General features: G+C 42.1%; 1 protein-coding gene across 1 annotated transcript; it reads right to left on the reverse strand.

Moving 5' to 3' along the window:
- Positions 1-113,454: 113,454 nt before the first annotated feature.
- Positions 113,455-114,504, reverse strand: LOC144774052 (olfactory receptor 56A4-like). Its single transcript, XM_078659084.1, has one exon. The coding sequence runs from the start codon at positions 114,502-114,504 to the stop codon at positions 113,455-113,457; it is 1,050 nt and encodes a 349-aa protein (XP_078515210.1).
- Positions 114,505-144,179: the final 29,675 nt, after the last annotated feature.

The following is a 144,179-nucleotide window of genomic DNA, read 5'->3' on the forward strand; positions in this document are numbered from 1 at the left end:
TGTTTGACTGCACCTGATGACTGTGTGAATGGTGGTACGGATTAAGAGACAGTACTCAGTAAACTGCCATTGCCAGATGCTGCAATGACAATTCTAGGGCCACAGTGATCCCTAGAAGTGTCCCTGCCAGGTCGATGAACACTGCCAAGGGTCACAGATGTTCTATTCTACTCCACATTTACAATGGCGGCCTCCACTACTGTAATACTTGTCCTGTTCATGTTGGCCATAGTCAGGCAAGGAAAATCAATTTTCCGTTGTAAATTATCCAACTTCTCTTCTCCCTGAGTGGCAACACCATATTTTTGAAGACATCAATTAGTTTGCAGAAGATAGGGGCCACAAGTGGTCTCGTCCACGGAGGCGGAGTGGTTATCTGCTGTGGGGCATAGCACATGAGGGGAATTGTCAACTACAACTCTTCTGGACATTTCTTTTACGTTAAGCAGCTGGTGAATGTACATAGGAGGAGGAAGCCATAGAGGAAGGGGCCACCTCTAACTCTGAGAGCAGATATTGGGGAGCATATTGTTCCAAGACCTCAATATTATCATATCTTTTCACTCATTCTTGTTCCCTTGCCAAGCCAGACATCCCAATAACTTCCACTAGTTCCATGGGCTCCCCAATTTCACTTGGCCCGCCATGACCAAAGATAAGCGAATTTCTGCCAGATCTATTTCTTTAGAGATAACTACCACTGCTGGTGCCAAAAAGTGAGTAAATGGGGGTACATTTAATAGTCACTGATGGCTTTGTTGCCCCGGGCTTGGGTTTACCCATACTGGCTGATGGAACAGAAGACTTGTAATGATCCTTGTTGAAGTGTTGACCTCACTGAGAACATCTCTATCAGAAAAAACAAAGGAACAGGACTGAGGAACAGTAGTCTATGTCCACTTACTTTCGGAGAAGTCCCAACAGCATGCAAACAAGACCCATCAATCTCATCAGAGGGCCATGTTGCACTGGTAAAGAATTGGAGCAAATAGCTCAGGGCCAAGAGAGTATGCCCAGCCCAGCCTCATCCAGCCGTGGGCAAGGCTGCGCTCATCCTGTGCAGCGGGCATCTCCTGGTGCTTAAAAGCCGTTGGGAGGACTCGCCCTTCTCAAGTACAGAAGGGCAAAATGAGGGGCTGAGTCCCACCACAGCACAACCACAACAAATGCCCAGTGTGCTCTATGAAGCAGCCCTGTGAGTGTGTCCATCAGTCAGTGTTTACATCATGCATCCTGATTCTTGTGGATGGTGAGTGATTAGTCGACCTTGCAGGAGGCTCGGTCTCAACTGCTTTTCCGAAGCAGCCAGTGAGTAAGCCTGGGGACAGCAAATCTTTTAGCATTTTGATATGTTCAATTCCTTCATATTCTCTCCCTTTTTCACCACTAGTGAAACCGGACTGATTTTATAGTTATTCTAATTCAGACGCCACTCAGTAAGTGATCCCTATGACTAAGTACCAACACCCCTAAGCACTTTTTCATTGTGGTGGATTCACTTTATCAAATTCAACAATCTTAATATTCTATCTCAATATTTTTGACTTTTCCTTTACAGATTCATCCATTGTTCCAGCAAGTACCACTGTATGGAGCCCATTACCCCATGGTTTTACACATATATTATCCTATAAGCCGCTACTACTTATTTAGTTTTTTCCACATTTCTTAATTTTTTAATATTTCACTATGGCATTGCCTTACAAAGCCTCTTCTAGTCCTTAAGATGACCCTTAAAAAATCATGGGTTGAAACACTGTTAAAAATTCAGTTTATAAGGACAGCATATTGATGAATTCTTTTAATTGCATTCATGCTAGGATGGGAAACATCCTTTACCACGCGGATTTTACTCCGCGTGGCCTTTACAACGCGTCCGTTAGAACGCAAGTCGTAACCACGACTTGCGCTGGAGGGCGCTAGAGGATTAAAAATAGTATATTTACTATTCCAACACCTTCCCTAGTGTCCACGGGGACTGGTGTTAGAATAGTAAATTATACTATTCAAAATCCGCGCCCCCAACGCAAGTCGTGGTAATGACTTGCGTTGTAAGGAACGCGTTGTTAAGGAATGCGTTGTGACGGTACGCGTCGTACCGTCATACATCCTGCTAGGATCTGCGCCGTGTTCACACCACTGAATTGTTCTAATGCAATCATTTTTTTATGCACACTTTTGTACTGGTTTGGTATTGTACACTGTGTGATCACTTGAACACAGATCACCTGTTGATAAGCTTGTGTTTGAATCAATTGCATGCTTTATAATATTTAACTGATGGGTCCAGCTTCTTATTGTTTCTGATGTGAAATTGCTTATGTTCCCCTCAGAAACACTGTTATTTTTGTATGTATCGCTCAGCCATCATAGCACATCTGTAAGTAATCCTCTTGCTGCCATATGAACCCTCATTTTCTTGCCATCTCCATTTTGATCTTTGTAGATCAGTGGCGGCTCCTCCACTAAGGCGGAGGAGAATTGACCCACTGCCTGCATCACTGCAAAAAAAATATAATATAATGATAATACTGCAAAATTATTATTATTTTATTTTTTAGTGCTCAGGTACCTTTGTGGGCAGGGCGGGGTGCCCTATTCAGCAGGGCAGGGGAGGAGTGGTTTGCCCACTTCAAGGGAGCAAGAAGTTGTCCGACCCTCTTGGGCCAGCCACAAGCTATGCACACTTTACCAGTTCTCCATCCAGGCTACATAACAGCCTGGGTGGAAAACTTGCTCCAGAATCCCATTCCCTGACTGAGCGCCAAAAAACGGTGCTCAGACCAATCAGAACGCTGCATTGCCGTGTTGTGATTGGTCAAGGGAGCCTGGGTGGATGTTTCCTGATTCTTCCACCTGTTAAGCAGGAGGAAGGAAGAGAGGATACAGAGGACCGAGGAGCGGTGGCAGCCAGACAACATGCCGGCCGACTGGTAAGTGTTTCTTTTCTATTTTTTTTAACACCCCACTGCCCACTAATTCCTTTGGGAAGCAGCCTCCACTGTTGTAGATGGCTAGTGAATTAGTCAAAGTTACATGTGAACCATTTTGTAAAAGATAACTCTCTTTAAAGTCGTATTGGCATACCTTTCCTTTGCTAAATCAACTGTACTTGCACATAGATGTTTGCATAATTTGTAATCCTCAGATATGGGAAGGCAAGTTTGCAAAAAGTGTTCTGAATGACAGTCTTCTAACTGACATTTGTAAGAAAAACACCAGGGAAAACAGCATTTAGGTTTCCCTGCATGGACATTTCCTAAGATGGGTCAGATTCTAACTTCCTGCATGTCTTTTGAATCATAAAATATAGCTTGCCTGAGGCTTCGCTGATGTATTTAAAAAGGGTCCACTCATATTCTTCCAAGTGAGATGATTAGTGATCACATGGTTCAACCAGTAAGAGCGAGCAAAATGTTCAGAGGGCTTCTAGGCCGCATAATAGCCCTGCAATAATCATTGTATTGAGATGAGGACCAAACCTTAAGCAGTAGTAGTCTACAACAGACATTTGGTGCTTTGAGGTAGAGATTTTTCCATCAACCATGGTGGCCGACACTGGGATGGCCTTGAGATAGATTGTAGATTTTAGGAAGAGGAGGAATCAGAAAGGGAAATAAGAGGCCATTGTTTGGGGTCTTCTAGTGAATGGAGTTGTAATATAGGTTTTTCATGAAAGCATATCCCTGAAGTTGAAAATGTTAGTTTGATTTACTTTGTTGTTGTCTCCAGTCATAGGCTCTTTTTGCTTCTACTTTGCCTGGCATTACCCACTTCAAGAAGAGTTGATTGGAACCAACTGTTGTTGAAAAATTGCTTGCCTGATAAAGGACCTGTGAGATGAGTAATAGCTGGTTGCCCTGTAAGAGCTAATGGTGGAATCATTTTGCTTACCATGTGTCAACGTGTCAAGATATGTTTATTTAATTCAGAGACATGTTATTGAATATTAACAGCAATTGTTCACTAAAACACATCATCTCTGTCGATAAAAATCACTGGAAATTAATAAAATATGTAAACATGATAAATGCTTTGAGATATAATTGCATTACGTGGTTTCCTGAGACATCAGCGTTATGTCGCTAATGGGTGATTAAGTGTGGCTGCTGTTTTATCTGGTCACAACTGCTTGCACTGAATTGTATCATGGCAGTAAAACCACCTGCACATGAGGCTATTATATCATGTCAAGGCTTGATATAGACAGATTTTGTAAATGCTAGTTATTGAGGTGTACTGAACTGGGGGTCTCTAGTTGGCACTGTCCAAATAGGGACCCTAGCTTCTAGTCAGGGTAAGGAGGAAAAACTCTTAGATAACCTCTGCTCAACCCCTGGGTAGCTTGGCACGAGCAGGCAAGGCTTATCGAACCAATGTGTAAAGTATTTGTACCAACACTCACAGTAACACGGTGAAAACACCACAAATTGACTCCACAACAGTTTAGAACAATAAAGGTATTTTAATCTAAACTACACAAGACTAAACGGCAAAAATCCAACATACACAGTTCAAGAATATGGTATCAAAAAGAGTTCTTAAGGTTGCAATAAAATGATCCACAGTTGCATCACGTTTTAGCCAACAGTACCTTTAGATGCGACAAAAGTTCCAAGTGAAAGCTGTAGCGTTGAAAAGCAAGCGATGCGTCACTCCTGAGACCCTGAGGAGGCAATGCGACAACCCCGCTGGATGTAGCGAGCGTGTTACGGTGACTCCGGTCTGTATGGGGAGGGATGCAACACCTTGCATGGATTCCGGTGCACAGGTTTTGGTGGAAGCGGCTCGCAAAAGGTACGATGCGACTATCTTCGGGGTGGCGACGATCTCTGGTGAGGCGACAATGTGCGGCTCAGCGGCGATCTTTTCCTCTCGTGGCCCCTCGATGCGATGGCTCTGCGATGACTCTCGCAGCGACGTGCTGCAATCCGCAAGCAAGTGGTGCGACGATCTCACCCAGTGACAACAGGCTCTGCGATGATACTCGCAGCGATGGTAATCTTCCCGCACTGGACTGGTGCGTCCGGCAAACGAAGGATGTGACGACTCTGGCAGCGGCCACAGGCACTGCAACGATCTCGGCCTTTGTAGCGGCGGGAATTTCCTCGCACTGACGGGGATGCGATCCGCAAGGTAGCAATGCAATAAACTTTTCAGAAAGTTCTTTAAAGCTTGGCTTCCAGCTTCCCAACACAGGTAAAACTTCCAGAGGCACCACACATGGCCCAAGCACTCCAGGAAGGACATAACTCTCTCAGCAGAGTTCAGGGAAGCTGGGGGTGAAGTCTTTTTGTTCCTGGGACTTCTTAACAGGCTAACTTATTCAGGCCCAAGTGCTACCCCCTCCCACCACTCTAGATGCAGACGGAGCTATTTAGCCCAGGGATGGCCTACTCAGCCTCTGGGAGCCACCTAGCCCCTGTCACTCACAAACCAGACAGTCAATTCAAAAACAGGCCAAGGCACACAGAAAGGTCAGACAAGAGAACAGCAACTAAAAGTGCTGTTCTCAAACACAGGATTTAAAAACAACCTTTCCTAAAAGATGTGTTATTAAATTCTGAGTTCAGGTATACTAGACTTGTATGTCCTATCTTGCTCCTATGGGAAGATATGCTGGTAGCCACTGTAGCCAGCATTCCCATAGATAGCCAATGGGGCAAGATAGCCTTACAATAGTGAACAACTAAAATGGCTATAATTCACTACCAGAGCATGTCACCTGCACTAGTACATGCTCTACCTTTCACATACACTGCACCCTGCCCAAGGGGGTACCTTGGGCCTTCTGTAGTGGGGACACTGACCAGGAGGACATGGCCCTTCACAGACTGCACACAGGCACTGCGGTGGCAGGCCTGAGACACCATTTTAGGGATTCTCATGTGGGGGGCACAATCAGTGCTACAGGCCACTCGTAGCATTTGTTATCACCAGCCCTGGCACACTCAGTGCCCTTTACTAGGGAATTCGTGGTGACACAAATATTCAAATCATGGATAACCAATCACAATAACAATTTACACAGGGAGCACTTGCACTTTGACACTGACCAGCAGTGGCAAAGTGCCCAAAGCATCTATACCAGCAAAAACAAAATCCAGCAAAGCATAAAAAATACAGGAGGTAGAGGCAAAAAGACAGGAGAAACCACGCCAAAGATGCCAGGTCTAACATGTGTCCCCTCCAGCTGAAAGTGGGAAAAAGTGCCCTCCCTCTTGGGAGTTCTCTTCACCAAGACGGAAGAATCTGGACAGACCATCAGAGTGTTCTGTACCAGGGCGGTGTTCCACCGTAAAGTCCATTACCTGTAGGGAGATGGACCACCCCAACAGTTTTGGGTTCTCACCCCTCATCTGCATTAACCATCTGTGGGGCTTGTGGTCTGTCTGAACCCAGAAGTGAGTTCCGAACATGTATGGCCTCAGCTTCCTTCAGAGCACAGCAAAAGCTTTCCTTTCAATTGCACTCCACCTCTGTTCCCTGGGGAGTAGCATCCTACTAATGAAAGCTACAGGTTGGTCCCACTCCCAGCCCTCGTCATTGATCTGTGAGAATACTGCTCCCACACCATGCTCTGAAGCGTCTGTCTGCATTATAAACTCACTGGAGAAGTCAGGTGCCTTGAGCACAGGTGCTGTACACATGTCAGTTTTCAGGGCATCAAAAGCAGTTTTACAGGCTTCGGTCCAATTCACTCTTTTGGGCTGCTTCTTCAAAGTCAGCTCTGTCAAGGGGGTAACGATGGTGCCATACCCCTTGACAAATCGTCTGTAATAACCGGTGACACCAAAAAAGGCTCTCACTACTGTCTGGGTCTTGGGGGGCTCCCAAGCCAGAATGGTATCAATCTTCGCCTGTAGGGGCACCACCTGGCCGCTCCCCACCTGGTGTCCCAAATACACCACAGATCCCCGCCCTATCTGGCACTTGCTGGCCTTGATAGTGAGGCCTGCCTTTTGCAGAGCCTTCATCACTTCACAGAGGTGTTGCAAGTGTTCCTCCCACTTGGAGCTGAACACGGGAATGTCATCCAGGTATGCGGTGCTGAATTCCTCCTGCCCGGTCAGTACCTGGTTAACCAGTCTCTGGAAGGTGGCAGGGGCATTATTTAACCCAAAGGGCATGACTCGAAACTGGAAGTGCCCCTCTGGCGTTGAAAATGCAGACTTCTCTTTGGCCCCGTCAGTTAAGGCAATCTGCCAGTACCCAGAAGTTAAATCAAATGTACTGAGGTACTGGGCAGCCCCCAACTGATCCACAAGCTCATCAGATCTGGGGATGGGGTGTGCGTCAGTCTTTGTGACCACATTGAGACCACGGTAGTCCAAACAAAGCCGGAGTTTTGGAGTGGTACCGGGCGCAGCAGCTTTTGGCACTAATACCAACACAGTCCCCACTATTGCTTTCATCACCCAAATGCCAGCATCCCTGGAGGTAGAAACACCTGCTGCACACCCTAGCAGGAGGCATGTTGTTTTCCCACTGATGGAAATGGAGACAGCTGCTGGTGAAATGGTGGGTGAAGAGTCACACAACTTGGCTGAAGCTGCCATCTCTGTCACACTGCAGCCCAGCACTGAGCCTGTACCAAGTACCACTAGACGGCGCACATTACAAGGAAGGAATGTAGGTGCACGTGGGGAGGGGTCCAGTGCCTTCCAAGGCCTGGAGGGATCCATGGTCAGGATACAGAGGATGCAGGGCAAGGGCATCATGGCCTATCAAAGACAAATGCGAAACCTCAACATCAACATGCAGGAAATTGGCAAGGGCATCAGGGAGCTGGTGGAAGTGAACAAGAGCATGGCAACAGGCATACAGGACATGTCACAATCCATGCCGCAACTGTGCACAAAACTGGACTCTGAAATTACTTCAAGGCGCAGGGAGAAGCAGCGTACAGAGAGAACTGAGAAATCTATACACCGCCTGGCAACAGCCACATCCCTGCTATGCAGACGTAGCATGAATAGTCAGGAAGTCCTGACTCATAACAGCAATCAGCTCACAAGGGGCATAGCCGGAATGACCTGTGCGCTGGAGGCTCTACTCAATGCCCAAAGTGCACAAACTGCTGCCACTGACGTGCCGGACACTGAAGGTAGCACCAGTAGGAGCAGCACGGCAAGCCCCCATGTCGTAGAGACAAGGAGGAGCAGCAGGCGACAGGGTGAGGCTACAGGCCAAATGCCCAGTGAACAGGTTGAGCCACAAACACCTGCTAGTGCAAAGCGTGGCCGTAAATAAACAGTTGATAATATGGCCTACTGCCATTGGACATTCTAATCATAGTTCAAAAAGTTAAAGTTGCACATTTGTGCAGTTTAAACCTGCCTAGTGACAATATACAACTATGGTGGGTGGATTCAACACCTGTGTGTGTCTGTTTGCTCACTGTGAGCATTGCTGTGAAATGCTTACTGTTGCACTTTTGTTCTTTAACATACCTGGAAATATACTAAATTAAACAAAAGCTTGTGCTTTCAATATAGGTTTCAGTGTCATCACTTACTCAGAAATAGTTGCGTGTTATTTCCTCACGTCTGTATCTGCCATCACTTGGTGTTGACACTCCAGCAGGTTGTGTTTCAGGCACAGCAATGTCGTCGTCATGATCCTCATAGTCTGACAACTTCACCTCAGTACCCCTCTTCACAGCAAGATTGTGCAACATGGCACAGGCAGCAATGATCTTACAGCAGGTGATGGGGGTATACTGCCTTGCACCTCCGCTCTTGTGCAAGCATCTGAACCTGCTTTTCCAGATGCCAAATGTTCTCTCAACAACATTGCGTGTGCTCTTGTGTGCCCGGTTATATCTCCTTTGGCTGGGTGTTGAGGGGTTGAGGTAGGGGGTGAGTATGAAGGAGCGGAGGGCATATGCACTGTCTCCTAAAAGAAAATGGGTATGATTTAATCACATGCATACTTGTACTGCTTACTGCAATAGGTGTTAGAGGGGTCGCACACTGTGTCTTACCTAGGAGGTATCCTTCACCAAATTCACCTGCAGTCAGCCGTGCATAGATGCCACTGTTTTGAAATATATAGGAGTCATGGGTACTCCCAGGGAATTTTGCCACAAGGTAAGTAATGGCGAAATTTGCATTGCAGATCACCTGCACATTGATGGTGTGGGTGGACTTCCTATTCCTGTAGATATATTCTGTGGCAGCAGGGGGACAAATGGGAATGTGCGTGCCATCAATGCAGCCAATGATATTGGAGAAACGTGCCATCTGGTAGAAGTCTGATTTTGTTTGGACCAGTTCAGCATGGGTTGCAGGAAATGATATGTAATGCTCCATCCTCTGTAACATTGCGTCAAGGAATTTGTGACAGGCTGCTCTGGGTCACCCCACCTACCGCAGCAACCACACTCTGGTAGCTCCCAGAGGCAAGCAGGTGTAGGCTGCACAGCACCTGCACATGGGGAGGAATAGCGTGTGTCCTTGTGGTATTGTGCTCCAACAGTGGGTGGAGGTCCCTGACGAGGTCAGTGATGGTGTCTGGGGCCAACCTGTACCTCTGGAGTATCTCTTTCTCTGTGAGGATGAACAGGGTTATCCTCTGTCTGTAGACCTGCTCCTCTCTCTGCCATTCCCTCTCCCCTTCCTCCTGTAGCCTTAGCCGTCTTGCAATCACATAAAATGCCGCCATTGTGCAAGAAGAATTGCATTTTGGGTCAATTTTTATAGGTTGCACCTGTTTACCACCTGATTCCAATCCATGGTAAATACCGACTCTTAAATACCGAATTTCAAGCAAAATCGGTACTTCAGAGCTTCCCTACATCTCAATATCCATTTTTACCACTTCTTATTTACCGATTCGGTAATTTACCGATTCGGTAAATATTACCGATTCGGTAAATTTACCGGTTCGCAAACCTTTGCGATTCGGTAAATTTACCAATTCGGTAATATTTCCGATTCGGTATTTTACCGATTCGGTAACTTTACCGAATCGGTAAATTTACCGATTCGGATGATTTTCGGTCTCCTACATCCCGAAAGCTAAATACCGGTCGGTAACGGACGAAAATACAGATTTTCGGCCGTTACCGATCGGTAAAGGCCTTCCTACATCTGGCCCTAAGAGGCCAGCAGGAATGAAACTAACACCCTGATGACTAAAATACATCACAAGGAGCAAAATACAAACTCTCCCATCTAAAAAAGCTCATCTAGGCTAGAGATATTAGTCTTTGATTCAGCTGGTCAGGTACAGCATATCCGTGGAGCGTCGGACCGTGACAACATTCAATCCGTTCCACATTTGAATTGTTATTCTGGGGGAGGGCCACATGCTTAGGACATCAGGCACTACATTGATCACATGGTATTCCCACATTCCTTTTTTCATATGCCTGAGGAAGGCTAGTAATTTGAGGATGGTCTAGCAAGAGAAGGACTCATGTTCAGTTCCCCATTTAATTACTAAATATCCCCCAGGGAGGGTCAGGGCCTCGGGAAAAGGAGCACCATTGAACGTCTCTTCACTCACATAAAGGGCTCCTTGAGAGTAATGAAGCCCTAGAATCATTGCTGTGTGTCATTTCCATCCACTGTAAGAGAGGAGAAAAGCACACAGTGCCACACTTCCATACCAGTTGGCTCTCCTACTGCCAGCTAGGTAGACTGGGTGGGGAGCTAAGCCTCCTACGTGGCATTATTTTTGAGTTTCTAACAACCTTCCATGTGAAGAAACACTGGTGCCTCCCATGAATGGCAGGGGTATTCTCACAGAAAGACAAAAGTGCACCAACGAGCACTTGATTACAAGACAAACAAAGGAAACATTAACTGGCCCATCACAGTCAAATCAAAGGAATCTGTCTTGGGCTAAAAAAGCTTTACATATTGAAACCAGGGCTGGTAAAAAATGTGCATGTGGAGTAAAAGTAAAAATATTACCATGCAGGAGTATCACCAATGATTCCTAATGGCTCTGGAGGATGCAATAAGAGTAACTGACTCTCATAGGAACCTCCCTTCTACTTTGAGTTTGATGCCCTAATTCTCCAAGTGTGGTAACCGAGTGATGCAGAGAGTATTATTGCTTCTTCAAGAATTATTGAAGCTTTGAGTTTTGTTTAAAGGTTCTGAGCTGCACATACGTTTTGCTATTAGGTCTATTGATTGCTTTCCAACCAGGTTGAAGAAACATTTATATGGAGCATTATGTTGAAAATTAAACACTTCATTGATATAGGCAATTTTGACTCCAGGGGGCCCATTAGGATGGCGGGCGGATTTCCCCCGCCATATTAGTATGGCTGGGGGGTCCGGGGCAGACAGAAAGACCATCCGCTGCTTTTCCGCCCCGGTCGCTTTGCCTTGCGACCGGGGCGGAAAAGGGTTTCTATGGTGGCGGTGTCTATCAGACACCGCCAGCCATGTTAGGAAGGGCTTTTGTAAATGCCTTTCCGTTGCGGCAATGCCGCCACAGAAAGGAATGCGGAGTCTGCATTGGGGGCCCAATGCGGGCCCCCATGGACTCCTGGGAGGTGGGGGGTGCACATGGGGTACCACGTACCCCCAGCAGTTCCATGCACAGCATGGCAGGCTGTGCATGGAAGTGCACTGCATGCCATCCTGCGAGTGTGTCGGGCGGTTCTGAGTGCACCGCCAGCCACAATGGTAGGCATGCTGGATGCACCCGCCACTGTGGCGGGCGCATCCTATTGCCATGCACGGGACCCCCGCCCTTATGGCGGGCGGTCTCTAGTACCGTGAGGAAGCCCGCCATCCTAATGGGGGCCTAAGTTACTGAAGTTCTTTGTTTTATTGACTTCATATTTTGACTTTAACTATTGTGGTACCAACCTGACAAAGACTTAATTATTTTATTCAGGACCTGCTGGTGTAAAAACTGTCTGAGGTGCCTCCAAAGCATGTTGGTCCAGGGTATATGTAGGTTGTTATCTTAAATATGGGACATTTTATTAATGTGTGCTGCAATTTCTTGTGAATCACTTTAGAGGATGTCATTATAGGTATGTGTACCTACCATATCGTGTATATTTTGTTTTATTGTACATAATATTTAGTAGTGTATGCTACAAATTGTTTCAATTTCTATAAGAAAATGCACTGGCTGAACAGTGTTTTATTCAGTGTTTTTCTATAGCTGCTGATTTTGGAGTCTCCAGCTCACAGCAACTCCACTAAGTAATACTTGGGCTGCTGTACTTGCTACGCTGTGAGTCAAATTATAAGAATAAGTACTTGGTTCTAAATTGGGAGGTCAACATTACAGGAGCAACAGGACTCCAGTGTAAAGAAATGCTCTTGTTGCAATTGAGGCCCGGTACCTACTTTCTACTCTCACTCAGATTTCTTACATGATGAATCAGTTTGACATGGTTTACCATGCCTTGTTGTTTCCTCCCTTGAGTTTAATGGTTGCATCTAAAGGTTTAGCCTTTACATTGAATGCTTCAGTATTGGAAGATAGGATCAATTCAATTGTGTAAGGTTACTTCTTTTAACATCCTTCCCACTCAGTGTGCACTGTGAAGGAGAACAGATGTCTTCCTTATCACTCATTTTAACATTTATTTCTATGCACTAAATAGATCTACTGAGATCTCTGATTTCACAGACATATCTATGTTTCAGTGATCCTCTAAGCAGTATTGCTGAATCTTGACCTGGTGTCTTCTACTGCAAAGCACGTTATGGCACCTTGTCTGAAGGACAAACGTTGTACCTGCCGAGGGACCTGCCGAGGGACCAATATTCAGGGGATAATTTGGTTTTATCTCAGCAGGAAAAAAAATCTGTTTCTGAACACTGTTGTTTCCCTTATTTACTCCCTCTAATGAAACAGGTTATCTTCAGGATCTTTTTGCTTGAACTTGAATAGTTTCACCAGTTGGTTCCCACTACCCACCCGATAAAACTGAATTGGTACATGTGTCTAAAGTCCTGTGATCATCCAGCCGGCTACATTTATGTAACTCCCTCATCATTAAAAAATGCAAGATTAATTCCATTCCTTTATGTAGGCATGCTTAAAAACATCAGACTGTGCAGCTAATTTAGCTGTACAAACATTCACATTCACGAGTCGCAAATTACATCAAATTGCCACTCGCAATTTGTGACTCGAAAATGTGAATGTACAACAGTGTCTCAGACACTGTTTACAATTCCCAATGGGGTCGTAAATAGCATGCCTCATTAATATTCATTAATATTAGCATTGCATTAGCATCCAACACTTTGCACTTTACTTATCAGGGTCTCTGCTCTCTAGAGCCCATCTTGCTTGTGCCTTACATTAGCCAAGTCAGCATTCTAGCTTTTTACACTGCGTCATGCCTCGGCTCACTATTTAATGAACCAAAAGCGCACGCGCAGTGGACACACACAGTGGGCGAGCCAATGGCTTGCCTCCGCGCCCAACCGAGACCAGGGGGCACAAGCCCCGGTCCAACGAATATTGTGAGACGTATTTATACTACTAAAGGCCTCTATGAGCTCCGTCTGACTCCTTTCTCCAACTGTAAAACTTTTAAAATGGATGAAGTTGTTTCTGCCTGACCCATTGCAGGCTCTCCTTCACCTGCCCTAGGCAAAGTAACGAGGACAGCCAAAATGTCTGTCATAAACACAGACCAACAGAGAATTTTAACTCTGCTGAGCCACCAGGGAAAACTATATGAAAGAGTACACTCCCACCCATCAGGATTTTACTTTTTTCAACATTAATTGTCGATCACTCCCTAAACATAAAGATAAGATCTTTGACCTTTTGACTAATAACCAACCAGATGCTGTATTTCTAACCAAGATAGTTCAGGTCCTGATGTGGCAGCAGCACTTCCATCCAATTATTCTATTATCAGGAAGGATAAGAAGCTAAAGTTGGGGGGTGGTATAGCGATTATTTATAAAAGCACTTTTTATTGCAAAACTGATGATTTTGTGGCCACTGATTCTGAAGCTCTACTATTTAAAATCATGCTCACACCAAAGGTCACTCTTTCTGGCATATTACTCGACCGTCCTCCGAGCACAGCTGGGCCTTGGGCAGCATCCTTCCCCGACCTAGTTTCCCCTCACATTCTGAAGCAGCCAATTTTACCAAATTGGGTGATCTAAATCTTCATTTAGAAGATCCTAAATGTTCAAAAAGTATGTCACTTTTTGCTGATTTAGAAGCAGTGAACGTTCGACTTTGTAATTCAGGTCCGCCCATGTGGCAGGCCATTTGCTTGATCCCATTCTCTCCAATTTGTCTGGTCTCAGCTGCATCCCTGCTCTCCTCTTATGCTGGAATGATCATCCTGCTGTTGTTCAAAGTCTCTATGGGGCCTAAACAACAAGTTAGAAATTGGGCAAAACTTGATTCCTGAGCTCTGAATAAACTTTTAATGGACTGAGGTAGAAATGCCATCAACAACAGATCTTGGTTCCATCCGAACCTGGACCTCCAAGGCACTTAACACCTGCCCCCCTCTGTCTAATAAACGTTCTAACAATCACCGACCACCAGCCCATTGATAGACTTAAGGTTGAAAAATCTCAATGTAAAACCCTTGACAGACACTGGAGAAAAAACTACCAGAAAGCTGCCACAGTGGCATACAAAAAAGTCTTAAGTGAATATCACACTCAGACCTGCTCGAGCTGAGTTTTTATCAGATAAAATCTCTCGAGCACAAAACTGCTCCACAACTCTCTTCAAGCTGGTAAAAGAGTTATCTGGTTCGGAAACTCAGACTACTCCACCTGCTCTTACTGGTACTCAGTGTGAGGAGCTTGCACAATACTTTGTGGATAAAGTTAGTAAAATGCATTCTGCACTGTTTAGTACTGAACTACAAAACCCTCCAGCTGATTCTGAGACCTCCCCCATTGTTACCAGTGCTTTTAGGACTGAGACTCCCATTGACATTAAGCCAGCCAATAAGCTGGAAGCCTGGTCTTCAATTGTCTTTTGACAAATATTAAATCTGGATCCCTGTGATATACTCTCTATTTCTGTGATGAAATAGTTTAACGCTCCCATTCTCTCCATAATTATGTACCTCCTGAATTCCTCCCTGCAGGAAGTCCAAGTTCAGTTGGAATGGAGTGATGCTATAATGCTCCCTCTTTTAAAGAAAGCCAATGCCGACATGTCCAAGCCATCTAATTTCCGTCCCATCTCGCTGCTTCCGGCTTTCTCTAAAATCCTTGAATAACATGTCAATACTCAGCTGTCCTCTTTCGTTGAGTCCCAGAAATTTCTTCACGCTTCTCAATCTGGTTTAGAGCTGGTTTCTCTATGGAATCAACTCTACTTGGAGTCACCAGCTGGATGAAGGAGACACAGCGGACCTCGTCCTGCTGGACCCAAGCGCTGCGTTTGATACAGTGTCCCATGTTATTTTACTGAGAGCACTGAAGTCCTTGGGCCTTAGCGGGCTCCTCCCTGCAATGGCTTAGTTCTTTTCTAACCAACCAGACTTTCAGGTAATTTCTACAGCGCCCAGCTCCAATTCCTATGTATCACCCTTTGGTGTACCTCAGGGCTTGGTCCTGAGCCCAATGTTATTCAATGTCTATGTCCGTCCATTAGCAGATGTTGCTGAGGAAGCAGGGCTGTCCCTTTTTTCCTATGCAGATGACACTCAGATAATATTTTCCCTCTCTTCATCAAAGGGATCTGAGCCCTCAGACCTTTAGTCAGGTTTGAGTAAAATTGCGCCTTGGATGCAAACCTACTTGCATAAATGCAGCCAGTTTTCCTTCAAGGAAAACAAGATGCATTTAGAAAATAAAAATAAAACTTTTCAGTTAATTTTTTTAAAGGGCAGACAGTGGTCCCTAGCACCACTGCCTGCTTAAAAAAAATATTTGCTTCCATACCCACCAAGGGGAAGTGGTCCCCTGGGTGCCCCTTCCGGTTTGCGAGTGGTTTTACTACCTACTTGAAGTAGGTGGTAAACTGCGAGTGTTTTGCGGCCGCAAAGGCAGTCGCAAAATAATAGTACATGGCATGGTGACTCGCTATTAGGAAGGGATGCCCCTTCCTAATAGCGAGAGTCACTGACTTGCAAAATAGCATTTGTGCATGCCATTATGGTTTTTTGTGGTCGTAAATAGGAGGATCTCCCGTTTGCGGCTGCAAAAAAAGGGTCGTACATCTAACCCACTGACCGGAAGGATATGTGGGTTGGTATCTTGATACAAGGGGCATGTCAGTTGCCATTTATTGTGGAGTGTCATCTGCCACAACAGTCTCCTCGATAGTGGAGCTGGTGCCAACTTCATAATCAAGAACACCACCAATTCTAGACTAAATTTCAGAGAGGAAGTTGCAGAGGATGGTGGACAGGAAGTGGCTTTCTGAAATAATGGTAACACTATCTCATAAATCAGGCTATTTCGTGACTACAAATTATCTGACTTTTTTGCATACTACTAGATGATTTTATGTAACCTTCTAAGAAAACAAGCTACATTTTAAGTTATATAACATCTTGGTTTCTGCAGTAAGATGTTTCAATTTACTATATCACTGCATTTTCTTTAAGGTGATACACTGAGATTATCTTTCTTCATGGCTGCAAAGAACAGCACTTCTTCTCACATCAATGAATTTGTACTCATCTGCTTCCCTGACACTGATAGCTGGCAGCAGTGGCTGTCCATCCCTCTGATAGTGCTTTTCTCCACAGCTGTCTCTGCCAATACCATACTCCTAGGCACAATATGGTCTGTGCCTAGCCTGCACCAGCCGATGTACTATGTCCTGTGCCTGCTTGCTATGGAGGATTTACTCATCACATCATCAATTTCTCCCAACACCTTGAGCATTCTCTTGTTTGGTGCGAAGACAATCAGTTCATCTGCATGCTATACTCAGCTCTTCATATTTACTTTTTGCCTGGTGATTGGATCATCTATCTTTCTGTTCCTGGCCTTTGATCGTTATATTGCAATATGTGTACCACTACGCTACTCTTCGATAATCACATGCAAGACCACGACTGCAGCCATTGCACTGATGCTAACACTCAGCACTGCCTTTGCACTGCCTTACCCTCTGCTGTCTGCTAAATTGAACTATTGTGCAGGGAACACTGTGCCACACTGCTTCTGTATGAACCTGCCATTAGCAAAGCTTGCTTGTAACAGTATTACAGTGAACGCGCTCTATTCCTTAGTCATTTTCTGTGTAGCATTTGTTTTACCTATATTAGGTATAGCTTGCTCATATTTCCTGATTCTCAGAGCAGTTCTGAGACTGGGCTCTGGTGCGGCAGCCAAGAAGGCCTTTGGAACCTGCAGCTCTCACCTAATCTTGATTGTCTTTGTGTACAGCACTGCACTATTAACTGTCATCTGTAACAGGATGGAACAAGCCATACCACCCTCTGTGCTGGTTCTCATTGATGTGCTCCAGGTTACAATTTCCCCAGCTCTTCATCCCTTGGTGTATGGTATCAGAACCCAGGAGATACGCCAAGGTGGAAAAAAGCTGTTTGAAAGAATCTGGAAACCAACCCTGTGCTCATAAAATTTCAATTGTCAGATGTTTCTTGTGTTGCAATAAAAACAGAGCCTAACCCTTCTGATCAAGCTTACAGTTATATCAGGACTTTCTGGCATTATTTTGTTTGCCATGAGCTAAGCTTAAATCTTGACATGCTCAAGGGATGCACAGGATCACTACACATGATTTCTACCTGTCTTAGCAGAAATTAGTTAATTACCACATGGGTACACCTAATAAGATAAGGGCAGATGTTGAAGGAATCACTCCTTCACTGGCATCAAAGGCTCAATTAGGGGTGGAACACTCTTAAATATCTCATTTATCAGGGAAAATGGAATCCACCGGCAGTGATGGTTCACAGTGATAAATGTCAACTAGAACTGTACCACTGCCTTATCTGCATGACTTTTCTTAATCGAGTCTTAATATAGGAAGATGAGACAAAGCCTCAAAAAACAGTCAGACCAAACATTGCTGTGTAGGGTTATTAGAATAAGCATCAGGAGAGAAACTGAACTTGTAATCTGGGGCCCACGGTAATCAGATACTCAGGGCCAGGTAGAGCATTGTTCAGAAGTCAGGAAGGGTATGAGTGCCCCAAACCATCAAGGCAACAGAGGTAATATCATATCCGGAAGAAAGCTAAGGGTACTCTACTAATATTAAACACAAAAAAGGGTAATATTAGGGAAATATTTATTGACCTCGCATTGCTGCGATCCCTACATGCGATACACAAACTATACACAGACAATGGGTCAGAGTTACTAGAAGCTACCTAAGAAACTGTACATTAATTGGGATACAATCTAGGAATCCATGGTATTCGTAGTGAAAAAAGTGTATTCCCATCAGATACCCATCCTGTTCCGCCCTACATCATTTGGGATCCTTCACCCGAAGGAAGTGGAAACTTGTCCACTGTAGATTAGGTAGATTGTAGCCCAATCTTTTGTGAGGATACTAGAATATGATGGTGGGAAAATGGTATCAGGTGGTAAATGACTAGCAGTGCAAAGAAAATGTGTCAAGTTCAAAGGAACTGTGTGAAATAAGTTAATATTGGGTTGTGGCAGTGGAAAAAAACTTTTAATAGGATCCTACCCACACCCAAGGAGATAAAAACAGTGCAAAGTAGTGTAACAAATGACTACTTAGATGTTAAGAGGTCGACATGTTTCTGCAGTGTAATAGGGTCAAATGATTCCTGTCTGCTTCTTCAGGACCTTGTTTAATAAATGCTACTGCTTGTGTGCTAAACAACAATGATTTTTAAATAAAAATTCATATCACCTGAGATCGCCCATGGAGATGATCCAGTTGGTCATGTGAGCATGTGGAACAAAGGCACACAGATACACATATACAATTAGTAACGATAGCTTCAAAGAAAAATACACTATTGTGTAAATGAGAAAAAATGTCAAGGAGTATTGATCAATAATTGCTAGAAGGTCAACTTAGTTGCTACAGAGCAATATGAATAGAAAGCCAGGGTAACACTGTACCCACTCACCCACTGTTTGGGGAATGAACTCTCCACCTCACCCGGCTACAGCTCAGGAATAAATGGAGCACCGCTCTATAGAGAAGAACAGGAAAAATAGTACAGAAAGAGGAAAAACCAAAGAGACAAACAACTAGACATGATTGGTTATCATCTTTGCCAGATCGGCGCTGCTTACAAAAAGGCGAAAATTGGCACCAGACAGAGAAATAATATATGTAAAGGATGTTATAAACATATCTCTCAGAGACTCATTTGTCTTATATTTATTCATGTTATACGCGCTGGGAAACAAACGCGCTGAGCTGGCATCTAAGCGGAATGACCCCACTACAAATGTCAACGTGGTTAACCGCTGAGTAGAGAGAGTGCCGCTGGCATCTAAGCGGGATAGCCCCACTACGAATGTCCACGTGGTTAACCGCTAAGTGGGAAAGCGCCGTTGGTTCACCAACAAAAAGTTCGGCGCGCATGGCCGAAATGCAAAGGCACCGTCTCTTTCGCAAAGTCAATGCGAAAGAGACGGTGCCTTTGCATTTCGGCCATGCGCGCCGAACTTTTTGTTGGTGAACCAACGGCGCTTTCTCCACTTAGCGGTTAACCACGTTGACATTCGTAGTGGGGCTATCCCGCTTAGATGCCAGCGGCACTCTCTCTACTCAGCGGTTAACCACGTTGACATTTGTAGTGGGGTCATTCCGCTTAGATGCCAGCTCAGCGCGTTTGTTTCCCAGCGCGTATAACATGAATAAATATAAGACAAATGAGTCTCTGAGAGATATGTTTATAACATCCTTTACATATATTATTTCTCTGCCTGGTGCCAATTTTCGCCTTTTTGTAAGCAGCGCCGATCTGGCAAAGATGATAACCAATCATGTCTAGTTGTTTGTATCTTTGGTTTTTCCTCTTTCTGTACTATTTTTCCTGTTCTTCTCTATAGAGCGGTGCTCCATTTACACCTGAGCTGTAGCCGGGTGAGGTGGAGAGTTCATTCCCCAAACAGTGGGTGAGTGGGTACAGTGTTACCCTGGCTTTCTATTCATATTGCTCTGTAGCAACTAAGTTGACCTTCTAGCAATTATTGATCAATACTCCTTGACATTTTTTCTCATTTACACAATAGTGTATTTTTCTTTGTAGCTATCGTTACTAATTGTATATGTGTATCTGTGTGCCTTTGTTCCACATGCTCACATGACCAACTGGATCATCTCCATGGGCGATCTCAGGTGATATGAATTTTTATTTAAAAATCATTGTTGTTTAGCACACAAGCAGTAGCATTTATTAAACAAGGTCCTGAAGAAGCAGACAGGGATCATTTGACCCTATTACACTGCAGAAACATGTCGACCTCTTAACATCTAAGTAGTCATTTGTTACACTACTTTGCACTGTTTTTATCTCCTTGGGTGTGGGTAGGATCCTATTAAAAGTTTTTTTCCACTCCCACAACCCAATATTAACTTATTTCACACAGTTCCTTTGAACTTGACACATTTTCTTTGCACTGCTAGTCATTTACCACCTGATACCATTTTCCCACCATCATATTCTAGTATCCTCACAAAAGATTGGGCTACAATCTACCTAATCTACAGTGGACAAGTTTCCACTTCCTTCGGGTGAAGGATCCCAAATGATGTAGGGCGGAACAGGATGGGTATCTGATGGGAATACACTTTTTTCACTACGAATATCATGGATTCCTAGATTGTATCCCAATTAATGTACAGTTTCTTAGGTAGCTTCTAGTAACTCTGACCCATTGTCTGTGTATAGTTTGTGTACTCTACTAATATGCCAGCTCACGGTTTGCTCAAATAACTAATGCACTCGGGCTTTTATCAACTTACACTGGTCCCAATTCCTGCTCAGTCACTCTCTAACACATAGGAAAGGTACTAACAATTTCATACAGTATGGCATCTGGTGAGGTCTAAAAGCGATGGAACAGAGCACAACAGCTGACTAATGTATGGGTGTATGGTCAGAGAAGCTGCACCCCTAGAGAGATGCACCCCGCATACTAAACAGAAACCTATACTAATTCCAAATAGATTCCACATGAATCTCATCAACAATAGGAATGCTACACTCTTTCTTCACTAATTCATTCAAAGGGCCATGAACACCCCCACTTTATAGAGCCCGGTCACTGTGGACTAGCCAACAACCAAAGACACGTCTGTTCCAAATCACTAAAAGGACAAGAACCTGGTAGACCTGTGCTATATAAGTGGTATTGTAATGGTGGTGTAAATATTCTCTTCAGACATTGGTATGTAATGTACCTTGCAACTTTTGATTTTAGGGAATATAAGGTATTCAGGTGCATTGTGTGTTTTTTATGTCCAGGAATTCCATACAAAATGCATAGGCTTTTCATTGTTTCCTAGGGCCGTAGTAAATCTTGGTAGTCATATGTTCTTGCCCTTAAATACTCTGGGCTTAATTTGTATAATGGTAGATATAGAGCTCTATCACAGAGGCGATGATGTGTCCTCCACAGCAAAGTAGTAGACCAGCCACCAGATTAAAAGGCAGACAGACTTTAAGTTTTGCCTTGGCAGTGACAACTCCGTCACTGCTGTGGCCATACTTCTCCAGGAGCCCAACTTAGTCAGGGCAGTCAGAGAAATGGCTGTGTGTCCATTCGCCCATTGAGTGATGGGTGGACATATAGCCAATTTTTACTGTCCTACTCTGCCAGGCAAACCCTGGCTGCGGGGCGCAGAACAAATGTTTAAAAAAATGCCCCCGCCTGCCATGGGTGGGAACTCCCGTGACCAATGGGGTATTATCTTTTTAATTTTCAAAAAGAAAATCTCACTTTGGCATTTTCTCTAAGGAAAAAAAAGGAATGAAATGTTTTGGTGCAGAGCTCTGTCATGTTCAAGGAGCACTGTGCCAACTGGAAAAAGCATTGAAAAAAACCCATTATGGCTGTGGTTCCTAGAAATGCTTTGAAAAGGACCACCAGCTTGGCAGTCATATCTAAATTAGTAAGGCAGCATCTCCGTAAGTGTGAGGGAGTAATTTACTTATTCCCTGGTAAGGAAGTGGGTTGCCCACCTACATATAAGTCAGCCTTATGTCCCTCACTGAGAATGTAGCAGACAGGGTACTCCATAGCAAATGAGATGGTGTAAACTGCCTGCTGAACCCTAGGTCTGTCTGCCTCATTTAGAGACAGGTTGGACTTTTAGAATTGTGTTGATGGAGTCGCCATTGACTCCTTCAAAGGAATGCTTTCCTGATGGCCTGAATGAGTAAGAGCCGTCTGATGAAAAAATGAAAACAAATGACACCATTTGACCTATCTAGGGTGGATGGTGTAATGCCTTTTTTTCCTATCACCACCAGGAAAAAATTGGAGATGAGGGACAGGAAAAAAAACAACTCTAATGACCTGCACACCCTGTGAGAAATCGCTGAGGGTGTTGTAGTCATTAGTTTATTTCATAATTTTTTGGGAAAACATGCTCTTCCTTTGGGAGTTTCTTTTTGAAAAACAAAGTCAATTTTAAAAGTTTTGTGAACAGTAGTCAAAATCTACACAACTCTGAATTTGGTGGTTGGGTATCCTCAGGATGGCATACTCCATCCACCAAAAGTCAAATCTGGCCCTAAAACTTTATTGACTGAAAATGTAGCAGGACATCTGTAAAGGCCATTTACGTAATGCATTTGATGATAAAAACATTTTAAAAGGCATTACTGTTCTCTTTGTTAGACCACTTAGCTAAGTCCTGCTGCACTTGCAGCAGGGGAATTATCCCCGCGTGGGCGTTCCACAACGGTCATGACGAGCTCAGCTCGTCATGAGCACGGAAGGGGTTAAAATGGTATGCATTGGCAATATTATTAGATATAATGCTTACATTTTCCCATATTATCCAGCCATACATGACTGCAGCCACCTGTTCCCAAAGATAAGGAATTTTGAAATATTCCAGTCATTTCTTTCATTAACAAGACGTTGTTCATGAATCTTTATCAAATCTTTTCTAGAAAGAATTTAAATAAATAATTAGTCTCCCAACTCCACGAATATTGCTCCAGAGGAAAAATGCATAGTTAAGACATTGACCTCTTCAGATGAGGGTAAAAAACTGTTTCATTATTTAAGGTCTGGAACTCCAGATGATATCTACATGATTAGAAAATTAAAAGATATAGGGCAACCAAAAAATATTTCCATTACTTATGTACTGAATACCTTCCTACGAATTGGAAGAAATTGCTTGTCAAAGCAGTTAAAAAATGTAAACTAGATCTGTGAATTCAGAGAAGGGTAGGTTTTCACTAATCTCTACTGCAGCTCCTAGGTCCTCAGGGACATAGCTCCTCATGGAAAGTTTCTACGGTCCACGGGGGATATGTGCAAGGGAGTGGAGTAGAGCGGCGTGGCTTAACGCCTCTCTCCTCCACTTCTGAAATGCAGGGCTGCACCATATTTACAATAATGTGTGCAGCCTTGCGTTTCCACTTGCAATGGCACTAAGTTTAGCAATATAGCGCCAACGCAGGCACCCTTGCACCAGAGCACAAGGGTATCTGCGTGCAGGGGAGTATTGTTTATGTGTAGGATGGTGTCCCTTCCTGCACATAAACAATCCTAAAATGCAAGTCTGTCACTTTCACGCGTTCTGCTTCCTGCAGCACACATGAAAGCGGTAAAATTGAGTTTTTTTAAAAGTTTGTTTATGCAGAGGAAGGGACACCTTCCTGTACATAAACAATCCATGACAGTTTGCTTTTTCCATGTGTGCTGCACAAGACAGCACATATGGAAAAAGCAAAAACAAGGAGATGTAATGCATTTCTCCTCATTTCGCCAACTTGAGACCAGTTTTTTTCTGGTTTTAATTTTGGCAATGCCTGCTATGTACGCCACCCTTGTACATAGGGAGCAGCGTCAATTGGAATGGGTATAGCTGTGGAACGCCCACCACAACACCCCCTGTCCACCCCTTTCACGCTAACCATGGCGTGAAAGGGGACCTCATGTACAAGCCAGCGTTAAGCCACGTTAAGTGGTTTAACGCTGCCTTGCACATAAGGGGCAGCCCCTATTGCCACCACGATGTCAATATAGGTGACTTTGTGGTGGCAATAGCGCTTGTACGTATACCCCAAAATCTTTCTCCATTGAGTACTCCCACACGGTCCAATGCAGTTCACTCCTAACTAGGCAGCTGTTTCTACCACATAGCAGTCCTTATATATGTTGCCCAGCTTGTGGAATGCTTGTTTGCATGCCTTTCTGGGTCTGTAGCACACCTCTGAAACACCTGTTTGCACATGGATCATATGTTTAACACACCGGGTAAATTCCTGGTATTATATAGATCACAACTTCAACTCAAACCTGCTGAAATGTAATGGTGAAAAAGGCCCAGTAAAACCAAAGTGGCAAAGCTGAATATGAAATTACTTTGATATCTACACAACCAGATTTGTTCTGCTCTTAGCTTTTTTTGCCAAACTGAAGGGTTCACTTGAGAATATCATATCTGACTGGGTGACACCCTCACTAGTTTCAGTCTCCTGTTTACCCAGCTGGAGGAAATTGAGATCCCGAAAAAATGGACTCAGGGATAAATGTTGACTTTGATGGATGATCTAACATTCTGTATTTATGTTAAAAGTGTGATATACCAGACCCCAACTTGATGGATTCAAAGCTGAGAGTTCATATCGTCATAGAAAGTATGGGTTTGTGCTCTAGAAAGCAAAAATGAGGGCACATTTTCTATGAGTTTTCAAATGTGTTTCTCATCCATGTCAGTAAACCATTCGGACATGCAGATTGAAATGTACTTTCAACACCAGCAGTAATCTGGCCGTTAACTTCTCAGCGTGCTACTGAAAATTCACTCATTGCTCTAGTAAACAACAAGAGCGCTAAAGTTTGTTTTTATGACAAAGATGTGACACACCTGAACCATCTGAATGGAATCAAAGTTGTATTTCCTTAAATGAGGGAATTTGTTTTGTCATAGGAATTTATGGTTAGTGCTCTGGAAAAGTGCATAATTCAGGACAAGCGGGTGGTAGGTGCTGTGGAAGCATATCAGATGGGGGAGTGCAGGGGAGGCAGGGGTACACTCACAATTGAGTGCATGGGGCAGGGGCTGAAGGCTTAGCACAGTGGGCATATTGGCATGAGCAATGGCAGGACAGCAGACCAGAGAGGGCAGGAAGAAGGTGGCAGGATCATGCATACAGACAATGGAGGGAAAGGGTACAGGGGCAACAAGCTCATCCTGGAGGGCTTACCAGCAAGAGCAGCAAGCTGTCCAAGAAGGGCAGGTGGCACACAGATATTGAAAAGAGGGCAGGAGAGAGCGAGGAAAGGGCAGTAAGCTAGCCACGGACAGCAGACATGAGGGGATCACTGTCCGTATACAAACCGCGGACAGCAGGCCAGGCTGAGGTGGCATCACATTTATCAACGGAGGACGGGAGGGAGCAGGAAACTAAAGAGAACAGACAGGCATGGTCAGGGCAGCTCAAAAGATGGTGGAGGGTGGGGGCAGTGGTGCAAACAGAGGACAGAGGGCAAGGGGGTGGGGCAGGGGCAACAAGCTGGCTGCGGAGGGCAGGCCAGCATTTGAAGGGACAGCAATCTGACCATGGGGGGCATGCAGGAGAGGTCAGCTGCATGAGGGAGAACAAAGAGAATGCTAAATGGAAGTTAGAGCATTACATTGACCACAGAGAGCAGGTTAGAAAGGGCTTGGACAGCAAGCTGTCAAGGAGGGCAATAGGGAGATAACAGGGACAGCAAGCTGACAATTCAAAGCAGAATGGCATGGACATGGGCAGCACAACTAATGATGGAGGGAAGGCCGAAGGGCTGAGGAGCACTTTCACAGAAAAACAGAGGGCAGAGAGTGCCTGGGGCAAGCACGCGGCCAGCAAGCTGACCAGAGAGGTGGGGGTTGGCATCGGCAAAACAATGAACCAAGGAGGGAGAGGGCAAGGGCACACACACAGACAACAGAGGACATGGGAATGGAGCAAGTGCAGCAAGCGTACGACAGATGGCTGGCTAGCATAGGTAGGGACCACAGGCTGACCACAAAGGGCATGGTGGAGGGGGCATTTGCATGCAGATGGAGAACACACTGCAGGCAGGAGTGGAATGGGGAACAAGCTGCTAACCATAATGGGCAGGTTGGCATGGGTACCTGCAACAAGCTGACTACAGAGAACAAGAGGGAGACAACACAGGTAGCAAGCTGGTAATTCAGTGCAGGCCCACGTGGGCAGGGGCAGCACAGCAGACCTTGATAGGAGGAGAGGAAGGACCAAGGTTACTCGTAGGGAAAAAAGAAGGTAGTTGAAGTGGCCTGGGGTAGGGGCAACAAGCTAACCATGGACGGGAGGCCAACATGAGCAGGGGCAACAAGTTAACAACAAAGGACAGGTGGAAGGGGCCAGGGGAGCAAGGGGGGAACAGGCAGCATGCTCAATACAAATAGAGGGCATGTGTTAGAAAGCAGAGACACACACATGAAGAATATAATGTAGGGGAGATTGGGAGGGCTACAGACAGCAAGCTGATCATAATGGGCAGGCTGGCATGGGCAGAGGAAGCCCAGTAGACCATGGAGAGCAGGAAAAGTGGGGGCATGAGTAGGGATACAAACAATGGAAGGCAGAAGGAAGATGCTTGGGGCAGGGGTGTGGACAGCAAGCTGACCATTAGGGGAGGCCAGCCAGGGCAGCAAGCTGATCACTGGGTTCCGGAGGGAGATGGCAGGAGAAGCAAACTGATAAATTAGGATAAGGTCAGCTTGGGCAGAGGTAGCACAACAAGCCAGGGACGAATTGTGGGAGGACCCAAAGGCACTCTCACTAAGGAGGGAATGTGAAAGAATCTGGGCAAGGGGCACTGGCAGCAAACTGACCATGGAGGGAAGGTTAGCTTGGGCATGGGCCGAACAATGTGAATTTTCCCTCATCATTTGAGATCTAGCTATTTTGTCTGATGCCCGATGGAGCTACCTGGTTTAGCTATAGGGGAGACAGGTCAGGGATTCCCTCCTTGGACGTCACCTACCCAGTCGGTCTTTAGCCAGACTTCTTTTCGCCTCTCCTTGTCGTCTCTTCCCGCATCCTCCCTCTATTTATGTGTCTCCTTCTCTCCTCTCTCAATGTATTGAGACTGAACTATTTTGTCTGATGCCCAATGGAGCTACCTGGTTTAGCTATAGGGGAGATGGGCCGGGGACTTCCTCCTTGGTCGTCACCTACCCAGTTGGCCTTTAGACAGACTTAATTTCGTCTCTCCTCGATGTCTATTCCCCTATCCTCCCTCTCTCACCTTCCTTGTCCCCTCACCTCTACGCTCCATTTATTTTGCCCATGTTCTTTAAATGTTTCTCATTAAGACCTAGCTACTTGGCCAAAGCCCGATGGAGCTACCTGATAGCTATAGAGGAGATAGGTGTTGGGACTATCCCCTCGACCGTTACCTACCCAGCCGGACTTTGGGCAGACTTTCCTTCGTCTTTATGCCGTATCTCCCTACCACCCCTTTACCCTTACCCCCTTCCCCTCTACACTTCACTTATCTCATTTTCTATGCTCTCGTAATTGTTTGTCTAGCAACTGATGTAAATTGGAACTGATGTAATCTTGTAATTTTGTGAAACCTCATATAAAGCGCTTTTTTTGTTGTTTTTTTTTGTTTACGATACTTCCGGGTCTAGCCAGCGCTATATAAAACTCTTAAAAAAAAAGGGCAGAGGCAGGCACATGGAGAACAGAAGGCATTGGGAGTGGGGAACAAAGGCAGGGGCAACTGACCATTGGGGGCACGCCGGCATGGGCAGCACAATAGACTACCAAGAGTAGGCGGGGGTCAGGCATGCCCAATACAGCATTCAGACTATGGAGGTCAAGCTGGCATGTACTGGGGCAGAAAACTGATCAAGAAGGACAGGCATGCTATAGTAGTGGCATGCAGATGGAAAACAGTGGGTGGTAGGCCTGCAGATGCATGGCAAGCTGACTACTCAGGGTAGGCTAGTAGTGGCATGGGCAGCAAAGTGGCCACAGAGGACAGGCGGGAGGTGGCAAGGGCATGCAGGCTGAATGTAGGACAGACAGGAGGGAGACAGGGGCAGTAAGCTGACCACGGAGGTGAAGCTTCTTTTGTGTTGTGGCGGTGGGGTTGGCACATTCTCTACTGAGCCTGGCCACTGGCCATGCACATTTAGAGTGTTGGCCTAATATCACCAAAAAACCCTAGAAATTCACTAAATTAAAACATAAGTTAACGTGACAGTATAATTAGTTATGATATAATGACCCCTTTCATAAAAAAGCAGAAATACACTGAAAAAAGAAAGGTTGTACTGAAATTATACTTAGGTGTCAAAACGGGTTTAAATCTTATGTTTATAAATACATACAAACAATGAAATTTGCCAGTTATAGTTCAGTGAACTGTAAATTGCACCCCTGACATGCATTGCTCATGACCACACATATTACATCACTCATAACATGTTAAATGTCATCACTGTTGACATCATCCAATGAATTTGACAGTTTGCTATAAACCTTTGATACTGGATGGTATTCAGTGAGGTACCCCTATACCCAATTTTCTATAACCTCTGTAGTGATAAAGGGTGTAACCTTTTGCAACATCCAGAACATGAGGCATATCTCTGAAACATTCTGCACATTTTGTTTTACTGGTATTCAAGGGTTTAAGAAATGTAACATTTCTGTAGACATTGCTTAAGAAATGTAATCCTCTGTAGACAATGATTTAATAATGATTTGTTCGCCATGTGGGCACTCCCTGACAAATTCAGGTGGCCAACCTTGTTCAGTCAAAAGGATGTCATAGCCCTTTGGATAGTTTTTCCCAAAAGATCACTTTAATTTTCCTAGTTATATCCCCCTCTATCCGGAGTGTCACTTTGTATAACTTATGGGGTACACTAACCCTGGTGTCGGCAGTTTCAACCTGAATGAATGTATTCATTCAGATCCACTGTCTCCAGATGATCTTTCAGGATCCTTTGAGCTATGGTGACCTCTGCTGCGCTGTCCAGCATTGTCTGGGCCCACTCCCTGTCCTTGAGTTGTGTCCTCAAGTTCCTCGGCATGTCTGATTTTAATACTTGCTACCTTCTTTTTGGAGAATTGAGTTTTCTTATTTTTTGGAACGTGTGGATTGTCTTTTGACATCACGCGTTCTTCTTTGGATTCTGATCGTCCTCTTCTTTCGGATTTCTGCGAGGAAGTCTGAAAGGTACGAGAGAAGCGTGTATCAGTATCTTGATATCTATCAGGTTTTCTTAAATTATCCCTATTTATAAGGTTATACCTCTCTTGAGAGTGCTTTTTTTCAGGGGATCTACCTCTGGACGCTTCTCTTTAGGAAGTGACTGTCTAGTATTTTCCCACTTCTTTTTAGGTGTAGTGAGATTGTTTTTGATAAACACTTTTTCAGGATTTTCTGTCATTTCAGGTTTTACTGGTTTCCCACCCGAACTATCTCTTTCTAGTTCTTCATAGGATTTTTCAATAACTCTGGCAAGTTCATACGGTTGCTCAGTCATATCGAGTTCTTTTAATTTTTGGCGGATTGCCAGGGATGCTGCTTCACCTTTAATGTTAGCTAATAATATAGCCGAGACCTGTTTGTAATCTTTTAGTAATTTCATACCAAGATTCAAGGCAGATTGTGGTCCGTATTCATTTTGAATCTTTTTCAGGATGTCAGGTTTTACCGCCATAGACGGGACACCATGTGTTTTTTGTGTAGATTGAAGCAAAGACTGTACCCCAAGTGTCACAGTCCTCCACATGTGGTGCGATCCCCATTGGTGAACAGATTGTTAGAATCCTGTGTTTCTCATGAGATGTACTATCGGGAAATACTGCCTCTATTTGAGTAATTTTCTGGGCTAACCAGAACGGAATTTGTTCCCTTTTTGCGTGCAATTTACCGATGACTGATTGTATAGTCTCTGGTGTGATTTTGTTTGTGTTCCCCTGATGAGGGGTGTGCTGTGGAATTCTAATAGCAGGTTGGACTGTTAGAGTCCGCATGACATATTGTATCAATTGTCTATGAATTGTTTTATCTGAGCTAACAGTTCTACATCTGAAATTCTCTCAATGTCAGGATGTGGTGTATAGCTGGCTAGTACAGGCCATGTTGCTCCTGGTCTACCTAATGGACCGAGCCTGGTAATGTGATTTTGATGTTGTAGGGCGCCTTTAAACCAGAGCTGTTGCTCTTGGTAAGTTAGCGGAATTTCAATGTCCTCGAAATGAACGTATTCCGCTGGGTTTTCCTCTATCTTGTAGAAGTGGAACACATGTGTTGTTGGATTTCCTTGTGGAAAGATAATCATTGAATAGAATACCTCTGTCTGCCGATATTCATGTGCCTCTATGACAAAAATTACCCTACCACCTCTTGTTGATAGGCCAATTTCTATAAGCTTTACAGCTATGGTTTTCCTTACATTTTCCAGGATGATTATAGCATCCACGTTGTCTTTAATAAACTCTTTGGTGTCAAGACCTGGACGATGAGTTCCAGATCCACCGGCTTCGGTGCTGTTGTTAGTTGATATTGTTTAATGAAAATTTGCAGAGCAAGTTTAAAGGAAATAAAGATAAGGTGCACAATATTTTGGAACACTGTATCCTTCATCGTTGAACAAAACCAAAACTAATACATAGGATTTTTCGTCCTACTCAGTTTACGGCGGATATTTTTTATCCTTTAACCCACTCCAGACATCTATAGGAGTTTTTTTACGGGATAAAGGGGTCTCTGTGAAAAGCACGACTGAGTTACTCTAATATCTAGCGTTAAATTAGTGCCTTACCAAATGTTGGGCGCCATGTAGTGTAGTTCCTATATTCCCAATAGGCTCTGCGCATTGGAATAATATATCCTATAGATGTGACATAGGACTTATGTCTACTAGGCCTCTATCAAATATATTTGACTTAATTGTGAGTGCCAGCTAGCTCAGAGGTCACTAGAAACTTTCTCAAGTTCATAAGAAGGGATTAGTTTCTGACAACCGCATAAACATGACAACTTTGTTTCCCCAAGATAAAACTGATCATCAGAGTCATGGAAACAATAGATAGATATTTCACTCAGGCAATCGTGCATGGTTCGTTTCACCAGAGGTGTAGAGAAAATAGATAGACCGGCGTTTTCAATAAAAAGGATTTATTGAACAGTCTTCTTTCTCAAGCATGAGAAGTGAACTGCTACAATTTAAAAACTGGTTGCAAAATATAATGCATACAGTAGAAAGAGTAAAATAAAATAATACAGTAAGAGCATTGTATAGTTCCTAAACCATAACGAAATACATATGTTACAGTCAAAGTGTGAAATCCCGCATTCTATAGAATGTCTAGGTAATGTATAGAATGCCTGAAAATGCCTGAAAATCGAACGTCAAAGTATGAAATGATTGATATTTTATACATTGCCTAGGCATTGTATACTTTGCCGGACTGTCTGCCGGCAAACTATATAATACGTCTAATCCTGCCATTTTATTCCCGCCCGGCAATGTATGAAATCCAGCATTCTACAGAATGGCTAGGTCATGTATAGAATGCCTGAAAATCGAAAGTCAAAGTATGAAATGATTTATATTTTATACATTGCCTAGGCATTGTATACTTTGCCGGATTGTCTGCCAGCAAAGTATAAAATACACCTAATCCCAGATACAGCACAAGTTATCAGCAAGCGAGGGGCAGAGACAGCACCATTCAAAATGTCACTCTAGCCTTCGCTGCTGCAACAAGTAGGTCATGCCAGTTCTGCTTTGTGTTTCATCGGTAACAATATTCTGTATGCATTCTTCTTTCAGTCGTGAAATGTATGCACAAGATCAAAGTGCCAAATAGAAGGTGTTTTTGTGCTGCAAAAAGTAGGTCATGCCAGTTCTGCTTTGTGTTTTACCAGTAAGAACTTTCTGTTCGCATTCTGTAGGTCATGCCAGTTCTGCTTTGTGTTTTACCAGTAACAATATTCTTTCAGTTGTGAAATGTATGTACAAGATCAAAGTGCCAACATATAAGGTGTTTTTGTGTGAAGAAAAAAAGTGAGTACAACTCCACGTGTTAGTCCGGCCTTTCTTAGTGTAACAAGTACTTCAATGTCAGTTCTGCTTTCATTGTTTTCCGGTAAGAATATTGTGTGCTTTATTTCGCAGTTTTGTTCTTTCAGTTTCAAATGCGTATTAATTAATAAAGGCTTCTCATCTTGTGCCGTATTAACACTTTGCGTAAATGGTACATGCCATTCTGTATAATGCCAAGGAATTGTACAAAATGCCTAGGAAATGTATGGAACATTTTCACAAAAAACGTATATTTCCTAGTTTGCCTCTAAACCATCAGGCATTTTATACATTACCTAGGCATTCTATAAAATACCGGGATTTCACATTTTGCCGAATGCCTAGGAGTGTCATCTTGTGGCCTTTTAACAGTTGCGCAAATGGTACTGGTCATTCTGTATAATGCCTAGGAATTGTATAGAATGCCTAGGAAAAGTATGTAACATTTTCACAAAATACTTATATTTCATAGTTTGCCGAAAACCATCAGGCATTCTATACATTACCTAGGCATTCTATACAATACCGGGATTTCACACTTTGACAGTAACACATACATAAATAACAGATGCTAAAAGTACTCAACTGGTGCTTGTAAAATATGCCTACCCCGATGTACCTAACCTAAGCTTAGTACGAGGGAAAAAGTAAGTGAGGTGTAGCATTAATGTAGTATTCTTTTGCCAAGAATCTGTCCAAGATTTCTCTTAGGGTCTAATCAGCTCTGTACCTTAATTTGGAATGAAGAAGGTCAGGCTCAGGACTCCATTTCCCAACAACCCGCAAGGGAAGTTTGGAAACACAGGAGCTGGATTTCTCGGCAGGAGAAAAGACAGCGTCTCTCTCAGTGCGTCTGATGGAGGGTCGGCTTCCTTCGGCACTTGCAGTAGCAGGATGCGTCGGGCAAGTAGATAGTCGAACTGCTCCAAAGTGTGTTTGCTAAGGCAAGTGTGGGCATATTTATATCTTGAAGTTGCCAAGTTTGACATAAAGGTGGACATAATAACGTCAAAAAAGAGTCTCAGTTCTCTGAAAACTCCATGAGTTCTTGGACAAGTCAGTTCTCGAGCAATGGGAAGTCCCTAGCAACTGGAGCCGAGTTTTCCAAGAAATCGTTGTAGATTTTCGGAACTAGTGGAAGTAGCCCTGCCGTATTTGGACTGCATGAGCTATGTCTAAATATGGTTATGATTCTTATGCCTATATAGGGACATAGTGATTTATACCTATATAAGGGCATGAATCAGGAAAATTACAATAGGGCCCTAAAATGTTCCACAACACTTTAAAATGGGCTACCCATACATCTGGTTGCACCACTGCTTCCAGATGGTTATCTATAGAATGAGATCCTGGAGCTGTCACTTTTGAGAAATTCCTTTCATTCCTATTTGGTAATGAGCCTATTATTTCTTCCCATTGGCCTGCTTCCCATAGCCTCTTTGCATGAGTCAGGGAGTCCCTATACTCTTTTCTAGCAGCAGCTATCTGCATTCATTCAACTTTCTTTAATTATTTAATGAGTCTTGTTTTTGCATGTCTGCATTTATTTGTATACCAGCCTGGGACTTTTGTGCTAAGTTGACCCACTCACTGTAACAAAAGTTTTCCTTGGTCATGTCAGTGCACTTTAGGAGGGCTAGTTTCTCCAAAAACATTTTATATATTCGGGTTTGCATTTGGGATTATCTACTTTCACAGACCATTTTACATTATTTATATTATTGCAAGGCTCTATTGTGTTCATACAGTTATTACAAGGTTGTTTAATACTCAGAAACAGTGCTACATGAAAATGGCTGCCCCTCGCCTCCCCAACCTCCTGGATTTGGCGATTGTCCCTAAATAGCAACTTATTATGCGTCACCTTATTTTGTACTGGCACATATCTTAGTCCACAGATGAACTAGAGTCCTACAGAGTTGGAAACAGGTCTCTTCTTAGATCTCTGTTTTTCTAGAGGATTGCTTGGTTCCCCTATTTTAAAGCCATACTATATGAGATAGGCTTCCTTTGCTTTGGGATACCACCGTCATGGTAAAACAAGTTTCTCGCTCTTTGGTCAAAGAACGGCTAAAGGAGTATCTGTAGTTGAGGAATCTGATATGTGTCAAAGCGGGTAGTCTCACTGATTTTGTTTTTTTAACATCAATCTCTCCCCGCCTATTAATCATTTTTTGACATTCTCCCTGGTCCCATTCCTCTGCAACTCTTTTTATAATGGAGGTATGGGGTTCTGGTATTCAATAGTTTCTGTATAATATGGGGTGTGCAGTATTGCAGTTCTAATGTGTGTCCCTCATGTAATTCAGTAGAAGAAACTGTGCACCTTTTTGCCTTTTCTGTCTATCTTATTATCGACCCTGAAAGCTATGACTGAGGCCACTAAGTAATCTTTTGGGCTTTCGTCTTCATGGTCATGCACTACGCACTTTAGGTTCGTACACAAGCGAGGTAATTGTTGTTGGGTTGACAACATTTTTGTACGCTACCTGGACATGAAAAGTGTCAAAGTGTGAAGCAACAATGTTTTAAAAGTGCACTTTTTGAGATTTTATTTATCTTGTAGATGCTGCTCTTTCTCCACTGAAGTCTCCTCACTTTATTTCTATTTTTTTCTCACCTATTTATGTGTCGGAATGACATTTATAGGGGAGTGCTGGCTTTATTGTCTTATATTTATTTGTTTTTATCTGGTTACTTGCTGTACAGTCTTTTATGGATCTTTGTACTCAAAATAAAAATTGTATACAATACGATAATGAATGCTTAGTGGCCACTTATTATCGTCACCTGGTTCAGACTAGTCGGGTTGGGTAGGATTTGTGTATATATAAGCTCATTGAGGGTACGTCTCAAAATGGCGAAAAAAAGGGGAAGGCGAGAAAAATCCCCAAATAAGGTGTAGTGAAGGTGATGTGCACAGAGTATGCCCCATTCAAGGGAGAATACCACTTTTAGGACAAGAACATTCACTAACCCCAAGGTGACATACTTCATCATAGGGTTCCCTCCTCACACTAGGTTGCTACATCTCTTATGGATTTGAAGAGGAGCTTCGGTGTTTTATGGTAGGGATTAAAGCGAAGGGTGGTGAGGGGAAGGGTTCAAAAGAGAAAGTTAAACTGTGTGCAGGAGGCCAAATGTATTCTATTCTGCGGAAAATGTACAACTGCAGTAGGTCAACATGCGTCTACCCTTTGGTGACCCCAAACAGAGCTTCAGGGGCATTCTTCAGGACAAATTGATTACACCTGGAGAACATCAAGGACCGCAACACCACCGCCCTGCTGGACAACCTCGCCACCCTCGGACTCAAGCAACTGGTCAACACCCCCACCCACTACGCCGGCCACACGCTTGACCCCATCTTCTCAGCCAGCAAGCACATTACCTTCAGCCACTCCACCGGACTTCACTGGACCGACCACAGCTGCGTCCACTTCAGCTTCAGAAAAACCACTACCCACCACCACCCGCAACAGGTTCCTCACAGAAGCTGGAGCAAGATCACCGCCGACCAGCTCACCACCTCCCTCAGCCGGAACCCACCTGCCAGCACACCGGACCCCAACGAAGCAGCCCACAACTTCACACAGTGGCTGACCGCCTGCGCCGACGACCTCGCACCACTGAAGAATCCTCCCAGCAAACCCAGAAGCAAGAAGGCCCCCTGGTTCTCCGACGAACTCAAGGACTCCAAGAAGACCTGCCGCACCCTCGAGAAAGCCTGGCTCCTCGACCGGACCACTGAAAACATGACCGCCCTCAAACACGCGACCCGCAAGCACCACCAGCTCATCCGCACCACCAAGAAGAAATCACTGAAGGATCGACTGGACAACAACGCCCACGACAGCAAGGAACTCTTCAGCATCGTCAAGGAGTTCTCCAACCCCAGCACCGGCAACAACAACATCACCCCGTCACAAGATCTCTGCGACTCCCTTGCCTCATTTTTCCACCGCAAGATTGCCGACATCCACAACAGCTTTGGTGCACCTCCCTCGCACCCAACCGTTGAACCAACGCACCCCACCGCCACCCTCTGCACCTGGACCGCAGTGACCACCGAAGACATAGCCCGCACGATGAACACCATCCACTCCGGATCTCCGACCGACCCCTGCCCCCACCACGTCTTCAACAAGGCCGACTCCACCATCGCATCCCAACTCCGAGACGTCATCAACACCTCCTTCGACACCGCCACCTTCCCGCAGAGCTGGAAGCATGCCGAGCTCAGCGCCCTACTGAAGAAACCAACATCGGACCCCACCGACCTCAAAAACCTCCGCCCCATCTCGCTCCTCCCTTTTCATGCCAAAGTCATCGAGAAGATCGCCAACAGACAGCTTGCCGCCTTCCTCGATACGAATGGATCCCTAGACCCCTCGCAGTCCGGCTTCAGAGCCAACCACAGCAACGAGACCGCCCTCATCGCAGCCACCGACGACATCCGAGCCCTTCTCGACAACGGGAAAACAGCGCCACTCATCCTCCTGGACCTCTCCGCCGGGTTTGACACGGTCTGCCACCGCACCCTAGTCCAACGCCTCAGCAACACCGGCATCCAAGAGAAGGCATTGAAGTGGATCATCTCGTTCCTCGCTGGAAGAACACAAAGAGTCCGCCTCCCCCCATTTCGTTCCGAGGCCGCCGAAGTCATCTGCGGCGTCCCGCAAGGATCATCACTCAGCCCCACCCTTTTCAACGTCTACATGAGACCTCTCGCAGCCATCGCACGCCAACACAACCTCAACATCATCTCCTACGCCGACGACACCCAGCTGATCCTCTCCCTCACCAGAGACCCCGACACCACCAGAACCAGCCTCCACGAAGGGATAAAAAACGTCGCCGAATGGATGAAGAACAGCTGCTTGAAACTGAACTCAGACAAGACGGAAGTCCTCTTCCTTGGACCATCACCCTCTTACTGGGACGACTCCTGGTGGCCCCCAGCCCTGGGCACCGCCCCCAAGCCGACAGACTACGCACACAACCTGGGCTTCATCCTGGACTCCTCCCTCTCAATGACCAGACAAGTCAACGCCGTCTCCTCCTCATGCTTTCACACCCTCTGCATGCTTCGCAAGATCTACCGATGGATCCCGATCGAAACCAGGAAGACGGTCACCCAAGCCCTCGTCACCAGCCGGATGGACTACGGAAACACCCTCTACTCCGGAACCACAGCCAAGCTACAGAAAAGACTACAACGCATCCAGAACGCCTGCGCCCGACTCATCCTGGACATCCCTCGACGCAGCCACATCTCCGGCCACCTGAAGAACCTGCACTGGCTCCCCGTCAACAAGAGGATCACGTTCAGGCTCCTCACCAACGCACACAAGTCTCTCCACGACCTGGGCCACAGGTACCTCAACGACCGCCTTACCTTCCACACGCCCACCTGCCAGCTATGGTCCACTAGCCTCGCCCTTGCCGCCGTACCACGCATCCGAAGAGCCACCGCCGGAGGCAGATCCTTCTCCTACCTGGTGGCCAAGACATGGAACTCCCTCCCCATCCACCTTCGGCTGACACAGGACCACCTCGCCTTCAGGAGACAACTCAAGAACTGGCTGTTCGAGCAGTAGCGGCCCCCTTCCCCCAAGCGCCTTGAGACCCTTCCGGGTGAGTAGCGCGCTATACAAGTGTTATGATTGATTGATTGATTGATTGATTGGTCATTATGCATAAAAAATCATATGTATAAGTTTAAGTAAATATACTGGCCACCAAGTTTTGGTAGCCTGTGCATTTAAGAGTGGGTCCAGAAATGTGTGACATAATGGGTCCACTGTCTCATCTAATAGGTGATGTGAAAAACCACTCTCCAGCCTTGTAGGTGATCCCACTATTTTGCACGGCTGCAAAGCGGTCCGTGTCCTCCAGTGTGTGGAAGTCCTGGCGAGAGGCTGGATTTGTGTATTGCAGTCACCTGCGATGATTTTAAGATCGCTATGGTAGAGCTGGTCATTCAGAGCCTTAAGGTAATCTTCGATTCTTGACTGTACATTTGGAGGTAGAGAGATTACATGTGTATTGTGCTAATTTGCCTAGCCCCCTGCATGGAGCCTGTTTTAATAGTTATGCCCAACAGATTTCTACTCTGTGAAGGTGTTATTTTGACTGTGGGGAACAGATCCATCCTCAACCAGATCAACAGCCCTCCAGACACCCTTCCAGCTAAGGAAGGTAAAGCATTGTAAGTAAACAAAATATACCCAGATCTAAAAACAGGTTTGGTAGTGTATGTCTCCTGAAATAGGATAATGTGATGAAGGTATATGAATGTGCTCCGTTCCGGGTCCCCTCGTTTGGACCTGAACCAAGCAACGTTCCAAGACAACACTTATATACTAGTTTTTTTCACAATTATTTGTTCCCATTTCTTGAACTAGTGCATTAACACTTTGCTTTGTTAGGTGCTATAAGTTTCCAGGGACAATGATGTTAGTATCTTCCCATTGGGATACTTAGTGAAGGGGAATGCTTTAGCACTTGAATTCATTCATTCCCTCTCTGGATTACTGTCAATCAATCAATGTCTAATAGGTTAGCTGCATGACAGTGTAAAGATGAAGATGAAGATTCTGTAGTATTCAATTCATGTAGAAACTTTATTTGGTGCAAAACACCTCCAGCTTAAGCTTCAGCTTCAGAGCTCTAACTCCAACACATTAAAAAAAACATTCCACCCATGCAGGTGGATTCTACATTCCATTGTAAAGCGAATGTATCTCTACACATCTCCCCCCTTATATAAAAAGGAAGAAATTAAAATAACAATAAAAATCATTATTATTAACACAATACAACTGGAGGAATAATAGTTCCAACAAATAAAATAGAATACATATAATAATCCATTAATCACATAGAATAGTTTATGAGGCCTACATTTACAAACATGTTCTGTGCTCCAAGCAGAGCCATCAGTTAAAATAAGAATATTCTTCTTCACAGTTTTTACTTGAACAGGTCTCGAAAATTTGCTCTCACCTTTGATTACAACCCCACTTTTCCTGCTTATGACCCAATCTCTCACTTTTATGTATGACACTCTAACCGCTTTCCTGTCATTTTAATGTCTAGTTGCAGTTAACTCATTCTCACATACATCCCTCTCAACAACAGTAAGATCAACCCACACACATTTTTTATCTTTTAACCAACCAGCTACTTCCTTCACACCTGGCTCATGACCTTTAAGAGATAAAAACAGCGACACACCAATCACAGAATGTGACGTCACCCTATACGACCACACCAGTTTCTTCAATTCTTCCAACCAAGACAATCCATTGGACAAGGATAATTGTATGTTATCCATTAACAAACGATTTATCCTTTCCACTAATCTATTAACATGGGGCCTGAACAATGCAACGGTTTCATGTTTGATTCCTAACTTATTAAAAACATCCACCATCTTCCTTGATACTAATTGTACGCCATTATCAGATACCAAGGTCTTCGAATAACTTCATTCATAAATCTTCTCTCTAAGCATCCTAAAAACTTTGTCTGTATCTTTTCAATCCATAGTTTCAATTACAAACTACTTTGAGTGGTAGTCTACCAGTACCATCACAAATCTGTTGCGAGAACCAAGTTTGGAGATTGGACCCAAAAAATCAATTGCTACTCTCTCCCAAGGAGGTTTGGGGAAAACAATACAGCTCGAAGGTGGCTGTCTTACTACTTTGGTCTTATCACTGTTCGCACACGCATGACACTCCTTTACTACTCCTTGAATGTCATGTCCATTCCTGGCGACCAGAAAGATTGCTGGATCCCAGGTAACCCTCTGTAGTATTAAAGGATTGTCCAAAGACACATGGAGCTTGTGAATAGGTTTATTCAGCTCAAGAGCAGCACAGCGACAGGAACACAATCCAGCATTCAACTGACTAAACTGTCAGCATTCCACTTCCAGCCTAAGAACTCCCAACACTCAGGGTTCCAACTACCAGTGCCATAAGGGCACAAACACAGAATACTACATTATCCTCATTTCTGCAAACAAAAGAAGAAAGAAAGAAAAAGAATAAAGAAATTGCATAGAAGACAGAGAAAAGAAAGAGAAACGAAAGAAAGAAAATGAGACAAAGCAGAAAATAAAATAAACGCTAAACAAAGCATGGCAAAGAAGAAAAGTTGAACTATCTGAACCTGGCAGGAATCCTGGGTACTCTCAAACTCCTGCGAAGTATGGGCGACAGATTATCATTACAACCATTGTTACCAGAATTGGTGGTTTCAGAGGAGACATTTTTAACTTTGACAACTTTACAGACATTCCACCAATGGTTGTTGTTAACTCGCACAGCATTGCCACACACCTTGTTGACAACAACAGGTTCAGAGAATTTACTCCTGCCTTTGGTGACATGAACAGGATTCTTGATGCGAACAACATCACCAGCACAGAAACTATGAGACACCACCCTTTTTCTCTCATCAAATTGACTTTTCTGCCTAGTCTGTGCTCGGATAACATTTTCCCTTACAAAACCATCAATGCCATCTATGACATTCATCTTGACCCACTTGGACATCCAACCTGGACAAATCTTAGTCGACGGTTTCCTCCCTCTTAAAAGTTCGAATGGGGAGAACCCAGTGGAAGAATGTGGGGTGGTGCGATAGAACCATAACATGGAGCGAACAGCATTCTCAAGCACACATTTACTGGCAATGGCCCACTGCACACAATTATTCAATACACAGTTCATTCTCTCGACAAGACCATTGGCCTGGGGATGGTACAAGGAACTCTTCTTGTGAGAGACGCCACATTGCCTGAGAAAGCACTCGAAATCAGAACTGACAAATTGTACCCCATTGTCAGTCATGACAAAAGAAGGAAAACCCTCTCTGAGAAAAATGTCTTTCAGGAAAAGAATGACATTTGCTGAGGAAGGCTCATTGATGAACCGAACCTCGGGCCACTTTGAATAATAATCAATGGCCACGATTGCGAATCGTGAAGAGGGGGGCAATAGGTTAAAAGGACCGACTAGGTCAACTCCAATCTTTTCCCATGCTCTCTCTGGAAATTGAATAGGTTCTAAAGGGGGCGTCCTCACTTTAAGACTTTTGTCGGAACTGTTGCATATGACACAACCATCGATCAATGAATCCACACACGCATCCATTTGAGGCCACCAAAATACACCACGCAACCTGCGTTTAGTGAAAGTTTTCCCTAAGTGACCTTCATGCGCACCATCCATAAGCCGTTTTCTCAAACTCTCCGGAGGAATCAGTCTACCGCATCGCAAAAGGATGCCATCCTCTACAGTGAGCTCATCGGCAACCTTAACATACGTCTGAAACGGTCCAGAGACATATTTTTCCCTCGGCCAACCTGACTTCAAATGGTCAATGACACGAGCAAGAACAACATCCTTTGCCAATTCTCCTCTCCATTCAGTTTCATTCACAGCACACATGCCCTCTAAGTCTAGTGCAGCAACAAAACAATCCTCCTGATCGTCCTCCCTCTCAACTTCAGAGAGTTACCAGAGATGGGAAAACGTGAGAAGTAGTCTGCCCTGACATTCTTTGCTCCTGGCAAGTAGGCAATGTCAAAATCATACTGAAGTAGCTTCGTCGACAATCTGGCAATTCTAGGGGTGTGCTCCTTAATCTTTTCACCAGACAAAATTGAGACCAGAGGACTATGATCCGTGCGTATGGTGAAATGACTACCCCAGAGAAAAGAATTGAACTTCCTGACTGCCCACCAGCAGGCCAACAACTCTTTCTCGATGACGGAGAAATTCATTTCGGCACCACGCAAAACCCTTGACGCATATGCAATGGTGTTGTCAACCTGACCATTCTTCTGGGTGAGCACAGCCCCTAGACCAAACCCGCTAGCATCAACAGTCACGACACATTCCTTATTGGGATCAAAAGCTCTAAGAACACTGTCACTCACTAGCTGAGACTTGATCCATCTAAAAATTTCATCACAGTTCTCATTCCACACAAAAGGTACATTTTTCTTAAGCATGTTGGTTAAAGGTTGAATTTTAGACGCATAGTCTTTGATGAATCTAGAGTAAAATTCGCTCAAACCTATGAAAGATTTTAATCCAGCTTTATCCAGAGGAGGGGAAGCATCGACAATGGCCTTCACTAAACCAGGACGTGGTTCGACCCCATTGTATGAGACTACATGACCAAGGAATTCCATTTTCTCTTTAAGGAAAACACATTTCTCTCTCTTAAGGACAACACCCTTACTTTGCATAATATTTAACACTTGATTTAAAGAGACATCATGTTCCTTTTTGCTTTGCCCAAAAATTAAGACATCATCTTGGAAAACTATTACTCCGGGAGTATCCTTGAACATTTGACTCATTAACCTCTGAAAAACTGCTGCCGCCGAGGCAAGACCAAATGGCATCCTACAGTATTGAAAACTGCCAAAAGGCGAAACAAAAGCAGTTAAATGCCTAGAGGACTCGCTCAACACCACCTGGTGATATGCGGATGCTAGATCCAACTTGGTGAACCATCTAGCACCCCTGGTAAGAGACAACAAATCAGTGATCTTTGGCAAAGGGTGCGAGTCAACCCAGATATTTCTGTTAAGACTGCGTAAGTCGACACAGACACGCAAATCTCCGTTCCTTTTCCTGGCGACTACAAGGGGAGATAACCACAACGATGACTCGATAGGTTCGATAATTCCTTTTTTGCACAAATCCATAAGTTCCTTTTCAAGACTCTCTCTGACACTAAAAGGGACACCCCTGACTTTATGCTTGACAGGAATGGCTCCCTCCTTTACCCTGATTTCATGTTTGAAGTCTTTAATTGTTCCAAGCTCTTTACTGAAAACATAAGGAAACTTACTAGCCAACCCTACAACATAGTCATCGGTTTCTACAACTGCTAAATTCTCTAAAATAAGTCCATCCTCTTCCATCCCAACCTGTTCTTTGGCACCCGGTCTTAAGACTAACCGAAACAGACCGCCATGGAACCAACCCAGAATGTTAAGACCCTTGATAGCCACATAAATTTTCCCAAAAACTTTCCTCCCCCTGAACTGAATAACATCCTCAAAATACCCATCTAATGCTATTCTGCGCCCCTCAAAAGATACAGGAGCTCTGTCAGGGGGTTCTAGTTTCCTCCCTGGCCAAGTTTCATTAAATAGCTCTTGGGTGATCATAGTGACCCTTGCACCTGAATCTACTAATAAAGAAATGACTTTGTCACCTACACCAAAATTTTCATAAGGATCAACACAATCCGAAGGATCTCCAACAATGACACCATCATCACGCACAGCTATGACCATGTCTTTGTTGACTTTGGTAGATACATCAATAGGATTCTCCCCCTCACGAACCACAACAACCATGTCCCTAAGGTCATCTTGAATGGTATTAATGGGATCTTGCACCCTGCTGGTGTTTTCATAGCATTCTGCAACACTTCCTACTCCAGTAGCGTTAACTTGACTCTGAGGCCTATTGACAAAACTCAAATTTCCCTGCCTGGGATTTTGGCAAATTTTTGCAAAATGACCATATTTCCCACAGGCGCGACAAGTAGCACTTCTAGCCGGACAAAACGTATTATTCTTATTATGGGAAGGATTCCCACATCTATAGCAAATGTCACGCCTAGAAAACAAATTTCTTTCGTTGCATTGTGGATTGAGGGGATAGTTCTTCTCAAAATGTTGTTGACCAGGACTAGTTCTGGTTTCTCTGTTTTCCTTTGACCTTACAATGGAGACTGTCTCTTCGTTCTTATTTTCAAGTTCTTTAACTTCTTTCTTCGATAATTCAATACTTTTGGCTGTGCGGATCATTTCTTCCAGAGTAGGGTTTCCTAACGTAAGTAATTTCTGTTGGATCGACTTGTCAGTGCACTTACAGATGTACTGATCTCTAATTAATTGTTCTCTGAAACCTTCAAACTCGCACTCTGCACTCAATTGCCTCAGAATAGAAACATACGTTTCCACATCTTCGCCTGGGAGTTGATCCCTTTTGAAAAACTTATGTCTAATCACAACGAGACTTGGTTTTACGTCAAATCTCAATTCCAATTTCATCCTTGTCTCAACATACTCATCGAAGTCATCTTCGTTGTTTCTCACAATAGGGGGTAAGTGTTTAAAGATTTCTCTCCCTTCGAAACCCAATGAATGCAACAGAAGACACTTCTTCCTTTCTGCGCGATATCTAGAAGCGCCTATGGCACCCAAATAGGTCTCGAAGGCGTCAAACCACTTCCTCCAAATTATCGGTGGATTCCCTGGTGTCTCCAGGAAAGGAGGTGGAGGAGAAACTGACTGCATGGCGAGAAGAAGAAATTGAAACAATCAAATTTGATTGAAAATAAATAAGTCTTGTAAGTCTTGTGACGTCGCTGTGCCAATTGAAAAAAACACTGTTAATTTATGAAGGTTTTGAGAACCAGATAATGGTTTGGAATGAACACTGGTTGCTGGCTTGTAAATATGCTTCTATGCTTGGCTAGTAGCAGTATTAAATGCAGAAGAAAATACTATTTTTTTCCATTTGATTCTACTCGTAATACGAGTAACAGCAAAGCGTTATGGAGGAGGAAAGTTTCTTTTTAATTATATTTAATCTCTGCCCCACAGCGTGTAGCACACAACAGTGAAGACGTCTTAGTCAAGTGAAAATGGCCGCTGTGTGCGTGGTCCCGCGTTGCCAACCACACACGTCATTGAAGACAGAAACCTCCGTTCAAAATGGCCGACAGGACGTCAGCGACGTGGTTAACGTTGCCAACCACGCGCTCCACTTCTGCGCCAACCACGGCCATTACGAAGTAGTTCTCCGCCCCTCAGATGGACGCGCAGTTCTCTGCCCCTCAAATGGACGCGCAGTGGCAATAAATCAAAAACGGAACCCTTATCTGGCAGTGTCCGTCGTCGTATGCTCCACTCTGGTCCAGGATCCTCATGTGGGGTCCAGTTCCTCGCCCAAACTGCGATTCTTCCTCCTCGCCGGCACCGAGACACTCCGACCTTCTCTTACGAGGTGAGGCTGTAGGTCCGTTTTGTGCTCTTGAGCATCGTCGCCATCATTTCTGTAGTATTAAAGGATTGTCCAAAGACACATGGAGCTTGTGAATAGGTTTATTCAGCTCAAGAGCAGCACAGCGACAGGAACACAATCCAGCATTCAACTGACTAAACTGTCAGCATTCCACTTCCAGCCTAAGAACTCCCAACACTCAGGGTTCCAACTACCAGTGCCATAAGGGCACAAACACAGAATACTACACCCTCATGAGCAATATCAATGATCCTCCTTCTAATCCCTATTGGTGGCACAAATTGGCGCCTTCTTAACAACCTTCCATGACACACACTCAACCCATCACAGACATGATAATAATTCTTAAAATGGACATCATTTTCATGATCACCCCAACCTTCATATACAAATATATAACTTGTTGAAGAACAATGTCCTCAGATGTAGCAGTTGTCCACTCTTCTTTGTTTCGAGCCAATTCTGCCTTTTCACTCCTACTGCATCTATCTCCTCATCTACCTCAGCATCCTGTACCAATTCCACTATGTCAAGGGGCATCCTGGAAAAGCAATCAGCAACTACATGTTTAAAGCCCCTCACATACTCCACTTCAAAATTATATTCAAGTACTGATAGCATCCATCTTGAGATCCTAGGGGTCACACTACCCTCTAAACCTCTTCCTCCCTTAAACAAATGAATGAGGGGTTTGTGATCAATACAGATCTTGAAAGGTAGACCCCAAGTAAAGTACCTAAAATTATTTATACCCCAACAACACGCTAGAGCCTCTCTTACAGTAGGATGTTTCAGCATTACGAAGTCTCCAAGACGCAAATCCAATGACCCTTTCTTGACCATCATAGATTTGAGTCAGCGCAGCTCCAACCCCAACAGCACTTGCATCAGTGGTAATAAAAGTTTTAGCATTAACATGAACATGACCAAGTGTGGGTGCTTGAGCAATACAATTTTTTACTTTATCAAACGCTTCACTGCAAGCCTCATTCCATTCAAATTGAACACCCTTCTTCAATAATTGCCTTAAAGATTCCACAATTTCCGAGAAAACTTCCACAAACTTAGAACAATATTCCGCTAAACAAGAAAGGATTTTAACTCATTCTTGGTAAGAGGAATAGAAGCATTCCTTACTGCAGAGACAATACTTTTTTTTCGGTTTGATTCCATCCTTAGATATTTCATGCCCCAAATAAGTCACACCATTTTTTATTAATTGAAATGTTTATTTCTTAATTGTCAATCCATTCTCTTCCATTCTCCTCAACACTTCATCTAAGATCTCATCATGATGTGTATTATCTTTTCCCACAATTAATACATCATCTTGAAAGCAAATAACATTACTCATCCCATCAAAGATTTGTTGCATCACTCTCTGGAACACTGCTGAGGAAGATGCTAATCCAAAAGGCATCCTACATTAACGAAATGCCCTGAACAGTGTTACAAAAGACGTGAGATGTCTAGATTCTTCATGCAAGTCCTATCTGGTGATAAGTAGCTGAGATGTCAATCACACTAAAAACACTGCCTCTACCCATTGCACTTAACATCTCTGAAATATTAAGTAATGGCTGTCTAGCGACCCAGATATTTTTATTCAGGTTGCGCAAATGCACACATAAGCGGATCTTTCCTCCTTCCTTAGGCGCTACGACAATGGGTGCCTCATTGGGTTCTATTGTATTTTGAGCTAGGAGTTTTTTTAACTCTTCATGAAGAGATTCTCTAATGAGGTGAGGTACACTCCTCACCTTGTGAACCACCGGTTTAGAATTCTTTTTCAAAATGATTCTATGAGAATTTTGTTTAACTTTACCTAGTTCATTAGTAAACACTTTGAAATACTTCTCCATCACACTCACATCATGCGTATCAATATTGTGCACAATTGAAGTAGTAACAAGTTAAGTGGCGTTCGGATTTAAAAATGATGTTAAGATCTGTTTGATGATGCCACCCCAAAAGGTCAGACCCCTGTTCAGTCAAATACACTTGTCTAAAAATTTTGCTACCATTAAAGGAAATCACCATCCATCTCATCCCTAGAATCTCAAGGATTTTTCCACAATATCCAGCTGCCTTAATATCAGGTTTGTTCCACACCAACATGTCGCTTGTGTATTTTTGGGAAAATGTCTCTTTAGCGACCAAAGTATATAAATGTCCTGAATCTACAAACATTTCAACCCCACATTCATCTAAGTTTATGACACAAGGAGGTTTTTCTAACTTGTTTGTACTTTCTCCAGGAACACCATCCAATGATAAAAGGGGTTCAAAATGCTTAGACATTTTACAAACTTCTACACTCAACATTAGTTCACGCACACTTTCGCAAGTATCATGTACTTCTTTTGTACAAGTGAATTGAGTTTTTGTTCTACAAACCTTAGCAGGGTTACCAATCCTACCACATGCTTGGCAAGTGGCACTCCTTCCCATGCACATGGTGCTAGAAGCAATATGGCCGGGAGCACCACAACAATAACATTTAACTACTCTAGTATCAAATCTAGAAGTTGAAAAAGGAGTTTTCCCAGATTCATTCAATTTGATAGATGAATGGTAACTTGCAACAGGTTTCACTTTCTTAGTTTCATGTTCATGTTATGTTATGTTATGTTATGTTATGTTATGTTATGTTAAGGCCGTACTTTTAGAGCGCACGGCTGCCCAAAATGGCGTCCCGGCGCTTTGGCAAAGAGACCAGACACCTCAAAACACAAAAGGCAGCAGCACTACAGTCTTAATCATTACGGGGAAAAGAGCAAGGTCTTCAGCTCTTTCCTAAAAGCCAGGAGACTCGTAGCTTTACGCAGGGAGAGCGGAAGCTCGTTCCAACATCGAGCGACCACAAATTGAAAGGATCGTTCTCCCATCCGGACACGCTTGGCCGGGGGCACCTCCAGTTTAGCCAAATCGGCAGATCGTAACATCCTTCGCGGCACATAGAAGACAGTCCACTTCCTAATATAATTAGGGCCGATAGAATGAAGGGCTTTAAAGGCCAGCGTGAGAATTTTAAATCGGATTCTTTTAGAGATAGGCAGCCAATGCAACTTATTCAAAAGCAGTTGGGCGCTGGCTCTCCTCGGCAAGCCGAAAATAGCTCTGGCCGCCGAATTTTGAACAATTTGCAATCTGGCCAGGAGATACTTAGGCAGACCCGCAAAAAGCGCATTAGCATAATCTAGCCTAGATCCCACTAACGCCTGAACTACTGTCTTCCGATATTGAAGGGACAGCAGAGGAAGAAACTTCCTTAGCATCTTGAGGATGCCAAAACATTTCCCAGATATCCCCATAATGTGTGGGCTAAAGGAGAGAGCATCATCAAGCACCACTCCCAGATTTTTCACTTGGGAAGATGATTTCTCCGGGGGGAACATATCCTGGGGCCACCAGGACTTCCAGGCCGGGTCAGGGGCACAGCCGAAGAAAAGCAGCTCAGACTTATCCGAGTTGCACTTCAGGCTGTGCCGCTGAAACCACGCAAAAACTGCGCTCAAACAGCCCTTAATCCTGTCACCGTCAAAAGCCTCACCTTTGCTGCAAGTGAACAAAAGCTGGGTGTCATCAGCGTATGAGATGACCTGGGCTCCATAGGCCTCCGCTACAACCGCCAGAGGAGCCATATAGATATTAAATATGGTGGGGCTCAGAATGGACCCTTGAGGAACCCCGACCTCTAGCGATTGCATTTCGGCGGAGAAGGGAGGAGCCCAGATCACCTGCCGGCGGTCCGATAGGAAAGAATGGAACCACTCCAACACCGTCCCCCGCAAGCCGATCTCCCTGAGTCTTAAAAGGAGACCAGCATGAGGGACGGTGTCAAAGGCCGCCGACAAGTCCAAGAGGACTAACATAGCCTTACCCCCAAGATCAAGCATCTCCCTGATGGCGTCGGTCACCTCCACGAGGGCCGTTTCCGTGCTATAATTCGCACGGAAACCAGATTGAGAAGCATGGAGAATGTTATTCTTCTCAATAAAGGTGGTAAGTGTGAGTTCAACATGCTTCTCAACCACCTTCGCCAGAGCAGGGAGGAGGGAGGGAGCAGGGAGGAGGGAGATCGGTCTATAGTTAGCCAACTGCAGCGGATCTAACTGAGGCTTTTTGATCAGCGGCAGAATAAGTGCATGTTTCCAATCACGAGGCACCACTCCGGAACTCAAGGATAAATTGAGCAGGGGGTTCAGCAAGTTGTTGAGTGCCGGAGCCACCCTGCCCAAACACCTTGCTGGACAAGCGTCCAGAGGTGAACCGGATTGAAGCCGGGACAAGAGCTCCAGGGAAGTTGCAAAGGACAGCTGTGGGAAAACCGATAATATGGGCTCACCTTCTGTTTCTAAAGATGGTACCTGTCCGTTATGGACGGAAACATCAACAACAGCATGTACCTAAGTTGTCTTTAGAATATCATCCTTAGTCGACATTGGGGTACTGCACTTATCCATTTCTTTGATCCATAAATCAGTGTGTTTCAACCCTTTAGCAATCTGAATAGCTTCTTCAAGTGAAGGATCTTTAATTAAAAGTTTCTCTCTAAACCTTTTGTTATTGGTGCACCTTACAATTTGGTCACGGATGAGAGAATCAGCTAGTTCTCCAAAATTGCACGTTAGTGAAAGTCCCCTTAAAGCAGCAACATATGTTACAGTATCTTCGTCAACTTTCTGAATACAACAGAAAAATGTGTGTCTTTCCGAAACAATATTAATCTTTGTCTTGAAACGAACTTCTAACATTTTTAGTGTCATCTCATAACATTATTTGGATGACCATCCCCCATTCCTAGAGATATTTCTGGGAGATATTCATATAAGCGTCTGTCTTCAACACCTAAATTATGGAGCAATATGGCATGTCTACATACCAGACCATACTTGTCAGCTCCAGTCGCCAACACATAAGTAAGAAACAATTTCTTCCACTCTTTCCATGGAATAGGAGGTTCGCCAGTGTAGCAAGAAAGCTAGGCGGTGCAGACAAATATTGATCAGCCATAACTACAGAAAGCTCAATGTAAATAGTACAGAAAATAACAATAAATAAAGATAACTGCTACTTTTAAAACAATGTGATAAAGTTCGTTGAACTAAATGATATTTTGAAGATCGCTGCCGATACGTAAAATTTAACTTCCAGCTTTTGTTCCGGTGAGATTAACGTATTTCAATGTAAAACTATGAAAGTGTTCCCAACTATATAAGGTGGCTGCCAAAACTTAAACAGTGCATCGATTTTCTAAAGGAAATTCCCCTTGCTTCATTGATGTGATGTAGAAAGTTACCAGCGCGAGCAGGAGAAGTAGGAGGGGGAGGACGAGAGTCTTGGTAAGTGCACGTTCCAAATATGTTTACTTTTGTCCATTTCTCCTCATTTTTCTTTCCACGGTATCGCACAAGTGCACTGTTAGCCAAAGCAGCTTTCTCCCATCAACATGCTGTTTTTTAAATGCAGTTGCTTAGAAGTCTTAGTTCTCACGCCGGCCCAAACAATAAATCCCAAGTCGCTTTAATAGTCAATCTTTGGTATAACATTAGGTCCCACACCGCTTCAAACAGTCATCACGAACACAACATTTGGTCGCACGCCGCTTCAAACAGTCATCGCTAACACTGTCCACACTCAACAGCATTAGCCCTTTACCTTTCCTCGAAATTATGTTCAAGGTTATAGTTGAATTATGACGCAAACAGCAGAGGTCACGTAAGGGAGTAAACCTATTCTCACGCTGCCAGCACAATCCAGGTGGAATGAATGATACGAAGAGTATCACAGCGCTCCATCAGAAAGTCAGCGCTAGTTAAACAATCTGTGTTTCATCCAAATCAGTCAGATTTCAAGAAGCTTTGTAGAAACACAGTAGGTGAAGAAGTAGATATCCAGGGGTGGAGGTAATAAAAGACTGCCCCCTGTGCAGTACGGTTTCACAAGATTGTCACCAATGTAAAGATGAAGATTCTGTGGTATTCAATTCATGTAGAATCTTTATTTGGTAAGAGTACAGGTAAAACAGATCCAGCTTAAGCTTCAGCTTCACAGCTCTAACTCAAACACATTCAAAAATTAACATTCCACCCATGAAGGTGGATTCTAAATTCCATTGTAAAGTGAATGCATCTCTAGAGACAGTCTGTGGAAGCTGTGGTTTCTGGGTGGAATAATGGAATCAAAGGAGAGTGGAATTTTGGAGCTGGTATACAACTGGGAGTATTCACCTTGAGCCTTATATGTGTTCCTAAAGGAGACCAAATTCTATGTTCTAATGCTATTAGGCCTTCTACTAGTCCATACGTAGCTAATTTCAGGCAAATGAGGTAAAACGTTGCAGATTCATTGGTAAATCACAGAGCCATTTTTAAATCCTCTATGGTAACATATCTCCACCCTCTCACTTTCCTGATCCAATGAATTGTTTTTGTTTTGTAGTGAATCAGTGTTTCTCTGGCGGATCACTGAAATAATATCGATGATACAAATATAGAACTACCATAATATCGAGGAACAAATATAGAATGCAAAAATATCGAATTCCTATCTCCAAACAGGTAAGTACAAAAATATTGAATCAAAAATATAGTTGTAAAGAATATAGTTAGTCAAAATATCGAATTATTTTTAATGTCTTAAAAGTAATTAAAAATGAATGAAATAATAAATATAATTAACTTAATCATACTTAAAATACTTAAATAACTTTAAAATGAATACATAATTAATGTAAGTTAAAAAAAAACATACAATTTGTTTTTTTAATACATATATATATATATATATATATATATATATATATATATATTACCTACTGGCGGTCGCCAGTAGGTATATATAGTTAGGATTTTTTTGAATAGGGATTTCTGAAAATTCTATGTTGAATAACTTTGGCGTTGATGAACGGAATTGGCTGTAATTTTCAGGAAAATGGCACATTTCGTTTCTGAGCGTCCCCTGAAAGTGTGGGGGGGTTTCGTCAAGCGGGGGCCGAGAAAAAAGGGGGGTCCCAAAACATGTTTTTAACATTGAGTTTTCCATAGGGCGGTTGGACTCACTTTTAGCTCGAACGGCTGAATGGATTTCCACAAAACTTGGCAAAATTGTAGAGACTGGTAGCCCGATGTGCCTTTGCTATGTCTCAAGATATATGCTCCAGTGGTTTTTACGAAAATTAACTTTGAAAAATATATATTGGGCTACATTGGGCTATATATATGTTAGAGCCCAAGTGTAGCCCAATGTGGCCCAATGTAGCCCAAAGATGGCCACCAGAGACAAAAAAAAACAAATGTAGCCCAAATATCAGCCAGATGTAGCCCAACTATAGCCCAGTGACAGAATGTCCCAGAGTGTTCTAAAGAACAACTAGAGCGTAACAGTCTTACTTATGACAAAAGTATGGCACACCTGCAGTCATCTTGATTGGCATAAAGTGTTAACACTTAAAACATTTAATTTGCAAAGGAACAAAATGAGGGTGTTCATTTTGCCATAGAAATTATGATTAGTGCTGAAGAAAGAAAAATTAGGGCACATTTTGAGTGACTTCTCAAATCCTCTTATATTTCATTAAAAACATTCTGATATGCAGTCTCCCAAGATTGCCACCAGAGACAAAAGAGCCCAAATGTAGCCCAAATATCAGACAGATGTAGCCCAACTATAGCCCAATGACAGAATGTCCCAGAGTGTTCTAAAGAACAACTAGAATGCTAACAGTCTTACTTATGACAAAAGTATGGCACACCTGAAGTCATCTTGATTGGAATAAAGTGGTAACACTTAATACATTTAATTTGAAAAGGAACAAAATGAGGGGTTTCATTTTGCCATAGAAATTTTATATATATATATATATTACCTACTGGCAGTCGCCAGTAGGTACATATAGTTAGGATTTTTTTGAATAGGGATTTCTGAAAATTCTATGTTGAATACCTTTGGCGTTGATGGACCGAATTGGCTGAAATTTTCAGGAAAATGGCACATTTTGTTTCTGAGCGTCCCCTGAAAGTTTGGGGGGTTTCGTCAAGCGGGGGCCGAGAAAAAAGGGGGGTCCCAAGACGTGTTTTTAACATTGAGTTTTCCATAGGGCGGTTGGACTCACTTTTAGCTCGAACGGCTGAATGGATTTCTATGAAACTTGGCAAAATTGTAGAGACTGTTTGCCCGATGTGCCTTTGCTAGGTCTCAAGATATGTGCTCCAGTGTATTTTGAGAAATTAACGTTCAAAAAAATATATATATCTGTGACAGCGTCCCGGTTAGCGCCCCGGTTCGCGTACCAGACGCGTAACGGAACTTCGCGAGGAGAAGCGGATTGGCTCTCCGGTGACTGTCAACATTCTAAACAGTCCGGAGCGGCCGCCATCTTGTCTCTCGGTAGGATCGAGAGACAAGAGGTGGAAATAAACGAAGGGGGAAATGATTGAAAGGGGGCAAGGTAGTCCCCTCCTGACCCCCTAGGATTGATGTGGGGGCTATTAAAGGGCCCCGTGGGGCAAAAAAATGAAATAATTTTTTTTTCGATTTTTCGCGGTGGAAGCGCTACCCGGTATGCGAACCGGGTAGCTCACCGGTAGCGTAACGGGAGTCCGCCATCTTGTGTTTCGGACGAATTTAGTCACAAGATGGAGGATAGACAATGTTGGGAATGGGTATAAGGGGGCACGGGAGACATATCCTGACCCCCTAGGTTTTCTGAGGGTGGCTGAGGAGGCCCATATATGTAAAAAAAAAAAACCTTTTTTTTTTCAAATTTTCGCACGGTTAGCGCCCGGTCCGTGCACCGGGTAGCGTTCCGGAAAGTGTAACAAGGGGAAAACCAAGGGAAATATTAAAATAATATTTTAGAGTGCTTTGAGGTAGGGTAGCTCTGAATAGAGCTGTTGTGTTGTGTGGGTGATGTAAGTACCAACATGTAGGTACCAATGAAGAGTCTAAAATTCAATGTACACCGTCTCCTCTGTAGATATTTTGAATGTTCTAATATGGGTTATTTAAATGTAAATGTGTGGAAAAGCACTTCATGCTTTAAAGCAATTGTATTTTTGAACTGATTGTTCTTTCCTCTTAGTCCTCCTCTTTGTTTTTTTTTCCCCACACTCTTCTTCAGCATGATAGTTGATAAATTCGTTCCCTCAAAAAATGTATATACATAAAAAAATTATATTAAATACATATAAAATATATTTTTCCTTTAAAAGAAGAATACATTTTACAGCTTTTGATATTTTCTAATAAAAAAACATTGAAATTCACTGAAAAAACCATAGGTTATAGACCATATATAGTTAGGAATTAGCATTTACAAAACCTTGAAAATTCACTGAAAAAACCATAGGTTATAGACCATATATAGTTAGGAATTAGCATTTACAAAACCTTATTTTACTCACACAAAACCATTGAAATTCGCATATATAGTTAGTTGCACTAACTATATATCGCGCACCCGCAATCCACTGCTGATCATGTCACATATTACATCATTCATGACATGGTCAGTGACATCACTGATGACATCACTGATGACATCTCAAATGACATCACTGATGACATCACTGATGACAACATCCAGTGACTGTATGTTTCTGTAAAGTTAAAATATGTCTTACATATTGAAGAATGAGTGGATGTATAAGTGTCTAGATGAAGGATTTAGTAGGTGCATGACTGACTGTATGAGTGAGTGATTAAATGTGTCTCACTGAGTGCATGGGTTAGTGACTAAACTGTCTTAATTTGTGCATCATTATGTCCGTTGTTCTGTAAACTGCTGCATGTGTTGATCAGTAGCTATATGAGTAACTATATGGGTTATTGATTGGTTGCCCAAGTATTTGTATGGGAGACTGAGTGTGTGTGTGGGTGGCTGGGAGGTGTATGACTCTGTGCATAGATGTGTGAGCAGTTGATTCACTAGATGTATGGGTTCAAAAGTGCATGTGGAAACAGCTGTATGGGCGGTTGACTGTGTGCATGAGTGTATTGGTGAGTGAATGGATATCTCAGTGCTACATGTCAAAGTAAGTACATATGTAAAACACAGTACATGTGAGAGTTGACATATATAAATAACTGTGCATAAGAGCCAGTGAATGTGTGAGTGGCTGTATGGATCATTGTGAACTTGTATCAGGGATTGTGTAAGAGAGTAAATATGTGTTAGTATATGTTTGAATGAGTAAGGTGTGTATAACTGTATAGTTGAGGAAATGGAGGTGTGATTGATTCTTTGCATGACTGACTAGGTGTGTGAGTAACTCCATGGATGAGTGACAGTCTGTGAGTGTCTGTTTACACTGAGTGTATCTAAGGTTATATTAGAGTCTGAAGAGGTTCATCGTATTATCACATGAATGATGTCATCAGTGATGTGATCAGTAATGTCAAATGAGATGTCATCAGTGATGTCATTTGAGATGTCATCAGTGATGTCATCAGTGATGTCATCAGTGATGTCATTTGAGATGTCATCAGTGATGTCATCAGTGATGTAATTTGAGATGTCATCCGTGATGTCATCAGTGATGTCATTTGAGATGTCATCAGTGATGTCATCAGTGATGTCACTGACCATGTCATGAATGATGTAATATGTGACATGATCAGCAGTGGATTGCGGGTGCGCGATATATAGTTAGTGCAACTAACTACATATGCGAATTTCAATGGTTTTGTGTGAGTAAAATAAGGTTTTGTAAATGCTAATTCCTAACTATATATGGTCTATAACCTATGGTTTTTTCAGTGAATATATATATATATATATATATATATATATATATATATATATATATATAATATATATATATATATATATATATATATATATATATATATATATATTACCTACTGGCGGTTGCCAGTAGGTATATATAGTTAGGATTTTTTCTCTATGGGATTTTTGAAAATTCTATGTCGAATAACTTTGGCATTTGAGGACGGAATTGACTGAAATTTTCAGGAAAATGGCACATTTTGTTTCGGAGCAGCCCCTGAAAATCTGGGGGGGTTTCGTCAAGGGGGGGCCGAGAAAAAAGGGGGGGTCCCAAAACGTGTTTTTCCCATGCAATTTTCCATAGGGCGGTTGGCCTCACTTTTAGCTCGAACGGCTGAATGGATTTTCACGAAACTTGGCAAAATTGTAGGGACTGGTAGCCCGATGTGCCTTTGCTAGGTCTCAATATATGTGTTCCAGTGGATTTTGAGAAATTAACGTTCAAAAAAATATATATATCTGTAAGCGCGCTCCGGGCAGCGCCCCGGTTCGCGTACCTGACGTGTAACGGAACTTCCCGAAGCGAAGCTGATTGGCTCTTCGGTGTCTGTCAACATTCTAAACAGTCCGGAGCGGCCGCCATTTTGTCTCTCGGTAGGATCGAGAGACAAGAGGAGGCCAAAACAAAAGGGGAAATGACCATAAGGGGGCATAGTAGATCCTCCCTGACCCCCTAGGTTTGATGTGGAGGCTTTAAAAGGGCTCCGCGGGGCAAAAATAAAAAAAAAATAAAAGATTTTTTTTTGCTTGGGGAGCACTTGGTACGCGCACCGGAAAAGCGGTCTGGGGAGCGTACTATAAGGAAAAAAGAATGATAGACTATGATATTTTGAAATATTGTATGTTTATTGATTGTTCTTTTTGTTGTTTTTTTTGTTGTTTTTTTTTATTTAAGTAGCAGTATTTATGATTATTAAATATACATTTATTTTTGTGATTGTGCACAGTATACTATAAGTCTGACTTTACATTATAATCAATTTGGTACTAGTTTATGAATTACATATAAAAATGATTAAAGACTCAAACAATTTTTTATTATTAAATATAATTTTATTTTTCTGATTCTTTTTCAAAATTTAATAGAACGTCTAACATTTGACTGTCCGATATGTCTTCTTTTTGACTGAACATAACTTCCCACATTTGACCGTCCTCATATTGAAGTAAGAAATCCACAGATTCTACACATTGTAGAAGTTCATGGTCTCGTGATTCATCCATGAATTCCAAGTCAATTAGTTCAATGATTTCCTCATTGTTCATGTCTAGGACAATTTCAAAGGAAACATTCTGTTCTCCTTCCATTTTTGTGCTGAAATTTGCATAAAAAATAAATATATCAGTAGAGATAGGGCACTGTTGGGTTTAAGTTCAGACAGGTACTTTTGAGGCGTGAAGTAGTACTATTAAAAAGTGCCTGGGAAAAAGCCTAAGTAAATTCATAATTATACCACAGAAACCTAAATCAATCTATAATTATAATAAACAAGCCTTTCTCAATGTCTAACTCGTACAGAGGGATAGTATATAACTATCTGAAAATGTTTTCAAATTTATAAAATAACATCTTACCTTTTAAAAACAAGTTTAAGTTGTGAGTGAAAATGATCTTGCAATGTAGTTCAGGAAGTAGTAGTCAAAATGGCTGTGTTTCTCTCTCTTTCTTTATATATATTCAGGTACATAACCAATCAAATGTCAGGTATAAAAAGTAGAAAATGAAAGTAACATTTTAATTGGTTGTCAATTCCAACACTTCAGATGTGTTTTGTGAAGTAATTTACCTCAGGGTATTTAGAGAGGTCTACAGGCTAAATGGCTAAATGGAATTTCAATCAAATTTGTGAAAATGGTAGGGATTGGTATGTAGTATGAGCTAATCTATATTTGGTGAAAGTGTCTCCAGTGGTTTTTCTGTGAATTACTTTCCCACCTTTTTTGAGCGAGCGCTTTCCGGTGCGCGCCCCGGTACGCGAACCGGCAGCATTACGGGAGTCCTCCATTTTGTGTTTCGGTAGAATTGAGATACAAGATGGAGGGCAAATAATGTTGAGAATGGGTAGAAGGGGGCACGGTAGACGTATCCTGACCCCCTAGGTTTTCTGAGGGTGGCTGAGGAGGCCCATATGTGCGAAAAAAAACCATTTTTTTTCAAATTTTCGCACGGTTAGCGTCCGGTGCGCGTATCGGGTAGCGCTCCGGGGAGCGTATTATGGTGAAAATTAGTGAAAAAAGTTAGAGTAAAATAATAATTGTGAGTGATCAGACGTAGGGTAGCTCTGAAAAGAGCTTTTGGGTCCTGTGGCTGATGTAGGTACCTACAAGTAGGTACCAATGCACAGTCTTAAATTGAGGATGAAAATTCTGTTCCCCTCATCTGAGAAGTGAACTCCATCTGCTCTGTAGATATCTTGCATGTAGTAACGCAAGTTATTGTTGTAGATGGAGCCCATTCCATGGTCTCTCATGTAAGCTGAAACAGACTTATTTACATGCTTCCTCAATTTCTCAATTTGTGGACAAAATTCGTTTGACCACCTCCATTTCTGTCTTTGGCATATATTTGAATATACCAAGGCAGTTTGAGGAAATAGTGCCATCAATTGCTCAAAGGTGTCCTTTAAAAGCATTTCCAGACCTACCCCAGTCAAAGTGCCCAAGTCATTTTCTCCACAGTGCACAATTAACAGGTCAAGTTTTGGCAAATGCAAAAAGGTTTTCACCAATGGTATCAATTGGTGACATCTTAATCCTCTGTGGCCAATCCAGTTGATTTCCACATTTTGTAAATTGAGGTTGTGTAAATTTCTGTTATCAGCAAACCTTTGAGCCCAGTGGATATAACTATGTCCAACAATCCAGACAGAAAACATGGTGAGAGGAGGTTCTGCTGCAGTCAGATGAAGTGTGGTAAAGCAATGGCAGTTGAAACAGTAGGAGTATGTAATGAAAAAAACGGTGGAGTTTCTGTAGTAATTAATCAGTAGCAGTGATTGGTGGATTTTGATTGCTGAAAACAGAAAGTTAGGGTGCATGGATGAGTTCTTTGAAAGATGTAATTTGAATGGTCAAGAAAAAATCATTTTATGAAAGATTGCACTGGATACGCAGGTGTACTGAGAGTTCAGAGTTCAATTGAAACATTGTTGTGTGAACTTGCAAACATGAGAGGTCTTTCAGGAGGTGGTTGCTATGGAAAAAAGGCAGAAAGGGCAGAGGGGGGAAGGGTGTTGATTTGAAAAAAGTGAGGGAAGAGTTTTGATTGGGTGACATGAGAGATATGTTTGATGAATTACAGCATTTCTGTGCCATTGTTGGTTGCAGCTTCTGGAGTGCATACCTTTTGCTCTGCTAAAGAAAAATTGGTGTGGGTCTGAGACTGTTTTGAAACTCAAAAAGTATTTGCTAAGGTGAGAAAAGATTCATTTAATTTAAATAGAGAATAGTATGCTTTAAGGAGAAAATTATGAAGAAAGTTGTGTATTTAAAATGTTGCTTTGTGTCAAGTGTTTTACAAATAGATTTTGTTTCTTTGAGTTACATAGCCATGTTACATAGGCATGTTAAAAGTGACGCAAAAATGGTGCAAGGGCCTTAAAAAATGCTTTCATGTGTCTTAGGGCATTTTAAGTCACTTCCCCATGAATGTAGGTATATAATTACTTTACATGATGTGTTTAAAAACGTTTTTTAAAATCAATTAGGTTTCTTGATATGTACTGCTAGAGTTTCATAGGTTGCTTGGGGCATATTTACAAGGCCTTTGAGTCTCTCTGATGTTATTTTTCCCATTTTAATTTAAGACATTTCCCCGTGGTGCAAGGTCCTTGTAAATACGCCCCCATCTGTGCTTGGCAAATTTAGATTTTGATTCTTTGAGTTACATAGCCATGTTAAAAGTGACGCAAAAATGGTGCAAGGGCCTTAAAAAACGCTTTCATGTGTCTTAGGGCATTTTAAGTCACTTCCCCTTGAATGTAGGTATATAATTGATTTACATGATGTGTTTAAAAACGTTTTTTGAAATCAATTAGGTTTCTTGATATGTACTGCTAGAGTTTCATAGGTTGCTTGGGGTATATTTACAAGGCATTTGAGTCCCTTTGATGTTATTTTTCCCATTTTAATTTAAGACATTTCCCCGTGGTGGAAGGTCCTTGTAAATAGGCCCCCATGTGTGCTTGGAAAATTTAGATTTTGATTCTTTGAGTTACATAGCCATGTTAAAAGTGACGCAAAAATGGTGCAAGGGCCTTAAAAAAACGCTTTCATGTGTCTTAGAGCATTTTAAGTCACTTCCCCATGAATGTAGGTATATAATTGCTTTACATGATGTGTTTAAAAACATTTTTTGAAATCAATTAGGTTTCTTGATATGTACTGCTAGAGTTTCATAGGTTACTTGGGGCATATTTACAAGGCCTTTGAGTCCCTTTGATGTTATTTTTCCCATTTTAATTTAAGACATTTCCCTGTGGTGCAAGGTCCTTGTAAATACGCCCCATGTGTGCTTGGCAAATTTAGATTTTGATTCTTTGAGTTACATAGCCATGTTCCATACAGTGCTCACCTTCTGCGTAGTCTTTGATATGCTAGACTCCATCTGCACAATGAGATATCTAAGCAAAGGAAACACAGGTGATGTGATTGTGAAATGAGAAAAATAAATTCCACATTTTTCAATTACATCACCTGTGTTTTCTAACATTATGAATCACATTGTGCAGATGAGGTTTAGGCCTGTCCAGGGACACAGAAGAGGTCTGGCCTTTGTTCAAGAGTGCAGTGGACATGACTCACTTCATTTGTAGGCCTGCACATGTATTATCTCCTCTGTACTCTTCAATAAGCCTAAATTTCATCTGCAACCCTGAGTAGGCCTCACCTCAAACAAATCTCTGGATAGGCCTCACCTTATCGTCATCCTGAATCAATCATTTAAAATGTTAGGGGCAGATTTATGATGGCCGTGCGCCTCTTTTGCGCCGCTGTTGCGTCACTTTTGTGATGCAGCAGTGATGCAAAAGATGCACCATGTTGCAAGACAGGCCTCACTTCATCTCCAACAAGATACCGTCAGTTTAAACTGTAAACATTTAGGACTGTGTAGGGGGCATGGAGAAACTGAATCTTCTGTAAATGTCAAAATTGTTGTATACAGTGCTCAACTTCTGTGTACTCTTTGATATGCTAGACTCCATCTGCACAATGAGATACCTAAGCAAAGGAAACACAGGTGATGTGATTGTGAAATGAGGAAAAGAAATTCCACATTTTTCAATTACATCACCTGTGTTTCCTAACTTTACGAATCACATTGTGCAGATGAGGTTTAGGCCTGTCCACGGACACAGAAGAGGTCTGGCCTTTGTTCAAGAGTGAAGTGGACATGACTCACTTCATTGGTAGGCCTGCACATGTATTATCTCCTCTGTACTCTTCAACAAGCCTAAATTTCATCTGCAACCCTGAGTAGGCCTCACCTCAAACAAACCTCTGGATAGGCCACACCTTATCGTCATCCTGAATCAATCATTTAAAATGTTAGGGACAGATTTTTGATAGCCGTGTGCCTGTTTTGCGCCACTGTGCGTCATTTTTGTGACGCAGCGGCGGTGCAAAAGATTTGCTATGTTGCGACATATTTACAACTTGATGCATCTAGGCAGATGTGTCATGCTGTAAAGTCCTGTGCCACATGAAACCGATGCAGCAGTGATGCAAAAGATGCACCATGTTGCAAGACAGGCCTCACTTCATCTCCAACAAGATACCGTCAGTTTAAACTGTAAACATTTAGGACTGTGTAGGGGGCATGGAGAAGCTGAATTTTCTGTAAATGTCAAAATTGTTGTATACAGTGCTCAACTTCTGTGTACTCTTTGATATGCTAGACTCCATCTGCACAATGAGATACCTAAGCAAAGGAAACACAGGTGATGTGATTGTGAAATGAGGAAAAGAAATTCCACATTTTTCAATTACATCACCTGTGTTTCCTAACTTTACGAATCACATTGTGCAGATGAGGTTTAGGCCTGTCCACGGACACAGAAGAGGTCTGGCCTTTGTTCAAGAGTGAAGTGGACATGACTCACTTCATTGGTAGGCCTGCACATGTATTATCTCCTCTGTACTCTTCAACAAGCCTAAATTTCATCTGCAACCCTGAGTAGGCCTCACCTCAAACAAACCTCTGGATATGCCACACCTTATCGTCATCCTGAATCAATCATTTAAAATGTTAGGGACAGATTTATGATAGCCGTGTGCCTCTTTTGCGCCACTGTGCGTCACTTTTGTGACGCAGCGGCGGTGCAAAAGATTTGCTATGTTGCAACATATTTACAACTTGATGCATCTAGGCAGATGTGTCATGCTGTAAAGTCCTGTGCCACATGAAACCGATGCAGCAGTGATGCAAAAGATGCACCATGTTGCAAGACAGGCCTCACTTCATCTCCAACAAGATACCGTCAGTTTAAACTGTAAACATTTAGGACTGTGTAGGGGGCATGGAGAAGCTGAATCTTCTGTAAATGTCAAAATTGTTGTATACAGTGCTCAACTTCTGTGTACTCTTTGATATGCTAGACTCCATCTGCACAATGAGATACCTAAGCAAAGGAAACACAGGTGATGTGATTGTGAAATGAGGAAAAGAAATTCCACATTTTTCAATTATATCACCGGTGTTTCCTAACTTTACGAATCACATTGTGCAGGTGAGGTTTAGGCCTGTCCACGGACACAGAAGAGGTCAGGCCTTTGTTCAAGAGTGAAGTGGACATGACTCACTTCATTGGTAGGCCTGCACATGTATTATCTCCTCTGTACTCTTCAACAAGCCTAAATTTCATCTGCAACCCTGAGTAGGCCTCACCTCAAACAAACCTCTGGATAGGCCACACCTTATCGTCATCCTGAATCAATCATTTAAAATGTTAGGGACAGATTTATGATAGCCGTGTGCCTCTTTTGCGCCGCTGTGCGTCACTTTTGTGACGCAGTGGTGGTGCAAAAGATTTGCTATGTTGCGACATATTTACAACTTGATGCATCTAGGCAGATGTGTCATGCTGTAAAGTCCTGTGCCACATGAAACCAATGCAGCAGTGATGCAAAAGATGCACCATGTTGCAAGACAGGCCTCACTTCATCTCCAACAAGATACCGTCAGTTTAAAATGTAAACATTTAGGACTGTGTAGGGGGCATGGAGAAGCTGAATCTTCTGTAAATGTCAAAATTGTTGTATACAGTGCTCAACTCTGTGTACTCTTTGATATGCTAGACTCCATCTGCACTATGAGATACCTAAGCAAAGGAAACACAGGTGATGTGATTGTGAAATGAGGAAAAGAAATTCCATATTTTTCAATTACATCACCTGTGTTTCCTAACTTTACGAATGACATTGTGCAGATGAGGTTTAGGCCTGTCCACAGACACAGAAGAGGTCTGGCCTTTGTTCAAGAGTGAAGTGGTTATGACTCACTTCATTGGTAGGCCTGCACATGTATTATCTCCTCTGTACTCTTCAACAAGCCTAAATTTCATCTGCAACCCTGAGTAGGCCTCACCTCAAACAAACCTCTGGATAGGCCACACCTTATCGTCATCCTGAATCAATCATTTAAAATGTTAGGGATAGATTTATGATAGCCGTGTGCCTCTTTTGCGCTGCTGTGCGTCACTTTTGTGACGCAGCGGCGGTGCAAAAGATTTGCTATGTTGCGACATATTTACAACTTGATGCATCTAGGCAGATGTGTCATCCTGTAAAGTCCTGTGCCACATGAAACCTGCGTCAGATTTCATGTGAGCGTTTTGTTGTAGGGTGGCCAGTCATTTGCATGAAAGCCCTGTAAAACTAACACAGTAAAATTAAGTAGATTTCACTGAGTCACATTTATGGCATTGCTGAATCAAATCCTTACGCCTGTTTGAAACAGCATCGCTGGACATGGTTAAATAATATCTGCAAAATGTTACTCTTGTTAAAAAAATTTACAATTATATCTCTGAGATTTGTCTCTTACTCTGCAACATCTCATGGTTGTTCTCTTTCTTTAAAGATAACGACAACATCAAGCATGAGTGATAATGAGCAATCTGTTGATCTCGATATTATCATTGAAATTGTGATTGAAACATCAGTGGAAGTAGATCCCTTGGATGATTTAAATCCTGAGGATGATGAAGAACATGATGATGATGCCGATTTGTCAGAATTGTATGACATAGATTGGGAAGCTGACCTGCTTGAGCCTATGGAACTATAAACATTTATTTTTAAAAGTTACTGGAAATGAAAAGTAAACATGTTAACCGTTTCATTTAAAATTAAACACAACTTCAAAAACAGGTTGTATGTAGTGTCTTTAATAAAATAGTCAAATATGCTCATAAAATTAGTTCAGATTCACATATAAAACAGCACAGGTCAAATGTAGAAGCATTCCATTTCTTTGCTACTATTTGTGACTACTAAATTTGCCAATGCACTAAAAATTATTGTATGTAAAAATGACAAGTAGTGTGTTAAATTTTTGACGACTGTTATTGATTTACTGTTTGGTAATAGTGGTTAATAACATTTTAATTATATTTTACCACAGATTCAACTGCAGATCATTTCAAAAGTACATAATGCCATCTAAAGAACGAAACCGAAAGGCTACAAAACGTCAAAGACAGCAGCTTACTAAATGCTTGCAGCAGTCCTCTACAATAAAAACTCGTCAAGTCACCAAGAAAGCTCCGGGTAAGAAAACGAAATCATTCCTAAGAAACATTTGTAGAAAAAAAAGTAGTACTACAGAAAATGTTTTAGTCCAGAAAAAGAGAACCAATTTAAACGGAAAGGAAAGGCCAATCAAAAATGTTACTGCTAGAGCAGGAGATAACTCTGTGCATGGTAGTAGAAGGAAAAATCAGTTTAGGGACATTCGTAGACCAATGTTCCGCAACAGGATAATTGGCAATTTGTTAAAAAATATTAAGAAAGGTCAACAGAAAGTGGTTTTTTATAAGAGAAAAAAAAAGTTGAGAAAATTATTGATCAGGCATTTGAAATTAAGCGAAAGTTATTTATTTTGATAATCAATAGAATTAGGAAGCTAAAGAAGGCAATTTATGATTTCAAAAGAAATAGTAGATGGAAGAGAACAGTTAATCGTAGTAATTTTTGTGAAGTTTTTTCTGGAGAATGGATGCATAGTTCAAGTTGTGAGGCATTTTTTAATGAGGAGAGTTATTTCCAGGATAATGATTTGGTGCATGCAGTTGACACCAGTGGACGAGCTTATGAGGTGAAAGATGGTTGTCCAGTTGAAAAAGAAAAACTTGTGACAACAGAGGCAGAAGAGGTGTTAGGTAATGAGGTTTTAGGAAGACGTCCTAAGGGACCAGTGTATATCTGGAAGTGTAGTAGTATTTGCAGTGTGCGACAGGATTCCATCAATTTGCTTTGTAATTTTGTACGGACATTTAATAAGAAAACTTTAAAACAGAAAATGAAGTTGTTGCAAGAATTAGATCCTTGCAGAGTGAGAGAAGTGACAGGTTTGCATGGTCATTCACTGGCTTGTCTTTCCAGGAGAGTATGCCAGAGTGTTTTTCATCATTTCAGGATGCTAGCAGTGCATCATAATAAAGTGAGGAAATTAGTTAGAATGTTGTATTATGCTAAGAGTCCAGCAATTATGCGTAAACAATTATGCACTGCTCTTTTGCATGGTTCTGAAGTAGATGTGAAGAATATTTGTGAATAAATTGAGTTTTGTTACTTTGCAAGTAAAGAGGAGAATGTTGAATTTGAGAAGGTAATGTGGAAGATAGTGTACAGGTTTCCAGTACAGATAATTTTCAGAAAGAAATTGCCACGTTTCAGGTGAAATCAAGTGAGAGGCCTAATTTTACTTGTGTGTGTTGTCGACGCACTTATTATAAGAATCAGACTAAGTTAGTGGATTTATATGCGAAAAGTGAAAGTGAAAATAATAGTGAATGGATGGATTTTGCAACATACTTGATGGTAGAAAATTGTTTTGATTTGGGATTGGATCAATGTGTGTGTACTTATTGTTGTAACAAATTAAATCAAAACCGGATGCCTGCTAGAGCGGTTCATAATAATCTGGAATTGGTTGAGATTCCTTCGGAATTGAAGGATTTAAATACTTATGAATCTATTTTGATTCAAAGTATCCATCCCTTTCAGGCTATTGTACGAATGGAGCCAAAGACAGGGAAATTGCCTCCATCAGATTTACAGAGAGGATTAAAGGGAAGAGTTGTTTATTTGCCTCTAGATTTGAAGAAAAACATTAATACAACTGGAGTAGAGAAAGTGGAAGAGGAACCTCTGGTTATCTTAGTTAATGGGGTTCCGACAAAGAGTAAGAAAATCTGGCAAGATTTAGTGGATGTTAGGAAAGTCAAAAAGGCAACATTGTATTTGAAGAAAAACAATAAGTACTACAAGAATGTATATGTTGCAGAAGAGGAAGTAAGTGAAGAAGAGGATAGCGATTTGTGTGCTGGTCAAATTGAGAAAGTAGAAGCCTCTAAAAATGAAGAAATATATGAACATTATAGTGTTCATCCTTTGCATTCCAAGGAAGTCATGGGGAATGCTATTGAGTTGTTTCAAATGAAACAAGCCAAAGGAAGTCCCATTAGTGTTTGGGAGGAAAGTTTGGAAGCTCGGGGTTTCCCACAGCTATTTCCAACAGGTCAAGGAGGAAGATATGATGAGCGACCTGATCAAATTCCTGCTTCTGAATACCGGACTTTACGATTGTATGCAGAAGATCCTAGGTTTCGTCAATGCATTCCCTATTTGTTTCATCTACTGTTTGAAAGCGATCTGTCTGGACTGTCATATGCAGTGAACCACATCTTGAAAAGTGGTGTACAGATGCAAAATATCTCGGCAAGTGACTTTATGGATAAAGTCAATGTGCAAGACAGTATTTTGGATTCTCACCTGATTAATCTCATGGCGTGTCAGCGTGGTACTAATGAGTACTGGTACTGTCGTCATGGTGATTTAAAATGTATGCTGAGGAACTTAGGAACTCCCACATGGTTCCTCACTCTCAGTTGTGCCGAGTATGGCTGGGAAGATTTACTTGAATTTCTACGAGAGGCAAATGGAAACATTGAAAATATCGAATTCAAGACACCCGGAGAACTGTGCTCCTTGGATCCAGTGAATGTATGCAGGTATTTCAATCATAGATTTGAAGCTATGATGTCTTTCATCATGAACAAGAAAAATCCACCTCTTGGAGAGGTGTTGGATTTCTTCTGGAGAAAGGAGTACCAAGCAAGAGGTGCTCCTCATATACATATGCTGCTGTGGATCAAAGATGCACCCAGTTTTGGAACAGATCCGGATGACTTAGTGATGAGTTTCATAGAACAGTATTCTACATGTGCTGTTCCAAAGGCAAAGGAAGACAAAAGCCTAAGAGAACAAGTTTTACGCTTCCAAAGCCATCGTTGTGGAAAGTACTATCGTCGTAAATTCAGAAACAAGGACAAGTTCTACACAAAATGTAGTTTCGCCTTTCCACGACCGGTGATTTCTAAAGGAAGAGTGAACAGTTTGATGTCTTCACTGCGACATAATGTGATGAAGAAATCACCCAAAAATAAGTACAATTTGAAAAGGAACGAAGAGTCCAAGTACATCAACAACTACAACCCAGTGATTTTGTCCATGTGGAATGCTAACATGGATATACAGTTTGTGGCTGATAACTGTATGGCTGTGGCTCGGTATGTGACATCTTACATCACCAAAAAAGAAAAGACAGAATTGAAGGATATGTGGGAGGACATTTCCCATGAAAAGAGCCTCAGTAAGAAGTTGTACAGTTTCAGTCTGAAGATGTTGTCGCATCGAGAAATCGGAGCTTACGAATGTTCTGACCGGTTGTCTTCAGCAAGTCTCTATGCCAAATCCAGGAGTATCATTTGGGCGAGTCTTGGTCTTGCTACAACGCGTAATCGAGTTCTGAAACCTGTACGGGAAATTGAGTATTTGGCGGAAAAGGAGCCAAACAGTACAGATATTTTGAAGACCAACATGTTGGATACATATTATCCAAATAGAAGCAGTCACCTCGAGAATGTTTGTCTGTATGAGGTTCTACAAAATTACATATTCAAGAGGAACATCAAAGAAGATATTGATAAAGGAGTGTATGCTGTAATTGGAAGTGAGGGATGTCTGGTCAAGCAAAGAAAATGCCACTTGGTAAACCATCGAAAATTGAGTGGCGAATCTCCTTAAAGAAAAGAGTTTTTCTATTTAGCACTTTTGCAACTTTTCAAGCCTTGGCGTGCAGAAGAGGAACTGCTTGGAGATTTCCTCTGTTACGAAGACTCTTTCAATGCCGCCAAGGAGACCATAGAATATCCTGTTTTTCCCAAATATCTAGAAATGTTGAATGCGGAAATCGAGCAGGAAGCAATGATTGCAGCCGAGATTGCTAGAGACAGTTCTCAGGACAGTCAGAGTTCTATTTCATTGAGTCAGGATCCACTAGGAGGACCAGTTATCGAAAATGAAGCTGCCACTGCCATGATTGAAGTGGAAAGAGCCATGGCACATGCTCAGGAGGATGCGGTTAACTTAGAAGACTTGGAAAGACAACTCAACGTTGAGCAGAGGAAAATATATGACGAAGTTACCAACCAAATAGATCATGGATTAAGTCATGAGAAGAAAGAGTGCTCATGTACGTCGTTGAAGCCTGTCCGACTGTACGTGAGTGGAGAAGCGGGAACTGGAAAAAGTTTCCTCATTAAAGCAATTTCATGTTATTTGCAGAAAAGGACTGAGTCATCGCTGTCTTGTGTTGTCACCGCTCCAACTGGACTGGCAGCACATAACATTAAAGGTACTACTTTGCATCGTCTACTGATGCTGCCAGTGGAGCATGATAACAAATTACAATACCACAAGTTATCTGGAGATGCTTGTTGTGAAGTTCCAAGAGTCTTGAGGAAAATGAAACTTCTTATCATTGACGAAGTAAGCATGGTTTCCAATGTCATGCTTGCCTTTGTGCATTTGAGAATGCAAGAAGTTCTCAAAACAGAGTATGATGTGTTATTTGGTGGCAAACACATCATTGTTTTCAGTGATCTTCTGCAGCTGACACCAGTGAAAGGACAACCTGTGTTCAAAATGCTCACGCATGAAGATACCAGGAAGTGCCTAGGGAGTATTGGCAACGTCAATATATGGTTAAACTTCAATTATGCTGAACTGCGTGAAAATATGCGTCAAGCTAAGGATGAAGATTATAAGAATATTCTACAAGATGTTAGAATCGGAAAAGTGACCGAGCATGGGAAAGAAGCTTTACATGCACGATTACTGTCAAATTTGTATCCAGAAGAAGACGTTGTGCCTGAGAATATTTTTCAGAAAATTACTGAGAAGAAATCTGGAATATGTTTGATGCCAACTCTTGCAGAATGTGCCATCTTCAACAACAAAATGTTGCATTTAGAAAACCAAGAGATTGTGAAACTGGAAGCTATTGACAGAGTAGAGCATATGGGAGCAACAATTATTTTGTCTGAGAATTTGAAATCAAAATTGTATTCATTAGAGAAGACTATATCTAAAACTGCTGGTTTTGAAAAGACTCTGAATGTGTGCTTAAATTGCCGTATAATTTTAAGAAGGAATTTACATGTTGAAAGAGGTCTGGTAAAGGGATCAATGGGTAATGTTGTTGATTTTGAGAAATACAGAAATAGAGATGGAATTGAATTTTTAAAAATTAAATTTGATGGCATTGAGGAAGTACAGCTAATTGGTCGTTGCTCTGCTAGGTTTTTGCTTGTAAAAGACTTATATGTTCGCCGTAAGCAGTTTCCTGTTTGCTTGGCATATGCGGTGACAATCCATAAATCGCAAGGTTTAAGTGTAGACAGTGCATTGGTGAATATTGGCAGTTCTGTGTTCAAGGAGGGTATGGCATATGTGGCATTGTCACGAGTCAGAACTTTATCGGGATTGTACTTGATTGAGTGTGATGTCACAAACATTTGTGCGGATCTAGATTGTGTTAATGAATACAATAGGTTAAGAAGAGAGTATGCGCCACATTTGCCTCAATATCCTTTGTTTGAGAAACGTGTGGTAGGCCGGAAACGAAGAAATGTGACCAATAGTAGAGAGGTTGTAGCAAAAAGACGAAAAGTCGATGAACCAGAAATTATAAGCAGAAAGAAAAAGGATTTTGTTGAAGATGTTGTTGGTTTTCAATTTGAAAACAGTTCTGGTGTCAACTGCTATGCTAATGTAGTGGTTAATGTTTTGTTTTCTCTAGAAAATTTAAAAGAAGAGATTGTGGTCAATTTGGATCAAAGATTTTGCAGTTTGTTGAATTCTGTGTTAGAGAAATGTAGCACTGATAGAACAAAAATAGAAAGTGTGTCTGAAATTTGAAATCTGTTAGACAAATGTTCAGGTCAAACGCAATTCTCTCAAAATATTCAGCAAGATTGTCAGGAGTTTTTAATGTATATGCTTGATGTATTGCAAGATGAAGGTGTAGATGTAGATCACCTGTTTGGCCTTTCTTATCAATGGCAACATGACTGCGAGAACTGTAGGGTTTCAAGTACTACTAGTGTAGACTCAGAAAAATTTATATATTTAACTTTGCCAGACAGTAAATCAGTGTCCTTTAATAAGCTAGTAAAAGCAGCTGATCACAACATGGAGTGTAGCCAATGTAAGTCTGAAATGTTGTCCACATTATTTATACGAACATATGGCCAGTATGTCATTTTAATGTTCCAACGATGTAGGCCTGATGGAACAAAATTGACAACTTTAATGAAAAATGTTGTGGCTTCGCAGTTGTCAATATCAGGAAGGACTTTTGTAACTGCAGCAATTATATATCATGACGGTCCTTCAACAACATCAGGACATTACACAGCTTATTTGAAGTCTAGAAACGGCTGGTCATTCTGCAATGATTCTGTTTTAACTTTCAAAAAAAAATTGCCTTTTGACCTTAAAAATTCTTACCTGGTGTTTTTACAACCAAAATTTTAGGGAAAGAATCTCGGGATTTGCTCTGAGGAATTTCAAGAGGTTCTAATGGCTCCACACTATTTGGCCTTGAGGATAAGTGTAGTACAGAGTCAAAAGTTATTTTTCAGTTTTAACTATTTCCTGAAAAAAAAGAAGTTTTTTTTACAGAAAGTGGTGGGCATGGATTAGTTAAAGGACAACAGAGTATTTCCCAAAGTAAACGGTGTTCTTACCATAACACTTGACGTCATGGAAAAATAACTGCACTTTGAATGAGTTCAGAAAAACTGTTTCTTCTAATAAGCTAATTCAAGCAGCCAATTAAAACATGGAGTAGAGGTAATGTAAGTCTGCAATGCTGTCAACATATTTTGAACAAACTTTTGGTTATAATGTCATTTAAAAATTCCAACTATATAAACCTGATGAAAATAAGTTTTCAAATTTAATTTCAAATGTTGTGGCTACACACTCGTTGATTTTAGAAAAAAAATTCTAACTGCAGCTATTATATGACATGATGGTCCTTTGACAACATCCACTTATTACACATCTTATTAAAAATATTCTTACTTTCTGTTTTCAGAAGAAAGAATTTAGGGTAGGTAACTGGCCTATAATGATTCTAGGGGTTGATATAATTTTATGTACTGTTTTAAATTGCTTTGTGATTAAAAGTGATGTAGAGAATTAAATAATTGTAGTAGTCATAGAGGTAGTGTAAGTCTGCTTCATAGTAAGCAGTATCAGTGTCATAGGAAATGTGGAACATGAGTGAGCAAGAAGGGTAAGATATTACTAGTACAGGATTGTGAAAGTGATCTTGAACGTTTTCTTTCTGAAAGTTGCGGAAAAAGAAAATGATGGGATTTGCTTAGAAGAATTCCAAGAGTTATAAATGGCTCTTACACGATTTGGCCTTGTGGAAAAGTGTGGTAGAGAGCGAGAAGTCATTTATTGTATGTAACATATTTGTCAAAACGATGGAGCTTTTCTTTCAGAAAGTGTCGGGCTGAAAATAATAACAGCACAACAGAGTGTAAGCTGTTCATAGGATATCCTTCGACGTCATGGAAAGTAAGTTAATTTTAAGGAGTTCTGATTTTTGATTGGTTATGTTATATGGGTTTTCTAAACACAATCATTTTGATTGTGTTTTTTTTTCCCCGCTGTTATATGATGAATACCTTCAAGTCACTGTTTTTAGTGAAATTTGATAAATTCTGAGAACAGCAAAAATAAACCATTTAACATGTATAATTAATTCTGTACTTTTTGTATTTATGATATACATTTAGAACTGTGTAGGAGGCATGGAGAAGCTGAGGCTTCTGTAAGTGTCAAAGTTGTTGCATACAGTGCTCACATTCTGCGTAGTCTTTCATATGATAGACTACATCTGCACAATGAGATACCTAAGCAAAGGAAACACAGGTGATGTGATTGTTAAATGAGCAAAAAAAATTGCAAGTTTTTCAATTACACTACCTGTGTTTCTTAACATTACGCATCACATTGTTTAGATGAGGTTTAGGCCTGTTCCAGGAGACAGAGGAGGTCTGACATTTGTTCAAGAGTGCAGTGGACATGACTCACTTCGTTGGTAGGCCTGCACATGTATTATCTCCTCTGTACTCTTCAACAAGCCTAAATTTCATCTGCAACCCTGAGTAGGACTCACCTGAAACAAATCTGTGGATAGGCCACACCTTATCGGCATCCAGAAACAATCATTTAAAATGTTAAGGGCAGATTTATGATGGCCGTGCGCCTCTTTTGCGCCGCTGTTCCGTCACTTTTGTGACGCAGCAGCAGTGTAAAAGATGCACCATGTTGCAAGATAGGCCTCACTTCATCTCCAACAAGATACCGTCAGTTTAAAATGTATATAATTAGGACTGTGTAGGGGGCATGCAGAAGCTGAGGCTTCAGTAAGTGTCAAAGTTGTTGCATGCAGTGCTGCACTTCTGCGTACTCTTTCATATGCTGGACTACATCTGCACAATGAGATACCTAAGCAAAGGAAACACAAGTGATGTGATTGTGAAATGAGCAAAAGAAATTGCACGTTTTTCAATTACATCACCTGTGTTTCCTAACATTACGAATCACATTGTGCAGATGAGGTTTAGGCCTGTCCAGGGAGACAGAGGAGGTCTGGCCTTTGCTAAAGAGTGCAGTGGACATGACTCACTTCATTGGTAGGCATGGACATGTATTATCTCCTCTGTACTCTTCAACAATTCTAAATGTCATCTGTAACCCTGAGTAGGCCTCACCTCAAACAAACCCCTGGATAGGCCACACCTTATCGGCATCCTGAATCAATCATTTAAAATGTTAGTGGCAGATTTATGATGGCCATGCGCCTCTTTTGTGCCGCTGTTGCATCACCTATGTGATGCAGCAGTGATGCAAAAGATGCACCATGTTGCAAGATAGGCCTCACTTCATCTGCAACAAGATACTGTTAGTTTAAAATGTATATATTTAGGACTGTGTAGGGGGCATGAAGAAGCAGAGGCTTCTGTAAGTGTCAAAGTTGTTGAAAAACTGTTTGTCCTTCAATCTTTTCCCTTGTCTTTTCTAATTTTTAAATACATGTTTTAATATTTTTCAAATTTTTGTTCTTTCTTTCACAGATTGAAAGTATAAAAATAACAAGTGACTAAGTTAACGACAATTATAAGGTAAATGTTTTGTACTCTTTTCATTACATTTCTATCACATTTAACTTCTATTAGTTCCACTGCTTCATTTCTTTAACCCTCAGTTTCCTGCCTTTGCTACTTCTCTCATTCCTTTCTCTATTACTTACTTACTCTACTCCTTCCACTCCTTTTCTCACTCTCTCTGTTCTCATAGTTCCTCACTCCTATTCACTCACTCCGTCTCTATTACTCTCACTGTCTCTGACTGATCACTCTTTCACTAATAGTTCATTATGCTTTCTCCCTGTAGTTCAAGCACACTAAGGGGCATATTATCAACACAGGCAATAAAATTATCGCTGCTTTTATTGGCAGAAAACTGCCGCAAAAGCGGCTTTAGCGGCAGTTTTCTGCCGCAAAAGCGGCTTTAGCGGCAGATTTCTGCCGATAAAAGCAGTCATTATCGGCAGAAAACTGCCGCAAAAGCGGCTTTAGCGGCAGTTTTCTGCCACAAAAGCGGCTTTAGCAGCAGATTTCTGCCAATAAAAGCAGCGATAATTTTATCACCTATGTTGATAATATGCCCCTATGTTATTTACATTTTTTTGCTGTTTCAATCATTCCTTGTAATGTAATGTAATGTAAAAATAATTTGTAGAGCGCTACGATCACCGGACGGTTTCTTGGCGCTGATCACTAACCCAGGAAGAGGCAGAGAGGGGAGAAAGGAGAGCATTATGTAAAGACACCGCGGAAAAGGTGAGTTTTTAGGAGAGACCGAAAGTGAGGGTAGGAAGAGGAGAGTCTGAGGTCTAGAGGTAGAGAGTTCCAGAGTGAGGGGGCCAGGAAGGAGAATCTAAGGCCTCCGTGCTTTTTTCGCCTAAACCTAGGTGTCTGGAGAAGGGCGTGATGGGAGGAACGGAGGTGTCTGGGGGGAGCGTACGGATGAAGAAGGGAGGAAATGAAAGAGGGGCCGATGCCGGCCAAGGATTTATGGGTTAGGCAGCCAAGTTTGAACTTGCAGCGTTCCGACACAGGAAGCCAATGAAGGGCTTTGAGGAGGGGACGGACGTGGTGATGTTTTGGATGATGGTAGATGAGACGGGCGGCCTGATTCTGGATTAACTGAAGTCTCTTTATTTGGTATTGCGGAATGCCTGCGTATAGGGCGTTGGCGTAGTCAATCCGGGAGATGACTAGCGCCAGCAGCGCCAAAGTGAGATCTTCAGTGGTCAGAAAGTGAGCTATTTTCCGGATTTTTCTGAGCTGGTGGAAGCAGGAGGATACTGTGGCACTGATCTGATGGTTCATGGAAAGGTCTTGTGAGATGAAGACCCCTAGGCTTTTTACTTTTTCGGCGGGGATAGGGGGGGGGCCGAGGGGAAGGGGCCAGAAGGTGGAGTTCCATGGATTGGCTGAGCCTCCGACAAGAACGAGCTCCGTCTTGTCGGGGTTAAGCTTAAGGTGGTGAGCGCCCATCCAGTCGCTGATATGGCAGAGGGTGGACTGGAAATCCTGGGCCGCTTCCTGCGAGTCAAGGTTGAAGATGAGCTGGATGTCATCTGCATAATTAAATGCAGTGACTTTCCTTCCCCGGGGGGAGCGGATCAGGGGGGTAAGGTATAAATTAAAAAGGAGGCGAGACAAAGACGAGCCCTGCGGGACTCCGCAGGTGAGTTTCGACCTATCCGCCGAGAATTGGGAGATGCGAACAGATTGGTGGCGGTTCGTCAGAAAGGAACGAACCCAATCAAGGGCCGTCCCTCCAATACCAGCCTCCTTGACACGGTCGACCAAGATGGAGTGGTCGACCGTGTCAAAGGCTGCCAACAGGTCCAGAAGGATTAAGGCTTGGCTGGCGTTAGAGTCAGCACCTCTGTGGAGTTCCTCCATTACAGAGAGAATGACCGCCTCGGTTGAGTGGGCTGGTCTGAACCCAGCCTGTTGAGGGTCCAGGAAGTTGGAGTCCTCGACAAAGGAGCTGAGGATGCTGGTGACATATGACTCAAGTACCTTGCTAAGGTAGAGAAGGAGAGAGATGGGACGGAAGTTGGCCATGATTGTGGGATCGGCGCTGGGTTTCTTCAAGATGGGTACTACTTCCGCGTTCTTAAACTGACTGGGAACCTCGCCGAGCAGAAGGGAGTTGTTTAGAAGGGCCAGTGGAGGGGTGGGACAGGCTGAGAAGGCAGCCCGGAGAATCGCGGGGGGGCAACAGTCCGTGGGGGAACCAGAGGAGACTTTATTAAGCAGACTGATGAGGACTTCTTCTGATATCGGGGGAACTGAGTCAAAGATTGAGGGTTGACAGAGGGTGCAGCCTCAGTGGAGGGTGCAGCCGAGGGAGTGGAGGAGATGCTATTTTTGATTTTGATAATTTTTTCTATAAAGAAGCAGTTGAGAGAGTCACAGAGTGCTTGAGACGGAAGGGGTTTGAGAGTTACCCTATCCGGGTGTGAGAGCTCGTCAACGATTGCAAAAATGTCTTTAGATTTCTGCGCAGAGTTAAGGATTTTGGTGGAAAAATACGCAGTTTTTGCAGCTGATATGGCTAGTTTGTATTCTCCCAATGATTTTAGAAAGAGTTGTTTCTTTACGGGGTCATAGTTTCTGCGCCAGCGGCGCTCGGCCTGGCGGAGACCTAGTTTTAAGGTTTTAAGACTATCAGAAAACCATCGATGTGCGTCGTGGGGGCGCTTGGATCTTATTAGTTTAAGGGGAGCAACCTTGTCGCTGGCCTGTTCTAGCCAGTCGACTAGTGCAGCTTCTTGGGAATCGATGGGGCCTAGAGTAACCAAAGCCGAGGATGATAGAGAGGTGAGGAATAAGTCAAGGTCTGCTTTGTTCCAATTGCGAGCTTGGAGGCTAGGACCTCGGCTGCGCGGGGGCGGGGGAGGAACCAGGAGGAGAAAGGAAATTAAATGGTGGTCGGACCAGTGGCAGGGTGAGATCGTGAGCGACTTGATTTCAAGGTTATAGGTCCACACCTGGTCAAGGGTGTGTCCCTTGGAGTGGGTGGGTAGATGGATGTGTTGGATACCGTTGAGCCCAGTTAAAAGATCGGTGAAAGCCAGGGATTGGGGGCTTTCAAGGGTATCTGCCGGCCAGTAATTGAAGTCACCCAGGACTAGAAGTTTAGAATTGTTGATGGTGAGCTGAGAGAGCAGGTCACCAAAGTTCGAGTAGAAATTGGGCATAGATTGTGGGGGGCGGTAAACCAGAACGCAGGTAAGAGGGGAAACAGAAGATTCGAGTCTAATTCCCAGACAGTCCACCTGAGGGATGTTGAGAAGGGAGAGGGAAGTGAACCTGAGGGAGAGATTGATAATGGCGGCTACACCGCCTCCTAGTTTGCCGGCGGGCCTATTGGCATGAAGTATATAATACCCTGGGGGGGTGGCTGCTAGGATGTCGGGGGAGGAGTCCTCAGTCAGCCAAGTCTCGGTTAGGAGAAGAATATCGGGTGGGTCCGAGTCTAGGAGGTGGAAGAAGTCAAGTTGGTGCCTGACAAGTGAACGAGTATTAAGGTAAATAACCGTTAATTCCATATTGGCGGGTGCCTGAGCAAGTGAGGGTTTAGGAGGAGGAGGAGGAGCTGAGGGTTTGGGCGTGAGTAGGGACGGGAGGGACTGTAGCTCAGGGAAAGTACTCCGAGGTTGATAAATACCTAGTTGTTGCAGGCATGTGGAGCTGGTGGTGTCCAATGACCTCAGTGAGTGTAGGGCAATCAAGTCCCTGGGAGCGAGGGTAGTGGTTTGGGCAGAGTGACATGGCCCGGGCCCCGTCCGGCCGCGGACAGGCGCAGACGGGCTTGCCTTAGGCGCGCCTTCGGCGCGCAAACGGCGCTCCCGCTGCGCTCGTCCGCTGCGCTTCCGGTATGGACACATCCTATATGCTGGTAGAGGATTGGAGAGGGAAGGGGGCGTGGCCTAAATAAGTGGGCGTGGCCTGTGCACCGCGAGGAAGGCGGCGGTTCAATCAAGCCCAGCCTCGCCCTCTGCAGCGCTAAATCCGCTGTACAGGGTCTTGAGAGTCAGGTAAATAACAAAGATTTAAAAGAATGGTACACAATGCAATTTTTAAAAAGCAGTGATAGCGTGGCTCCCGGCTGTGCCTCAGGAGATTAGTGAAGACCAGCAGCGCTTGTTATCAGCGCTTTAAGTATGCTGGCGAGCGGGGGGGCGTGGCCTAAATAAGTGGGCGTGGCCTGTGCACCGCGAGGAAGGCGGCGGTTCAATCAAGCCCAGCCTCGCCCTCTGCAGCGCTAAATCCGCTGTACAGGGTCTCGAGAGTCAGGTAAATAACAAAGATTTAAAAGAATGGTACACAATGCAGTTTTTAAAAAGCAGTGATAGCGTGGCTCCCGGCTGTGCCTCAGGAGATTAGTGAAGACCAGCAGCGCTTGTTATCAGCGCTTTAAGTATGCTGGCGAGCGGGGGGCGTGGCCTAAATAAGTGGGCGTGGCCTGTGCACCACGAGGAAGGCGGCGGTTCAATCAAGCCCAGCCTCGCCCTCTGCAGCGCTAAATCCGCTGTACAGGGTCTCGAGAGTCAGGTAAATAACAAAGATTTAAAAGAATGGTACACAATGCAGTTTTTAAAAAGCAGTGGTAGCGTGGCTCCCGGCTGTGCCTTAGGAGATTAGTGAAGACCAGCAGCACTTGTTATCAGCGCTTTAAGTATGCTGGCGAGCGGGGGGGCGTGGCCTAAATAAGTGGGCGTGGCCTGTGCACCGCGAGGAAGGCGGCGGTTCAATCAAGCCCAGCCTCGCCCTCTGCAGCGCTAAATCCGCTGTACACGGTCTCGAGAGTCAGGTAAATAACAAAGATTTAAAAGAATGGTACACAATGCAGTTTTTAAAAAGCAGTGATAGCGTGGCTCCCGGCTGTGCCTCAGGAGATTAGTGAAGACCAGCAGCGCTTGTTATCAGCGCTTTAAGTATGCTGGCGAGCGGGGGGGCGTGGCCTAAATAAGTGTGCGTTTCTGTTACTTCTTCTTTTCTGGTTTCTGTTTTTTCTCTCTGTTATTCCACATGTTTTAATCTTATTTTGAACATTCACTCACATTCTCTAAGAAACTCTTGTTTATTATTCTTCTACTCTCCTTTTTTTTTTCACTTCCTTATCTATTTTGTTTTTCACTATTATACCCTCTTCCATCTTTTCTTCGGTAAATAGATCTATTAAACAGTATCTCTGTGTTACTCCCTATAGCTGTCTTTCTTTTAACATGACTCTCTGTTTCCTTCCCTTATACTTACTCTTCTTTTTTTTTTTTTTTTTTTTTTTGTTTCGCTTCCGGTTCGCGTACCGGCGAGCGAACCGGGAAGCGAACCAACAGAAATAGAGGTTGCCAGAGTGCTAAACATTGCAGCAATTTTTTTATAAAGGGGAGGTAGTTCTGAAAACTTGTTTTTTTATTATTTTTGTTGTTTTATATTTTTTTATTATTTTTCTGAACATTTTTTTACTTTTTTTGTATTTTTTGAACGGTTTTATATATATTTTTTTTCTTTTTGGGGGGGGGAAACGAAAACAATTCATTGTAAAGGGCTCAACAGGAGCAACAAAAAAAAAGAATTTATTCTCTGGGGCGTTTCGGACAATCATGATTATCAATTGCTAAGTTGATTAAATTGATGCTACTTTCTCTGTAGCAAATCAACTGACCGCAACGCACGCACACTTGTTTGATTGTCCCGAACCTCATCTGTATATTTGGGACCATGTCCCTCGCCTCTGGTCCCGTCACTTCCTCCACATTTGATCTTCGGGCCACAGGAGGGGGGTTGTCCTGCATGTCACGTAGCTGCGCAGCACTGTAGTTGATAGGGTGCCACCTCTCCATATGGCGATGCATCGTATAATTGCCATAACTGTATTTTTTATTTGTCCCTCTGGACAGATCTTTCTTGCATATAAGGCAAGTTACATACCGGGCATTCACTTTTTTTTGGCCCCGGGGATATTAAAAAAATTGCCAAATGAAACTCTCTTTGACACGAGACGTCCTAGGCTCTTCTTCCAAAAACTGCCTCCTCTCTTGCTCCTCTTCCTCTTCTTCCTCTTCTTCCTCCTCTTGATTGAGGATTACCTGAGGAGGTGGTCCTCTCTTCCTAGGAGGTGGTGGTGGTGGTGGGGGTGCACTAGCTGAAGCTACAACACTTGCCATTGCTAAGTGATGAAAAAAGGTCTTCCTCTCACAAAGATGAAAGTCAGAGTGAGGAAACAAGGAGGGGTTTTCATCATTTGGGAAAAAAAAATAGTTCTTAACCAATGAAAAGTGTTATTTTTAGGTCACATGACCTAGCCTTACATCATTAGGAAACCAAAAGTGAAATGAAGCAATGAAAAGTGTTATTAACAAGTCACATGGCCTGTTATGCTTACGTTACGCGCTCTGCGCCGCATCCCGGATCGCTTCCGGGAAGCTGCGCTTCGCGCCTCGCGTACCGGAGCACTTCCGGGTGCGCTAACGCGATGCGTCATATGACGCATTACGCGACAACGCGATACTTCGCGATTACGCGACGCGTCACGACGTTGTTTTCTAATGCGGCAGTTGCGCAAACGGAACGTTTACCGGTTCGTGGACCGGGTCGCTGCAAGAAATTGAGCTAACGGGAAGCTACCCGGTTCGCGGACCGTGAGCGAAACAAAAAAAATATTTAAAAAAAATACATAAAAAAATTGTATTAAAAACATATAAAATATATTTTTCGATTTAAAGAAGAATACATTTTAAAGCTTTTGATATTTGCTATTAAAAAACCATTGAAATTCACTGAAAAAACCATAGGTTATAGACCATATATAGTTAGGAATTAGCATTTACAAAACCTTGAAAATTCACTGAAAAAACCATAGGTTATAGACCATATATAGTTAGGAATTAGCATTTACAAAACCTCTTTTTACTCACACAAAACCATTGAAATTCCATATATAGTTAGTTGCACTAACTATATATCGCGCACCCGCAATCCACTGCTGATGATGTCACATATTACATCATTCATGACATGGTCAGTGACATCACTGATGACATCACTGATGACATCTCAAATGACATCACTGATGACATCACTGATGACATCTCAAATGACATCACTGATGACATCACTGATGACATCTCATTTGACATTTCTGATCACATCACTGATGACATCATTCATGTGATAATACGATGAACTTCTTCAGACTCTAATATAACCTTAGATACACTCAGTGTAAACAGACACTCACAGACTGTCACTCATCCATGAAGTTACACACACACCTAGTCAGTCATGCAAAGAATCAATCACACCTCCATTTTCTCAACTATACAGTTATACACACCTTACTTATTCAAACACATACTAACACATCTTTACTCTCTTATACAATCCCGGATACAAGTTCACAATGATCCATACAGCCACTCACACATTCACTGGCTCTTATGCACAGTTATTTATATATGTCAACTCTCACATGTACTGTGTTTTACATATGTACTTACTTTGACATGTAGCACTGAGATATCCATTCACTCACCAATACACTCATGCACACAGTCAACCGCCCATACAGCTGTTTCCACATGCACTTTTGAACCCATACATCTAGTGAATCAACTGCTCACACATCTATGCACAGAGTCATACACCTCCCAGACACCCACACACACACTCAGTCTCCCATACAAATACATGGGCAACCAATCAATAACCCATATAGTTACTCATATAGCTACTGATCAACACATGCAGCAGTTTACAGAACAAAAGATATAATGATGCAGAATTTAAGACAGTTTAGTCACTAACCCATGCACTCAGTGAGACACATTTAATCACTCACTCATACAGTCAGTCATGCACCTACTAAATCCTTCATCCAGACACTTATAAATCCACTCATTCTTCAATATGTAAGACATATTTTAACTTTACAGAAACATACAGTCACTGGATGTTGTCATCAGTGATGTCATCAGTGATGTCATTTGAGATGTCATCAGTGATGTCATCAGTGATGTCATTTGAGATGTCATCAGTGATGTCATCAGTGATGTCACTGACCATGTCATGAATGATGTAATATGTGACATCATCAGCAGTGGATTGCGGGTGCGCGACATATAGTTAGTGCAACTAACTATATATGGAATTTCAATGGTTTTGTGTGAGTAAAATAAGGTTTTGTAAATGCTAATTCCTAACTATATATGGTCTATAACCTATGGTTTTTTCAGTGAATTTTCAAGGTTTTGTAAATGCTAATTCCTAACTATATATGGTCTATAACCTATGGTTTTTTCAGTGAATATATATATATATATATTCACTGAAAAAACCATAGGTTATGCACCATATATAGTTAGGAATTAGCATTTAAAAAACCTTATTTTACTCACACAAAACCATTGAAATTCCATATATAGTTAGTTGTACTAACTATATATCGCGCACCCGCAATCCACTGCTGATCATGTCACATATTACATCATTCATGACATGGTCAGTGACATCACTGATGACATCACTGATGACATCTCAAATGACATCACTGATGACATCACTGATGACATCTCAAATGACATCACTGATGACATCACTGATGACAACATCCAGTGACTGTATGTTTCTGTAAAGTTAAAATATGTCTTACATATTGAAGAATGAGTGGATGTATAAGTGTCTGAACAAAGGATTTAGTAGGTGCATGACTGACTGTATGAGTGAGTGATTAAATGTGTCTCACTGAGTGCATGGGTTAGTGACTAAACTGTCTTAATTTGTGCATCATTATGTCTGTTGTTCTGTAAACTGCTGCATGTGTTGATCAGTAGCTATATGATTAACTATATGGGTCATTAATTGGTTGCCCAAGTAATTGTATGGGAGACTGAGAGTGTTTATGGGTGGCTGGGAGGTGTATGACTCTCTGCATAGATGTGTGAGCAGTTGATTCACTAGGTGTATGGGTTCAAAAGTGCATGTGGAAACATCTGTATGGGCGGTTGACTGTGTGCATGAGTGTATTGGTGAGTGAATGGATATCTCAGTGCTACATGTCAAAGTAAGTACATATGTAAAACACAGTACATGTGAGAGTTGACATATATAAATAACTGTGCATAAGAGCCAGTGAATGTGTGAGTGGCTGTATGGATCATTGTGAACTTGTATCCAGGATTGTATAAGTGAGTAAATATGTGTTAGTATATGTTTCAATAAGTAAGGTGTGTATAACTGTATAGTTGAGGAAATGGAGGTGTGATTGATTCTTTGCATGACTGACTAGGTGTGTGAGTAACTCCATGGATGAGTGACAGTCTGTGAGTGTCTGTTTTCACTGAGTGTATATAAGGTTATATTAGAGTCTGAAGAGGTTCATCGTATTATCACATGAATGATGTCATCAGTGATGTGATCAGTAATGTCAAATGATATGTCATCAGTGATGTCATCAGTGATGTCATTTGAGATGTCATCAGTGATGTTATTTGAGATGTCATCAGTGATGTCATCAGTGATGTCATTTGAGATGTCATCAGTGATGTCATCAGTGATGTCATTTGAGATGTCATCAGTGATGTCATCAGTGATGTCACTGACCATGTCATGAATGATGTAATATGTGACATGATCAGCAGTGGATTGCGGGTGCGCGATATATAGTTAGTACAACTAACTATATATGGAATTTCAATGGTTTTGTGTGAGTAAAATAAGGTTTTTTAAATGCTAATTCCTAACTATATATGGTGTATAACCTATGGTTTTTTCAGTGAATTTTCAAGGTTTTGTAAATGCTAATTCCTAACTATATATGGTCTATAACCTATGGTTTTTTCAGTGAATTTCATTGGTTTTTTAAAAGCTAATATCTATAGCTGTAAAATGTATTCTTCTTTAAATCTAAAAATATATTTTATATGTTTATTAATAATTTTTTTTAAATATTTTTTTTGTTTCGCTCCCGGTCCGCGAACCGGGAAGCTTCCCGTTAGCTCAATTTAAAGCCGCGACCCGGTCCGCGAACCGGTAAGAAATCAACATAGTGATGGTATCGCGTTGCCGCGTAATGCGTCTTATGACGTACTGCGTTAGCGCACCCGGAAGTGCCCCGGGGCGCGGACCGAGGCGCGAAACGCAGCTCCCCGGAAGCGATCCGCGGCGCGTCGCGAAAACGCGACGTATCGCGTTGCCGCGTAATGCGTCTTTTGACGTACCGCGTTAGCGCACCCGGAAGTGCACCGGGGCGCGGACCGAGGCGCGAAGCGCAGCGACCCGGAAGCTATCCGGGGCGCGGACCGGAGCGCGTAACGTAAGCATAACAGGTCATGTGACTTGTTAATAACACTTTTCATTGGTTCATTTCACTTTTGGTTTCATAATGATGTAAGGCTAGGTCAGGTGACCTAAAAATAACACTTTTCATTGGTTGAGAAGTATTGTTTTTCCCAAATAATGAAAACCCCTCCTTCTTTCCTCACTCTGACTTTCATCATTGTGAGAGGAAGACCTTTACTACTATATGAGAAATGGCTTCATTGGTAGCTTCAGCTGGTGGACCCCCACCACCACCTCCACCTCCTCATGGGAAGAGAGGACCACCTCCCCAGGTCATTACCAACACTGAGGAGGAAGATGAAGAAATGGATGAGGAGGGAGAAGAACCACAGTTCTTAGAAGAGGTGCCCCGGGTTTCCAGAAAGAAAGCCAGTTTCATCTGGCAGTTTTATTCGATCCCTCGTGGCCAAAAAAAAGTCAATGCGAGGTATGTCACCTGCCGCATATGCAAAGAACAATTATCAAGAGGGACGGACAAGAAATATAGCTGCGGAAATCACACAATGCACAGGCACATGACAAGGAAGCATCCACTAAATTACAGCCGGGCGGAAATAAGGGATATGCAGGACAATCCAAGACCAACTCCTGTGGCCAGACCAAGATTACCAATTGCATTAACACCAGAAGAGGCACGGGAAACTGTGCCAAATATACAAGAAAATGTTGGCCACATGATACACTCTTGTATGCACTGTCGTGCGTTGTTAGCGTGTGGCAACATGAGCATCAATGCTATAAACCTGGCGTATGAACACCATGATTGCCCTAACCGCCCCCAGTAATTTTTTTTTTGCTCCTGTTGAGCCCTTTTCAACGCCTGTTTTTTGTTGTTTCCCCCCCCCAAAAAAACCCAAAAAAATATAAAATCGTTCAAAAAATACAAAAAAAACAAAAAATGTTCAAAAAAAAAAAATATATATAAGACAACAAAAATATTTAAAAAAAAGTTCTTTTCAGAACTACCTTCCCTTTCAAAAAAAATTGCTAGAATGTTTAGCACTCTGGCAAGCTCTATTTCTTTTGGTTCGCTCCCGGGTTAGCTTCCCGGTACGCGGACCGGGAGCTAACCCAAAAAAAAAAAAAAAAAAAAAGAGTAAGTATAAGGAAAGTAAACAGAGAGTGATGTTAAAAGAAAGACAGCTATAGGGAGTAAAGAAGAGATACTGTTTAATAGATCTATTTACCGAAGAAAAGACGGAAGAGGGTATAATTGTGAAAAACAAAATAGATAACGAAGTGAAAGAAAAAAAAAGAGAGTATAACATTAACAAAGAAGAGTTTCTTGGAGAATGTGAGTGAATGTTCAAAATAAGATTAAAACATGAGGAATAACAGAGAGAAAAAATAGAAAACAGAAAACAAAAAATAACAGAAAAAGATTAATTGAAACAGCAAAGAAATGTAAGTAACATAGAGCCATATCATCAACATAGGCAATAAAAGTTTTGCAGCTTTTATTGGCAGAAATGTGTCGCTAAAGCTGCTTTTAGCGGCAGAAAACTGCCGCTAAAACCACTTTTGCACCAGTTTTCTGCCAATAAAAAGAGCAATAATTTTATTGGCTGTATTCATAATATGCCCCTTAGTGTGCTTCAACTACACAGAGAAAGCATTATGAACAAGTAGTGATAGAGTGATCAGTCAAAGACACTAAGAGTAATAGAGACGGAGTGAGTGAACAAGAGTGAGGAACTATGAGAAGAGAGGGACTGAGAAAAAGAGTGGAAGGAGTTGAGTAAGTAGGTAATAGAGAAAGGAATGAGGGAAGTAGCAAAGGCAGGAAACTGAGGGTTAAAGAAATGAAGCAGTGGAACTAATAGTAGGTGAATGTGATAGAAATGTAACGAAAAGAGTACAAAGCATTTACCTTATAATTGTCGTTAAATTACTCACTTTTTGTTTTTATACTTTCAATCTGTGAAAGAGAGAACAAACATTTCAAAAATATTAAAACATGTATTTAAAAATTACAAAAGACAAGGGAAAAGATTGAAGGACAAACAGTTTTTCAACAACTTTGACACTTACAGAAGCTTCTGCTTCTCCAGGCCCCCTACACAGTCCTAAAGATATACATTTTAAACTAACAGTATCTTGATGCAGATGAAGTGAGGCCTATCATAAAACATGGTGCATCTTTTGCATTGCTGTTGTCTCAGAAAAGTGTCGCAAGACACTAAAATTTTAAATAATTGCTTCAGGATGCCAATAAGATGTGTCCTATCCAGAGGTTTGTTTGAGGTGAGGCCTACTCAGGGTTGCAGATGAAATTTCGAGTTGTTGAAGAGAATAGAGGACATAATACATGTAAAGGTCTACCAATGAAGTGAGTCATGTCCACTGCACTCTTGAACAAAGTCCAAACCTCCTATGTTTCCCTGGACAGACCTAAACTTGATCTGCACAATGTGATTCGTAATGATAGGAAACACAGGTGATGTAATTGAAATACGTGCAATTTATTTTGCTCATTTCACAATCACATCACTTGTGTTTCCTTTGCTTAGGTATCTCATTGTGCAGATGTAGTCTAGCATATGAAAGAATACGCAGAAGTGCAGCACTGTATGCAACAACTTTGACACTTACAGAAGCCTCACCTTCTCCATGCCTCCTACACAGTTCTACATATACATCATAAATGCAAATAGTACAGAATTAATTATACATGTTAAATGGTTTATTTTTGCTGTTCTCAGAATGTATCAAAATTCACTAAAAACAGTGACTTGAAGGTATTCATCATATAACAGCGGGGAAAAAAAAACACAATCAAAATGATTGTGTTTAAAAAACCCATACAACATAAGAAATCAGAATTCAGAACTCCTTAAAGTTAACTTACTTTCCATGACGTCAAAGGATGTCCTATGAACAGCTTACACTCTTTTGTGCTGTTATTACTTTCAGCCCGCCACTTTCTGAAAGAAAATCTCCATCGTTTTTAAAAACATGTTACATGCAATAAATGACTTCTTGCTCTCTACCACAAGTTTCCACAAGGCCAAATCTTGTCAGACCCATTTATAACTCTTGGATTTCTTGTAAGCCAATCCCGTCATTTGGCATTTTCGCAACTTTCAGAATTAAAATGTTGAAGATCATTTTCACAATCCTGGAATAGTAATATCTTCCCCTTCTTGCTCAGTCATGTTCTACATTTCCTATGACACTGATACTGCTTACTATGAAGCAGACTTACACTAACTCTATGACTACTACAATTATTTAATTCTCTACATCACTTTCAATCACAAAGCAATGTAAAACAGTAGACAGCGTTGCAGACTTACATTCCCTCTACTCTATGTTTTGATTGGCTGCTTCAATTAGCTTATAAAAAGAAATAGTTTTTCTGAACTCATTCAAAGTGCATTTATTTCTCCATGACGTCCAGTCTTATGGTTAGAACTTATGTCTCTGAACTACACTTATCCTCAAGGCCAAATTGTGTAGGAGACATTAGAACTTCTTGAAATTCCACAGAGCACATCCCAAGATTATTTCCCTAAAATTTTGGTTTTAAAAACACCAGGTAAGAGTTTTTAAGGTCATACGGCAATTTTTTTTTGAAAATTAAAACAGAATCGTTGCAGAATGACCAGCCATTTCTAGACTTTAAATAAGCTGTGTAATGTCCTGATGTTATTGAAGGGCCGTCATGATATATAATTGCTGCAGTTACAAAAGTCCTTCCTGATATTTACAACTGCGAAGCTACAACATTTTTAATTAAAGTTGTCAATTTTGTTCCATCAGGCCTACATCGTTGGAACATTAAAATGACATACTGGCCATATGTTCGTATAAATAATGTGGACATCATTTCAGATTTACATTGGCTACACTCCATGTTGTGATCAGCTGCTTTTACTAGCTTATTAAAGGAGACTGATTTACTGTCTGGCAAAGTTAAATATATAAATCTTTCTGAGTCTACACTAGTAGTACTTGATACCATACAGTTCTCGCAGTCATGCTGCCATTGATAAGAAAGCCCAAACAGCTGATCTACATCTACACCTTCAGCATGCAATACATCAAGCATATACATTAAAAACTCCTGACAATCTTGCTGAATATTTTGAGAGAATTGTGTTTGGCCTGAACATCTGTCTAACAGATTTCGAATTTCAGACACACTTTCTATGTTTCTTCTATCAGTGCTACATTTCTCTAACACAGAATTTAACAAACTGCAAAATCTTTGATCAGAATTGACCACAATCTCTTCTTTTACATTTTCTAGAGAAAACAAAACATTAACCACTACATTAGCATAGCAGTTGACACCAGAACTGTTTTCAAATTGAAAACCAACAACATCTTCAACAGAATCCTTTTTGTTTCTGCTTGTAATTTTAGGTTCATCGACTTTTCGTCTTTTTGCTACAACCTCCCCAGTATTGGTCACATTTCTTCGTTTCCGGCCTACCACACGTTTCTCAAACAAAGGATACTGAGGCAAATGTGACGCATACTCTCTTCTTAACCTATTGTATTCCTTAACACAATCTAGATCCGCACAAATGTTTGTGACATCACACTCAATCAAGTACAATCCCGATAAAGTTCTAACTCGTGACAATGCCACGTATGCCATACCCTCCTTGAACACAGAACTGCCAATATTCACCAATGCACAGTCTACACTTAAACCTTGCGATTTATGGATTGTCACCGCATATGCCAAGCAAACAGGAAACTGCTTACGGCGAACATATAAGTCTTTTACAAGCAAAAATCTAGCAGAGCAACGACCAATTAGCTGTACTTCCTCAATGCCATCAAATTTAATTTTTAAAAATTCAATTCCATCTCTATTTCTGTATTTTACAAAATCAACAACATTACCCATTGATCCATTTACCAGACCTCTTTCAACATGTAAATTCCTTCTTAAAATTATACGGCAGTTCAAGCACACATTCAGAGTCTTTTCAAAACCTGCAGTTTTAGATATACTCTTCTCTAATGAATCCAATTTTGTTTTCAGATTCTCAGACAAAATAATTGTTGATCCCATATGCTCTACTCTGTCAATAGCTTCCAGTTTCACAATCTCTTGCTTTTCTAAATGCAACATTTTGTTGTTGAATTTGGCACATTCTGCAAGAGTTGGCATCAAACATATTCCAGATTTCTTATCAGTAATTTTCTGAAAAATATTCTCAGGCACAACATCTTGTTCTGGATATAAATTTGACAGTAATCGTGCATGTAAAGCTTCTTTCCCATGCTCGGTCACTTTTCCAATTCTAACATCTTGTAGAATAGTCTTGTAAACTTCATCCTTCGCATGACGCATATTTTCATGCAGTTCAGCATAATTGAAGTTTAACCATATATTGACGTTGCCAATGCTGCCTAGGCACTTCCTGGTATCTTCATGCGTGAGCATTTTGAACACAGGTTGCCCTTTCACTGGTGTCAGCTGCAGAAGATCTCCGAAAACAATGATGTGTTTGCCACCAAATAACACATCATACTCTGTTTTGAGAACTTCTTGCATCCTCAAATGCACAAAGGCAAGCATGACATTGGAAACCATTCTTACTTCGTCAATGATAAGAAGTTTCATTTTCCTCAAGATTCTTGAAACTTCAAAACAAGCATCTCCAGATAGCTTGTGATATTGTAATTTGTTGTCATGCTCCACTGGCAGCATCAGTAAACGATGTAAAGTAATCCCTTTAATGTTATGTGCTGCCAGTCCAGTTGGAGCGGTGACAACACAAGACAGCGATGACTCTGTCCTTTCCTGCAAATAGCATGAAATTGCTTTAATGAGGAAACTTTTTCCAGTTCCCGCTTCTCCACTCACGTACAGTCGGACAGGCTTCAACGACGTACATGAGCACTCTTTCTTGTCATGACTTAATCCATGATCAATTTGCATGGTAACTTCGTCATATATTTTCCTCTGCTCAACGTTGAGTTGTCTTTCCAACTCTTCTAAGTTAACCGCATCCTCCTGAGCATGTGCCATGGCTCTTTCCACTTCATTCATGGCAGTGGCAGCTTCATTTTCGATAACAGGTCCTCCTAGTGGATCCTGACTCAATGAAGCAGAACTCTGACTGTCCTGAGAACTGTCTCTGGCAATCTCGGCTGCAATCGTTGCTTCCTGCTCAATTTCCGCATTCAACATTTCTACATATTTGGGAAAAGCAGGACATTCTATGGTCTCCTTGGCGGCATTGAAAGAGTCTTCGTAACAGAGGAAATCTCCAAGCAGTTCCTCTTCTGCACGCCAAGGCTTGAAAAGTTGCAAAAGTGCTAAATAGAAAAACTCCTTTTTTTCAGGAGATTCGCCACTCAATTTTCGATGGTTTACCAAGTGGCATTTTCTTTGCTTGACCAGACATCCCTCACTTCCTATTACAGCATACACTCCTTTCTCAGTATCTTCTTTGATGTTCCTCTTGAATATGTAATTTTGAAGAACCTCATACAGACAAACATTGTCGAGGTGACTGCTTCTATTTGGATAATATGTATCCAACATGTTGGTCTTCAAAATGTCGGTACTGTTTGGCTCCTTTTCCGCCAAATACTCAATTTCCCGCACAGGTTTCAGAACTCGATTACGCGTTGCAGCAAGACCAAGACTCGCCCAAACGATACTCCTGGACTTGGCATAGAGACTTGCTGAAGACAACCGGTCAGAGCATTCGTAAGCTCCAATTTCTCGATGCGACAACATCTTCAGACTGAAACTGTACAACTTCTTGCTGAGGCTCTTTTCATGGGAAATGTCCTCCCACATATCCTTCAATTCTGTCTTCTCTTTTTTGGTGATGTAAGACGTCACATACCGAGCCACAGCCATACAGTTATCAGCCACAAACTGTATATCCATGTTAGCATTCCACATGGACAAAATCACCGGGTTGTAGTCGTTGATGTACTTGGACTCTTCGTTCCTCTTCAAATTGTATGTGTTTTTAGGTGATTTCTTCATGACATTATGTCGCAGCGAAGACATCAAACTGTTTACTCTTCCTTTAGAAATCACCGGTCGTGGAAAGCCGAAACGACATTTGGTGTAGAACTTGTCCTTGTTTCGGAATTTACGACGGCAGTACTTTCCACATCGATGGCTTTGGAAACGCAGAACTTTTTCTCTTAGGCTTTTCTTCTCCTTTGCGTTTGGAACAGCACACGTAGAATACTGTTGGATGAAACTCATCACTGAGTCTTCTGGATCCGTTCCAAATTTAGGTGCATCCTTGATCCACAGCAACGTATGTATATGAGGAGCACCTCTTGCTTGGTACTCCTTTCTCCAGAAGAAATCCAACACCTCTCCAAGAGGTGGATTCTTCTTATTCATGATGAAAGACATCAGAGCTTCAAATCTATGATTGAAGTACCTACATACATTGACTGGATCCAAAGAGCACAGTTCTCCGGGTGTCTTGAATTCGATGTTATCTACGTTAACATTTGCCTCTCGTAGAAATTCAAGTAAGTCTTCCCAGCCATACTCGGCACAGCTCAGATTGAGGAACCATGTGGGAGTACCTAAGTTCCTCAGCATACATTTTAAATCACCATGACGACGGTACCAGTACTCATTAGTACCACGCTGACACGCCATGAGATTAATCAGGTGAGAATCCAAAATACTGTCTTGGACATTGACTTTATCCATAAAGTCACTTGCCGAGATGTTTTGCATGTGTATACCACTTTTCAAGATGTGGTTCACTGCATATGACAGTCCAGACAGATCGCTTTCAAACAGGAGATGAAACAAATAGGGAATGCATTGTCGAAACCTAGCATCTCCTGCATACAATCGCAAAGTCCGGTATTCAGAAGCAGGAATTTGATGAGGTCGCTCATCATATCTTCCTCCCTGACCTGTTGGAAAAAGCTGTGGGAAACACCGAGCTTCCAAACTTTCCTCCCAAACACTAATGGGACTCCCTTTGGCTTGTTTCATTTGAAACAAGTCAATAGCATTCCCCATGACTTCTTTGGAATGCAAAGGATGAACACTATAATGTTCATATATTTCTTCACTAGTAGAGGGTTCTACTTTCTCAATTTGACCAGCACACAAATCGCTATCCTCTTCCTCACTTACTTCCTCTTCTGCAACATATACATTCTTATAGTATTTATTATTTTTGTTCAAATACAATGTTGCCTTTTTAACTTTCCTAACATCTACTAAATCTTGCCATATTTTCTTATTCTTTGTCGGAACCCCATTAACTAAGATAACCAGAGGTTCCTCTTCCACTTTTTCTACTCCAATTGTGTTAATGTTTTTCTTCAAATCTAGAGGCAAATAAACAACTCTTCCCTTTAATCCTCTCTGTAAATCTGATGGAGGCAATTTCCCTGTCTTTGGCTCCATTCTTACAATAGCCTGAAAGGGATGGATACTTTGAATCAAAATAGATTCATAAGTATTTAAATCCTTCAATTCAGAAGGAATCTCAACCAATTCCAGATTATTATGAACTGCTCTAGCAGGCATCTGGTTTTGATTTAATTTGCAACAACAATAAGTACACACACGTTGATCAAATCCCAAATCAAAACAATTTTCTACCATCAAGTATGTTGCAAAATCCTTCCATTCACTATTATTTTCCCTTTCACTTTTTGCATATAAATCCACTAACTTAGTCTGATTCTTATAATAAGTGCGTCGACAACACACACAAGTGAAATTAGGCCTCTCACTTGATTTCACCTGAAACGTCGCAATTTCCCTCTGGAAATTATCTGTACTGGAAACCTGTACACTATCTTCCACATTACCCTCTTCTTCTGGGTCAATTTCAACATTCTCCTCTTTACTTCCAAAGTAACAAAACTCAATTTCTTCACATATGTTCTTCACATCTATTTCAGAACCATGCAAAAGAGCAGCGCATAATTGTTTAAGCATAATTGCTGGACTCTTAGCATAATACAACATTCTAACTAATTTCCTCACTTTATTATGATGCACTGCTAGCATCCTGAAATGATGAAAAACACTCTGGCATACTCTCCTGGAAAGACAAGCCAGTGAATGACCATGCAAACCTGTCACTTCTCTCACTCTGCAAGGATCTAATTCTTGCAACAACTTCATTTTCTGCTTCAAACTTTTCTTATTAAATGACCGTACAAAATCACAAAGCAAATTGATGGAATCCTGTCGCACACTGCAAATACTACTACACTTCCAGGTGTACACAGGACCCTTAGCACGTCTTCCTAAAACCTCATTACCTAACACCTCTTCTGCCTCTGTTGTCACAAGTTTTTCTTTTTCAACTGGACAACCATCTTTCACTTCATAAGCACGACCACTGGTGTCAACTGCATGCACCAAATCATTATCCTGGAAATAACTCTCCTCATTAAAAAATTCCTCACAGCTTGAACTATGCATCCATTCTCCAGAAAAAACTTCACAAAAATTACTATGATTAACTATTCTCTTCCATCTACTATTTCTTTTGAAATCATAAATTGCCTTGTTTAGCTTCCTAATTCTATTGATTATCAAAATAAATAACTTACGTTTAATTTCAAATGCCTGATCAATAACTTTCTCAACTTTTTTTTTTCTCTTATAAAAAACCAGTTTCTGTTGACCTTTCTTAATATTTTTTAACACATTGCCAATTATCCTGTTGCGGAACATCCGTTTACGAATGTCCCTAAACTGTTGTTTCCTTCTACTATCATGCACAGAGTTATCTCTTGCTCTAGCAGTAACATTTTTGGTTGGCCTTTCCTTTCCATTTGATTTGCTTATCTTTTTATGGACTGAAACATTTTCTGTAGTAATATTTTTTTTACTACACATATTTCTTATGAAATATTTTGTGCTCTTACCCGGTGCTTTCTTCGTGACTTGACAAATCTTTTTGTTAGAGGACTGCTGCTTATTTTGTTTCACCTGCTGTCTTTGACGTTTTGCAGCCTTTCTCTGTCTTTCTATTGTTGGCATGGTGAAATCTTGAAATGATCTGCAGTTGAATCTGTGGTAAAATATAATAAAAAATGTTATTAACCATTATTACCAAACAGTAAATCAATAACAATGATCAAAAACTTAACACACTACTTGACATTTTAAATAGAAGATTTTTTAGTCCTTGGCAAATTTACAATACAGAAATAGCAGAAAAGAAATGACATTTATATTTATGTTACCTGTGCTATTTTATATGTGAATCTGATCTAATTTTATGAGCATATTTTAATATTTTATTGAAGACACTACACATAACCTGTTTTTGAAGGTGTCTTTATTTTTAAATTAAACGGTTTACATTTTTACTTTTTATTAATTATACATTTTAAAAATAAATGTTTATATTTCCATAGGCTCAAGCAGGTCAGCTTCCCACCCTATGTCATATAATTCGGACAAATCTGCATCCTCATCACGCTCTTCTTCATCCTCAGGATTTAAATCATCCAATGGATCAACATCCACTGATGTTTCAATTACAAGTTCAATGATGAGGTCAAAATCAACTGATTGCAGATTGTCACTCATGTTGATGTTGTCTTTATCTTTAAAGAAAGATAACAACAATGAGATGTTGCAGAGTAAGAGACAAATCTCAGAGATTATAATAGTAAAATTGTTTAACAAGAGTAATATTTTGCAGCTATTATTTAGCCATGTCCAGCAATGCTGATCAGGTGAAGACTATGTCTAATTTTTCAGTGAACAGGACTCATCTCTTCTTAACCTTGGATAAGCCTCACCGACTCTGTGTGTCCTGCACATACTTAAATGTAAAGGGGCAGATTTATGTTAAATGGCACATCCCCAGGCATGCACCAGTTAACGTGCACCGCTGCTCTGCCACCCATGGTGTGCCGTATTTACAATCAGATAGGAGAAAACTGCGTCAAAACCCTGCGCCTGCTTTAAGCAGGCATAGGTCTTGACGCAACATTGTGGAGATGGGGCACCCCTGAGCCTTGCTTGAGCTGCATCGCACTTGCGATACAACTCCAGCAATCACTACCTTTACATCACAGATACATCACGCATCTGTGCCATTTTTGACCCATGATGCCCCGCATTGTAAATGCAGCACACCATGGGTGGCGGAACAGCGGCACAGGATGACTGACACATCCCTGGTGATGCACCAGTCATCATAAATCTATCCCTAATCTTCTTATCTTGTTACAGATGAACCGCCATATGTACCATCAAACTATTTTGCATTTCCTAAATAGCGAATTTTAAGGAATAAATAGCAATTCTTTACCATTCCTAATTTGCAATGAGCAAATTGCTAATTGCAAGTTACCCATTCATTTCCATGGGCTAGGAGCCTCATAGGAATGAAGGTTTAATTTGCGATTAGCAATTTGCTCATCACAAATTAGGAATTTTTCCAAGGGTGCAGGGGTGTCTCAAGAACACCCTGCTGCACCCCTGAAAAAGAAATTTGGGGGCATATGGCACACATACATGCCCTAAGGGCATGTGTTGGCGTCATATGGGACCTTTTGTTTTTTTGAAAAAAAGCTTTTTGAAAAGAATTCGCAAATTACCACCAACTAGAAGTTGGTGGTAGTTTCCAAATCCTTAATGTCATTTTTTTACATATTTTTTGTTTGATACATTGCATTTAAGTAATCGCAAAATTTGCAAATCCTTCAGTGCAATCGCAAAATAAGGAATAGCAAATTTTGCTATTCCTTATTTTGCATCAAACTTGTTTGATACATACCATTTGTCTAATTAGCATTCACAAAGGCCGAAATTCGCAGAATTTTGATCTTTGCGAATGCTAATTAGCTTGATACATATGGCCCCAAGTGAGGCCTGTCTTGCAACATGGTGCATCTTTTGCATCACTGCTGCATCGGTTTCATGTGGTACGTTTTTTTTACACCATGACATATCTGCCTAAAAGCATCAATTTGTAATTTTGTCGCTTCATAGCAAATCTTTTGCACCGCCGCTGCATCATAAAAGTGACGCACAGTGGCGCAAAAGAGGCATACACCTATCATAAATCTGTCCCTAGCATTTTAAATGATTAATCCAGGATGACGATAAGGTGTGGCCTATCCAGAGGTTTGTTTAAGGTGAGGCCTACTCAGGATTGCAGATTAAAGTTACGCTTGATGAAGAATACAGAAGAGATAATACATGTAAAGGCCTACCAATGAAGTAAGTGATTTGCACTTTATTTCGCCAGTCATCATAAATGTATCCCTAAGCTTCTTATCTTGTTACAGATGAACCACCATATGTACCATCAAACTATTTTGCATTACCTAAATAGCGAATTTTAAGGAATAAATAGCAATTCTTTACCATTCCTAATTTGCAATGAGCAATTTGCTAATTGCAAATTACCCATTCATTTCCATGGGCTAGGAGGCTCATAGGAATGAAGGTGCAATTTGCGATTAGCAATTAGCTCATCACAAAATAGGAATTTTTCCAAGGGTGCAGGGGTGTCTCAAGAACACCCTGCTGCACCCCCTGAAAAAGAAATTTGGGGGCATATGGCGCACATACATGCCCTAAGGGCATGTATGGGCGTCATATGGCACCTTTTGTTTTTTTGAAAAAAAGCTTTTTGAAAAGAATTCACAAATTACCACCAACTAGAAGTTGGTGGTAGTTTCCAAATCCTTAATGTCATTTTTTTACATATTTTTTGTTTGATACATTGCATTTAAGTAATCGCAAAATTTGCAAATCCTTCAGTGCAATCGCAAAATAAGGAATAGCAAATTTTGCTATTCCTTATTTTGCATCAAACTTGTTTGATACATACCATTTGTCTAATTAGCATTCGCAAAGGCCGAAATTCGCAGAATTTTGATCTTTGCGAATGCTAATTAGCTTGATACATATGGCCCCAAGTGAGGCCTGTCTTGCAACATGGTGCATCTTTTGCATCACTGCTGCATCGGTTTCATGTGGTACGTTTTTTTTACACCATGACATATCTGCCTAAAAGCATCAATTTGTAATTTTGTCGCCTCATAGCAAATCTTTTGCACCGCCGCTGCATCATAAAAGTGACGCACAGTGGCGCAAAAGAGGCATACACCTATCATAAATCTGTCCCTAGCATTTTAAATGATTAATCCAGGATGACGATAAGGTGTGGCCTATCCAGAGGTTTGTTTAAGGTGAGGCCTACTCAGGATTGCAGATTAAAGTTACGCTTGATGAAGAATACAGAAGAGATAATACATGTAAAGGCCTACCAATGAAGTAAGTGATTTGCACTTTATTTCGCCAGTCATCATAAATGTATCCCTAAGCTTCTTATCTTGTTACAGATGAACCACCATATGTACCATCAAACTATTTTGCATTTCCTAAATAGCGAATTTTAAGGAATAAATAGCAATTCTTTACCATTCCTAATTTGCAATGAGCAATTTGCTAATTGCAAATTACCCATTCATTTCCATGGGCTAGGAGGCTCATAGGAATGAAGGTGCAATTTGCGATTAGCAATTAGCTCATCACAAAATAGGAATTTTTCCAAGGGTGCAGGGGTGTCTCAAGAACACCCTGCTGCACCCCCTGAAAAAGAAATTTGGGGGCATATGGCGCACATACATGCCCTAAGGGCATGTATGGGCGTCATATGGCACCTTTTGTTTTTTGGAAAAAAAGCTTTTTGAAAAGAATTCACAAATTACCACCAACTAGAAGTTGGTGGTAGTTTCCAAATCCTTAATGTCATTTTTTTACATATTTTTTGTTTGATACATTGCATTTAAGTAATCGCAAAATTTGCAAATCCTTCAGTGCAATCGCAAAATAAGGAATAGCAAATTTTGCTATTCCTTATTTTGCATCAAACTTGTTTGATACATACCATTTGTTTAATTAGCATTCGCAAAGGCCGAAATTCGCAGAATTTTGATCTTTGCGAATGCTAATTAGCTTGATACATATGGCCCCAAGTGAGGCCTGTCTTGCAACATGGTGCATCTTTTGCATCACTGCTGCATCGGTTTCATGTGGTATTTTTTTTTTTTACACCATGACATATCTGCCTAAAAGCATCAATTTGTAATTTTGTCGCCTCATAGCAAATCTTTTGCACCGCCGCTGCATCATAAAAGTGACGCAGAGTGGCGCAAAAGAGGCATACACCTATCATAAATCTGTCCCTAGCATTTTAAATGATTAATCCAGGATGACGATAAGGTGTGGCCTATCCAGAGGTTTGTTTAAGGTGAGGCCTACTCAGGATTGCAGATTAAAGTTACGCTTGATGAAGAATACAGAAGAGATAATACATGTAAAGGCCTACCAATGAAGTAAGTGATTTGCACTTTATTTCGCCAGTCATCATAAATGTATCCCTAAGCTTCTTATCTTGTTACAGATGAACCGCCATATGTATCATCAAACTATTTTGCATTTCCTAAATAGCGAATTTTAAGGAATAAATAGCGATTCTTTACCATTCCTAATTTGCAATGAGCAAATTGCTAATTGCAAATTACCCATTCATTTCCATGGGCCAGGAGGCCCATAGGAATGAAGGTGCAATTTGCGATTAGCAATTAGCTCATCGCAAATTAGGAATTTTTCCAAGGGTGCAGGGGTGTCTCAAGAACACCCTGCTGCACCCCCTGAAAAAGAAATTTGGGGGCATATGGCGCACATACATGCCCTAAGGGCATGTATGGGCGTCATATGGCACCTTTTGTTTTTTGGAAAAAAAGCTTTTTGAAAAGAATTCACAAATTACCACCAACTAGAAGTTGGTGGTAGTTTCCAAATTCTTAATGTCATTTTTTACATATTTTTTGTTTGATACATTGCATTTAAGGAATCGCAAAATTTGCAAATCCTTCAGTGCAATCGCAAAATAAGGAATAGCAAATTTTGAATTAAGGACATTTTAAGTCATTTCCACATGTGCAGTGTTTTCAAATTATGATTTGAAAATCGTTTTTGGGGAAAAGTAATGGTTTGCAAATTTATGACAAGGACATAATGGTGTATGCTTCTCTATAAGGCATTTCAGTGTCTCTGATGTCATGTTTCCCATATTACATTATAAGACCTTTCCCCATGGAGCACATTCCTTGTAAATATGCTCCCACCTGTGCATGGTGAATTTAGATTTTGACTGTTTGAGTCACATAGCCATGTTAAAAGTGACCCCAAAAAATTGCAAACGCTTTAAAAAAACACATTCATGTGTCTTAAGGACATTTTAAGTCATTTCCCCATGGACAGTGTTTTGTAAGTGGCGCAAAAGAGGCATACACCTATCATAAATCTGTCCCTAGCATTTTAAATGATTAATTCAGGATGACGATAAGATGTGGCCTATCCAGAGGTTTGTTTAAGGTGAGGCCTACTCAGGATTGCAGATTAAAATTACGCTTGATGAAGAATACAGAGGACATAATACATGTAAAGCTCTACCAATGAAGTAAGTGATGTCCACTTCATTGCGCCAGTCATCATAAATCTATCCCTAAGCTTCTTATCTTGTTAGACATCAACCGCCATATGTATCATATAACTATTTTGCATTTCCAAAATAGCGAATTTTAAGGAATAAATAGCGATTCTTTACCATTCCAAATTTGCGATGAGCAAATTGCTAATTGCAAATTACCCATTCATTTCCATGCGCCAGGATGCCCATATGAAAGAAGGTGCAATTTGCAATTAGCAATTAGCTCATCGCAAATTAGGAATTTTTCCAAAGGTGTAGGGGTGTCTCAATAACACCCTGCTGCACCCCTGAAAAAGAAATTTGGGGGCATATGGCGCACATAAATTTTAACAACATTCCTTTACCTCAAAAACGATTTTCAATTCATAATTTGAAAACACTGCCCACAGGGAAATTACTTAAAATGTCCTTAAGACACATGAAAGTGTTTTTTTATTGCCTTTCCAGCATGGTTGGGTCACTTTTAACATGGCTATGTAACACAAACATTTAAAATCTAAATTTGCCATGCACAGGTGGGAGCATATTTACAAGCAATTTGCGCCACAGAGAAAGGTCTTACATTAAAATGGGAAAAATAACATCAGGGACAGTCAATTGCCTTATAAAGAAGCATACACCATTATGTCCTTGTCATAAATTTAAAAACAATTCCTTTTCCCCAAAAACGATTTTCAAAATATAATTTCAAAACGCTGCACATGGGAAAATTACTTAAAATGTCCTTAAGACACATAAAAGCGTTTTTTAATTGCCTTTGCAGCATGTTTGTATCACTTTTAACATGGCTATGTAACACAAACATTAAAAATCTAAATTTTCCTTGCACAGGTGGGAGCATATTTACAAGCAATTTGCGCCACATAATTCATAATTTTCTCCTTAAAGCACACTATTCTCTATCTAAATTAAAGAAATATTTTCTCACCTTAGCAAATACTTTGAGTTTGAAAACAGTCTCAGAAACACACCAATTTGTCTTCAGCAGAGCAAAAGGTATGCACTCCAGAGTCTGCAGCTATCAAAAGCACAGAAATGCTGTAATTCTTCACACATATCTCTCATGTCACCCAATCAAAACTCTTCCCTCACTTTGTTTCAAATGAAAACCCTTCCCCCCTCTGCCCTTTCTGCCTTTTCTGCATGGCAACCACCTCTTGGAAGACTTCTGGTGTTTGCAAGTTCACACAACAATGTTGCAATTGAACTCTGAACTCTCAGTGCACCTGCATATCCAGTGCATTCTTTCATTTAATGATTTTTTATTGACCATTCAAAATACATCTTTCAAATAACTCATCCGTGCACCCTAACTTTCTGTTTTCAGCAATCAAAATCCACCAATCACTGTTACTGCTTCATGAACACAGAAACTCCACCGTTTTTTTCATTTTAAACTCTCATTTTTTCAACTGCCATTTCATTGCCACACTTCATCTGACTGCAGGAGAACCTTCTCTCACCATGTTTTCTGTCTGGATTGTTGGACATAGTTATATTCACTGGGCTCAAAGGTACACTGAAAACAGGAATTTACCTAACCTCAATTTACAAGATGTGGAAATTAAGTGGTTTGGCCACAGAGGATTAAAATGTCACCAATTGATACCATTGGTGAAAACCTTTATGCATTTGCCCAAACCTGACCTGTTAATTGTGCACTGTGGAGGTAATGACTTGGGCACTTTGACTGGTGTAGGTCTGGAAATGCTTTTAAAGGACACCTTTGAGCAATTAATGGCACTTTTTCCTCAGACTGCCTTGGTATATTCAAATATATGCCAAAGACAGAAATGGAGGTGGTCAAACCAATTTTGTCCACAAATTGAGAAGTCGAGGAAGCATGTAAACAAATCTGTTTCAGCTTACATGAGAGACCATGGAATGGGCTCCCTGTACAACAATAACTTGCGTTACTACATGCAAGATATCTACAGAGGAGATGGAGTTCACTTCTCAGATGAGGGCAACAGAATTTTCACTGGTACCTACTTATAAGTACCTAAATGTACCATAAACCCAAAAGTTCTTCTCAGAGCTACCCTACATCTGATCACTCACAATTATTATTTTACTCTAACATTTTTCACTAATTTTCAACAAAGTACGCTCCCTGGGGCGCTACCCGGTACGCGAACCGGGAGCTAACCTCGCGAAATTTTAATTTTTTTTTTTTTTTTCGCACATATGGGCCTCCTCAGCCACCCTCACAAAACCTAGGGGGTCAAGATAAGTCTACCGTGCCCCCTTCTACCCATTCTGAACATTATTTGCCCTCCATCTTGTATCTTAATTCGACCGAAACACAAAATGGTGGACTCCCGTTACGCTTAAGGTTCGCGAACCGGGGCGCTCAACGGTTCGCGTACCGGGTCGCTCCCTGGGAAGCGCACCATCAAAAAAGGTGGGAAAGTAGTTCACAGAAAAGCCACTGGAGACAATTTCACCAAATATAGACTAGCTCATACTACATACCAATCCCTACCATTTTCACAAATTTGATTGGAATTCCATTTAGCCATTTAGCCTGTAGACCTCTCTAAATACCGTGAGGTAAATTACTTCACAAAACACATCTGAAGTGTTGGAATTGACAACCAATTAAAATGTTACTTTCATTTTCTACTTTTTTTACCTGACATTTGATTGGTTATATACCTGAATATATATAAAGGAAGAGAAGAAAACACAGCCATTTTGACTACTACTTCTTGGTGTACATTTCAATAGGATTTTCACTAATTCCTTCAACTTCTATCTAAAGGTAAGTTTTTATTTTTAAAACTGAAGTATATTGTGCACTATAAGTTAATATGGTAAACTTTTTCTGATAGTTATATACTATCCCTCTGTAGTAGTTATAGATTTAGATAGACTTCTCTGTTATAGTTATGGATGGAGTTAGGCTTCTCTTGTATAATTATGAATTTACTTACGTTAAATCACATACACTTTTTTATATTCCTACTTCCACTCTGATACTATACACTGCCCAAAATTAATCCCAACAGTGCCCTATCTCTACTAATATATATTTTTTTAATCTAAATTTCAGGCAAAATGGAAGGCGAACAGAAAGTTGAATTTCAAATTGTCCTGCAAGAGAGCAGCCAAGAAATCAATGATGAAAATGATATTGAATTTTTCGATGAAACTTTAGACAAAGAACTACTGCAATGTGTACAAGCAGTAGATAACCTCCTTGAAAATGAGGACATTTTACACCCTCAGAGACTACAATGTATATTCAATGATAATTATGAAATTTCTGACAATGAAATGTTAGAAAGTTTAATAAATTATGAAACACAATCACAATAAAAAAAAATGCTTAAAAAATAAAGAAAATAAAAAATAATCAACAAAACCAACAATCAATTAACATACAGCATTTGAAAAGTCTATCATTCATTTTTCATTGCAGTACGCTGCCCAGAACGCTTCCCGGTTCGCGGACCGGGCGCTCCCCACGCAAAAAAAACAAACATTTTTTTTTGTTTTTTTTGCCCCGCGGGGCCCTTTTAAAACCTCCACATTAAACCTAGGGGGTCAGGGAGGATCTAGTATGCCCCCTTATGGTTATTTCCCCCTTTGTTTTGGCCTCCTCTTGTCTCTCAATCCTACCGAGAGACAAGATGGCGGCCGCTCCGGACTGTTTAGAATGTTGACAGACACCGGAGAGCCAATCAGCTTAGCTACGCGAAGTTCCGGTACGCTTAAGGTCCGCGGACCGGAGCGCTGCCCAGAGCGCGCTTACAGATATATATCTTTTTTTAAACGTTAATTTCTCAAAATCCACTGGAGCACATATATTGAGACCTAGAAAAGGCACATCGGGCTACCAGTCCCTACAATTTTGCCAAGTTTCATGCAAATCCATTCAGCTGTTCGGGCTAAAAGTGAGGCCAACCGCCCTATGGAAAACTCAATGTTAAAAACACGTTTTGGGACCCCCCTTTTTTCTCGGCCCCCCCTTGACGAACCACCCCCAAATTTCCAAGGGCTGCTCAGAAACAAAATGTTCCATTTTCCAGAAAATTTCAGCCAATTCCGTCCACAAACGCCAAAGTTATTAGACATAGAATTTTCAAAAATCCCATAGGGAAAAAATCCTAACTATATATACCTACTGGCGACCGCCAGTAGGTAATATATATATATATATATATATATATACATATATATATATGAACGTAATATTAATAAAAAATATACAATATTTTTACCGTAGGATAGCTGAAAGGGTAAAATTTACTATTTCCACTCCGGAGAGTGCAACAGTAGGGAAAACGTTGGATAGCGTAGGGGTAAAAATTACTATTCCAACTCCAGAGAGTGCAACAGTAGGGAAAGCGTTGGATAGTGGGAGGGTAAAAATTAATATTGCCACTCCAGTGAGTGCAATGGTAGGGAAAGCTTTGGATAGCGTAGGGCTAAAAACTTACTATTCCCACTCCAGAGAGTGCAACAGTAGGGAAAGCGTTGGATAGCGTAGGGGTAAAAATTACTATTCCCACTCCAGAGAGTGCAACAGTAAGGAAAGCGTTCAATAGCGTAGGGGTACAAATTACTATTCTCACTCCAGAGAGTGCAACAGTAGGGAAAGCGTTGGATAGTGGGAGGGTAAAACATTACTAGTCCCACTCCAGTGAGTGCAATAGTAGGGAAAGCTTTGGATAGCGTAGGGGTAAAAACTACTATTCCCACTCCAGTGAGTGCAACAGTAGGGAAAACATTGGATAGCGTAGGGGTAAAAATTACTATTCCAACTCCAGTGAGTGCAACAGTAGGAAAAGCGTTGGATAGCGTAGGGGTAACATTTACTCTTCTCACTCCAGAGAGTGCAATAGTAGGGTAAGCATTGGATAGAGTAGATGTAAAAATTACTATTCCCACTCCAGTGAGTGCAACAGTAGGGAAAGCGTTGGAGAGCGTAGGGGTAAAAATGACTATTCCCACTCCAGAGAGTGCAACAGTAGGGAAAGTGTTGGATAGCGTAGGGGTAAAAATTACTATTCCCACTCCAGTGAGTGCAACAGTAGGGAAAACATTGGATAGCGTAGGGGTAAAAATTACTATTCCCACTCCAGTGAGTGCAACAGAAGGGAAAGTAAATACTTCATATATTAATTAAAATAAATTAAATATTAATACCAATTACAAATTAATTAAATGTAATTACCAATTTAATATAATGTAATAATTAATCAATTAAAATACAAATAAAAATTATTTATTAAAAATCATTACCTATTAATACAAATTAATTACCAATTAACAATTAATTTTTTAGCAATTGAAAAATAATTAACAATTAATTAAAAATAAATACCAATAAATAAATGTAAAAAAATAATTAATTAGAATTAAATTACTTCCCACCCTATTCCCCTATAAACCCACAACCTGCCACGGAAAATAAATTAATATAATTAACATAAGTATCAATTAATCAAGTAATAAAAATTAATTACCAATTCTAATTTAATTAATTACCAATTAAACATTAATTAATAACTAATTCAAGATTAATACCAATAAATAAATTAAAACATTTATTCAATTATAATTAAATTACTTCCCACCCTATTCCCCTATAAACCCACAACCCGCTACAGAAAATAAATTAATAACATTAACATAATTAATAATTAAGCAATTAATACAAATTAATTACCAATCATAATTTAATTAATTACCGATTAAAAATTAATTAAACAATAATTCAATATAAATACCAATAAATACATTAAAATATTTAAATAATTATAATTAAATTACTTCCTACCCTATTCCCCTATAAACCCACAACCCGCTACAGAATTAAATTATGCAAAAATTAAATACCATAAAATTCATTACTTAAAATAAATTATATTATAAAATAAATAATCACTCATCACACATTTACAAACATAAAAAACACCTTAAAAAATGTGATATTATTAAAAAATAGATATTTAATACCTATATTATATACTTCGACATTTTGACTTTCTATATTTATGTAAATCGATATTAACTTTCTTACCTCAAATTCGATATTGTTACTGTCTATATTCTGTCCATTCAATATTTTGTCCATTACATATCATAATGCTCTTTTGGAGGCACCATAGTTCTAGGTCGGGTACATATTGTATTTAGGGTAGTAGTTGGCCCCAGAATGTGGCTTTTAGGGTCCTTGGCACATTTTTTGATGTATGGGGCTATTTCCCAATTTCATGAAGAGATCTTGTTTATGCTCTAATTTAATTGGATGTTTAACTCTCCTCACTGATGTATTAACAGCGTTCAATGAAGGTATCTTACAGGGCTGGTTGGCTCTGTATGGTTGTTCATTGTTCTCAATAGTGTTGCTTGGGTGTTTGGGTTGATTGGTGCATTGTGGAACTCCCTTCCTCCAGGTCTGAGGGGTCTGGAAAATTTTAATTCTTTTAAAAAAGCCCTGAAAACTCACTTGTTTTTAGGGCATCGTAAATGTATCTGCTGCTGGAAAACATCATGTATGTGTAAGTGTCAGGACAGTCTAAGCGCCAGGTTGCCCGTTGGGTGACAGAAATTGTGCTATATAAGTATACCTATACATACATACATACATGCAAATTTGGCCCTTTCCAACTTTTGATGTGAATAGGCTGTCCATTTATCATTAGGTACCTTGGACAACCAGCCAATGTAATCTCTTAGTTCAAATATTTCCTGCTTGAGCATATTGCACCTGATTATGCATGACGGGGGTGCCAATAGCTGAGCAGTTTTGGAATTGTGTTCATTCAGGGTTGTTAAAGGTTTAAACTGATTATGACATTCAATGACATTCAATGACACTCAGCGGGGCTGCATGGTAAGGGTCTAAGGGTTGGCCTCCAGCGGGTGTTTTCTCGCTAATTAGCTAGTGGGTGAACCTTTAGCTGTTTGGGCTGATATACAATTTTTTCCCAGTTTACTAAAGAAAGAGCTTCTGTCTTCCCACCGGCCCTTGCCTAACTTGTCCCTTTTCCATTTTGGACCCAGTTCTTGGGTGCTTCTTTGCCTTTCCCAAATCTGTTAACTTATCACTAGCCTTTCGTTTTACCATTATGGCCAATGGTGTTAATTTGTACTAGTTCTTATTAGCTGGTGGCTTAAAAAGGCAAAGAGCTTTCAGGATAAAGAGAAAGAGGAAAGAGAAAAATAAAACTCTCAGTCCTTTTGCCCTAGTCCCCAGACAATAACTAAAATGGCCAAGTTACAGAAGTTTATGTGATTAAGAACAAACAGGAAGATGTCCTTTTGAATTTCACTATCCTTACTATGGAGTTCAATCAAATCGATTTTCCCTGCATGATAAGAACGCAATTAGATCACATTACCCATGTTGTGTTTGAGATGCACTAGTTTAACTAGGCACAGGAGACTTTCATCTAAAAGTATGAAAATATTTCTCTAGGATTAGCAAGTTTGCTTAGCTATTTAACCCAGTTCTAGGTCATACTAAGAGTTAGTATATGTGGATAATCAATTACGAATCTGCTCAAATCTTAAAACCAAAAGTTGACACAAGCTCCCTAAAAGTGGCCACGAGAGGTTAATGGTAGATTCCTTGAGGGTCAACAGCGCATCCACAATTAAAGTCCCTCTTGTTGCGCATTAGATTGTGAAGAATCCCCCCCCCCAAACCCCGGGATCATACTGAAAAAAAGACAATGGGCTAGCTGGGTATCAGGCTCGCCAGTCACTAATTCAGGGTTTGCGAATCATTGGTCCAAAAAATCAATTGTGTAACAAGCTGCATGGCCCATGAGTTTGTCTTGGAGATGTCCTTAACAGGCTGGGAGTAATTCAGCGATAAAGCCAAGGGGGGGGGAGTGGGGGGTGACCCAACCCTGATCTTCCCTGCACTCAGGGGCACAGGACGGGCCCGCCCTTGGCCCGGACTTCACCATGGAATGACCAGCATGCATCCAGAGGGACTCACTGGTGCGCTGTATAGAGCTAGGAACATGAATAGGCACATGTTTGACAGGGACCTCTTCCTGAGACCCTGTGGTTTCTGGGCTTTGTAGTCCCTAAGTTACTGCAGTGAAGAGCCTCCCGTGCCGCCAGACTCGCTGGCGCACTTCATAGCACTTGAAACATGCAGGTGCAAGTGTTTGACAGAGACCACCTCCTGGGGTTGTGTGGTTGCTGTGCGTTGTCGCAGTGAAAAGCCTCCAGATTATCATAGGGGGGGGCTTGGAGAACATGGTGGAGTAACCTTTTTCTTTCTTGCTGGGGAACGTAAAGTCAATATCTCAGCCTCATTGCTTTGTGACTGTCTTCTAGAAATTAAAAATATGAAATACTCTCAAAATATATTTGATAGATTTTAATGCTATGCGTACATGTTTTATTTTGAAATATACATTTATTACACAGTGCCAGGTTCAGGGTATTGACAACAATATGTAATAATGAGGCACACACATGAAGATTTATTCATTCATTATAATTTGCTCTAAGATCTTTCGAATGGCTTTGAATTTATACTCTGTGTAGCTGCACTGCAATACATTGTCATTTGTGCGACATATGCCAATGTATATGTTACCACTTGCGCTTCAAAACACAAACTGACGCAGTGGCCGGCTGGATAGGCACATCTGTGATTCGTGCCCCTCCAAAGATTTATGTCTACATGCACTATATGCCTCCTCCAAAGCATGGGTCAAATGCCTTGACCCCTTCCTCAGATTCACAATAAGTATGAGCTATACTGAAATTCCATTCCTAGATCTGAGAGTAAACCCAGAAGATGGTATCCTGAATGTGGAAGTCTATTATAAATCAATAGAGAAATACAGTCTGTTATGCTTTGAGAGTTTTTATTCTCAATCCCTAAGAAAAGGCTTACCAATAGGAAAGTCCCTGAGACTAAGACAGAACTGTAATCAGGTGAGAGCCTACCATGAACATGCCAAGAAACTGAGCAACAAGCTGAGAGAATAAAATACCCTGAAAACATCATTACGAGACCAAAAATGAAGGCAAGGAAAATTACAGAGAGGCTCTTCCGGGCACTCACAACTAACGGGGTTCACCTAGATGCATCTTTGTTACCACTTTTTTACCCCAGCTCTAACTTGACGAAATTGATTAACAGGCATTGGAACATATTGAACTCTGGAAAAGTACAAATAGAACAACCTAAAAGAAGCTAGAACCCTAGGGATGCACTTGTGCATGTGATGCACATCCTCAAAAAACACAGAAGATGCACAGACGCGGCTATGGGACACATCTACCCTCAAAAGTCACCAAGCATGTAGAAACTGTGGGGAATGCCAATTCACAAAGAAATGTAAAACCCGACACCTGGCTTTGAAAATGCCTTGGTAATTGAAACACCTTACTAATTGTAATCCCTGCAATGTAATCTATGTATTTAAATGGCCTTGCAATGTATTGTATATTGGCATAGCAACAAGTAAATTACGCACGAGAATAACAGAACACATGAGCACAATAAGCTGTAAAAAATATAACATCAAACTTACTAAACATTTCAGTAAAAACAAGCACAGTGCTGATGACATTGAGTGGTACATAATTGAAAAACATCAAAGAAGAAACGTCAATACGAGGAAGGCGCTTCTGAAATATGAGCATTTTAGATTGCACACTGACACCCAAGGACTCAATGACGACATCCAGCAGGGGCTCGCTAGGCAGAGTACTATATCATGACACAATAAACCATTTTTTAGGCCTCATAAAATCCCATATATAATTTAAGATGTAGCTTAGATATAGTTTTTACATTTGAGATCACGACCAGGAATTAGCAAACACTATAAGGAGTTTTGCACTTAATAACACTCCTTAAATTATGAATAACATCACCTGACATCCTTAATTTGGGAATACACCCTCTCTTGTGCTTGGAAGATTCTCCTAGCACATGAGAAAGGGCTCATGTTTTGTTGAGAGAAATAAGAACTTACATTGTGAGAACGCCATATCCCATGATCCTCCTCTGGGGACTACAGTGACTATTGCAGAGGCCGCCGCACCCCCCCCCAAAGGGGGGGGGAGGCTCAAGGGCCGGCGCCATAACCCACGCCGAGCCCCAGTGGAAGAACCGTTTCTGGGCGCCCAGAAGCGGCAGGAAGGCTCAACACCTCTCAGGGGAACATCCTGTTGGCACCAAGGAACCCCCAGCCAATAGGGGGGACAGCATGGTACGAACCCCCCAATGGGGGGGCAGCTGCAAGGAGCAGATGAGCAGAAGGGGGGATATAAGCCGCCGCTCCCCCCAGATAGCTCCTAATTTTCGTGGAGCGGGGGAAGCGGCGCACCTGAATTTTTGGACCCACCCACCCACACCTAAGAACCAGCAGTTGTCGCAGTGCTGGACAGCAACACAAGCATTGGCGGAAATTGTTACAACGGATGGCTAAGGAGACACACCAACAGGGCGGTGTGTAGAAGTAGGCTACTCATTTTGGGATGCCGCACGGCAGGGTGAGGTGGCCGGGCCAAGGAGGGGAGTAGCAAACGGAGACGGCGCTCGCGGCCCAGACCCGGCCGGACGGCAGGGCACAAAAAAGGTAGCGAGTTGGGCCCAACTCCTTGGAGAATCTACCCCTCCCTACACGCAAAGGGCGTGGGTGACCAGCCAAATGGTGGTCCCAGAGGTAACACGACAAAGAGGACTACCAAGGACTAACAAAAGAACTGGTTTGGTAGGCGTGCCATCTACGAACTGAATGTACCACGATATGATCTGCACAATATGATGATTGACATGTTTATGACTCAGATATGATTTATGACAACGATGACATGTATGATTTATGACCCAGATACGATTTATGACTATGGCGATGGCATGTATGATTTATGACCCAGATATGATGTATGACATGTTTATGACCCAGATATGATTTATGATCCCAATAAAACTGCGGCCAACAACCACCACAACAACTACGACCTTGTTGGCTAAGTGTATTGGGATAACAGGGGTACTGGTCTCGGGGTAGCTACTTCCCACGGTATGGGGGAGTCCGGGGGTTATGGGGAAATGTAGTTGGATAATGTCTCCTCTTTCAACTATGTTTTCCTCTTCCCCCTGCATGACCTGCACCATGCGTTGCAGGGTTGGCATGGGTCTAAAATAGGTACGTTCCACAACTTACTTGTGCACACTACACTGTGGCTCTTTGAGAGACGCTTCCCTGCCAGATTGTTGGAGGACTTCACACGCTGCACTACGTATCAATTTTACGCTGTTTTATATCTTTTGAGCCACAAAATAGACAGCTCATTGCATCATCGAACTCTACTGTGACACATCTCTGTGACATGTGTTCCATTTTTAACCAATTGCGGGGCACGCAATGCACGCTCCGTTCAGGACACAGCGCATCCTGTCACTTGACTATAATGGGCCACGCCTCTTTGTATACAACCTGTCCCATGCCTGACCACTGGCGGGGCGCACAATGCGTACTTCATTTTGCACTCAGACCCCGATTGGCTGAGCAGTAAAGACGCAAGAGAATATCAAAACTTGTAAAGGATCTCTTGCAGAACCTATATTGCTTTTAATAATAGCCCTTGGCTTATACAGACCCCAAGAGAAACAGATGTTTCTTACTAAAAAAAAAAATTCTTTAGAAATAAAAAATTGTATAAAAAAACATCATTTTTTATTTTTCATATTTTGTTTTGCAAAAAGTAGAAATTCACTAGAAAAAACAGTGTGCTAATTACATAAATCACAAAATTAAATATTGCAATTAATCCAAAAATGGTAAGCATAAATGTACACAAATCAGGTCAAAAACAATGCCATTCTTGATCGCTGCCCTGCCCCAGCAGACACATACAAACCAGCAAGCACACTCCATAACATACCAATCATTCACTCTAACACACAACATGTGATCAAAAAATATATAAAAGTGCTAACAAATGGAAACCAACAGTGTATATAGGCAAAAAGTATTTTCATTTGTTACAACGTAGCAGAGTATGTCATTTCATAGTTGAATATGTACATCATAAATGTCTCATTTCCTGTTGTTATCTCATATATTTCCAAAAGGTCAAAGAGATTATGCACCAATTGAGGGCAGCTCTGAAACAATATAAAAAGGCCGTCACTTGCAGTCCACCTACCTACCAGACTGCTGTTCAAAAGGACAGGGTAAGAATGTAGAGGGCTATTCTCCTTGATGAAGAAAGTGATACTTTTCCTGGATCAGGAAACTGTTCTCTTTTGTTTGGCAGGGTAAGTTTCATCAGTAGCCCACACTACTGTATTTGCTTATGAAAGCAAATCTTAGGGTAAACTAAACATACAAAAGACCAAAATGTGAGCAAGGTTCCAATTATGAGGACCTGCAACAAAAATCAGAACACGCTATAAATTGCTCATAGAGTGTGACAATAGGAGACGCCCACCCCTCCACAGACTATGAGGCAGAGGGTCTCCCTGAATTTGGTATGGTAGCCACTGGTGTAACAAAACTTGAGGGGGCCTCCCTGCAAGATACGTGGAGGGGGTCTGGGCGCAGTCAGGAGATCTCCGGCCAGAGTTGTGTGCCGAGGGGGCCCCTTGGAGCTTGGGGGTCCCCCGTACCGCAGGGGCGGCAGGGGTCTGTGTTACGCCCTTGAAGGTAGCTGTGATTACACTGCCATTAAACATGTGGTTTTATTACACGTGTTATGTCAATTGTCCTAACATGAAGTGTGAGTTTGTGTTCAGTGTCATATGTTCCAAAATTATGTTTTATTTATTTTTAGAGTTTCCTGCATGATACCAGTGCATCCTATGTATGCTTGATTGATTATCTACACTAACAACTACTATCTCTGTCCACAGTAATATCAGGTAAAATTTAATTTTTTCACATAGGGAGAGGTGGGTCCTATCCTTCCATTTATCACATAGATTACATATAGTGATTATAAAATAAGCCCTGACGAATGCCGAGATCTAGCTATCCTAGCCGAGAATAGACACATGTTGAAACTAAAGGGGTACGTAATGGTCACAGCACCTAAGAAAGTCCCTTGATTATACTTTTCTAACTATTTTTATAGATACCAGGGGTATCACCCTATGAAGTAATTCTTGGGGATCACCCAAAGATTTTTTAATTAGATACCTAGATCTCAGATTTATCCAGACTAGTAATTTCTAAAAACTCACTCATGATAATCCCACCTGAGGTTTAATCTGCCCTGGTAGCACCATCTTATCATTTTATCAGGGTGGGATGAGGAGGCCTATGATGAAGCATGTCACATTACGTGAGTGAGTCCACCTTATTCAATTCTTGAAACTGCCCAGTGTTAGAGCGGGGAAGTAGTGTAGGTAGACACACATCTATGGAGGGGCATGAATCACAGATGTGACAATCCAGTCATTAGCTGCATCAATGTGTGTTTAGACATATTATTAGAGGCAGATGCAGGATCAATGTCAGCCTTTCTTTCTCCCTTAGTGATATTGTTGCCACTTGTTTTCTCTGCTACATGTAAAAGTTAGCTTTGTGTCCCTCATAACAGTGGCATTGTGTGCTGAGGAGTCTGGCTGTGGCTAACAGCATAGTCAGCATATTTGTTTCCTCCAGGGCATAGGTGGTGCAATAGCAAAAGGAACTTACAATATAGGGAGTGCTGCATTACTTGAAATTTTTTGGATGCTAAGCCATCAATGTATGGCAATACATGTTCCTACTAACATATGGTGGGCAGGAGGAGCTAAGGTATTTTGGCCACAGACTTGGGAGTTCTGTAAGCCAGCAGGTAGAGTTGTGCTGCTTTTTTGGGGCTTCCTTTCAAACTTTTGGTAAGTTGTTGATAAAAAGAGCATGCCTGGATGGTACTTGTGGTACAATACACTGCAGATGCGTCAAGTAAACTTCCTAATTGGGTAGGGTAAATATTCTTACAAAACGAGATTTTCCAAAGCAAAATGATGTGTTATTTATTTTAAAGTTATAAACAGTATGTGCCAAAAGGTTGCTACAGTTTTTCCTGATGGCCTGGTTGATCTCTTTGTTTCTAACACCATATACAGCAGGATTCGGTGCTGGTGGCACAATCAGCAAGAGGACATTGAAAAGGACTGCAATGTAAGCCACAATTTTACTGTCTGAGGTGTGTGTCATAACTACCACTATAACAGCTGAATAGGAAATAAAAATTATTATTAGATGGGAGCTGCAGGTGCCAAAGGCTTTTCTTAAAGCACCTTCTGCTCTGAGTTGTAACACTGCATATATGATTCGACTGTAGGACAGGAAGATCATTATCAGGTCTCCAACCATGATTAAATTTCCAACAATCATTTGGTACATGCTGCTTAAGCTGATGTCATCACATGAAAGTTTTGTTACCGCCAGATTGTTGCAGTATGGATATTCGATCATGTGGCTTGAGCAGTAACGCAACTGGGCAGCAAACAAGGGCACTGGTAAGGTCAATAAGAGGGACCTCCCTGTGACAATCAGCATAATATTCAGCACAAGCTTGTTGTTGAGAATGGAGGTGTACCTTAGTGGGCTGCAGACTGCAGCATAGCGATCAAAGGCCAAGGCAGCAAGTATACCTGACTCTGACAGAATGAACAAGTGAACAAAGTACATTTGAGTGAAACATCCAGTCGGACTAATGTGGAGTGGACCAAACCAAAGTATGGCGAGGATTGTGGGAGTTGTAGTCATGCTTAGCGGTAAGTCAATTAGGGTGAGATAGCAAAGAAAGAAGCACATTGGTTCATGAAGTCTCTGCTCCTTGCATATTACTGTTGTAAGAGCAGTGTTGCCCATCACAGCTCGAAGAAGGAGAGCAGCCAAAGGGATGGAGAGCCAGTGCTGCCACTGCTGGAAGCCTCGAAAACCAAGTAGTATAAATTCTGTGATTGCATCGCTGCTGGAATTGTTGGTCAGTAGTCTTATTGTTTCTGACAACATTTCAAATTCTGAAAAACAAAGTGATTGCATAATTGCACAGATTCTGCCCACATTCCTGAATTGAAAAGCAATCTTTTCTGTTTATTTGCTTTGATGTACAGTGAAGTATAATGATCTTTACTAAATGTGAACACAGGTATCTACCACATTCAACATAGACAGAGATAATCCAAGGTTCAAGCCTATCTCTGGTATTTCAGCCACGGAATAGAACTTTAAGCCCAGGTCCTGGTGTCGAAGACACTATAGGTATTTCCTTTAAAATATGCTTGTAATAATGTTGTCAATACATTTAGGGAAGATGTTCGTAAGACAGCCATCTCTTTATAAACTACATGTAACAGCGTCTACACCCACTAATACTTTACGGTTTGTCTAGACATTTTTCTGTGGAGAACTCTATATAACCTGAATTATCATGTAGCCATGTACATACTCACATTTATACAGAAATCCCTGAATATTACACAGCAGAAATAATAAATTTCAGACATAAGACACTTGAGAGCTTGTGGGCTGAATATCAAATTTTAGCACCAGAAAGAAACCTAGGTAGACTAAACAGTATGAGGCAGGCCACAGGTTCCAATCCATTAAATCCCTTCACTGGATAAGTATCCTATTTATTAGTTTGAAAAATAATGCCTAATTCAAACATTGTTTAGTTAGCCTGTTGCAAATTCATCCTTTGCCCAGGGCACCCCTCAACTTTTTGCTGATTGATAATTGTGGTAACTGACTCTGACTGACCCTGGGCTCTGCCTAACCAGGCCCAGGGCCAGTGCTATGCTGAAAGAGACACATTAGAATACAGTTAAAACACCTACATACACTAGGGTACACAATGGTATGGTGGGATACCTCAGTGATTGGCATGACCTACCCTATAAGCCCCTAGTATGTAATATGGCAGGGGGATTGAAACTACCTAGAAGTCCCCAGTACCCTAGTGCATGGCAGTTTAGAGGCCAGCAGCTCTTTTTGCACTTGCATGTGTGCACTGCTGAAGCCTGAGGTCAGTTTAGAAGCAGCCCTGGGTGCCAGGACTGCTTTTAAAAAGTAAATTGTGCCCAACTCGACTTTGGAATTTGGGGCACTTACAAATGGATAACCTACAATGTGTTGGCATATCAGGAACTCCCATGATCTCCCCCTAGGTCTCACAGGGGGGGGGGGGTCAGCTATTTATAAGGTTCACCCTTATAAAATGAGTTTTATATGCCCTGGGTTAAGTGAAATTTCACATTTCACTCCCCACATTGTGTTAAAGTGCTGCTCAAATTCAACTTTGATGCTAGGAGCACTGTGGAGGGAGCATCTGCATTATTTCTACAGATTCAGAACCCCTAAATCCTCCCCTAGTTGCACATTGAGTGGGGTCATGTACAAATCAGTGACGCATGTATAAAATATGTTTTTATAAGCCCTAGTGCTGGAAAAATGGCCCAATTCATTTTCCCAATTAAAAATCCCAGGCCATATAGGTTAACATGACAAGAGGTTAGTAACTAATACCCCTTGATAGCGACCGGCTAGAAAGCTCATTCAAAGACTTCCCAGAATAGTATGAATAAATCCAACAATATCATAATATTGAATTTCTCCTAAAGTGTACATACAAGAAGTGATAAGACTTCCTTGTTTGTAAGTCCAAATTCAGCCTTCCAGTGGTCTGCCCTGCTTGGTCAGAGTTAAGTGGATTAGCCAGGCTGCCTTGAAGAGGTGATAAAGAGCCCCTGGGGTTAACCAGCTCTGCTGGGAGGGCAGTGTGCTGCAACACAAGAATGCCAGAGCAGGGGGAGGAGTCATAAAACATGGTCTTCAAAGGCAGAGGGGTGGCCACAGTGTCAGTTTCGACTCCACACTTTTCACCCCAACCAGACCTAGGATTAGGGAAAGTATGTGCAGATGGTAGGTTGAGAGTCTGTGGAAATAAGCCATCCCAGGGAGTGTGTTTAGCCAGCTCTACAGCATGTGTTCATATGTTTGGGGAGTTGGCCTGCTCCCATTGGTAAGCAGTGACCTCCTGCTTGACCCAATGAACTGGGTATAAGTATCTGAGCGGGGCAGAGCCTCTGAGATCTGCCGCTTAAAACTTAAGGAAGCAAGACAATGCATGCCCTCCGAAGACTGCACCATCTGAAACTACAGCCCTGTGTACTACCTTGCTGCAAAAGAACTAAATAGTGGACTCCCTGCAAGGAACAGGTTAACAGAGCTCACCCGGACATCCCCACAAACAAATCCCAGCCTGGGGTACCAGTGCATTTGTAAGGGTTTTGTTCAAGTGGATTGCAGAGTTGAATTTTCAAACTTTCAAGGACCATCTTGGAGATTCCAGAACATTGGATTTTGTATTGGATAGGTTGGGACGCTTAAGCAGAACTTCAGGAAGTTCTAACTTGACCCAGCCTGCTGGAGAAGGCTGCCCTGGAGTGGTGAGAAATTCTCTAGAACAATTTCTAAAGATGTGTCCCTGTCAGAGAAAACAAAAAGCCTGAAAGGGGCACTCTTGGCTTCAAGCACTAGAAAGTGACTAATCTTTAAAAAGTCCTATCTCTGGTTCCATACAGTAGATTCTTTTTGGTTTGGTGTCATTTAAAAGATAAATATATTCCCTATTGTTTATAAATTGGTGTTGGATTGTTGTTTTGTGTTGTGTCTTAATTACTTACTGAATTGGTGTTTTTAACCCCTTCGCTGTGGGGGGGGGAGGAGGGCCGCGCGCGGTGCCGCCGTACTGGTGACGAGCTCGGCTCGTCATGAGGCACAGCGGAGCTGCCCTCATGACGAGCTGAGCTCATCACAACCACACCCGTTGTGGAACGTTCAGCACAGCGGGAAAATTATCCCCGCGTGTGAACGTTCTAACGGCTGTGACGAGCTCAGCTCATCATGAGGGCAGCTCAACCATCCATCATGACAAGCTGAGCTCGTCAACAGCACACAACGGATTAAATGCTTTGTCTTTGAAGTTAAGTCTGTCTGCTCGCAGCCACGTTACCAAGGGTTGAGCATGGGAATAATTTTCTAAGACCTATGATGGGTCCTATCATGTGTTAGTGGCCTCATTGCCAGTGGCAGACCTACATTTGCCCCTACCAATAATCCACTTTCCAACATAGCCTGACTAGGCTTCAGTTTGCAATTACATCTGTTCAAATTCACAGATAAAATGTGCACTTTTTCTTTATGTGAAACGGCTTTTCCATGTGCATGTCTAGCATGTGCTTTTCCATTTCAGAACTGAGTGAAATAGAAAGCCTAACCCATGTCCTCTGTAATATTAAATTGTATTAGTTTGTGTTCTGCTTGTGAAAGACATGACATTGATGTTCCTACTTTTGTACCTTTCCAGATCCATTTCTCAAGTCTTTTCTATGAATCATGAATTAGTTGAACTGTCTGCTGTATTTCTTTATTTTGTAAGCTCATGTAATTTCATTCATTACCCATGCAAACTTCATTCCTTAATATGCAGTAAAGTAGGTGTTTCTAGAAGTTTGTAATTGAACTCATTCATGTATTAAACTGTATGTTGGCTCACTAGAAGGAAACATTGATAGTTCATCCCTATTGTGTGACATCTCTCCAGTGTGACTTTCCTGCCTAAAGCCCAATAAAATATGGTGTTACGTGCCAGACATACTTTGCCTTTTTAACTGTGCTGGTTTGATTCAGTCCTCCTTTCTGAACTATACTTAGGACTCGATTAGGATGCCTGCGGTCTGACCGCGGACAGCCATTGCAGCAGTCGGAAGCATGCAACAGTCTGACTGCCGTATTATGATCAGACTGCCAGATTGGTGCCACGAAATGGGTGGTCCCACAGCAGGGGCTGCTGTCGTGGATCCACCTCAACCACCAGGCATCTGTGGCAGTTGTACGGTGGCCCTTTAGGCCACAATATGCTTGGCAGAGGTGCTGCGGCCCCAACAAGTATATTACAAGTTTCCTCACTGCCACACTTTTCATGGCAGTGCAACGCCGTGAAATGTATGGTGGTGAGGAAACAAAGGCCTCATGCCATGTGGGTGCACACGGGGGGCACAACAGGTGCCCCCTGTGTGCATGCACACCAGTACCTGCACAGCATGGACTGTAGCAATCCATGCCATGCAGATTCTGCCTTTAACTTTTCTATTGCAGTGTCTATTTCATAGGCACCTCCCTGGGAACTCCAAAGAACCGCCTGCCAGGCAGGAAAAAACTCCTGATCTGGCCGGTGGTTCCTACATGAGTTTGGTGATGCGGGAGCAGGGTGGTCCCGCACCGCCAAACTCTTAATAAGGCCTTTAGATACTGCATTTAACTTTAAACTCATGTTCAAAGATCTCTTCCAACGGTTAGGGGGCTGTCCCTTCAGGAAAATGAAACTTGATATTTATTTAAAATAATTACCATTAACCTATACATTCTAAAATAAAATGTAACAGCACATTTGTTCATGAAATGAAATAGGTAAATATTTGCAAACTTCATTTATAAACATTATTTTAATCAGAATGTTAAAATAGCATTTTTACATTTAATTATTATATAGTAAATTGAATACGTAATTTTGTATTTTCTTTTACTAAGAGTTCATTACACAGTTGTCCATATACACAAATAAAGTGCTTATGGTATTCAATTTTGGTTGACACATTTCATTCTAACAAGGTCCATCAGCAAAGCATACCGCCATGGATAATACTAATACAAAATACATGAAAGCACATCTAAAAAGCCACATATTGCACAATTTCCCTTTTTGTGTTTCATTTTATCAAATTCGCTGATTAGCTTCCTATGAACTTCCAGTGATTCTCAAATTGTGTGAATGTGCCTGACCTCAGGGCGTATCGTCTCTCCAGCTGTCTTACTCCATGAAGTTGTGCCTGCCAGGCATGGAAATTGGGTATAATATTAATTAGCCACTTCTGAAGAAATAGTGAACTTGCCACTAGGGATGATATATAAAAACATTACTCTTGTGTTTTATTCATTGTTATGTTTGGTGAACACCTTAGGATTACAATATATCTATCGATGATTACTATGTGTCCTGTCTTCATGATACAGTATTTCTTGGGCAATCCCAAACAATATGTGTCCAGGTGCCTCCCCACCTCTTCCAGATCAATGAAAACATCTATCCTCAATCTGAGGGTATATATTGTGGAGAAAAGACGGAGTCCTGTAACCATTTTCAATAGAATTTAATTCTCCTGAAATTGGCGCCTCTTATTAATTCTATTCCAGACCGCTCTTGAAATCTGGAGGTCTTCTTTCTCTTGCCATTGATCATGGGCTTTTTCTTAGACAGTAGAGGACTCGTGTTCATTAAAACATTTTACCCAGCTACTTATTAACCTCTTACTCGTTGTTTCTAGCAGCGCCTAACTGAGTTCTAGTTTTGCTCTTAGTGCTGTTGGTTCAATATTTTCTAAAAAGGTGCTTGATTCAAATACACACCACTTAATCATATCTATAGATTGCCGCAGCTAATTTTCTATCTCTGGCCATTTTTTCCAGCAGTCTGAATTGAGAAACTTTCCCACATACCTATACCCGTTCTCCTCCCAATTCATGAATACACCAGGTTGGATCAACCTGTCTTCCCAAGCATATAGGTCAGCCAAGCATGCAGAGACTTTTATCCAAGGTATTTCACAGTACTTGGACAGTTGGGCTCTTTCTTTTAAAAACCCTAGAGGACCTTATAACACACTTTCATAGGGTTCTTCACCATCCTTGTAGAATCTACGGTTTTATATTCATTCATTATTTTTATCATTAAACACTTATCTATATCTGGCGAATTAAGATGGATATACAATCTGTGTTTATTATGTGCAAAATGTGTGTAGTAATTTTCCCTCAAATTTGGGAGAGCTAACCCTCCCTCCTCGTTTGTGTTATTTGTTGATCCGTCTGATATACTTTCTCATAATGTTTTTAAAAAGCTTCCGTGATTTCTAAGGGACTGGTTGTCTGTACTTTAGAGTCCTCCTCTATCAACTATTGCATTCTATTTTGAACCGGTCTCTCCTTTGCCTCCAGGCAAGTAATCTCCCTGTATATTTGCTCTCCTTACATATCTTCTGGAGGTAGGCCATTTTAGCTGTGGCACCTTGTAGGTTGTAATATTCCTGCATTTCTAGCTTCTCCTGTAACAGCTCCTATTTTGTTGCTCGATTTCTATCCTTAGTGTGCTTTTTATTTGCCTGCTCAAGCCTGGACTCAGATCTTGTTTTCATTATTGCCCTCTGTTCTGGGATTTCCTTATAAGTATTAATCTCCCATAGTGTCTCCTTAAAGGCGTCCCACACATTGCTAAACCTGGCAGTGTCTGTGTTGTTAAGCAACAAACTGTAGATTGTGTTTGCTACCTCTGTTCACCATTCCACTCTCTCTAAATTAATTTTTATTAAAGTACATTCTCCTAGGTGCTATTTAAAGCCCTATCATGGCTGCTTCCATTTTGATTAGTGATTGGTCTGAAAAGGCATTTCAAATATATTTGTGAGTACTCATTTTCAGCCCATGCGAAATGAAGAAAAAGGCTACTACAGAAGCAGTATTGTATTTTGCTGAGAAACATGACAAAAGCTTGTTTCACAGGGTGCAGAGAGCACCATGGATCTACTAGGTCTTGGTCCTTTTTTAAACTAGCCACAGCAATGGCCACCTGTGGCTTATTTTGATTTGGAGTTTTAGTAGAGGAATCTACAAATGGATCCTAAAAGCAATTGATATCACCACCCAAGATAATAAAGACCGGGCTGTTGGTTATGGCCTGTTTAAACTGACACAAAGGGAGCTGGTTGTCTAAAACTGCTGCATAGATCATTGCTATGATGAGATTTGATTGATTCAATCTCCCATGTGCAAAAGCCCAACTTCCACCTGGGTCTATCTGCATGGATTTTGCTTGGAATGGCACATGTTTACCTACATGAATTCCCATTCCCTTCTGTACGCAGTCAGCATTAGACAAGCTATAGAAGCCAGCCCACTGTTGCAGGATCCTACTTGCACTCTTTGTATTCTTGAAATGAGTTTCCTGTAGGAGTATACTGTCCTGGTTGTGTCTTCTGAGCCATTTTTCTATTGCATGGGATTTATGTTTGTTGTTCAGTCCATTTGCATTAACAAAGTACTGTAAGTTCTTCTTCACCTACTACTTACTGGTAGCTAAACTAAAGTAATTTGTGCTGTTGTAAACAAATAGTGTAAACAAATAGACCCCCAACCTCTAGAAAGTGCTGCTTGCGTGCTTAGCTTCTTATTTTGAATATATTCCCTTCAAGTTCCATGGAAGCTAAGATATAACCGATATAGATCTAAAGTGAATCAGAAATTTATGAAGTGACACAAGCATTAAACAATATTAAAGTGTATTGAGTGCTCTATTTGAAATAAAGTTTACCCACTCCCTGTATTTTCTATTCTACGTCTATGTGACTTGTGTCCTAATTTGTTTAATCCCATAGAGTATTTAAGCACTTATGATTAAACTCTCTTTTTTTGTTTTGCCTCTACCCCATAGCCTCACCCACTGTACCCTCCTTGAAAACGGAATTACCCACTGTTCCCTCTCCCCCCCCAGTTGTTGCTGGATTCCATTCTATTCCATCAGTTGTGTCCTCCAGCTCTCCCCACTACTGGCCCAGTGCTGCTAAGCACTCTTCCTCCTACCTTAAAAATATCCAAACCTTTCATTTAAGACTGGCTGAGTGGATTATGCCCCCTTCCACGCTGAGCCTATCTTATCAAGCCAATTTTTTTTTAACATCTTTTTTATTTTTTTAAACGTTTGCGATAGTACAGTGGAAGGCCGTGAAGCCACATAGTTATCAACATTCATTACAAAAGGGAGTATAGACAATATGATAAATGAGTTTGTGCAGTACATATTACTCGGAAGGAAAGAGATCAATGTCCAAGTTCGTCCTGCGTAATTCGACAGTTGGAGACACACATAATTTGCCATGTGACACATTCCATTTAGTCCATATATGGTCCCACTTTTTGGGCCAGTCCCTTTGTTTAAAGACATCCTTTTCTGCAATCATCCCAGTATCCATATCATTGGCCCATTTTTTATTTGTAGGTAGATCCCTGGTCGCCCACCTTTGAGCAATATTCCTCTTGGCGAGAACAAACCCCAGTCACACCCATGTGCGCTCAGTGTGAGTCAAATCAAATCAGTGGCTTCCCACAAATTTAGCAAAAATGTTTGGGGGGAGTGAGTAACGTTCTTCTCGCATACCCTGGTAAGTGTAGTTACAATCCTCACCCAGTATAGCTGAAGGGCTGGACACTCCCATATTGTAAAGAAAAGAGTACCCTCAGCCGTGTACCCTCTAAGACATCTGGGTTCCGGAAGACGCCCCATCTTAACCATGTTTGTGCTGCTAGATAAACTCTATGTAGGGTTTTGAGTTGAATCAATCATAATCGCATTGAAATTGCAACCTCTTTGGGAGAGGCGAGGGTATCCAGCCAATTTTGATAACATCAATTGGGCTTCCTGAATATATAAAGACATGGAATTTTCATTTAGCTAAAGCTTTAGGCGTAGATTGATGTAGTATCGAGGCCTGAGCCCCCTCTCCTTGAACAAGTCAATCATCTTGACAAATTCTTTTCGTCAATGTGGTGATGCTGCCGACATATTGGAAAATAACTTGAACTGTGGAATTTCTGCAGTGGAGAAGGATGAATGACATTACAAAGCATGCTTTTACATCGCATGCCTTTACAACGCGGTATTTACAACGAATACCTTTACAACGCATAATGCTTTTGGGCGCTGGATAGTGAATAGTTTAATTTACTATTCCAACTCCAGTCCCCGTGGATAGTAGGGAAGGTGTTGGATAGTACATTAAACCTATTCCCTATCCTAGAGCGCCCCCCAGCGCAATGCGTTGTAATGGTTTGCGTTGTAAAAGTTGCGTCGTAAAGGCACTGCGTGGTAAAAGTTGCGTTGTAAAGGTTGTTCACCGTGGAGAAGTATCTCTTTGTGATAGCAGTACTTAGTATTCTTTCCTTAATCCTAAAATTTGCAAATTAAGTAATATGGGGCAGTGGAGAAGCGTGGCTCAATGGTTAGAGCGGCAGACCCTGATGCAGAGGTCTGGCCCGGGACCAGGGTTCAATTCCCGCCTTGGTGGCTCTTGGACACAATTTCCCCGGACTTGATAATTCTCGCCTCGGTGCCTAGTCTAATCATGAGTCCCACTCTGTGACTCTGGCCAATAGCTTGCTTAATCTCCACAATGGCCCCAGCAGCGCTTGGATGCCTGGCTTCATCTTGAGGGTGCCCAGGAGTGGACATTTCACAGGAAAGCCAGGAAGGGTTCCACAGCGGTATGAATACAGCGCTACGAGACCTCAGGGTAGAAGGCGCTCTATAAATACAAACACACATGTATGAAAAGGCAGTTTTGCGAGTCCTTAAAAACTATTTTTAGCGACACGCTATTAAGGACTCGCAAAATGCTATGTAAGTATTCCTTAATTGCCCATAAGAATGAATGGGAAGACATTCGCAATTTGCGAGTACCCATTCGCTACTCACAAATTGAAAATGCAACAGAAGTTGGCGGTTATTTGCAATTTCTTAAGCCAAAATCGCACAACTTGGGTGCTACATACATTGAATTTAAGGTATTGCAATTTTACCCAGTTCTAATACATCTTGCTGTACAGCAGACAGCTTGTCCTCTAAATCAGAGATTCAGCTCTCTGCCTCCTTCATTCCTTCGGGGGCCTTAGACACGTTCTCTTCCAGTTTAGACAGCCTTTCATGTAGTGAAGCAATCTTTAAAGCCTGGAACAATTTTAGGTCTCTAATTTAGCTCAGTATTTGTTGGACTTGGCCCTTTTTGCAGGGTCATCCCTGACATTTTTGCCTCCCTCCTGTATTGTTTCTGATCTGTTTTTGTTGGTTGTAGGACCCTGGGCACTTTACTACTGCTGATCAGTGCTAAAGTGCATATGCTCTCTGTGTAAAGTGTTAAGGCAATTGGTTGTCCATAATTGGTATGTTTGCCTTACTGGTAAGGTCCCTAGTAAAGGGCACTATGTGTGCCAGGCTGGTAATGCAAATGCTACTAGTAGGCCTGCAGCACTAATTATGCCACCCACACAAGTATCCCTAAAGAGAGATCTCAGGCCTGCCACTGCAGTGCCTGCGTGCAGTTTGCTAACTGCCATGTTGTCCTGAGAAGTTCACCCACTTGCCAGGCCTTACCTATCCCTTTCCATCACATCAGACACCCCTGTAGTAGGCCAAAGGTACCACCCTGGACAGGGTGTAGTGTCTGTGAAAGGTTAGTCATGTACTGAGGTGTGTACCATGTCCTAACAGTCAAATACTCTCCATTTTGTGTTTTCACTGTTGCAAGGCCATCTTGCCCATAGGACAGAATGAGGAAGGCTGTGTAATATGTTTCCAACCTATCTTCCCATAGGCTTAAAGTGGAGAGGTGAAGTTTAGGGTGCCTGAACTCACAATTTAATAACACAACTTTTTGTGAAGGTGGTTTTTTAATTGTGTGTTTAGAAACCAAGCTTTTAGAAGTGGCTGTTTTTTTTGTTCTAACAATTCTGCGTGTCTCTGCCTGGTTGTGGATTGACTGTCTGGATTTGAATGTGATAGGATCTGGGAAATGTCTTAACTCAGGGGAGGAGTAGGTGAGACAGCAACAGGCCGACCTGCATCTGGAGTGTAGGGGGAGGAGTAGCCCCCTGGAGGAGAAGAGGCTTGGGCTGCTGCCATAAAAGAATGGCTACACATCCTGCTGAGTGCTTGAGGAAACAGACCCCACTAATCAAAGGAAGACAGTGTCACTGGAAGGGAGCCACCCAGAACTGGTTTGGACAGGGGTCAGTGCCCCCTGAACACAAATAATTCAAAGAAGTTTAGGGATAAAATTGTGAGAGCTGAAACCCCTGAACGTTGGACTGATCTAGACTGCAAAGGACTGAAAACTACTTTGTGGTCAAGAGGAACCTCTGCCAAGGAAGAACAGCTAAAGAGACTGAAGAGAAGGACTGACCCTTGCTGTGTGTTCTGGGGCTGGCCTGCAGTTTGATGACTTAACTAAGGAGAGGCTATGGAAATTTGCTGTGTGCTGTCTCCCCCTGCTTGAAAGGACTTTGCTCTCTGCGTCTCCCGAAGTAACTTGTTCCCAAGGGCCCGAGGAGAGCTGGCTCCCTGTTGTGGAAACTCAGGAACATCAAAGTTTCCAAGTGTGTCTCAGCGGCCCTATGTGTGTGTGCTTTTTGCAGACTCAGACCATCGTAAGCATTGCCCAGGGACTCTGTGGCCAGAAACCCAACCGGGTTCCAGCAACGCTTTGTGCATGTGCATGTGCATGTGGAGCCTGAGACTGCTATTGGGGTCCATGGTGCTGGTTGGAAAGTGCCCCATGACTGCAGTGTCCCGCAACGTGAATCATCATCCATGCTGCTGTGAAGTTCATTGTGGCCCAAACCGTCATCAGAACGGAGGCTGCAAATCAAGATGGCCACCGCTGGCCTGAGCCGCAACGTGCTGAAGGATTTTGTAAAGCTAAGGAAGTCGTGAGGTAATTGTGGTCATCAGCAACAGAGAAGGCAGCACTGTATCCTGTCCGGCTACAGCGTTGCCTTGCATCTGAGCTGCGTCGTCATCGGGATCGCCCAACAGGATGTCCAACGAGCAGGGAGAGAGTGGAGAGAGCGAGGCAGCGCATACCCCAGGTAAGGCTTGGACTCCAGTTGGAAGCCATAAGCTTAGGTGTCCTGGGAAGGTTCGCAGGAGGAGTACAGGAGTGCTCCCGTCTCTCTCCTTCTGCATCGCAATAGATGGACTGAGTCCTAGCGCAGTCCGCCCCTGCCCCACAGAACCGGGGCCGCCCTCTGAAGTTCAGGAATGTTGTCTGTGGTTGGGGCCTAGTGGTGCCGGTGCTAATCACATCGATTGGCCTGTTATTATTCCTGCATTACAAAAAGCCTTATTCCTTGCATTTGGGATTGTATTCTTACTGCATTATGAACTGCCTGATTACATGCATTAACCGGTGCGTTATACTTACATTACAGACTGCCATATTAACTGCTTTAAGGAGTGCATTATACTTGCATTAAGATGTGCATTATACTTGCATTACGAACTGCCTTGTTATGTGCATGGAGGATTAAATTATTCTTGCATTACAAACTACTGTATTGCTTGCATTCAGGAGTGCGTTATTCTTACATTAAGATGTGCGTTATACTTGCATTATGAACTGACTTATTAGGTGCATTCAGGACTGAATTATTCTTGCATTACAATCTGCCATATTAATTGCATTAAGGAGTGCATTATACTTGCATTAAGATGTGCGTTATACTTGCATTACGAACTGCCTTATTATGTGCATGGAGGATTAAATTATTCTCGCATTACGAACTACCGCATTGCTTGCATTCAGGAGTGCGTTATTTTTGCATTAAGATGCGCGTTATACTTGCAATACGAACTGCCTTATTATGTGCATGGAGGACTGAATTATTCTCGCATTACAAACTGCCTTATTAACTGCATTAAGGAGTGCATTATACTTGCATTAAGATGTGCGTTATACTTGCATTACGAACTGCCTCATTATGTGCATGGAGGACTGAATTATTCTCATATTACGAACTACTGTATTGCTTGCATTACGGAGTGTGTTATTCTTGCATTACAAACTGCATTCGTCGAACAATACGAACTGCATAGCATTGCATCGGGGCTGCATTTGAACATCGTGAACGGCTCATTAATACTGCAAGAACCTACAAGTGTTTGCTGGCCTAATAACCTTTAAAGGGAAATATGACGAATACGCATATGTTGGATTTTTATCGTTTGGTCCTACCGTATTTTTCTTCTTGATAACGATATTGCTATTTTCATACATCAATGTGGTGTCCATTTGCGGTGTTATCACTGTGTCACTGGGAGTGTGGTTGCAAATACTTTACACATTGCCTTGAAGATAAACCTAGCTGCTCGTGCTAAGCTATTAGGGGATGAGCAGTCCTTTTCCTGACTAGAAGCAAGGGTTCCTATTTGGCCTAAGGTACCAGCCTCAGCCAACAAGAGACCCCCAGTTCTAACAGTATGTTAAGCACCATTGTTTTAATTGATGTGTATTTGCTCTTCCCTCCTTCCGCAGTTCTTCCTGGTGGCACCTTCAGGCTAATCATTTCCTCTATTTCTTCATTTTTGCTAGCTGTCTCCCATAAGGTCAGGGCTGTCTGTTGAGCAGCCTGAGAGGGAGATGTGCCATTAGGGGTGCTTTGAAGGAGACGGTTGTTTTCTTACACATAGGCTGGAGAAATAGATCTGACCTGTTCTCCTATGAGCATGGCTTCATCTACTGGGGTGGGAGTGGGGCTGTAGTTTGTTGCTTCTGATACTGCTGCAAGAGAGGATATTGCTTGGGTGAGGTAGAACTACTATTTTCTCCCTGCGCCTCCATAATCTTGTCCCGTTCCATGTTACTCATTATATCCAGCCGTGAATCAGGTGAATGATCGAGAACGTCTTTATTATTTCCACCTCTGATGTTCTCTGAACATCTGAAGGTGCGTCCAGCACGGCTTGCTTTTCAATCTCGGCTAGCGTATTAGCCTTTAGTTCCATTCTCTGTTGTGCATTTCTCTGGCCCCTTTGTTTCACTACAGGAGCTGTTGAGGGTGTAAACCTGTCTGGCATTTCGTTGTTATCCTTCTTTGCTGCTCTAGGCTGCTTTGTGTGCATTCTTTGCCTCCCCCTTTTGAAAGAAGAAATGACAAGCTAACAAGGTAACAAGCCAGAGTAGGGCTGCAAGTAGGAGTGCTGAGGATCACTAAACTTTTAGGGTTGTAAAGGTTCTAGTTTATGATAGTGCCAGGTCCTAAAGGGACTCTTGACTGCTTCTTTAAATGCTTCCAGCCATTCAACAAGCTTTTCAACACGAGCCCCCTTGCCGCTCCTTCTTCCCCCCTCCTGCCAGCATGCCCAGTATAGGCAGTGCAGTGCAGTATTTTCCACCAGCACAATGTATCAGAGCTCCATGTTATACCACTTTGCATCGCCCTATATCCCCGTTATTCTTGCAGATAATAATTGAGAGCAGGGCTCAGGCTACAAGTCGAAGAGAGGCGCAGGGGTCAAGAGTGCCCACATTGTTTTTTTTCTGCGAGTGTCCCGGTTTGATTTAGCCCCGACACTTTCAGCGTACTTGTCTCTCTTTTTGGTTCTGCCGAAGCCTCTGTCATCACTCACACTGAACTTACATGCAGCCCAATGCCGCTCAGTCCAGTAGAGCCTCCTGATTTCAGCCTCAATCTGGGTAATGCCACTGCCATCACCTAGGCCCCCAACTGTGAACCACAGACTGTGAGATGCCCTGTGGTCACTTTGTGTAACGCTCCGTTGTGCAGCAGTTTCTTTGCCGTCGTTCTCTACTACTTCCAGCTGCCTGGACAACCGCAGCTTATTCTCAGCATCTCAGCACTGACACGGATGAGGAAATGGGGGAGAGCTGGGACGCTAGTGGCTACGTGCGTGGGCCACATGTAAGTGTATTTTTTGTATTATTGTGAAATAATTGTACATGTTTATTAATAGTTTAAAAAGTAGTAGATCTCTTTGAATATGTTAGTTTTGATTTATTATTTATACGTGGCATTGAACAATGAGAAAAAAAATATATATATCTATACTAACATAATAAAGAGAGAGCCCAAACCTTTGATGCGGGTAATCTCAGGAACCACAGCACCAATCACAACACACAATACAGCGTTGGAAAGGGCAGTTGCAGCAGAAGGACATAGGCTAGGCAGACGCCCACCATATACATTTAAAAGGTAAAAGAACCATGCCAGCAAAGTAGTCCCTTGTGGGCGTGTCTGCGTTGCGCTGTGGGCGTGTGCTGGGGCGTGACAAACGCTGGGGGTGTGTGGTATGTTCCGCCCTTCATGCCATGTCTCATATCGTGTGCTAATCCCACCCTGCTCCCTTTAAATACCCCTGCACCCCATAATCATAACCCACCCTTACTCTTTAAAATACCCCAACACCCTTAAACACTAACCCATCTTAACCCTATAAATATACCCTGTACCCCAAAACCCAAACCTATCCCTAAACCCTAAAAATACCCCTGTACCCCAAAACTAAAACCTAGCCCTGAACCCTATAAATACCCCTGGACCTCAAAACCCAAACCCAAACCTACCCCTGAACCCTAAAAATACGCCTGTACCCAAAACCCAAACCTAGCCCTGAACATTAAAATACCACTGTACCCCAATACCACCCCTGAACCCTAAAATACCCCTGTACCCCAAAACCCACACCTAGCCCTGAACCCTTAAACTACCCCTGTACCCCAAAACCCAAACCTGCCCCTGAACCCTAAAAATGCCCATATACCCCAAAACCCAAACCTTGCCCTGAACCCTAAAAATACCCCTGTACCCCAAAACCCATACCTATCCCTAAACCCTAAAACTACCCCTGTACCCCATAACCGAACACTATATCTGAACCCTTAAAATACCCAAACACCCCAAAACATATACCACTGTACCCCAAAACATATACCCCTATACCCATACTTACCTTATCCAAACATTAAAAAAAACATGCTTTTACCATTCATGCATTTACAACGAATTTCGTTGTAAATTTATGCGTGGTAAAAGCATATAAAATGTAATGCCATGCGTTATAATGGCATTGCGGAGTCATGGTACTTTCCTAATGAAAGTATGCGGAGTGGTGGTATGCGGAAAGAAAGTTGCGGAAAAATGGGTGTTTACCCTCCCCCGGTAAGTACATTGGTGGCACGGCGGCCCACATCTCCATCAACATACTTATATTTTTTCACCACCCATTTGAAAAATGCACAGGTCTCTCTCATTGATGGCCAGCACCAACATACACTTTTAGACACACCTCCCGCCACAAGTTCTAGAATTGCGAACTTTAGAGCTGGGGAGCTACGTTCGAATCGCGGCATCAGCTCAACATCCTGTGATTCCTGGCAAATCGCTTTGTCTCCCTGTGCCTACCACAAATTAATGTGTTCTTCTGTAATGTAAATTGTACTCATGACATGTTGTCGAGCTCGCGCTATATAATATTGCAAGGAAAAATAAAGTAGGGAAACTCGAGTTCACACACTACTGAACGCGCACTCTTAAGTGCATCAGCAGTGCACTGTGAATCGGAGCGTTTCACAGGCCTATCACAGATAAGAAATGCTATCAAAACGAAATCCTACAAAACAATATACTACTGGCCGGCAGCAAATCATACCCGGACAACGTCGGGACGGGCTGCTAGTATATATATAAAATATATACATGTTAAAAACATTTTACAAGTTTTGCATTTCATAAAGAGTTTTATATTGAACCCTACTTTTGTTGTTTTCTATTGGTTACTTAGGGGCCCATTAGAATCTTGGGTGGATCGCCACCGCCCGCATGGTGGTGGTGATCCGCCCGAGAACCGTCCCCGCCCGCCAACCATTTCCCCCCGCCATATTACTATGGCATGGGGACCGCGGCGGCCGGAAAGACCGTCCGCCGCTTTTCCGCCCGGTCAACAAGTTGACCGGCCGGAAAAGAGTTTAATATGGTGGCGGTGTCTGTTAGACACCGCCAGCCATATTACTTATGGCGGGCGGTCAATTTTCATGATAGGATGGCGGGCGGACTTTGTCCGCCCGCCATCCTAATGATCCCCAAGTGTGGACATCGGGTAAGGGCAGTGCACAGCTTTGCTAATGGAACGGAGCTTAAGAGACAAAACATTAAGGGGATCATTAGGATGGCGGGCGGACTTTGTCCGCCCACCATCCTATCGTGAAAAGGGACACCCCGCCATAAGGGCAGGGGTCCCGTGGGGGCCTTTAGGATGCGCCCGCCACAGTGGCGGGCGCATCCTGCATTCGTGACATTGTGGCAGGCGGTGCACTCAGCACTGCCTGCAACAATGCCAGGAAGGCATGTCGTGCACATCCATGCACAACATAGCAGGCACCACACGGTGCCTGCCTTGTTGTGCATGGAACTGCAGAGGGGTACCATAGGTACCCCCATGTGCACCTCCCAGAGTCAATGGGGGCCCGCAATGGGCCCCAGCAACCACTTCCCGCATGCCTTTCCGTGGCAGCAATGCCGCCACGGAAAGGCATGTTTCCGCCCCAATAGTAATATGGCTGGCGGTGTCTAACAGACACCGCCACCATATTAAACTCTTTTCCACCCGGTCAACTTGTTGACCAGGCGGAAAAGCGGCAGACGGTCTTTCCGTCCGCCGCGGTCCCCCCGCCATAGTAATATGGCGGGGGAAATGGGTGGCAGGCGGGGACGGATCTCGGGCGGTGGCGATCCGCCTAAGATCCTAATGGGCCCCTAAGTGAGGGGCATTGGCATGCTCAGATTTCTGACACTGATTGTAAAGTGGAGGCATTCATAAGTGGGTTATGGGCAAGTGACTTCATGAAGACTGAGCATGAGAGGAAGACAAAACTACTTTGCACTTTTTATATGGGCCACGCTTCAGATTTTGCCAGAAGTGGCCTGGTTTACAACAGTACTATTGATTAACAAACAGTGAAGCAAACCACTCCACTAATGAAGGAAGCATCTGTTATATTTTATAAAGCAATAATACTATTAATAAAAAGAAAGTGTCACACACCACCCACATCAAGCACACCCCCTCCTTATATCCTAAAAGGCACATTGCCCTATCCCTTCCATTACACTATCAATTCCCTAACCCATCCCCCACACCATCCACAAAAATTCCCAACCAATATCTAAAGCCTAAAACACACTACACTATTCGTTTCAAACATATTCCCACCAATGCTACCAGCAACAGAGCCACACCACTTCATACACCCTAAAAGTATCACCAATATACTCATTCACTAAATCATCTCACTGATACCACCAATCCCTTCCTAAATCCTAAACACGAACCACATTAACCTGTGGGGTGGGCTGGCTGGTTACAGCATCTACGGTTTTCAGTACATGATGGCTTGGAGTAGGAACTGCTGCTTCTGCTTCCAGCATTTGGTCAAGCAGTTTACAGATGTCTGCCACAATTGCCTAGATCTTCTCAAGGTGTAGTCAAGCTGCTATCTACTGCCAGACCTGGCACTCGGGGTCATCCTGGGTATCAGATATAGCAGAGGGAGATCTAAATTGAGAAGAAAATTAAACTGAAATGTAGGCACAATTGCAAGCACTTTTTCATTATAACACAACCCCTGAGTTATTTGATTCAGCACCATGAGATCGTTTTTAAGCACAAATACTGTTTGGAGCATTTGTCATTAATTATTCCACTGCTAACCTCTGCTAAAAAACAAGTTTTCCTACATAATATTGGTGGTACCTGTAATCTGACAAACAGAAAAAACAGGAATTCATATGTTCCATGTCTTATCAGACGGCATTAATATGTGTTTAAAGAAGAACCAAACTGTTAAGTTGCACTGCTATAGAAAAATATAGTACATTACTTACCACAATTGTTATCACTTTTCACAGAGCATAATTAATTGAGCTAAGTTATACGCATACTACCACATAATGAGAATTCCAGTGGCTTTCCAATACCCGACTTCCATCCCAACCCACTATACATCCTCCCCTTAATACATTATCAATACCAGAAAGATTGTTTTTGGTTTAAGGAGTGAATCAGTGTTATGTAAAGTTAGTGAGAGGTAGAAGGCAGACCAAAATAAAGGATGGCATTAGAAAAGGAATGTGAGAAGTAGACTTGTGCAGTGATGGGAGGTAATAGGAATGGGTGGGCAACATTCCATTTTCTACTCATTATATTCACATTAGGCAGAGACACAATCATAGTAAAGTGGTTAAAAAGTGTTGGGGCCGGTATGAGGACCAAGAAAGAAATAGCTTATCTGGGTTCAGAAATGCAGCAGTTGTTATTAAGAACGTAATACTCTCCGCTGACCCCAGCACCAAGATATAGGGCCAGATTCATCAAACCAAAATTAATAGGGATACTTTCTAACCCATGAAAGGAAAAGGTAAGTTGTTTCGTTTTCTGAGGGCAGACAGCAGCATGTACACCAATTGGATATCTGGAATCCATAACTTTGAGTTGCAATATTGAACATTGGACTCAGATGAAGCAGAAGAGTTAACATTGAACATCAGTTGAAGATCGTCTGCGTAGTAAAAAATTCCAACATTCCTTTCCTGCAGTGAATGAATTAAAGGAAGAAGATAAAGATTAAAAAGGAGTGGGGAAAGAGAAGAGCCTTGAGGAACCCCACAGGTAATATCTCTTTTGTTGGAAGAAAAATTTGCAAGGCGCACCGCTTGGGAACGATTGATCAGAAAGGAGGAAAGCCACTTCAGGGCCAGACCCTGAATTTCGGCATTGCTGACACGGTCAATCAAGATACCATGATCGACCGTGTCAAAAGCTGCTGAAAGATCCAGGAGAATCCGGGCCTAGGTGGTGCCTATATCTGCCCCCCCTCTGAGCACATCCATAACAGTAAGGATGACTGACTCGGTCGAGTGTGCCAGTCGAAAACCAGCCTGGTGAGTGTCCAAAACCTGGAAGCGTTCAACAAAAGAGCTGAGGCGGTGAGCTACATGGGTCTCTAAAACTTTTCCCAAATAGGACAGCAAAGAAATAGGGCAATAGTTACTGAGAGCCGACGGATCGGCGCACGGTTTCTTCAAGATTGGGATAATTTCAGCCCTTTTAAAAGAATCTGGAACAATGCCATGCTCAAGCGAATTATTCAGAAATGATCAGGGCGGATCTGGGCTTATAGTAAAAGCTTCCCGAAGAATATGAGGGAGACAACAGTCCAAGGGAGAGCCAGAGCTGACCTTAATTAATAAGTTCAGAAAAATCTTCTCCGAAATTGGAGGGATACGGCCAAGACGATGAGGGCTTAGATCGATAATAGGGTCCTGCAGAACAACGACCAGAGAAGGAATACTGGCCTTAATGGTGCCTATCTTCTCTATAAAATATAGATTAAGAGAGTCACATAGAGACTGAGAAGGAACAGGTTTAGGCGCAACTCTATCTGATTTTGAGAGTTTGTCAACTACAGAGAAAATCTCTTTAGATTTATTGGATGCCTTGATAATTTTTTGAGAGAAATAGTTCGCTTTAGTTTGAATAATCACATTTTTATATTCTTTCATCAGGACTAGATAGGAAACTTTTTTATCTGGAAGAGAATGGCGGCACCATTGGTGTTCAGCTTGTCTAAGTTCAAGTTTCTTTAATTTAAGATCTTCCGAGAACCACCGTTGAGCGTCATGAGGTCTCATGATCTTAGTTTTTTTAAGGGGGGCAATACAATCACTGGCCGACTCTAACCAAAGTTTGATGGTCTCTGCCTGAGTCTAAAAGTCTTCTAAAGTAGAGGGGGAGGTGATCATTAGGCATGACCGAAAATTGGCCATGTCTGCTACTCTCCAGTTTCTGGCCATTTCATTCTCCATTAGTTGGGGTTTTGGAGGACGAATACATTGGAGAGTAAATCTAATCAAATGATCGTCGGACCAGGCACATGGAAATATCAGAGGAGTAGAAATCTCCAAATTTGAGGTCCAAACTTGATCTAGAGTATGCCCTTTTATGTGGGTGGCGTCCCTCACATGTGAGGTGCAATTTATCCCTGAAGGCAGGTCGACAAATTCCTTTGAGCTAGGGCTCTCCCGATTGTCACTCGGCCAATAATTGAATGGGAGGGAGAGCTTGTTAAAGACCAAACCTAAGCGAAGGAAGTATCTAAATGGTACTGGATATTGGTGGAAACAGAGGATCATACTTTGACGGCGCCAGATGAGATATTGAGATCGGACATGCCGGAGTCAGATATACAAAGTTTATTGCAAGTATCAATTGCTACACTTTGGTCAACTGTCAGACCCCCGCCTTTGAGAAGAAATCATCTTTTTACTCTATACAGAGCCTATAGGTCTCTGAAGAAGTTACCTAAGATGGGTGGAAGTAAGAGAAGACAATGCCCTAAGTGCATGCTGGAAAACATGGACAATGTTCATCTGCTATGGCAATGTCTGCTAATCCGAATCTTCTGGTGCGAGGTGGGTGAGTTTGCCTCTAGAACACATGGGGCCAAAATAGGGGTAAGCCTTGAACTGTTATATTTGGAATCTCACTTAGAGGTGACAGAAATTATGTAGTGTGACAAATCCCAGGGGAATCTGTTATTTCTATTGATAATAATGTCACGCAGAGAAATCTGTACGGAATGGGTAGTCCGGGATGCACCATCACTAAGTGAGTGGATTGTATATGTAAGAAACACCTGTAGGGCTGACTGCATAAGGGGGACCATTAAAAGAAAAACAATGTGGAGCCCAATATGGGCGACATTGACGGAAAACATCTAAGGGGGAAGTCATGCCTGGGGAATCAATTTGAAATTCCACCTAACATGTCCGATAATTAAGGCACACCTTAACTATGTTGGAGAATGGTGAGATCGTGCATATCTCCAGTATATATAGTTGGAAAAAGCCCTCACAGATCTCAAAGACAAAGCTATCCGGATTTCCTACCCCAGTGAGACTGTAAATAGCTTTAGATCTTGGTCCATTGCCATGTATGAACACAAAAAAATATTTAGCCCAGTGAATTTTCATTTCTGGCATTGATTAATTTATGCTGTTTTCTCTGTGTTACCATAATGCCTTCTTTGTCTGTCCACTGTGTGAGTGTGTTTGCCAAAGGCCACCAATTGTCTTTATTCCCCATGCCATGTGGCCAGAGGCCATGTTTTTGTATTGTCAGTGTCCACATTGGCCTGTATGTGTTCTTTGTTTTCCATTCCTCCTCCTTGTTGTTGTTTGACCATATGGCTGGTGGCCATTTTGTATAACTGGCAAGTGTGCTTTGCCATAGGCGTGCATGTGTTCTTTGTTGTTGCAGGATTTTGGGGACCCAGATACAAAAGTGCATACACTGCATTACAATAGGATTAGAGACAAAACATTGAATTATGGAAAATGCATATGAAATTGATTAATGATATCAACTTTTTCTCTTTATTCCACTATAGACCATTACAAAGGGAAGAGTCCAAAGTGGTGGTCTGTATAAGTTGTGTGCACGTTTTCTATCACAATATTGTAAGAAAGCGTATAAGACTGGATGTAAAAAGCAACTTTATGGTATAGGGATAATCACAAATAAAGGTACTGAAGAAAGCTGATTGACCTAGAGGACATTTAGAATGGCTGAAACATGCTGGCCACAGATGTAAGGAGCCACTATACCCTGATATCATCACATTGTTTTTAACCTTGCAAAAGGACCAACCAGCAGGTAATTTTAATCATAAATACATTCCCAAAGCAGAAATGTAAGCTCTCCACTTAACAACACATCACGCCCTCCCACCCACACTAGGCGAGTGGGACATGGGTCCGCTGATTAAGCAAGCCACAAGTGTAACAAGTGGGTGAGGACCTAACAAAATATTCTACAAGATGAACTGATCACACTGACTTACTTTGGGGTAGATCTTAAACTTGGTTGAGATATACATTGGGCCACGCAACAATCTCATTGACAAAATATGATTAAAAAAGCAAGGGTAACCCTCCCTAGTCAGTTATATTAATTTTGGGAGGCAGAGGGTTCCTACCCAGGCATAGCTTCTTACTCCTTGGAGTGCTGACATATTGTGTGATATATTCTGAATGGGAATTATGACATAATGGTGTTGCTTGACATTATAGTGGTTACCTAAGTAAACATAACTGCCATACTAATATTGCCTTTGTCTGCAATTCAAACTACAGCCAATGCCATGTTTCAAACTGAATGTTTGTCTTGCTTATCCGCTTTTAGATACACTAGAGAAGAGACGTCAACCAAAGTACTGCCAAACAGAAGGCCTGTGCAGTCCCACATCAGTCCTCCGATAACTTCCATTTGTGCGGCCTGGTGCAACTGCCACTGAAAGCTTTAAGAAGATTGCCCCAAACAAAGATGCTGCAAGGAAATTGCTAGTGAGAAGAAACAACTTTCCACCATTGGTGTGTCAGGCAGAACCTTTTGTGGCAAACTTGTGCCTGCTGCATCGGCCTCCGGGGAGCAGGCTTGGAGCAGTACTCCAACCTAAGCCCAGGACCATGTAGGTCAGTAAGGCAGCTACTGCAATCATGTTGATGATGATAAGTAGTGACGTTGAATTGGATTGTTTCCTTTTGAAAAGTAGTACACAATTGTTTCAGGAAACAAGGCAAAGTGGACAGCAGCTGCAGCTATCAATAGTATAATTTTTTGATGTTGGAGCAGAACAGGTGGTTGAGCTTGCTTTCAAGCAAGATCGCCCTCTTTTGGAATCATTGGCTCCCAGATCTTCAACAAGAAAAAGGAAGGGTACTACTCCACCATCGTCTCCAAGCACCACTTCTGATGATGATGATAGGGACATGGAGAGGACCCTGGGAGAGTCCAGTAGACAACAGGAGAGGCATGGCAAAAGAAAAGAAAATTTCCTGAAAGGCTTTGACTAATGGAAGGGGATGAGAAGAGGATAAGGATGACGAGGCAGTCATTTTGAAAGGTGACACAGAGGAGTCTGACATAGGTATTCAATCTGATCCGACGGATGTGGCACAGGTAGCACCACCAACAGCTCCCATATTTGCAAAGCCCCTAGTTAGACATGCACCAACCCCTGCCTAAGTAGAAACAGAAAGGCAGTTGATGACTCATCCACCTACCTCCAGTTCTTCTTCAGGCACTGGCAGTGGCACAGTAAAAAAAGTACTTCTCTCCAGTTTGGGACTTTTTTACGGTTATCAAAGAGGAGGAGCACAATGCAGTATGCAATATGCAGCCTTTGCCACATGAATGTTTTTTGATGTAAGCCTGATACACGTTATGTCACAGGAGGCCAAATGACCAATATGAAACACCACACAATCAAGTGGGGGGAGCACATTAAACAAAATTGCTAAATGTGGTTGTGATTTTCAGCTATAACTCCAACCACAGCGGGAGGTAATGGTGAGGAAGAATAGTGTGACATGTCCCCAGCAGTACGCTAGCAGAATCGTTGACCACAGCAACTTCACAATGACACAAGACTCTGAGTGAGATGAAGATACCACGGCATGCAGTGACTGCCCTACCATGACGCACATTAAATCTACCACCACCATATGATCTCGAAAGATGCCTGTGTCAGTGGCACCAGAAAAGAAGAAAATCCATGGTATTATTATGGGTATATTTAGGCAGGAGGGGCCTTACGAGTGGAACCACTCAACTGAACATGTATAATGGGATGCAGACAAAAATGTTAGCGCTGGACCTCCTCCCTTTTTCTTTTGTGGAAGGAGTGGGATTCTTAGTATCTGTGGCAGCCATCTGCAAAAAATGGAAGGTACCAAGTCAGACCTATTTTGCCATAGTTGCTGTTTCAGTACTGCATCACAATGTGCTGTGGTTGGTTGGACAAGCTTTGCAGAAAAATGTTGTTCACACAATCAACCTGACAACAGACATGTTGAGCAGTTGTCAGGAGACTGATTACATGTGTATCACTGCATACTGGATCTCTTTTGTGTGGGTAAAGCAAAAGATATCTGCTGTTTTTGGCCCTAAAGAAAGTTTTAAGCGCATTCTGTGGCATGCAACAGTGGCCACGTTTGCCCTGGAGAAGTCAGATACAGCTGTACACATCTTGGAGGAATTTAACAGCAAGGTGTATGAATGGTTGTGACCCAGAGGTCCCAGAATTGGATTTGTGCCAGTAACATATTCAAGGCCATGTCAGATGAAGGGTATTTCAGGGCCTTCGTTTGGCCCATTGCATCAGTCTGGTGGTGCAAGACTTCCTAAAAAAAGAAGACATACTCAGCAACATACTGACCACCTGCAGAAGAATCTGCTCTAATTTCAGCCATTCTTTGAAAGCCCAGACGCAGTTGCATAATAATAGAGCCCCAGTTAAAGCCCTGATAAGGGAGACACCAACAAGCTGGAACTTGACTTTTACATGTCGGAACATCTGTTTGAGCAGTACAAAAAGATTAAGGATATGTCATTCGGGGAGAAGGAAATGCATTTGGGAAAGCTATGGCCATTGATCCAAACAAATGGGGCCTATTCTTTCTTTGATTAGTTTTATTCGATTTCAATATGAAATCATAAAAGCAACAGCAACACATATATATACATCAACACATCAAAAACTTTTAATTTCACAGGAAATTAACGAACGTTAAAAAAAAAAAAAAAAGATTAAATCAATAGAGGAATTCAGCTAATCACTGGACAACAGGAAAACTGGACAAATCAAATAAAAATAAGGAGAAAGGGGGCCATTCAGTACAGGACCACATCTAGCCGTCCAGAAGTTACTCTGAGTTACTTAGCGGTGCGTCGGGGCATATAAAGATCTAGGGTAAAAATCGCTTAGACTCCAAGTCGATATTGGACCATCACCTATTTGCGGCTGCCAAGATTTGAGGTATGGGACGACATATTTATTGCTCAATTTTACGAGGACCAAATCGCACACAGTATTTTTGACAAGAGGTCCTAGCCAGCCCACCCTTCTGACGCTTAGTATAGTGCCATCTATGTTGGGGGGCAATGGCCTATTTTTAGTTAGCCAGAACACTACCTTGTTCCTTAGATGCTGCTGTTTTTCATGTTTCCCCTTTGGGAGTTCTGGTATACCTGCGAGGACGGACACAATAGGAGCTGCTTCTGGAGGCAAATGAAGGTGATTTGTTTTACGTGGGATGGTGTCTTGACTAGCCACTAATCTATTTTGAGATGGCATTTCTTTATTGTGCCCAACCCTGAGGTAAGAGCGCTGTGGTATTGTGGCTGCTTTAGAATTTTTTTAAAGTGTTCATAGGTGGGGCAGCTATTTGTTTACTGGTGTTTGTGTTTTGTATAGTAGAATCAGGTGATTCTTTCTATAGGGGGTGGGCGCTGTAGTTGTACTGGTTCTCCCAAGGGTTTTGAAGGTAGCGAATTAGCCTTTATTGCTTTTTCAAGTCCCGTGAGCCTATCCCCTAGGCTAGTTATTTTATCAAGTAATGGGGATAAAATAGATTTCATAATATTTTCAAGCGTGGGCAATAGGGAATACTGTACAGGTACTTTCGGAGTATCAGTGCTTGGGGTATTGTGTACTGGTCGGTGTAGGTTAAATTTTTGTTTCTTGACCTGACTGCCCGTTTGGTTAACTTTATCTCTCTTCCTTTTGACCGAGGACGCCTGGGTAGAGACAGTGGGTAGGGAATATGATATTGGGTGAGTTGTATCCTGTAAGGTCTGAGTTGGTTGGGAAGAACGACTGGGACCAGGACTAGTCATAGCTATGGGGGAGATTGAAACAGGAGTTAGCACATTTTCTATATTCACAGGGGCATACGAGGCTTTACACATTAGATTGAGTTCTTCCAATAGTGATATTGCTGGGGCTAAATCAGCAGACTGTGAGGGAGAACCCTTAATAAGTGAACTGTCCAAGACTGGAGATCGTTCTAGTCTCTCCAATTCACTAGCAATGGGCAATATAGCACTCTTAAGATAATAGTCCATTCTTCCCCTGAGCAAGTCACCCTCAAAGGAGTGTTTTCTAGAGACCCCCTTGCAAGACATAGTGTGACAGCTTGTAACAATCAGAACACAAACAATATCGGGAGTAGAGCAACAGTGACCCTTGGCGAGACCCCGTGGAATAAACCAAATATAGTCAGTTGGTAAAGTACCTTGAGTCAGTGTTCCTCATAGCACGTAATCTGACCAAAAGCAAGGGGGATGACCCGGCCCGGCCTCCTCTGGCCTATGATGGCCTTAGATGGACCCGCCCTTGTCCCGGGCTTCTCCCGGCTACCTGCGCGCTACCCGCGACGCGGAGGGCAGTCCTTCCTTTAAAGCGCCTTCGGGCGCACCCTGGTTGGTGGAGGCGGCGTCCAGCCGCTGAGGTTCCTGGGGGGTGTAGTTCCCTGTCCCGGCTGCCGCGCTGCGGTGTCCTGGCAGCGGCGGCGATGGCGGGGACAGAGAAGCGCTAGGGTATGGGGCGCAAGTCAGAAGGTGGCCCCACGGAGCAGATACAAGAGCCTTGTATGCCTTCGGAGGTATAGAATTCCTTTTTAAACGCTTTAGAAACGCCTTAGAAGCTTAATTACTTTTATCTCTCAGTGTGTCTTAGAAAGTCTTAATAATAAGTCTAAATGTGAAGTTCAAATGTTAATTCAGCAACAACACGAGCAAATATATTTCAGCCTCAAATGCCTCCAAAAAGAGCCAGGGCGCCTCAAAGCCAACTTCACCACTGCTTCGAATTGGGAGATCCAAAGCAGACCCAGGGCAGTAAAGTTTCACTCCCCAGTTTGCCTGAAGCAGAGCCTGCCTCCCTGTTACCATGCAACTCCACTGCTAAGAAAGAAAAAAGAGAAAAGTTTGTTTTTTCCCACCTGGGGAGCTTGCCGCTAGGACACAGTCCGTTCCGCTATCGCCCTCGCATTATCGCTCCTTTGACAGAAAAAAATAAAATAAAATAAACCACCACCAAAACGGTAGCAGAAACGGTAATTCATACCACGTTCAAGTTTGTAGGCTCTGCAGCATTATCTGACACTCCTCAATCGGCTCAGCATACTCATGTACTCCTGCTCCAGTGAGCCGTTACCCCAGCTGCTCACACTCAAATGAGCACAACGAAGGGGGTGGAATGACTTTTCTCTCATGGAGCTCCGTGCTCCGTGTTCTTCTATGCAGGATGTTTTTCACCCTCAAGGGAGACCCAGCACTAAGACCATCTGCGGGGGGGTCTCCAAATGCTCCAACCGCCTTAACCTCGCGGGAAATCCACAACAGGAACACGGACACCCACTGCACATAGAGTAGCTCCCAGCTCCCAGACACCGCGGCAGGTAAAGACCGAAGGTGAAGGAGGCAGCTGCGTTCCAAATGCCTGGCCCTTTGAAGTTCCCTTTGAAGTTTTCCCATCGGAAGTTAGCAAGGAAGACAGAACAATGGGCCAAGCTATCCTGTTGTTGCATCTCCTACAGGAAAAGATAAATAAGGTATCTGAAATGTTTGGCCCCGTGGGTGTGAATGAAAAGACAGAAGCGCCTGCCTTGGTTGAGTTCTTAATCCTTAGATTTGCATGTAATACAAGGCAGCAACATGACATCATAGTGTCTATAGAGCATATCTGTGCCAGACTACTTGATCCATGGTACAAAAACATTCTGCTCACTTTCATCCCTTTTTCTCTGAGGGGGATGTTTCAAAATAGAAGAGGTGGATTGTAGAGCAAGCCAGAGATCTGGAAGTAGAATAGCTGGAACTTAGATTCCCACCCTGCAGTTCTGGGGTATCGCCTTCAACATCCAGGGAGGGCAGTCTTGTCTCACAGCAGACAGCACCATCAACCAGAACACCACAGCTAAAGCAACAGAAGGACCAGACCCAACATCTGCATTGTATTGGTTTCAATCGGCAGGGCTTAAGTCCAGTGCAGAGACGATGGCAAAACAGGTTGAGCAAGTGGTAGCACCAACGACTAACCACAGGATATTCAAGGAATATCTGGATGATCCAAAAGAAGTCTATTTGGGTCAAAATCCATTGATGTATTGGTATGGAAAGATGTGCCAATAGCCAGAGTTCAGCAGGTTGGCAATAAAGTATCTGGCTTGTCCTGTAACAAGTGTCTGCTGAGCCTGTTTTCAGTGCAGCTGGTACAGTTGTTAAAGTGAGAAGGACCAGTCTCTTGCCTCATATTTGGGGAGAGACTGACTCTGATCAAAATTAACCAATATTCTATACCACACAATTACACCATTCCTGAAATTGCACAGGAGGAGGAGGAGGATGAATGATCACAGATTGAATCAAGTGTTTGGGCTGATCAACTTCTGGGTGAACCATCTGAGTTTGAAGAAGAACTCTACTTCCCAGACATAGGGGTCGATTAGGATCGCGGACGGACTTGAGTCCGTCCGCGACCCCTGAGGAGGAGGGAACGTCCGCATGGGCTGCGGCGTTCCCTCCGATCAAATTAGGATGTGACCGCCAGGGTGGCGGTCACATCCTCTATCTCTAACATTGCGGCGGGTGCAGCTTCAAGCTGCATCCGCCGCAATGTAAAAAATCCATGCACAGCATTTGCGTGCACAAAGCGGCAGGCACCGCGCGGTGCCTGCTGCATTGTGCACGCAAATGCAGGGGGGTACCATAGGTACCCCCCATGTGCACCCCCCACCCCACCTTCACCCAGGGGGCCCGCAACGGGCCCCCGAAGTGAAGGTCCGTATGCTTTTCCACGGCGGTGAAGCCGCCGCGGAAAAGCATATATTTTCAGACATCCTAATATGCCTGGCGGTGTCTGATAGACACCGCCAGACATGTTAGTGCTTTTCCGCCGCGGTCGCCTTCCGACCGCGGCGGAAAAGCGGCGGACAGATTATCAGACCCACCAGCCATCCTAATTTGGCGGTGGGTCTTTGGAGTCTCCGCCGCGGTTTTTCCGCATCCTCCAGGCCGGCGGACACTTCCGCCGGCCCGGAGGATGCGGAAAAACCGCCATCCTAATCGGCCCCTAAGTATGCCAGTGCCCCTGTAGAATGTTTTA

This window comes from Lissotriton helveticus, chromosome 8, assembly GCF_964261635.1.
Source record: "Lissotriton helveticus chromosome 8, aLisHel1.1, whole genome shotgun sequence".
Classification (NCBI taxonomy): Eukaryota; Metazoa; Chordata; class Amphibia; order Caudata; family Salamandridae; genus Lissotriton; species Lissotriton helveticus.

Bases quoted from the DNA above. Each gene is read 5' to 3' on its own strand.
- LOC144774052 (XM_078659084.1), bottom strand. From the start codon at position 114,504: ATGTTGTCAGAAACAATAAGACTACTGACCAACAATTCCAGCAGCGAT.